This window comes from Prinia subflava, chromosome 31 (assembly GCF_021018805.1).
Source record: "Prinia subflava isolate CZ2003 ecotype Zambia chromosome 31, Cam_Psub_1.2, whole genome shotgun sequence".
NCBI classification, from domain to species: domain Eukaryota; kingdom Metazoa; phylum Chordata; class Aves; order Passeriformes; family Cisticolidae; genus Prinia; species Prinia subflava.
Window position 1 is genome coordinate 1,824,253 of NC_086277.1, and position 132,078 is coordinate 1,956,330.

Below are 132,078 nucleotides of genomic sequence, written 5' to 3' on the forward strand. Positions count from 1 at the left end.
CCCATGTTTGGGTTCCCAGTGGAATGGGAGTCCCAGGATGGGCAGTGGCCAGGTGGGCACGGGGGCCACAGCTCCTTCCCTGGGTGTCTCAGATTTTGGGGACGCTCAGGCTCCAGTGCAGGCCCCCTGGGCTGAGGGGGCACCCCAGAAAGCTCCCAGAAGGTTCCAGGTCTCTGCTGTGGGGGGCTGGGGGTGTCCAGCTGTGCCCTGCCAACACTTTCACTTCGTGTTTCCTGCAGCAGAAGGAAGAGGCCGTTTGTGCTGAGAGTCAGATGTGGGTGGGGGGGACAGTTCTGTTCTGTGGGGACACATCCAGGGAGCTCCTTTTTTGTTGGGGGTCTCTCTTCTGGGGTGACACGTCCTGGGGGGATCCCAGGGGTGCCCCATCCTGGCTGGGTGGGTCCTGTCCTGGCAGATGGCAGTTCTTGAGGGAGGGGGGTGTCACTGGGGACATTCCCTTTTCCTGGGGGGCCCTGCCCACCCCCAGTCTCCCTGGTGGGACACAGGGACCTCTGGGGTGTCACAGCTTGGGAGGTGCCCTGTCCCCTCTACAATCACCCAGTTTGGGAGCCCTCAATTGCCTTTTTAAATTTTTAAGTGCGACTCATCCCCTCCCCATCCCCCAGAGCCCTCCAAGACCCTCCCATGCGTGAGAAGCCCCCATGGTGGTGACAATGGGGGGTGACATGGAGCCCACAACACCTGAGGACCATCCTGCCCCCTCCCCTACACCGCTGGGATGTGTTATAAATGCCAGTCCAGAAGTCCAATTGAAAATATGATTTGGTTTATTGAAAGATCAAATTACAGAATTTCGGTAAAAACCCCCAGCGGAGTTACGGTGACGATGACCCGGGATTGTCACAGGGTGAACGGGGACGCAGCCTCTGGAGCACTGCAGCCCCCACAAAAGTTCACAAATTTGCCTCGTTTGGGGCTCAGGTTTTATACACTTTATTTTGCCCCTGGCACAAGATTTCCCCACAGTCTCTTTGTTCCCGGGACTGGTTATTTGAATTTATTGTCAGATTTTCCTCTGGTAGGGAGAGGTGCCAATTTCAGGCTTCCCGTGGGTGAATCGAAACTGAAGTTTATGAATGGAGGGGAGTTCCTCTCCAGAGATCCAGGCGATGATGGGGCTCTGATGGCTCTGCTGCCCACGGGAGGAGAACTGATTTCTTATCTTAATGTGTCTTTCTTTCTGATGCCAGTCTCCTCATCTCCAGGTCCCAGCACCTCATTGTGTCCCCCTGACCGGTGGTTACTGAGTGGTGCAGGCCTAGGAATTCCTTAATTCCGTGGCTGTCTGGAATTTAAGTTAAAATGTATTTTACATTTTATCAAGCCATAATTTCAACGTGTTCTAATCCCTAAAAACACGAATTAACCCACTACATCAATTACAGATGGAAACCTCAAGGCTCCTGCAGCTCCGTGAGCAGCTCCTCCCCAACAGCCCTGAGGCCAGGGGAGGACAGACACCACCATCTTCTCAAACACATCGTTTATTGAAATTTTGGTCAATGCAAATGGAGCCCCAAATCGGTGGGGAATTGGAGCTGGTTCCTTGTGGGGCTGGGCCTAGGAGCGGGCAGTGCCAGCCCGGCTCTGGGCTTTGCGCTCTAGGTGGGCACAGAACTTTTCGGGCAGTCCGGCAGCCCTGCAGAGGGAACAATCCATGAGGCTCCCAATGGATCTGGCACTGAGGACACAGAGGGAGCTGGGAGGTGGCCCAGGCTGGGACACCAGGAAGGGCTCAGGGAGCCCAGGAGAGCAGCACGGGCAGCTCCTGACCTGAACTCCTGCAGCTTCTGCTGGCGGAGCTGGGCGAGGCGCTGGCGGCGCTGCTGGAGCTCCTGCCGCTGCCGCCGGCCCTCCTCCAGGACGGCCGCCCTTCCCACAGCTCTGGGCAGGCACTCTGTGCCCTTGGAAGGCTTCAAGCGCTGGGCACAGTTCCAGGGATGCTGCCCAGCTCTCAGTGGAGCCTCGAGCTCTGCAGCCTTCCCTGTGCTCCCCAAAACAGGAGGGACAGAAGGAACCCCCTTGGTGAAGCCACCACCCCTAGAGCCTGGCTGGGGAGCAGGAAAAGAGGGAGCAGGAGAGGAGATGCCTACGAAAGCAGCGTCCTGTCTGGCTCTCAGGATCTTCAGCCTGTCCCAGTCCTCCACCTCAGCTGGGCCTTGAGCTGATTCCTTGATCCTCTCGTATTCCTTCTCCCCCATGATGAGACACGGCTGAGGCTGCTCCTGGGGAGCCCTGGGGAGCACAGGGACAGAGCTCAGTGGCACGGAGCCCCCAAGAGCTCCCTGTGCTCCCCGAGCTGCCCACTCGGCCCCAAGGCAGCCCAGAGCAATGTGGGAAGCGCTGGGGAGGCCGTGGGCACCCGGCTCTCCTGTTTTGGGGTGAGGCAGGAAGGGAAAGTGTGGTGAAAGTGGCACCAGGGGTGCAGGGTGCAGGATCCCGGGGGTGGCCAGGGCACACTGCCAATCCCTGCTCCCCAGAGATTTGGGGACGCTGCACTGACACCCATTCCCCCAAAACCCCTCAGAGCTTGACCAAACCCTTACATGAGGTCCTGATCGTGATCCTTGGTGGTGATTCTGGTGATCTTTGGTTCGTATGTGACGGGGAGCAGCAGTTCAGGGTGCTTGGGCGCTTCCTGAAGGATCACGATGGGGCTGCTGGATCCCGTGCCCTGCGGGAAAGGACGATGTGAGGGATCCTGAAACTCCCGCACTCAGAGCTCGCCGTGCTGATCCCAGGGGGAGCTCCGGACCCTCGGTCGGGACGTGCCCCGAAGAGGGGCTGGGGGTCATGGGGAGACCCCTATCCCGCCTGAGAACCCGCGGGTGGAGACCTTGGGAAGGAGGGGCTTCAATGCCCGTGAGGAAAGCTGCGGCCGGGGGGGCAGGCGGGACCCCCGGGAGGAGTCTCCAGGACGAGGGGAGCGGGATCCTGAGCCGGCGGTCGCGGCTGCCATCGCGCTGCCGGTGCCGGCGCTGGCGCGGAGCGCGGGAGGTGTGACGGTGTCCCGGGGCCGACTGGCACAACGAGACGGGACCGGCCGCGGGGATGTGTCCGAACCCATTGTGACAGCGCGCCCCGAGCCACTGCTGCGACATGTCGGGACTGACTGTTGCCATGGCAGCGCCACCGATAACTCCCGGGACTCACGGGGTGCCCTGGGACAGATGATGGGGGATGAGGGATGGGGGCTGGCTGCGGGCTGGTGCTGCAGGGCTGGGGCTACGGGCTGGCTGCAGGGGCTGCTGCTGTGGTGCAGCAGGGTCCTTGCTGCAGGGGCTGCTGCTGTGGTGCAGCAGGGTCCTTGCTGCAGGGGCTGCTGCTGTGGTGCAGCAGGGTCCTTGCTGCAGGGGCTGCTGCCGTGGTGCAGCAGGGTCCTTGCTGCAGGGGCTGCTGCTGTGGTGCAGCAGGGTCCTTGCTGCAGGCAGGCACCACAGGCACCACGGCAGAGGCAGGGGGTGTGTGCAGGCAGCCTCTGCTCCTTTGGGGAAGTGCTGGAGCACCAGGTTGTGGCAAACTGTCGCTGTGAGCTTCGCTCGAAAAGACACACGGAGCCAAGAATTTGGGAGAGCAGAAGCAGCAGGGAGAATCCCTCCGCTTTGTTTATTCTTATTATATACATTTAGCCAGGTGCCCATGGGTTGGAGAGGGGCATTCCCACCTCTCAGCCACATTGGTCACAGGGACTGTCACACAGTCATTCCTCTCCAAGGATAAGAAAGTGAAACCGCCCCGGGGCAGAGCGCAGCTGCTTTTGGGTGTCGGCACCGCCCGGGCTGGGCTGGGAGCGGAGGAGGAGCGGGAGGAAGAGGAGGGACAGAGGAAGGGGAAAAGGAAAGGCAGGAGCGGCAGGAAGACGAGGAGGAGGGAAAAGGAGGAGCGCGAGAAACTTTCACCCCTGGACCCCGCAGGTGAGCGGGGAGAGCGGGATCGCCCCAAATCCATCGGGGGGTTCTCCAGGAGGGGGTTTATTTCGGGGCAGGGAGTGTTTGGATCTTGCGGGACCCCAAAGACGAGCCGGGAATGGCCCTGGAGGGGTCCTGGGGGGTCCCACGTGGCGCTGGCTCGGTACCGGATCTGGGGTTTGGGGATCCCCGGGAGCCCCGGAACGGGGAGAGCGCAGAGGGGCGATCCCGGAGCCGGGGGACCCCGGCAGCCTGGAGGGGCTGGGGAGCCCGGAGATGAGCGAGGTGCGGGCCCCCCGAGGCTGAAAGGGGCGCTGACTTCTGCAGCTGCCCTTGGGCAGCGGCACCATCAAACCCAACGCGCTCAGCCCGTTTTCCCCCCCAAACCAGGATTTCCCATCCCCAGACCTTGGCCTGATGGAGGAGGAGGAGGCCACGAGGAAGAGGAAGATGTCCCGGGAGCCGCAGGCAGGTGAGGAGGAAGTCAGTGCCCCTTTCCCCCTCTCTCCTGCTCCATCTCCCAGCCCAGCCTGGCCCTGGCTGCAGCACAACCCCGCTGCCGACGCCGTCCTGCCGGGGATGGACTGAGGGGATCTCCTTCCCCTTCCCGCTGGCAAATCCCATCCTGTCCTTGTCCTTCCTCCCCCAGACACGGAGCTGAGCACGGGGCCCAGGGAGGACAAATCCCAGCAGCAGAACCTCGTGGGAGAGGCCGCTGTGAGCGGCTCCACGGCACAGGAATCCATCGGGCAGGAAAAGCCCCGGAGATCCCTCACGAGGACGGGCTGCAAACGCAGATCTCAGGGATCTGAGGAGGAAAGACCCACCCTGGGTCAGGAAGGTGGACAGAGCTCAGAGCTTGGGGTCCATGAGCAGCTTCACTATGGGGAGAAGCCCCACAAGTGCTCAATGTGTGAGAAGAGCTTCAGGTGGAGATTCTGCCTGACCCGGCACTTTGTCATCCACACGGGGGGAACGGCCCTACGAGTGTGGGGAGTGCGGGAAGAGCTTCAGCCAGAGCTCCCACCTGACTGCCCACCAGAGGACCCACACAGGGGAGAGGCCCTACGAGTGTGACCAGTGCAGGAAAAGGTTTTCCACCAACGCCCGTCTGTCCAAGCACCTGCAGACTCACACGGATGAGAGGCCCTTCCGCTGCCCTGACTGCGGGATGGGCTTCAAGCACAACCCCAACCTCATCAGGCACCGGCGCATCCACACCGGGGAGAGGCCTTACGAGTGTGGGGAGTGTGGGAAGAGCTTCAGGCAGAAATCCACCCTGGTTGTCCATCAGAGGGGCCACACGGGGGAACGGCCCTACGAGTGTGGGGAGTGTGGGAAGAGCTTCAGCCAGAGCTCCGAACTGGTCAAACACCAGAGGACCCACACAGGGGAGAGGCCCTATGAGTGTGATCAATGCAGGAAGAGGTTTCACACCAGCTCCCTTCTCCTCAGGCACCATCGGATCCACACGGATGAGAGGCCCTTCCGCTGCCCTGACTGCGGGAAGGGCTTCAAGCACAACCCCAACCTCGTCAAGCACCGGCGCATCCACACCGGGGAGAGGCCCTACGAGTGTGGGGAGTGTGGGAAGAGCTTCTCCTGGAGCTCTGGCTTGACCCAACACCAACAGAGGCACCACTAAGAGAAGCCCTGTGAGTGCCCCGAGTGCAGGATCCCCCCTGGATGATCCCCAGTGAGCCCCGGTGGGCGCAGCCCCGGTGATCCGTGGTGCCGGTGATCCGTGTTGGGAAGATTCCTGCCTGGGGGCTCCACATCCCTCTGGCACCTCGTGGCCTGTGTTTGCTTTTCATTTCTCTTTGTCCATTCAAAACACCCAAAACCGGGGTAAAAATAAAGATGTTGAACTAAGACAAGGACGGGGAACATGGGGGGATCTTCCAGGGGATGTGGGGGATGCTGATCAAGGACTCCATTCCCTGGTCCCCGTGTCCGCTTCTCCCACTTCCCAGTGTCCCCTGTCCAGGGGGTGCTGCAGGGATCAGTCCCGGCCAGCAGGGGGCGCTGCAGGGAGCAGTCCTGGCCAGCAGGGGGCGCTGCAGGGAGCGCTCCCGGCCAGCAGGGGGCGCTGCAGGGAGCAGTCCCATCCAGCAGGGGGCGCTGCAGGGAGCGCTCCCATCCAGCAGGGGGCGCTGCAGGGAGCGCTCCCGGCCAGCAGGGGGCGCTGCAGGGAGCGCTCCCGGCCAGCAGGGGGCGCTGCAGGGAGCGCTCCCGGCCAGCAGGGGGCGCTGCAGGGAGCAGTCCCGGCCAGCAGGGGGCACTGCAGGGAATGCTCCCGGCCAGCAGGGGGCGCTGCAGGGATCAGTCCCGGCCAGCAGGGGGCGCTGCAGGGATCAGTCCCGGCCAGCAGGGGGCGCTGCAGGGAGCAGTCCCGGCCAGCAGGGGGCGCTGCAGAGAGCGCTCCCGGCCAGCAGGGGGCGCTGCAGGGAGCGCTCCCGGCCAGCAGGGGGCGCCCCGGGCCCAGCTCGAAGCCCTCAGGGCCGATGGTGGCCTCGGCCAGGACAGAGGAGGGGAAATCGCTCCTTTGTCACTCTCGGCCACCAGGCGGTCCCGGCACCACCACCAGCAGCGGGCTGTGTGGTAGATAAGGACAGGTGCCCAGAAGATCTCGGATGTCACGGAAAGATAAGGACCCTCTGCCCCCCTCTGAAGTAGTAAAGCCCCCTTTGACTATTTACCCCATGAGATAAAGGAATAAATGCCATTTTTAACCATCCATCGTATCGATGCCAGTGTGTCTGTGGACCGAGTAACCCGGGGGAGGCCGGGTTGCCGTGCCGATTTCTGGAACCCAGGTCGCCGGCCTTCTATTGGAAGGCAACAGCGGGCAGAGGCTGCCAAGGCAGCAGGTCGGATCGTGGTGCCCAGTGGCAGCGGAGCAGTGTCCCGGGGCCGGGCACAGCCCTGCATGACACCCGCGACCACTGTCCCCGATCCTGAACGGAGGGAAGGCAGCACCGACTGCCCAGCCAAGTCTCGGGGTCACTACAGCACCTCCCATGGCTTTACGCCACAATTCCTGAAACCCCTCTGCCTTTCACTCCACACTTTTCCATCTCTTCTGGCAGTCCAGCCAAAACCCCGACTATTCTTTATGGATGATTCCAAAGAGCTGCAGGTTTGAGACAGGGTCCACTCAGGTTGAGCAGATTGTTGTTGTCTTTGCAGCACTTCTGGGGCTCTCTCAGCCCCTTGCTGAGAGGGACAAACTGATCCCTTGCTGCATTTCCGGGCTGGTTCCCTCACAGCTGCCCCTGCAGGGGCGGTTTCCAGCCAGCCCTGCTCTCCAAACCATCAAAGGCCCTCCCAGAGCCACTGCTTGGGCTGCCATTGGCTTCTGTGCTTCTTGCAGGGCTGAGCAAGCCACAGGCAGGCCTTTTTCCCCCACACAATTCTCACCTGTGCAGCAGCTCTGAAGCTGCCACAGTCCAAGCCAAGGGGGCAGGGGGCACCCTCAGGTGCTGGCTGCCCCCTGGGGCTGGCCAGAGCAGGGCTGGCCAATGCCCATCCCTGTGCAGTGGGGCTGGGCCGTGGCTGGGCCCCACACTTGGATGGCCAGTGGCTTCCAGGAGGAGGAGTTGGGGAGCTCCTTCCTGCCTGGGGCTCCATTCCCCAGCTGCTCTTGCTGGCTCAGACCCTGCAGGGCACGAGTGAGAATGGAAAAGTCTGGAACCCTCCTGGAGCTGCCATTCCCCAGGAAGGGACCCCCTTGGCCACCATGTGTCCCCCTCCTTGGGACAGGATCCCCCTGGACAGGACGGCCTTGATGAGCCCCCCTAGGACAGAACCCACTCCCCCCGTGTGACCAAAGCCCAAACGGCCTCTTCCTTCTGCTGCAGGAGAGAGAAAGTGAAAGTGTTGGGGAGCACAGCCGGACACCCCCATCCCCCACAGCCCCCAAATCTCCTCCTGCAGCCCAGAACCCCTTTTCCCCTTCCCCAGTGTCCCCCCAACTCGTTCCCTACTCAGGAGCTCCCCGGGATCATCAAGCCACAAACTGAGATGCAAAACTGAGGAAAAATGGAAGGAAATGGAAATGAAGAGAGGGAAAAGCCCCTGGGGGGCAGTAGGGACACAGACCCAGAGCCCCTCAGAATCTGCCTGGGCTGACCCCCAAACCACGAGCATCTCGGGGGGCTGTGCTGCGCTCTGGGTCACCCCAAAATCTGAGGCACCCACGGAAGGAGCTGCAGCCCACGGGCCCACCCAGCCACTGCCCACCCTGGGACCCTCATGGCCCTGGGAACTCAGCATTGGGACCCCCATTCTTTATGTTCCCCTTCCCTGGGAGCCCCATCCAAGGACTGCCACTCCCCAAGACCTCCATGGCCCAGGGCCCCCATTCCCGAGTAATATTCTCCCCAAATTCCATAATCTGTTATCCCTTTTCACTTTCCAGGAACCTGATTGTCCTTGGAGCTGCCAATTCCCATGTAACCCCCCATTCCCCCACACCTCATCCCCAGGACCCCCCTCCCGTGAACCCAAATCCTTGGATCCAACGTTCCCCTGGGACTCCCATCGCTGAGTCCCCCCATCCCTGGGACCCCCATTCCCCTGAGCCCCCCACTCCTGAGAGCCCCATGTTCCACCATGTGCCACCCAGCCTTGTCCCCAGCCTTGTCCCCAACCTGTCCCCAACCTGTCCCCAGCTTGTGGCCACCCTGCCCCCACCAGGGGCCAGATACGCTTGAGGATGAGACCTGACCTTGCTTCCTTCCCCTTTGTCCGAAGAGCCACCACGCAGGGGACAGCAGCTCCTGGCAGCGAGTGACAGCCAGCCTGGATGGCCGGGGACACGGGGATGGCCGGGAAGGTGGCACTGCTCCTGTGGGGTGAGTGCCCCGGGCACAGACCTGGCACCCCGGGGATGGGCCCTGGTGAGGCAGAGAGCGGTGGGGAGGGGGCACAGGGGGTCTGTGGGGTCCCCTGAGGTCCCCAAGGCTGGCAGGGCCAGTCCATGGAGGTGACCGGGACTGTGGGGTGGCTTTGGGGACAGGAACAGAGGGACAGGAACAGGGGAACTGGGATGTGGGGACAGGAACAGGGGGAGAGAGATGTGGGGACAAGGATGTGGCTACAGGCACCTTGGGGCTGGGGCAGCAGTGGGGACAGGGACAGGGGCACAGGGAGGCAGGGACAGGGACAAGGGCCACGTGCCATGCAGATGGGGCATGGGGACAGGAGCCATGGGAATGGGATCACGGGCACAGGGCCATGGGGATGTGGCTGTGGGGACAGGTGCTGTGAGGATGGTAGAGGTGACCTGTGCCAGCATGGGGTGTCCACAGTGTCCCCATGTCTTGCCTCAGCCCAGGGTGACCGAGGTGTCCCTGTCCTCAAGACCTCCATGCTACACCAGTGTTGCACTGGGGACAGTCTGGGGACAGACACCACACCTCATCCCCCGGGTGCCACTGTCCCTGCAGTGCCACCCCCACCCAGCCCTGTCCCTTCTCCCTTCCAGCCCAGACCCTCGGCCTCCCTGGTGAGTCCTTGGGGGATGCCGTGTCCCTTCCCTGCTCTCCCCAGCCCCGTGGTGGCCCTGGCAGGCTGGTGTCCCCTGTCACCCGCAGGTGCCCAGACCACCCAGCTCCTGGTGCAGCCCCCCTGGACACCAGCAGTGCTGTGGGACCGGGTGACACTGACCTGCCAGGGCTTGGGGACCACCGGTGCCACCACCTGGTACAAGGACGGGCAGCGATGGGGGCAGAACAGACGAGACCACGTCACTGTCACCGAGAGTGGCACCTACACGTGTGACAGACCTGGCAGTGGACGCAGCCCCCCTATGAGAGTCTTACAAGGTGGGGAAGGATCTTAAATGTTTACAGTGTCCCCTGAAAGGTCTGGGTGGGCTCCACTGCATGGGTGGTCTCACACCCTTCATGTGGCCAGAGCCTGTCCCCTGCACACAGGGACATCCCAGTGCATCCCAGGGCATTCCAGGGGGATGGGACACCCATGGGGACACCTCTGCCACGGGGTTGTTCCTGCTGTCCCTGGGATCCTCCTCTGCAATGGAGACTCCACCCAGGTGTCTCTCATGCCATGGACCCCCACCTTGGACCTTTCTCGAGCCCCTCAGTGCCATGGGACCCTCCTGTCCCACAGATCTGCTGGTGCTGCAGGTGCCAGCACGGCCACTGCTGGAGGGGGACACGGTGACACTGCGCTGCCGGGGCTTGCGGAGTCTGCCGGTCTCCAAGGTGAAATTTTTCCGAGATGAGAAAGATCCAGGAGGGTCCTTCGATGGCCCCAAGCTGTCCCTGCCCCCTCTGCAGCTGCACCACAGCGGCCGCTACCACTGCAGGGGCTGGGTGATCTCCCGGCAGTCACAGTCAGCGCCGGTGGCAGTGACAGTGCACGGTGAGCACCACCACGGCTGGAACTCCAATATCCTGACAGCCCCAGAGCCACTTCCCAGAGGACTCAGAGTCACAGTCCTCCCCTCCCCTCTCTTCCCAGAGCTCTTCTCGGTGCCGGTGCTGGAGGGTCCCCCTGAAGTCACCGAGGGGTCCCCCCTCAATCTCAGTTGCCTCAGCACCCCCAGCCCCCTGCGGCCCAGAGCCCCCCCCCTCCTGCACCTCTTCTACCGGGACGGGCAGTTGGTGGGGGGCCCGCAGGGGTCCCCACAGCTCCTGGTGCCCGCCGTGGGGGTCTCCCACTCGGGGAATTACAGCTGCCAGGTGTGGTCTGAGGAGGGGACCGTGCAGAAGAGCAGCGCCGGGATCGGCGTCACGGTGCGCAGTGAGTGCGGGGATGGGCACGGGGAGCCCCCACAGCCCTCCCAGCTCCCCCATCCTTGCTCAACCCTCTGCCTGTCACCCTGCATTCCATGGTCTGTCCCTGGGCCCTCCCACCACCTTCCCTGGTCCCTGCATCCCTCACCAGGTCCCCTCGCCCCTCCCTGGGTGCACCTCTCACTCTCTGAGGTCCCTCCATTGTCCACAGGTCTCACCATCCCTGTCTGGGTTCCCAGAACCTTCCCTGTGGTTCCCTTCAACCCTCTCCATCTGTCCCCTGCCTGAATCTCCCACCCTTCCCTGGGGTCCCTTCCAGCCCTTCCCAATCCCCTCCCCCATGTCTGGGCTGTGTTCTTCCTTACTGGGATCCCCCAACCCTTCCCTGATCCTCCCCCTCCCTGAGTCCTTCACTGCTCCCTGGTGTCCCCTGCTCCTCCCATGTCCCCAGTCCCTCCTGTGTCCCCTCTCCTACAGGGGTCCCGCCCTCGGGGGTGTCCCTGTCAGCACAGCCCCCCGGGGGACAGGTGGCACTGGGGGACCACCTGGTGCTGAGCTGCATGGTGGCCGCAGGGACAGGTCCCCTGTCCTTCACCTGGCACCGGGGGGGCTCGGGGGCACCGCTGGGCACCGGCCCCCGCCTGGAGCTGTGGGACATTGGGGACAGTGACAGCGGCCACTATCACTGCCGGGTCAGCGATGGGGACAGCGTGGCCGAGAGTGTCCCCCTGAATGTCACCGTCCTGGGTGAGCGGGACCCTCGGGCTGGGGGTGACCCTACCCACGGCACCTCCAGCCAACCTCGCCCAGTGCCAGCCCTGTCTGTGTCCCCACAGTGCCCGTGGCCAACGCCACCATCACCCCCGGTCCCCTGTCACACCAGGTGCACACAGGTGACCCCGTGACCCTGCGCTGCTCGGTGCAGGTGGGCTCAGCCCCTGTCACCTTCACCTGGCTGCACAACGGGCAGGAGGTGGCCCAGGGTCCCATCCTGGAGCTTGGGAACGTCACTGTGGGACATTCGGGCACCTACCAGTGCGTGGCCACCAACCAGCTGGGACAGGACGGGCACCGCGTGTTCCGGGCACTCAGCCCCGAGCTGGCCCTGCAGGTGACCCCTGGCTCACCCTGGGTCACAGGTGGGGTCACACGGGGTCCCCGGGGTGTTCAGGACCCCTGGAGTTCAGAGTGACCCCATTATGTCCTCCTCTTTCCTCAGCAGTGGCTGTGAATGTGGGCAGGACCCTCCTGTTCCTGGTGCTGCTCGTGGCTGTCATCGGGGGCTGTCACTGCTGGCACCACTGGGGTCGGTGACAATGGCAGGGGATGGGGGTCCTGGAGTGAGGGGAAGCCCCCAGAGCGGCAGCAGAGACAGGGCAGAGCCCAGGGCCCCTGAGCTGGGGGAAACTGAGCCCACAGTGACCTTGGCTGGGGGTCCTGAGTGTTGTGGGGGGAATTTGGAGGGTCTTGGTTGGGCTCCAGGGGAATCCCTGGGTGAGCTTTGAGGAACATTGGGGTGGCACTAGGAGGGTTTGGGGAGCTCTTGGAGGGCCGTGCAGGGATGTTGGGGGATTTTTCAGGTATCCTGGGGTTGTTTGAGGGGTGCCCCTTCCTGCCGGGCTTGGGGTTTCAGGGTCAGAGGATTGGGGACACCGGGGTTAGGGGCACTGTGATGGGGCAGAGGATCTGGGGGGTTCAGGGGTGCTTGGAGTGTCTGCGGCGGAATCAGGGCTCCAGTGGGGATTTGGGGCTCCAGTTTGGAATTTGGGGTTCCAGTGGGGATATGGGGGTCCTGTGGGTGGTTGGAACTGCCAAGGCCAGAGAAAGGGTCAGGGGTTCCTGGGTCCCCACAGTCACCCCCTCCCCTTTCCCTTGCAGCAGCCAGGAAGCTCCAGGACAGGTGAGTAGGGGGCTCCAGCTGGGACTCCCCTTTTCCTCTCCCCAGACACCCCTTGGACCCCACCTTGTCCCCACAGGACCCCCCCGGAGGAGGGGGCGGTGCTGGACCCCCACATCGTGGGCACTGAGCAGGCAGGGGGTGAGTACAGGGGGGGACAGGGACACGTCACCCACGGGTGTCACTTCCAGGGCTCCCACAAGTGTCCCCTGACCCTGCCGCACCTTGGGATCCTCAAGTGACAAACGTGGAGCTGCCGGGACCCTACAAGGGACAGCGGGACCCCGGCAACATCTACGAGAACGTGCTGTGACACTGGGGGCACTGGGGGCACTGGGGGCACTGGGGGGCATCAATTCCCCTCAGGGGTCCCTTCTTCCTCTTCACAGCACCCCATGGGGCTCCTCATTCCCTCACCCAGTGCTGAGCACGCACAGGACCCTTTGCCCTCTGATTGTACCCAAAATGCAGCTTTTTGATTAAACTGAATGGGAAATAAATCCCACTCTTTAAAAGTTTTCAATGTTTAAGAAGGGATAAAGGGGACAGCAGACAGCTTGCTGAGTGCTTGGCAACTGCCAGAGGCACACGGTTATCTATAACAATTCTTCTTATTCACCTTTTGATTGTATTGGTGGAATACATATTCAAGAAGATGATACATATTCAAACATTCTTTCCAGTTTATGTGTTCTGGGAATTCTTTTGCGTGGTTTGACCCTTGACTCGTTTTCTCAAAGTTTGTGCCTGTGCTGAATTTACCACCTTGGGCCACTGCCCAGGAGAACTGTCGTGCCCTCTGCAGACCTGGGGCAACCGTGACTCTTTCTTTGCACAGATGAAACTTGCAAAGCACTAATCCTCTCTTGAGTGAGATGAAAGGACAGAGTGAAAACACGTGGAGAGACAACATGAAGATATCAAAGTCAGCAGAGGAGGAGTTGAATCTTAGCCGGGAAGGGAAGGAGAAGATGCCTTGGCTTTAGGCTGAAAGTCTTTTGTAAGCCATGGTAATGGACTGGGATCTACTAGAGCATCCCTCTAAGTCATGGAAGGCATGGATAGGGAGATGAGAGTATTCAAATTGTAGATCTGAGCAAAGGCATTTGTGGTGAACTAAGTAAATATTGAAGGAGTTGTGATCTTGTGAGAACCTTGAACAGAGAGAGAGAGAGATGAGCTGAAGATGAAGATCTGCCCGCAGAGAGAGAAAAGATCTCTGTTCCTAGAGATGAAATAAACCTTTCCTTTTGAAATGTTCATCTTTAAAATGGTGCCCCATGAGTTTACACGGCCCATTATGCAGCTGTGGGAAGGCTGCGTGATACGGGAGGGACTTCACCAATGCAGAGTCCTGGGCGAGTGCTCTTGTGAGAATTAAAAAGCCACAAGAGAACTGTTCTTTCCTGTGGGGAAGTTTCCATGGCAGACCAAAAGAGACTTCTCTGTCAGAGAGAACTGCTGAAAGACTATTCCAGAGGTAGTAACTGACCTAAAGTCTAAGTTTTGTCTCTGGATGTTGTCAGAGTGAAAGAAAGGAGTTTGTGGGTAGGAGAGGAAGCGTTTTGAAGGTTTTATTCTGGTTCTTATCAATTTTTTCCTCTCTCTTGTAGTTTTGGTAATAAACCTGTTTTTATACCCTTTTCAGTTTTGAGCCTGCTTTTCTTTTCTGGAAACCTTACCTCACAGCAGAAAAAAGAGTAAATAATTCTAGTGGGCACTCAAACCACTACACAAATTGGTGCCATGACTCAGATAGAGAAATTGGAGAACCTGAAACCACTACAATGCCATACTGCAGATGAAATGAATTTATTTTATTTCCTCACAAGCCCCCTGTTCTGTGGTTTGACAGATCTTGGTAACGGAAGAGTCAGTGGTAAATTTCTCTTTGCATTCTTTCTTTTGATGTTTATTTACTTGGTTCTTTTCAATGTTATCTTATCATACAGCTCAGATACTCCACCAGTACATTCAATCAACATCAGGGCCATTTCACAAAATGATCAGAGTTATTCTCACCATTGTCAGTTAGTTACACAAATAAAGGCATTATTGACTTCTGCAACAGATAATGTTCTAATGCACAGTACATAGTCTCTATTTTGATATTTCACAGGGGTCTAAACTAATATATTTATCACACTAAAATATAGAATTTACACAGGGATTAGGGTAAGAAGGGTGACAAATTCAACTGTATCAAAATTAGTTAAAGCCTGATTACAAACTATATTATATCAAACTAATCTGCAAAAGCCAGTGTAATAACAAAAGGCAATGACTACATAGTTATTTTTACCATGGGGAAGGTGAATTGAAGGGTTTATTTGATGTCTCCTTATTCTGCTCTGATTTTGTCAGCAATACCTTCAATTCATATCTTGAATTGCGACGCTGTTTTTCCCATGACAGGATTTGATGAGTGATCTCTCCTGGTCCTTGTCTCAACCCAGGAACCCTTTGTTGAAATTTCTCTCCTCATCCAGGGGCAGAGGGCAGTGAGAGGGAGGCTTTGGTGGGTGCCGGCATCCGGCCACTGTCCATCCACGACAAGGCAGGAAGGAGGAGGAGGGTCCCAGTCAGGTTGTGGAGCAGATGGGTGTGGGATTTGCAGCACTTCTGGGGCTCTCTCAGCCCCTTGCTGAGAGGGACAAACTGATCCCTTGCTGCATTTCCGGGCTGCTTCCCTCACAGCTGCCCCTGCAGGGGCGGTTTCCAGCCAGCCCTGCTCTCCAAACCATCAAAGGCCCTCCCAGAGCCACTGCTTGGGATGCCATTGGCTTCTGTGCTTCTTGCAGGGCTGAGCAAGCCACAGGCAGCCCTTTTTCCCCCACACAATTCTCACCTCTGCAGCAGCTCTAAAGCTGCCACAATCCAAGCCAAGGGGGCAGGGGGGAGCCTCAGGTGCTGGCTGCCCCCTGGGGCTGGCCAGAGCAGGGCTGGCCAATGCCCATCCCTGTGCAGTGGGGCTGGGCGGTGGCTGGGCCCCACACTTGGATGGCCAGTGGCTTCCAGGAGGAGGAGTTGGGGAGCTCCTTCCTGCCTGGGGCTCCATTCCCCAGCTGCTCTTGCTGGCTCAGACCCTGCAGGGGACGAGTGAAAATGGAGAGGTCTGGAACAGGAGCCCTGATCCCTGCAGCTCCTGCTGCACCTTTGGAGTTTTTGCTACACTTCCTTTGCCACCCTGGGCTGTGCCTCCCCCGCCGTTCCAGCTGCCACTCCCAGGGTTCCTGCTGCAGCCCGTTTTGCCATCCGCAGTGGCCCCGTTCCCCGCTGCCCCCACCCCGTCAGGGAGGGAAGGAAGCTTCTCTCTCTCTCCCGCCGGCGGAGTCTCCGTTAACCACAGAGAGAGACGGCCGAGCCCGCGCCACAGCGCCCCCTGCAGCCACGGGGGAATCATCGCACCCACCCTGCCCGGCCGGGATTCCCCAGCGCCCCTGCCGGCCGTGCCCGGAACTGCACCCGAGGGGAAGAGCCTGTGGCCGGGACAGGGCTGGGCCTGGGTTTGGGCTTTGGTTTGTTGTTGCTGGCGGTGCTGTTGTTTGTTTCTCTTGTTTTACATATTCTAGTAAAGAACTGTTATTCCTTTTCCTATATCTCTGCCTGAAATCCCCGTAATTTTGAAGTTATAATACTTTGGGGGGAAGGTGCCCATATTTTCCATTCCAGGAGAGGTTCCAGCCTCCCTTGGCAGACACCTTTCAAGCAGGATACCATCCCTTTGGCAGCAGAGGGCACGGCACAGTTTGCATTGACCTGGACATGTGTCCAGAGCTCCTGGAACTGACTGGAAACTCAGCCCCACCCTGTGCCATGGGCTCATTCTGGCTGCCCTGGAAAAGTGGAAGGCTCCAGAACACCCACAGGGCCTTGATGACATCACTGTGTGGGGCACACAACAGAGGAGGGCTTTGGGACAGGGGAGAAGAGAATCCAGAGCCTCCTGAAGGCCACTTTGGCCATCAGAGCAAGGAAGGTCCAGGGCCCTGCCAGGTTCCTCTGGTGCAGGTATCGTGCTGAGGGAAGGCTCCGGGATTTGTTCCTTTTGGGGAGCTCTCACTGCCAATTGTTCCTTTTGTGACCCTTTGGATTCTGAACCTTGTTGCTGTTGCTGCTGGTTTTGTTCTCTCTTTGCTGTTTAAAGGAAATTTTTCTTCTCTCAGCCCTTTGGGATCTTTGCCTTTTGTGCCTCCACTGCCAGGGGCTGGGGCAGCAGCCCCTGATTTTTAGTGACAACCCAGAATTGGAGAATCCCATTCCTAAAGCCCAACAGAGCTGAACAAAGAAACACCATTTCTGCCAGTTTAACCAAAAAGCTGCATTTTGATGCCAATGACAGGGAAAGGAGTCCTGTGTTCCCCTGGCACTGGAGGAGAGATGAGGAGCCATGGGTGTACTGGGAGTGCTGAGAGGGGGATTGCAGAGCCCCTGGGAGTGCAGGGGTGCTGGGAGACAGAATGGGAAACACCTGGATCTACTGGGAGCAAGGGAGAGGCACTGGGAGGGGAAATAGGGAGCCCCTGGGGCTACTGGGAGCACTGTGGGGAGGGAATGGGGAAGTCTGTGAGGGCACTGGGAGCACTTGGATGTGGAATGGGGAGCCACTGGTGGTAGTGGAAGGGGGGTGGGGAAGGCCTTGAGGGTTCTGGGGGCATGGGGAGCTCTGGGTGCCCTGTGCAGCCCCACACGTGAGCCCCACTTGTGCTCACCTACCCGTGACTGTTGGGCACCCACGGGAGCAGTGGGTGGGACTCACACGCGTGGCTGCCCATGGGTGGGGTCCTGCACTGTCCCCCAGTTCCCCCAGAGCCCCCCAGTACCCACCCATGCCCCGAGTGTCACAGCATGTTCCCGTGCATGTCACTGAGTTCCCGCAGTCGCCCATGGGGTCCCCGCAGCTCCGCGTAGGTCACCGGGGGATCCTGGAGTGTGGTGGCACTGGGGGACCCTGCGAGAGACACTGGTTGTGGGATCTGGGTGGGGGTGACACTCGTGGGGGACGTGTCCCTCTGTGTGTGTCCCACCCTGTACTCACCCCCCATCTGCTTGGTGCTCACGACGTGGGTGTACAGCACCTCCCCCTCCTCTGGGGGGGCTGGGGGATCCGGGGGGGCCCTGTGGGGATAAAGGGGATGTGTGGGGGGAATGGGAGATCTTGGGGGGTGGGGTAAAAGGGGACAGTGTGGTTTGAGCCCCACACTCACCTTTCCTGCTGCTTCCTGGCAGCTGCAAAGGAAAGAGGGGAGGGGTAACTGTGGGGTCCCCAAGGGCCCCTCAGGAATCCTGAGACCCCACTGGACCCTCAATTTCTCCCAGCTCCCCTGAGCATCCCTGATGCCCCCCAGAACCCCTGAACCACCCCAGTGCTCTGCTCCCCTGAGTGCCCAGAAGTCCAAACCTGGCAGGGAAAGAGACCCTCCAAATTCCCCCAGGATCACTGAAAGAACCCCCAACATCCCTGCAGGACCCTCCAACACCACCCCAAATCCTTGAGGGCCCTGAACAAAGGTCCTGAGCACTCAGCATTGCCCAAGTCAGGGGCTGTGGGTGCTGCCCATCACCCCCACATTCTCGGTGCCCCCCACCTCCCCAGGGCCCCTGTTGTCCCCATTGTCACCCACCCATGTGGTTCCACCGGCGCCAGCCAACAACTCCACCCACGAGCAGCACCAGGAAGAGGAGGGACACGCCAACCCCTGTGGCCACTGCTGGGGACAGAAGGGACACGTCAGGGTCACCTGTCACTCTGGGGGTCCTGCAATCCCGATGACCCTGTGTGACCCCACCTGTGTTCCAGTGTCTTTGTGGTGTCACCTCCAGGGCCAGCTCGGGGCTGAGTGCCCGGAACACGCGGTGCCCGTCCTGTCCCAGCTGGTTGGTGGCCACGCACTGGTAGGTGCCCGAATGTGTCACATTGACGTCCCCAAGCTCCAGGACAGGACCCCGGGCCACCTCCTGCCCGTTGTGCAGCCAGGTGAAGGTGACAGGGGCTGAGCCCACCTGCACCGAGCAGCGCAGGGTCACGGGGTCACCTGTGTGCACCTGGTGTGACAGGGGACCGGGGGTGATGGTGGCATTGGCCACGGGCACTGCGGGGACACAGACAGGGCTGACACCGGGTGAGGGTGGATGGGGGTGCCGTGGGTGGGGTCACCCCCAGCCCGAGGGTCCCGCTCACCCAGGACGGTGACATTCAGGGGGACACTCTCGGCCATGCTATTCCCGTCGCTGACCCGACAGTGATAGTGGCCGCTGTCACTGTCCCCAATGTCCCACAGCTCCAGGCGGGGGCTGGTGCCCAGCGGTGCCCCCGAGCCCCCCCGGTGCCAGGTGAAGGACAGGGGACCTGTCCCTGCGGCCACCGCACAGCTCAGCACCAGGCTGTCCCCCAGTGCCACCTGTCCCCCAGGGGGCTGGGCCAGCAGGGACACCCCCGAGGGTGGGACACCTGCAGGAGAGGGGACACAGGAGGGACTGGGGACATGGGAGGAGCAGGGGACACCAGGGAGCAGTGAAGGACTCAGGGAGGGGGAGGATCAGGGAAGGGTTGGGGGATCCCAGTAAGGAAGAACACAGCCCAGACATGGGGGAGGGGATTGGGAAGGGCTGGAAGGGACCCCAGGGAAGGGTGGGAGATTCAGGCAGGGGACAGATGGAGAGGGTTGAAGGGGACCACAGGGAAGGTTCTGGGGACCCAGACAGGGATGGTGGGACCTGAGGACAATGGAGGGACCTCAGAGAGGGAGAGGTGCACCCAGGGAGGGGTGAGGGGACCTGGTGAGGGATGCAGGGACCAGGGAAGGTGATGGGAGGGCCCAGGGACAGACCTGGGAAGGCAGGGTGACAGGCAGAGGGTTGAGCAAGGATGGGGGAGCTGTTAGGGCTGTGGGGGCTCCCCGTGCCCATCCCCGCACTCACTGTGCACCGTGACGCCGAGCCGGGCGCTGCTCTTCTGCACAGTCCCCCCCTCGGACCACACCTGGCAGCTGTAATTCCCCGAGTGGGAGACCCCCACGACAGGCACCAGGAGCTGCGGGGACCCCTGCGGGCCCCCCACCAACTGCCCGTCCCGGTAGAAGAGGTGCAGGAGGGGGGCTCGGGGCCGCAGGGGGCTGGGGGTGCTGAGGCAGCTGAGATTCAGGGGGGACCCCTCGGTGACTTCAGGGGGACCCTCCAGCACCGGCACCGAGAAGAGCTCTGGGAAGGAGAGGGGAGGGGAGGACTGTGACTCTGAGTCCTCTGGGAAGTGGCTCTGGGGCTGTCAGGATATTGGAGTTCCTGCCATGGCAGTGCTCACCCTGCACTGTCACTGTCACTGGCGCCGACTGTGACTGCCGCAAGCTCACCCAGCCCCTGCAGTGGTAGCGGCCGCTGTGGTGACGCTGCAGGGGGGGCAGGGACAGATCAGTCCCCCTGAGGGACGGCCCCAGATCCTTCTCATCCTGGTAAAATCTCACCGTGCTGACCGACAGGACCTGCCTGACCCGGCAGCGCAGTGTCACCGTGTCCCCCTCCAGCAGTGGCCGTGCTGGCACCTGAAGCACCAGCCAGTCTGTGGGACAGGAGGGTCCCATGGCACTGAGGGGCTCGAGAAAGGTCCAGGGTGGGGGTCCATGGCACCAGGAACATCTGGGTGGAGTCTCCATTGCACAGGAGGATCCCAGGGACAGCAGGAACAACCCCGTGGCAGAGGTGTCCCCATGGGTGTCCCATCCCCCTGGGATGCACTGAGATGTCCCTGTGTGCAGGGGACAGGCTCTGGGCACATGAGGGGTGTGAGACCACCCATGGAGTGGAGCCCACCCTGACCTATCAGGGGCCACCCTGATCATTGAGGATCTCCACTCACCATTTAAGACTGTCACGGGGGGGCTGAGCCCACTGCCAGGTCTGTCACACGTGTAGGTGCCACTCTCGGTGACAGTGACAGGGTCTCCTCTGTTCTGCCCCCATCGCTGCCCATCCTTGTACCAGGTGGTGGCACTGGTGGTCCCCGAGCCCTGGCAGGTCAGTGTCACCCGGTCCCACAGCACTGCTGGTGTCCAGGGGGGCTGCACCAGGAGCTGGGTGGTCTGGGCACCTGCGGGTGACAGGGGACACCAGCCTGCCAGGGCCACCACGGGGCTGGGGACAGCAGGGTAGGACACGGCATCCCCCGAGGACTCACCAGCAAGGCCGAGGGTCTGGGCTGGAAGGGAGAAGGGACAGGGCTGGGTGGGGGTGGCACTGCAGGGACAGTGGCACCCGGGGGATGAGGTGTGGTGTCTGTCCCCAGACTGTCCCCAGTGCAACACTGGTGCAGCACGGAGGTCTTGAGGACAGGGACACCTCGGTCACCCTGGGCTGAGGCAGGACATGGGGACACTGTGGACACCCCATGCTGGCACAGGTCACCTCCACCATCCTCACAGCGCCTGTCCCCACAGCCACATCCCCATGGCCCTGTGCCCGTGATCCCATTCCCATGGCTCCTGTCCCCATGCCCCATCTGCATGGCACGTGGCCCTTGTCCCTGTCCCTGCATCCCTGTGCCCCTGTCCCTGTCCCCACTGCTGGCCCAGCCCCAAGGTGCCTGTAGCCACATCCTTGTCCCCACATCCCTGTCCCCCTGTTCCTGCCCCCACACTCCTGTCCCCACCTTCCATTCTTCACAACCCCTTCCCTCCATTCCTCTTGCTGCATCCCATTCCCACATCCCAGCTGCTTCATTCTTGTCCTCCCATTCCTGTCCCCAAAGCCACCCCACAGTCCCGGTCACCTCCATGCACTGGCCCTGCTGGCCTTGGGGACCTCAGGGGACCCCACAGCCCCCCTGTGCCCCCTCCCCACCGCTCTCTGCCTCACCAGGGCCCATTCCCAGGGTGCCAGGCCCGTGCCCGGGGCACTCACCCCACAGGAGCAGTGCCACCTTCCCGGCCATCCCCGTGTCCCCGGCCATCCAGGCTGGCTGTCACTCGCTGCCAGGAGCTGCTGTTCCCTGGGTGGCGGCTCTTTGGACAAAGGGGAAGGAAGCGAGATCACAGCTCGTCCCCACGCGTAGGTGGCCCTTTGTGGGGGCAGGGTGGCCACAAGCTGGGGACAGGGTGGGGACAAGGCTGGGTGGCACACGGTGGGAGATGGGGTTCTCAGGAGTGGGGGGCTCAGGGGTTTCGGATCCCAGGGATGGGAGGACTCAGGGATGGGAGTTCCAGGGGAACGTGGGATCCAAGGATTTGGGGTCACGGGAGGGGGGTCCTGGGGATGAGGTTCGGGGAATGGGGGGTTACGTGGGAATGGGGGGGGTCCTGGGAGAATCAAGTTCCTGGAAAGCGAAAGGGGATTAAAGGGGATGAAATTTGGAGAGAATATTCCTTGGGAATGGGGGTCCTGGGCCATGGAGGTCTTGGGGAGTGGCAGTCCTTGGATGGGGCTCCCAGGGAGGGGGAACATAAAGAATGGGGGTCCCAATGCTGAGTTCCCTGGGCCATGAGGGTCCCAGGGTGGGCAGTGGCTGGGTGGGCCCGTGGGCTGCAGCTCCTTCCCTGGGTGCCTCAGATTTTGGGGTGTCCCAGAGCCTCCTGAGGTGCTCATGGTTTTGGGGGTCAGCCCAGGCAGATTCTGAGGGGCTCTGGGTCTGTGTCCCCTCTCCCCCCCAGGGGCTTTTCCCTCTCTTCATTTCCATTTCCTTCCATTTTTCCTCAGTTTTGCATCTCAGTTTGTGGCTTGATGATCCTGGGGAGCTCCTGAGCAGGGAACGAGTTGGGGGGACACTGGGGAAGGGGAAAAGGGGTTCTGGGCTGCAGGAGGAGATTTGGGGGCTGTGGGGGATGGGGGTGTCCGGCTGTGCTCCCCAACACTTTCACTTTCTCTCTCCTGCAGCAGAAGGAAGAGGCCGTTTGTGCTTTGGTCACACGGGGGGAGTGGGTTCTGTCCTAGGGGGGCTCATCAAGGCCGGCCTGTCCTGGGGGATCCTGTCCCAAGGAGGGGGACACATGGTGGCCAAGGGGGTCCTGTCCTGGGCAATGGCAGCTCCAGGACGGTTCCAGACTTTTCCATTCTCGCTCATCCCCTGCAGGGTCTGAGCCAGCAAGAGCAGCTGGGGAATGGAGGCCCAGGCAGGAAGGAGCTCCCCAACTCCTCCTCCTGGAAGCCACTGGCCATCCAAGTGTGGGGCCCAGCCACGGCCCAGCCCCACTGCACAGGGATGGGCATTGGCCAGCCCTGCTCTGGCCAGCCCCAGGGGGCAGCCAGCACCTGAGGGTCCCCCCTGCCCCCTTGGCTTGGACTGTGGCAGCTTTAGAGCTGCTGCAGAGGTGAGAATTGTGTGGGGGAAAAAGGCCTGCCTGTGGCTTGCTCAGCCCTGCAAGAAGCACAGAAGCCAATGGCAGCCCAAGCAGTGGCTCTGGGAGGGCCTTTGATGGTTTGGAGAGCAGGGCTGGCTGGAAACCGCCCCTGCAGGGGCAGCTGTGAGGGAAGCAGCCCGGAAATGCAGCAAGGGATCAGATTGTCCCTCTCAGCAAGGGGCTGAGAGAGCCCCAGAAGTGCTGCAAATCCCACACCCATCTGCTCCACAACCTGACCAGGACCCTCCTCCTCCTTCCTGCCTTGCCGTGGATGGACAGTGGTCGGATGCCTGCACCCACCAAAGCCTCTCTCTCACTGCCCTCTGCCCCTGGATGAGGAGAGGAATTTCAACAAAGGGTTCCTGGGATGAGACAAGGACCAGGAGAGATCACTCATCAAATCCTGTCATGGGCAAAACAGCGTCGCAATTCGAGATATGAATTGAAGGTATTGCTGACAAAATCAGAGCAGAATAAGGAGATGTCAAATAAACCCTTCAATTCACCTTCCCCATGGTAAAAATAACTATGTAGTCATTGCCTTTTGTTATCACACTGGCTTTTGCAGATTAGTTTGATATAATATAGTTTGTAATCAGGTTTTAACTAATTTTGATACAGTTGAATTTGTCACCCTTTTTACCCTAATCCCTGTGTAAATTCTACATTTTAGTGTGATAAATATATTAGTTTAGACCCCTGTGAAATATCAAAATAGAGACTATTTACTGTGCATTAGAACATTTTCTGTTGCAGAACTGGATAATGCCTTTATTTGTGTAACTAACTGACAACGGTGAGAATAACTCTGATCATTTTGTGAAATAGCCCTGATGTTGATTGAATGTACTGGTGGAGAATCTTAGCTGTATGATAAGATAACATTGAAAAGAACCAAGTAAATAAACATCAAAAGAAAGAATGCAGAGAGAAATTTACCACTGACTCTTCCGTTACCAAGATCTGTCAAACCACAGAACAGGGGGCCTTGTGAGGAAAGAAAATAAATTCATTTCATCGGCAGTATGGCATTGTAGTGGTTTCAGGTTCTCCAATTTCTCTATCTCAGTCATGGCACCAATTTGTGCAGTGGTTTGAGTGCCCACTAGAATTATTTACTCTTTTTTCTGCTGTGAGGTAAGGTTTCCAGGAAAGGAAAGCAGGCTCAAAACTGAAAAGACTAAAAAGACAGGTTTATTAAAAAACTACAAGAGAGAGGAAAAAATTGATAACAACCAGAACAAAACCTTCAAAATGCTTCCTCTCCTACCCACAAACTCCTTTATTTGGCTCTGAAAACATCCAGAGACAAAACTTAGACTTTAGGTCAGTTGCTACCTCTGAAATAGTCTTTCATCAGTTCTCTCTGAGAGAGAAGTCTCTTTTGGTCTGCCATGGAAAGTTCCCCTCAAGAAAGAACAGTTCTCTTGTGGCTTTTTAATTCTCACAAGAGCACTCGCCCGGGGCTCTGCATTGGTGAAGTCCCTCCCGTATCATGCAGCCTTCCCACAGCTGCATAATGGGCCATGTAAACTCATGGGGCACCATTTTAAAGATGAACATTTCATAAGGAAAGGTTTATTTCATCTCTAGGAACAGAGATCTTTTCTCTCTCTGCGGGCAGATCTTCATCTTCACCTCATCTCTCTCTCTCTCTGTTCAAGCTTCTCACAAGATCACAACTCCTTCAATATTTACTTAGTTCACCACAAATGCCTTTGCTCAGATCTACAATTTGAATACTCTCATCTCCCCACCCATGCCTTCCATGACTTAGAGAGATGCTCTAGTAGATCCCATCCATTACCATGGCTTACAAAAGACTTTCAGCCTAAAGCCAAGGCATCTTCTCCTTCCCTTCCCAGCTAAGGTTCAACTCCTCCTCCGCTGACTTTGATATCTTCATATTGTCTCTCCTCGTGTTTTCTCTCTGTCCTTTCATCTCACTCAAGAGAGGATTAGTGCTTTGCAAGTTCATCTGTGCAAAGAGTCACCATTGTCCCAGGCCTGCAGAGGGCACGACGGTTCTCCCGGGCAGTGGCCCAAGGTGGTAAATTCAGCACAGGCACGAACTTTGAGAAAACGAGTCAAGGGTCAAACCAAGCAAAAGAATTCCCAGAACACATAAACTGGAAAGAATGTTTGAATATGTATCATCTTCGTGAATATGTATTTCACCAATACAATCAAAAGGTGCATAAGAAGAATTGTTATAGATAACCGTGTGCCTCTGGCAGTTGCCAAGCACTCAGCAAGCTGTCTGCTGTCCCCTTTATCCCTTCTTAAGCACTGAGAACTTTTAAAGAGTGAGATTTGTTTCGCATTCAGTTTAATCAAAAAGCTGCATTTTGGGTACAGTAAGAGGGCAAAGGGTCCTGTGCGTGCCCAGCACTGGGTGAGGGAATGAGGAGCCCCGTGGGGTGCTGTGAAGAGGAAGAAGGGACCCCTGAGAGGAATCGATGCCTCCCAGTGCCCCCAGTGCCCCCAGTGTCACAGCACGTTCTTGCAGATGTTGCTGGGGTCCTGCTGCCCCTTGTAGGGTCCCGGCAGCTCCATGTTGGTCACTTGAGGCTCCCGAGGTGGGGCAGGGTCAGGGGACACTTGTGGGAGCCGTGGAAGTGACTCCGGTTGTGGGGACCTGGGTGGGGGATGACATCTGTGGGTGATGCCTGGATGGGCAGGAAAAATGTCAGGGAAAATTGCCTCGGAAAAGGTGCCCAGGAAATCACGCTATGGGAGGAGCCGTAGCAAATAAAAGCAGTTACCTGTGACACAACAGGAGCCATTTTGCTTTGGGTTTCTTGGAGGGATCAGGGGCTCGCTCAGACGGTCAGCTTGGCTCTCATCCCCCCATCTCCTCCTCCTCCCTGTCTCCTTCCCTGTCCTCACCCGTTTTTCCCTGCTTCGCTACTTCTGGGAGGCAGCTCATTCCTGTGACCACCTGGTGTTCCACTGCTTCCCCAGCCTGGTGCTCCACTGCTTCCCCAGCCTGGTGCTCCAGTTTCCCCAGCCTGGTGCTCCAGTTCCCCCAGCCTGGTGCTCCAGTTCCCCCAGCCTGGTGCTCCAGTTCCCCCAGCCTGGTGCTCCAGCACTTCCCTAGCCTGGTGCTCCAGTTCCCCCAGCCTGGTGCTCCAGTTCCCCCAGCCTGGTGCTCCAGTTCCCCAGCCTGGTGCTCCAGTTTCCCCAGCCTGGTGCTCCAGTTCCCCCAGCCTGGTGCTCCAGTTCCCCAGCCTGGTGCTCCAGTTCCCCCAGCCTGGTGCTCCAGTTTCCCCAGCCTGGTGCTCCAGTTTCCCCAGCCTGGTGCTCCAGTTCCCCCAGCCTGGTGCTCCAGTTCCCCCAGCCTGGTGCTCCAGTTTCCCCAGCCTGGTGCTCCAGCACTTCCCCAGCCTGGTGCTCCAGTTTCCCCAGCCTGGTGCTCCAGTTTCCCCAGCCTGGTGCTCCAGTTTCCCCAGCCTGGTGCTCCAGTTTCCCCAGCCTGGTGCTCCAATTCCCCCAGCCTGGTGCTCCAATTCCCCCAGCCTGGTGCTCCAGTTCCCCCAGCCTGGTGCTCCAGTTCCCCCAGCCTGGTGCTCCAGTTTCCCCAGCCTGGTGTTCCACTGTTCCCCATAGCCCCAGTACCTCAGCACCAGCCCACAGCCAGCCCGCAGCCATCGCTCACCGGTGCCAGAAACACGGAGGTGCTGCCACTTGGAAATCACACCCAGCCACTCACAAAAGCCACGAGGGCTCACCACAAGCCCGCTCCATCTGCTGAACTCTTGCCAACAGAGTGCCCGGGGTTCTTGTGGTAACGCTGTCCCTGTCTTCTGTTTCTCTCTGTGTCTCTCTTTTTCCCTCTCTACTCTCTCTTCTAATCCCCCTTTGTAAGAACACTTACCCACCTTTATCAATAAACAGTTCTCAGATATAATATTGCTGTGTTTGTGTTTCATTTTCATTTGAGAAACTGATAAAAAAGGATCCTCCCTGACTGCTCCTTTTACAGTGGGATGGGACAGGGGCAGTGGGAGGGGGAATGGGGAACCCCTGGGTGTGCTGCAAGCACTGCGGGGAGAGGAGGGGGAGGTCACTGAGGGCACTCGGAGCACTGGGATGGGGGTTGGGGAGCCCCAGCAGGTACTGGGAAGGGGATGGGGGAGCCCCTGGGGGTACTGGGAGAGGAAATGGGGAGCACAGGGTGCCCTGACTCATCACCACCTCCCTTGGAGGGATGGGCAACCACTGGGGCCATGGTGGGAGCACTCCCAGTGCTGCCCAGTGCCTCCTGCTTCCCAGGGTGTCACAGCTTCTGTTGTAGATGTTCATAGATGTCACTGGGTTCCCACAGTTGCCCGTGTGGCCCTTTCAGCTCCATGTAGGTCGCCTGAGGATCATCCCCGGGGGGTGCCAGGGAATCTGGGAGGGCCCTGTTGGAATGAGGGGGGGTATGGAAAAGGATGGGAGGTCCTGGGGGTGTGGGTAAAAGGTGTATCATGGCTGGAGGCTGCACTCACCTTTCCTGGTGCTTCCTGGCAGCTGCAAAGGAAAACTGGAGGGGTGACTTTGGAATCCCAGGGTTCCCCATCCACCCACGGGAATCCTGAACCACCACCAGGTCCTCAACTCCCCCCGGGTCCCCCCAGAATCCCTGATGTCCCCCAGAAACCCTGAACCACCCCCAACACCCTGAGCCCACAGAACCCAGAGCCTGGCAGGGAATGGGAGCCTCTGAATTCCCCCAAAACCCCTGATAGAACCCCCAACATCCCTGCACGACCCTGCAACACCTCCCCAGACACCCCAGGGCCCTGAGCCAAGGTCACTGCTGGGGGCTCAGCCCCTCCCAAGTCAGGGGCTGTGGGTGCCGCCCATCACCCCCACATTCTCGGTGCCCCCCACCTCACCAGGGCCCCTGTTGTCCCCAATGTCACCCACCCATGTGGTTCCACCAGCGCCAGCCAAAAACTCCACCCACGAGCAGGACCAGGAAGAGGAGGGACCCGCCAACCCCTGCAGCCACTGCTGGGGACAGAAGGGACACGTCAGGGTCACCTGTCACTCTGGGGGTCCTGCAATCCCAATGACCCTGTGTGACCCCACCTGTGTTCCAGTGTCCTCGTGGTGTCACCTCCAGGGCCAGCTCGGGGCTGAGAGCCCGGAACACGCGGTGCCCGTCCTGCTGGCTGGTGGCTTCACACTGGTAGGTACCCGAGTGTTTCACATTGACGTCCCTGAGCTCCAGGACAGGGCCCTGGGCCACCTCCTGCCCGTTGTGCAGCCAGGTGAAGGTGACAGGGGCTGAGCCCACCTGCACCGAGCAGCGCAGGGTCACGGGGTCACCTGTGTGCACCTGGTGTGACAGGGGACCGGGGGTGATGGTGGCATTGGCCACGGGCACTGTGGGGACACAGACAGGGCTGAGGTCAGGAGGGAGGGGCTGGCACCTGCTGTCAGGCACTGAGGGAGTCTGTGTGGGGGCACCTGTGGACAGAGTGTGTCCTTCACCCAGTGTGTGACACCCAGGGGTGGGGGCTGTGACCTGGGGTGGGCTGGGGATGGTGTGGGGGGCTTGAGGTGGAATGGGAATGTGTGGAACTGGGGAAGCTGTGGGTGGGACCACCCTCAGCCCAAGGGTCCCGCTGGCCCAGGACAGTGACAATCAGTGTGAGGCTCTCAGCCACGCTGTCCGCGTCGCTGACCCGGCAGTGATAGTGGCATGTGTCATTGTCCCAAACATGCCGCAGCTCCAGGCGGGGGCCAGTGCCCAGCTGTGCCCCCGAGCCCCCCCGGTGCCAGGTGAAGGACAGGGGACCTGTCCCTGCGGCCACCGCACAGCTCAGCACCAGGCTGTCCCCCAGTGCCACCTGTCCCCCGGGGGGCTGTGCTGACAGGGACACCCCCGAAGGCGGGACCCCTGCAGGAGAGGGGACACAGGAGGGACTGGGGACATGGGAGGAGTGGGGGACACCAGGGAGCAGTGAAGGACTCAGGGAGGGGGAGGATCAGGGAAGGGTGGGGGGATCCCAGTAAGGAAGAACACGGCCCAGAGTTGGGGGAGAGGATTGGAAAGGGCTGGAAGGGACCCCAGGCAAGGGTGGGAGATTCAGGCAGGGGACAGATGGAGAGGGTTGAAGGGAACCACAGGGGAGGTTCTGGGGACCCAGACAGGGATGGTGGGACCTGTGGACAAGGGAGGGACCTCTGAAAGGGAGAGGTGAACCCAGGGAGGGGTGAGGGGAGCTGGTGAGGGATGCAGGCACCAGGGAAGGTGATGGGAGGGCCCAGGGACAGACCTGGGCAGGCAGGGTGACAGGCAGAGGGTTGAGCAAGGATGGAGAACCCGGGGAGGCTGCGGGGGCTCCCCGTGCCCATCCCCGCACTCACTGCGCACCGTGACGCCGAGCCGGGCGCTGCTCTTCTGCACGGTCCCCTCCTCAGAGCGCACCTGGCAGCTGTAATTCCCCGAGTGGGAGACCCCCACGGCGGGCACCAGGAGCTGCGGGGACACCTGCGGGCCCCCCACCAACTGCCCGTCCTGGTAGAAGAGGTGCAGGAGGGGGGCTCGGGGCCGCAGGGGGCTGGGGGTGCTGAGGCAGCTGAGATTGAGGGGGGACCCCTCGGTGACTTCAGGGGGACCCTCCAGCACCGGCACCGAGAAGAGCTCTGGGAAGAGAGGGGAGGGGAGGACTGTGACTCTGAGTCCTCTGCGAAGTGGCTCTGGGGCTGTCAGGATATTGGAGTTCCAGCCGTGGTGGTGCTCACCGTGCACTGTCACTGTCACCGGCGCTGACTGTGACTGCCCCAAGTTCACCGAGCCCCTGCAGTGGTAGCGGCCGCTGTGGTGCAGCTGCAGGGGCGACAGGGACAGCTCTGGGCCATTGAGGGACCCCCCTGGATCCTTCTCATCTCGGTAAAATTTCACCGTGCTGACCGAAGGGACCTGCCTGACCCGGCAGCGCAGTGTCACCGTGTCCCCCTCCAGAAGTGGCTGAGCTGGCACCTGCAGGACCATCGGATCTGTGGGACAGGAGGGTCCCATGGCACTGAGGGGCTCGAGAAAGGTCTAGGGTGGGGGTCCATGGCACCAGGAACATCTGGGTGGAGTCTCCATTGCACAGGAGGATCCCAGGGACAGCAGGAACAACCCCGTGGCAGAGGTGTCCCCATGGGTGTCCCATCCCCCTGAGATGCACTGGGATGTCCCTGTGTGCAGGGGACAGGCTCTGGGCACATGAGGGGTGTGAGACCACCCATGGAGTGGAGCCCAGCCAGACCTATCAGGGGCCACCCTGATCATTGAGGATCTCCACTCACCTTGTAAGACTGTCACGGGGGGGCTGAGCCCACTGCCAGGTCTGTCACACGTGTAGGTGCCACTCTCGGTGACAGTGACATGGTCTCCTCTGTTCTGCCACCATCGCTGCCCATCCTTGTACCAGGTGGTGGCACTGGCAGTCCCCGAGCCCTGGCAGGTCAGTGTCACCCGGTCCCACTGCACTGCTGGTGTCCAGGGGGGCTCCACCAGGAGCCGGGTGGTCTGGGCACCTGCGGGTGACAGGGGACACCAGCCTGCCAGGGCCACGAAGGGGCTGGGGACAGCGGGGCAGGGACACGGCATCCCCCGAGGACTCACCAGCAAGGCCGAGGGTCTGGGCTGGAAGGGAGAAGGGACAGGGCTGGGTGGGGGTGGCACTGCAGGGACAGTGGCACCCGGGGGATGAGGTGTGGTGTCTGTCCCCAGATTGTCCCCAGTGCAACACTGGTGCAGCACGGAGGTCTTGAGGACAGGGACACCTCGGTCACCCTGGGCTGAGGCAGGACATGGGGACACTGTGGACACCCCATGCTGGCACAGGTCACCTCCACCATCCTCACAGCGCCTGTCCCCACAGCCACATCCCCATGGCCCTGTGCCCGTGATCCCATTCCCATGGCTCCTGTCCCCATGCCCCATCTGCATGGTACGTGGCCCTTGTCCCTGTCCCTGCATCCCTGTGCCCCTGTCCCTGTCCCCACTGCTGCCCCAGCCCCAAGGTGCCTGTAGCCACATCCTTGTCCCCACATCCCTGTCCCCCTGTTCCTGCCCCCACACTCCTGTCCCCACCTTCCATTCTTCACAACCCCTTCCCTCCATTCCTCTTGCTGCATCCCATTCCCACATCCCAGCTGCTTTATTCCTTTCCTCCCATTCCTGTCCCCAAAGCCACCCCACAGTCCCGGTCACCTCCATGCACTGGCCCTGCTGGCCTTGGGGACCTCAGGGGACCCCACAGCCCCCCTGTGTCTTCTCCCCACCGCTCTCTGCCTCACCAGGGCCCATCCCCGGGGTGTCAGGTCCATGCCCAGGGCACTCACCCCACAGGAGCAGTGCCACCTTCCCGGCCATCCCCGTGTCCCCGGCCATCCAGGCTGGCTGTCACTCGCTGCCAGGAGCTGCTGTTCCCTGGGTGGCGGCTCTTTGGACAAAGGGGAAGGAAGCGAGGTCACAGCTCGTCCCCACGCGTAGGTGGCCCTTTGTGGGGGCAGGGTGGCCACAAGCTGGGGACAGGGTGGGGACAAGGCTTGGTGGCACACGGTGGGACATGGGGCTCTCAGGAGTGGGGGGCTCAGGGGAATGGGGATCCCAGGGATGGGAGGACTCAGGGATGGGAGTTCCAGGGGAACGTGGGATCCAAGGATTTGGGGTCACGGGAGGGGGGTCCTGGGGATGAGGTTGGGGGAATGGGGGATTACATGAGAATGGGGGGGGTTCCTGGGAGAATCAAGTTCCTGGAAAGTGAAAGGGGATTAATGGGGATGAAATTTGGAGAGAATATTCCTTGGGAAGGGGGTCCTGGGCCATGGAGGTCTTGGGGAGTGGCAGTCCTTGGATGGGGCTCCCAGGGAGGGGGAACATAAAGAATGGGGGTCCCAATGCTGAGTTCCCAGGGCCATGAGGGTCCCAGGGTGGGCAGTGGCTGGGTGGGACCATGGGCTGCAGCTCCTTCCCTGGGTGCCTCAGATTTTGGGGTGTTCCAGAGCCCCATGAGGTGCTCATGGTTTTTGGGGGTCACAACAGGCAGATTCTGAGGGGCTCTGGGTCTGTGTCCCCCCTGCCCCCCAGGGGCTTTTCCCTCTCTTCATTTCCATTTCCTTCCATTTTTCCTCAGTTTTGCATCTCAGTTTGTGGCTTGATGATCCCGGGGAGCTCCTGAGCAGGGAACGAGTTGGGGGGACACTGGGGAAGGGGAAAAGGGGTTCTGGGCTGCAGGAGGAGATTTGGGGGCTGTGGGGGCTGGGGTGTCCGGCTGTGCACCCCAACACTCTCTCATTCACACAGCAAAAGGAAGATGCTCTTTGTGCAGGGGGGATGAGTTCTGTTCTGGGGTCACCCAAGAGGGTCAGGTCCTGTTCAGGGTGTTCCCTGTTCAGGGAGTGACACATCCTGGGGGGATCCAGTCCCAGAGGGGGACACGTCCCAGCCAGGAGGGTGCTGGACAAGGGGAATGGCAGCTCCAGGACGGTTCCAGACTTTTCCCTTCTCGCCTGTCCCCTGCAAGGTCTGAGCCAGCAAGAGCAGCTGGGGAATGGAGCCCCAGGCAGGAAGGAGCTCCCCAGCTCCTCCTCCTGGAAGCCACTGGCCATCCAAGTGTGGGGCCCAGCCACGGCCCAGCCCCACTGCACAGGGATGGGCATTGGCCAGCCCTGCTCTGGCCAGCCCCAGGGGGCAGCCAGCACCTGAGGCTCCCCCCTGCCCCCTTGGCTTGGACTGTGGCAGCTTTAGAGCTGCTGCAGAGGTGAGAATTGCGTGGGGGAAAAAGGCCTGCCTGTGGCTTGCTCAGCCCTGCAAGAAGCACAGAAGCCAATGGCAGCCCAAGCAGTGGCTCTGGGAGGGCCTTTGATGGTTTGGAGAGCAGGGCTGGCTGGAAACCGCCCCTGCAGGGGCAGCTGTGAGGGAACCAGCCCGGAAATGCAGCAAGGGATCAGTTTGTCCCTCTCAGCAAGGGGCTGAGAGAGCCCCAGAAGTGCTGCAAATCCCACACCCATCTGCTCCACAACCTGACCGGGACCCTCCTTCTTCAACAAAACCTGCAGCCCTTTGGAACCTCCCTGGAAGAATGTTTGGATTCTGCACAGGGACAACCAGAAGAGAGGGAGAAGTGTGGAAATATTGAGCAGGGGCTCCACCCATGGGTCTGGGGAGCAGGGGTGTCCCAGCAGGAGCAGGGAGTGCCCAGGCAGGGGAATTCAGGGCAGGGTGGAGTGCATTTCCCAGGGAAGCACAACCTGAGGGACACACGGGCATTGCCACGGATCCCTGTGCACTGTTCCAAGGATGGACTGAACTTCTCCCCTTTTGGGAGCAGAACCCATGGGAAGTAAATCGAGATTCAGGATGGGAAGGAGAGAAATGGGAAGAGTTCCTGTACATGGCCCAGCCAAAGCCTTCCCCATGGGCTGGGTTGAGCCCAGCAGGCAGGGAACAATGCCATGGACCTGCTGGACACTCAGGAGATTCCACACTCGGTGTCAGCCATAAGCAAACACTGCTGTGGCATTCACCAATGGGCTCCCAAAAGGAACCAAAAAGTCTCATTTCTCTGTGATTTGTTTGTCAGTTAATTGTTGGGACAGCAACAATTGAAAGGATCCTATCATCTAGAGAACTTTATGCATTGTCAGTTTGATTTTTGTTGAGTTTCTTTTTATTGCGAAAAAAAGGCTGTGCGTAGATTATTTCCTTTATTTCATGGATGTAAAATTTTGTCTCAGCCAATTTGGCATCAGGGAATCCAACCAAATTTAGCCTGGCATTTACCATCCTCAGGGCAAGGTTGTTTCAGGTGCCCCCTTAAGTTTGGGCACCCCAGAGGTCACAGGGCCCCACTGGGGACAGAGGGAATGCTCAGGGCCCCCCCAGGACAGAGGTGACCAGGATGTGCCACCTCTGGGACAGGAATCCCCAAGGACGTGGCACCCCCAGAACCAGGACCCCCCTGGCACAAGACCCAGGCGTCCCCACACCACAGGAGCTCTTTTCCCTGCAGGCAGGGCCCCTCTGGCTGTGCCCCCCCAGGACAGAACCCACGTCCTGGGCTCAGCATGAGCAGCCTCTTCCTTGTGCTGCAGGAAAGAGAAAGTGAAAATCTTTCATCCCCCACAGCCCCACAGACACTGCCTGCACCCCTCAGCCCCCTTTTCCCCTTCCTGGGATCCCCCCGCCTGTTACCTGCTCAGGTGTTCCCTGGGATGGCTGAGGCAGGGAATGGGGGCACGAGAAAAATCCCAGGGCTGTGTGGGGCACAGACCCAGAGCCTCAACCCTGGGGTGCCTCCCTGGCCATCAGCACACTGTGGGGGCTGTGCTGGGCTCTGAGTCACCCCAAAATCTGAGGCACTCAGGGAAGGGAGCTGGGACCCCTGTGCCCACCCAGCCACCGCCCACCCCTGGGACCCCCATTCCCCTGGGACCCCAACCATGGCACCCCCATTCCCTTGGTCTCTCCTCCCTGGGATCCCCATCCCATCACTCCCACTGCCCAGGACCACCATGGCCTTGATCCCATCCCATGGGCTGCTTCTTCCCCCAGAACCCCTCTTCCCTAGGGTCCCCTTTTTCCTCCTGCACCCAAACCCTGGGACCCACATCCCATGACCTGAAATCCCTGGGGACCATGTTCCCCCAGGAGCCCCATCCCTGAAATCCAGCCCAGACATGGAGACCCCAAATCCTCTGGACCCCAATTCTCATGGACACACATCCTTAGATCCCCAGGACCCCCAAGCCCCTCCCGTCTTGGGAATACCATCCCTCAGTGAGCCCCCAGACTGTCCCCTAATGTCCCCAGCCTGTCCCCTCCTGTGTCTTCACCTTTCCCCCACCCTGCCCCCACCAGGTGCCACCGACACGTGGGGACGAGCTGTGACCTTTCTTCCTTCCTCTGCATCCGAAGAGCCGCCACCCAGGGGAGCGGTGGCCACAGCAGCGAGTGACAGCCAGCCTGGATGGCCGGGGACACGGGCATGGCCGGGAAGGTGGCACTGCTCCTGTGGGGTGAGTGCCCCGGGCATGGGCCTGACACCCCGGGGATGGGCCCTGGTGAGGCAGAGAGCGGTGGGGAGGGGGCACAGGGGGGCTGTGGGATCCCCTGAGGTCCCCAAGGCCAGCAGAGCCAGTGCATGGAGGTGACTGGGACTGTGGGGTGGCTTTGGGGACAGGAACAGAGGGACAGGAACAGGGGAACTGGGATGTGGGGACAGGAACAGGGGGACAGAGATGTGGGGACAAGGATGTGGCTACAGGCACCTTGGGGCTGGGACAGCAGTGGGGACAGGGACAGGGGCACAGGGATGCAGGGACAGGGACAAGGGCCGCGTGCCATGCAGATGGGGCATGGGGACAGGAGCCATGGGAATGGGATCACGGGCACAGGGCCATGGGGATGTGGCTGTGGGGACAGGCGCTGTGAGGATGGTGGAGGTGACCTGTGCCAGCATGGGGTGTCCACAGTGTCCCCATGTCCTGCCTCAGCCCAGGGTGACCGAGGTGTCCCTGTCCTCAAGACCTCCGTGCTACACCAGTGTTGCACTGGGGACAGTCTGGGGACAGACACCACACCTCATCCCCCGAGTGCTGCTGTCCCTGCAGGGCCACCCCCACCCAACCCTGTCCCTTCTCCCTTCCAGCCCAGACCCTCAGCCTCGCTGGTGAGTCCTCGGGGGATGCTGTGTCCCTGCCCTGCTGTCCCCAGCCCCGTGGTGGCCCTGGCAGGCTGGTGTCCCCTGTCACCCGCAGGTGCCCAGACCACCCAGCTCCTGGTGCAGCCCCCCTGGACACCAGCAGTGCTGTGGGACCGGGTGACACTGACCTGCCAGGGCTCGGGGACCGCCGGTGCCACCACCTGGTACAAGGACAGGCAGAGGTGGGGACAGAACAGAGGAGACCATGTCACTGTCACCGAGAGTGGCACCTACAGCTGTGACAGACCTGGCAGTGGGCTCAGCCCCCCCGTGACAGTCTTACAAGGTGAGTGGGAATCCTAAATGATCACGGTGACCCCTGATAGGTCTGGGTGGGCTCCACTCCATGGGTGGTCTCACACCCCTCATGTGGCCAGAGCCTGTCCCCTGCACACAGGGACATCCCAGTGCATCCCAGTGCATCCCAGGGGGATGGGACACCCATGGGGACACCTCTGCCACGGGGTTGCTTCTGCTGTCCCTGGGATCCTCCTGTGCAATGGAGACTCCACCCAGATGTTCCTGGTGCCATGGACCCCCACCTTAGACCTTTCTCGAGCCCCTCAGTGCCATGGGATCACAGGGTTATTGTTTCCCTGAGATTTTCTTGGGGTTGCTGGCCCCAAGGTGCTCAGGGTTCCCCCAAGGTTGTTGTTCCCTGGGAGTTTCCTCTGGGTTGCTGTTCCCAGAGGTAATCAGGTTTTCAGTCTTCTCTTTGCCCTGAGTGTTTCACACCAGAGGTAGTGACGACAAGCTGAGTCCGCCAGTGCACATTTCCAAGGTTGTTTATTCTTCATTATCTCAGTTCTTTCTCAGCTCTACCAGGCCTCCCTGGCAGGGTCCCTGATCTCAGTTCTGTCTCTGCTCTGCAGGGCATCCCCAGCAGAGCAGGACACGCGGCAGGACTGGGGCAGGTCAGAGAGCCCCGCACCTTATGTACAGTACCCCTGACCCAACCACTGTCCGAGACGTATTTTTTATTTACAAAATTTTACCAATACCTACTACCCATGCTAACATGTCATTTCTACTCTAAACCAATCTCTAAAACCCAACTCAGCACAAGATGGGGGACGAGAGCAAGAACAAGGAGCACAGGGGCCACTCCCCAATTCCTCCATCTTGTCTCTTCAGCCCCATATGCTAAGAATCCTAATCTCTATATTTATATTCTATAATAAACCATCCACAACTTATTTTAAATTCTTAGCATTTGTGATTCTTCCTGCATGTGAGTGTTCACTCCCATGGACAGGAATCAGAGTCAGTGTCCTCCTGGGATCTGTGTGGGTCTAACTGACCCCCCTGTACAGACCCCAGACCCCCCTGTCCGGTCTCCAAACCCTCCAGGGTGGCCAGAGGGATGTTCTAGACTCCAACAATGGGACCCTCCTGTCCCACAGATCGGCTGGTGCTGCAGGTGCCAGCACGGCCACTGCTGGAGGGGGACACGGTGACACTGCGCTGCCGGGGCTGGTGGAATCTGTCAGTCTCCACGGTGAAATTTTACCAAGATGAGAAGGATCCAGGGGGGTCCCTCAGGGGGACCGAGTTGTTCCTGCCCCCCCTGCAGCTGCACCACAGCGGCCGCTACCACTGCAGGGGCTGGCTGAGCTTGCGGCAGTCACAGTCAGCGCCGGTGACAGTGACAGTGCAGGGTGAGCACCACCACGGCTGGAACTCCAATATCCTGACAGCCCCAGAGCCACTTCCCAGAGGACTCAGAGTCACAGTCCTCCCCTCCCCTCTCCTTCCCAGAGCTCTTCTCGGTGCCGGTGCTGGAGGGTCCCCCTGAAGTCACCGAGGGGTCCCCCCTCAATCTCAGCTGCCTCAGCACCCCCAGCCCCCTGCGGCCCCGAGCCCCCCTCCTGCACCTCTTCTACCGGGACGGGCAGTTGGTGGGGGGCCCGCAGGGGTCCCCGCAGCTCCTGGTGCCCGCCGTGGGGGTCTCCCACTCGGGGAATTACAGCTGCCAGGTGCAGTCCGAGGAGGGGACCGTGCAGAAGAGCAGCGCCCGGCTCGGCGTCACGGTGCGCAGTGAGTGCGGGGATGGGCACGGGGAGCCCCCGCAGCCTCCCCGGGTCCCCCATCCTTGCTCAACCCTCTGCCTGTCACCCTGCCTTCCCAGGTCTGTCCCTGGGCCCTCCCATCACCTTCCCTGGTGCCTGCATCCCTCACCAGCTCCCCTCACCCCTCCCTGGGTTCACCTCTCCCTCTCTGAGGTCCCTCCATTGTCCTCAGGTCCCACCATCCCTGTCTGGGTCCCCAAAACCTTCCCTGTGGTTCCCTTCAACCCTCTCCATCTGTCCCCTGCCTGAATCTCCCACCCTTCCCTGGGGTCCCTTCCAGCCCTTTCCAATCCTCTCCCCCATGTCTGGGCCGTGTTCTTCCTTACTGGGATCCCCCCACCCTTCTCTGATCCTCCCCCTCCCTGAGTCCTTCACTGCTCCCTGGTGTCCCCCGCTCCTCCCATGTCCCCAGTCCCTCCTGTGTCCCCTCTCCTGCAGGGGTCCCGCCCTCGGGGGTGTCCCTGTCAGCACAGCCTCCCGGGGGACAGGTGGCACTGGGGGACCGCCTGGTGCTGAGCTGCGCGGTGGCCGCAGGGACAGGTCCCCTGTCCTTCACCTGGCACCGGGGGGGCTCAGGAGCACCGCTGGGCACCGGCCCCCACCTGGAGCCGTGGGACATTGGGGACAATGACAGCGGCCACTATCACTGCCGGGTCAGCGACGGGGACAGCGTGGCCGAGATTGTCCCCCTGAATGTCACCGTCCTGGTTGAGCGGGACGCTCGGGCTGGGGGTGACCCCACCCACGGCACCCCCATCCACCCTCACCCGGTGTCACCCCTGTCTGTGTCCCCACAGTGCCCGTGGCCAATGCCACCATCACCCCCGGTCCCCTGTCACACCAGGTGCACACAGGTGACCCCGTGACCCTGCGCTGCTCGGTGCAGGTGGGCTCAGCCCCTGTCACCTTCACCTGGCTGCACAATGGGCAGGAGGTGGCCCAGGGCCCTGTCCTGGAGCTTGGGGACATCGATGTGACACATTCGGGCACCTACCAGTGCGTGGCCACCAACCAGCTGGGACAGGACGGGCACCGCGTGTTCCGGGCACTCAGCCCCGAGCTGGCGCTGGAGGTGACACCACGAGGACACTGGAACACAGGTGGGGTCACTCAGGGTCATTGGGATTGCAGGACCCCCAGAGTGACAGGTGACCCTGACGTGTCCCTTCTGTCCCCAGCAGTGGCTGCAGGGGTTGGCGGGTCCCTCCTCTTCCTGGTCCTGCTCGTGGGTGGAGTTGTTGGCTGGCACCGGTGGAACCACATGGGTGGGTGACAATGGGGACAACAGGGGCCCTGGGGAGGTGGGGGGCACCGAGAATGTGGGGGTGATGGGCGGCACCCACAGCCCCTGACTTGGGCATTGCTGAGAGCTCAGGACCTTTGCTCAAGGCCCTCAAGGATTTGGGGTGGTGTTGGAGGGTCTTGCCGGAATGTTGGGGGTTCTTTCAGTGATCCTGGAGGAATTTGGAGGGTCTCTTTCCCTGCCAGGTTTGGAATTGTGGGAAGTCAGGGGGGCAGAACACTGGGGTGGTTCAGGGGTTCTGGGGGGCATCAGGGATGCTCAGAGGGTCTGGGAGAAATTGAGGGTCCAGTGGGGTCTCAGGATTCCTGAGGGGGCCTTGGGGACCCCACAGTTACCCCTCCCCTCTTTCCTTTGCAGCTGCCAGGAAGCAGCAGGAAAGGTGAGTGGGGGGCTCAAACCACACTGTCCCCTTTGACCCCACCCCCCAAGACCCCCCATTCCCCCACACACCCCCTTTATCCCCACAGGGCCCCCCGGATCCCCCAGCCCCCCCAGAGGAGGGGGAGGTGCTGTACACCCACGTCGCGAGCACCAAGCAGATGGGGGGTGAGTACAGGGGGGGACACACACAGAGGGACACGTCCCCCACCAGTGTCACCCCCACCCAGATCCCACAGCCAGTGTCTCTCGCAGTGTCCCCCCGTGCCACCACACTCCAGGATCCCCCGGTGACCTACGCGGAGCTGCGGGGACCCCACGGGCGACTGCGGGAACTCAGTGACATCCACGGGAACATGCTGTGACACTCGGGGCATGGGTGGGCACTGGGGGGCTCTGGGAGAACTGGGGGGCAGTGCAGGACCCCACCCATGGGCAGCCACGCGTGTGAGTCCCCCCCACTGCTCCCGTGGGTGCCCAACATTCACGGGTCGGTGGGCACAAGTGGGGGTCACGTGTGGGGCTGCACAGGGCACCCAGAGCTCCCCGTGCCCCCAGAACCCCCAAGGCCTTCCCCACCCCCCTTCCACTACCACCAGTGGCCCCCCATTCCACATCCAAGTGCACCCAGTGCCCTCACAGACTTCCCCATTCCCTCCCCACAGTGCTCCCAGTAGCCCCAGGGGCTCCCTATTTCCCCTCCCAGTGTCTCTCCCCTGTTCCCAGTAGATCCAGGTGTTTCCCATTCTGTCTCCCAGCACCCCTGCACTCCCAGTGGCTCTGCAATCCCCCTCTCAGCACTCCCAGTACACCCATGGCTCCTAATCTCTCCTCCAGTGCCAGGGGAACACAGGACTCATTTCCCTGTCATTGGCACCAAAATGCAGCTTTTTGGTTAAACTGGCAGAAATGGTGTTTCTTTGTTCAGCTCTGCTGGGCTTTAGGAATGGGATTCTCCAAGTCTGGGTTGTCACTAAAAATCAGGGTCTGCTGCCCCAGCCCCAGGCAGTGGAGGCACAAAAGGCAAAGATCTCAAAGGGCTGAGAGAAGAACAATTTCCTGTAAACAGCAAAGAGAGAACAAAACCAGCAGCAACAGCAACGAGGTTCAGAATCCAAAGGGTCACAAAAGGAACGATTGGCAGGGAGAGCTCCCCAAAAGGAACAAACCCCAGACCCTTCCCTCAGCACGATACCTGCACCAGAGGAACCTGGCAGGGGTCTGGACCTTCCTTGCTCTGATGGCCAAAGTGGCCTTCAAGGGACTCTGGATTCTCTTCTCCCCTGTCCCAAAGCCCTCGTGTGTTGCGTTCCCCACACAGTGATGTCATCAAGGCCCTGTGGGTGTTCTGGAGCCTTCCACTTTCCCAGGGCAGCCAGAATGAGCCCATGGCACAGGGTGGGGCTGAGTTTCCACTCAGTTCCAGGAGCTCTGGATGCTGCTCCATGTCAAGACAAACTGTGCCGTGCCCTCTGCTGCCAAAGGGATGGTATCCTGCTCGAAAGGTGTCTGCCAAGGGAGGCTGGAACCTCTCCTGGAATGGAAAATATGGGCACCTTCCCTCCAAAGTATTATAACTTCAAAATTACGGGGATTTCAGGCAGAGATATGGGAAAAGGAGTAACAGTTCTTTACTAGAATATGTAAAACAAGAGAAACAAACGACAACACCGCCAGCAACAACAAACCAAAGCACAAACCCAGGCCCAGCCCTGTCTCGGCTGCAGGCTCTTCCCCTCCGGTGCAGTTCCAGGCACGGCCGGCAGGGGCGCTGGGGGCTCCCGGCCGGGCAGGGTGGGTGCGATGATTCCCCCGCGGCTGCAGGGGGCGCTGTGGCGCGGGCTCGGCCGTCTCTCTCCGTGGTTAGCGGAGACTTCGCCGGCGGGAGAGAGAGAGAAGCTTCCTTCCCTCCCTGACGGGGTGGGGGCAGCGGGGAACGGGGCCACTGCGGATGGCAAAACGGGCTGCAGCAGGAACCCTGGGAGTGGCAGCTGGAACGGCGGGGGAGGCACAGCCCAGGGTGGCAAAGGAAGTGTAGAAAAAACTCCAAAGGTGCAGCAGGAGCTGCAGGGATCAGGGCTCCTGTTCCAGACTTCTCCATTCTCACTCGTCCCCTGCAGGGTCTGAGCTGGCAAGAGCAGCTGGGGAATGGAGCCCCAGGCAGGAAGGAGCTCCCCAACTCCTCCTCCTGGAAGCCACTGGCCATCCAAGTGTGGGGCCCAGCCACGGCCCAGCCCCACTGCACAGGGATGGGCATTGGCCAGCCCTGCTCTGGCCAGCCCCAGGGGGCAGCCAGCACCTGAGGCTCCCCCCTGCCCCCTTGGCTTGGACTGTGGCAGCTTCAGAGCTGCTGCAGAGGTGAGAATTGTGTGGGGGAAAAAGGCCTGCCTGTGGCTTGCTCAGCCCTGCAAGAAGCACAGAAGCCAATGGCAGCCCAAGCAGTGGCTCTGGGAGGGCCTTTGATGGTTTGGAGAGCAGGGCTGGCTGGAAACCGCCCCTGCAGGGGCAGCTGTGAGGGAAGCAGCCCGGAAATGCAGCAAGGGATCAGTTTGTCCCTCTCAGCAAGGGGCTGAGAGAGCCCCAGAAGTGCTGCAAATCCCACACCCATCTGCTCCACAACCTGACCGGGACCCTCCTCCTCCATCCTGCCTTGCCGTGGATGGACAGTGGCCGGATGCCCTGCGCCCACCAAAGCCTCTCTCTCACTGCCCTCTGCCCCTGGATGAGGAGAGGAATTTCAACAAAGGGTTCCTGGGATGAGACAAGGACCAGGAGAGATCACTCATCAAATCCTGTCATGGGCAAAACAGCGTCGCAATTCGGGATATGAATTGAAGGTATTGCTGACAAAATCACAGCAGAATAAGGAGACATCAAATAAACCCTTCAATTCACCTTCCCCATGGTAAAAATAACGATGTAGTCATTGCCTTTTGCTAGTACATGGCTTTTGCAGATTAGTTTGATGTAATATAGTTTGTAATCAGGTTTTAACTAATTTTGATACAGTTGAATTTGTCACCCTTCTTACCCTAATCCCTGTGTAAATTCTATATTTTAGTGTGATAAATATATTAGTTTAGACCCCTGCGAAATATCAAAATAGAGACTATGTACTGTGCAGTTGAACATTATCTGTTGCAGAAGTCAATAATGCCTTTATTTGTGTAACTAACTGACAACAATGAGAATAACTCTGATCATTTTGTGAAATGGCCCTAATGCTGATTGAATGTACTGGTGGAGAATCTTAGCTGTAGGATAAGATAACTTTGAAAAGAACCAAGTAAATAAACATCAAAAGAAAGAATGCAAAGAGAAATTTACCACTGACTCTTCCGTTACCAAGATCTGTCAAACCACAGAACAGGGGGCCTTGTGAGGAAATAAAATAAATTCATTTCATCGGCAGTATGGCATTGTAGTGGTTTCAGGTTCTCCAATTTCTCTATCTGAGCCATGGCACCAATTTGTGCAGTGGTTTGAGTGCCCACTAGAATTATTTACTCTGTTTTCTGCTGTGAGGTAAGGTTTCCAAGAAAAGCAAAGCAGGCTCAAAACTGAAACTGGTATGAAGACAGGTTTATTAACAAAACTACAAGAGAGAGGAAAAAATTAATAAGAACCAGAATAAAATCTTCAAAACGCTTCCTCTGCTCCCCACAAACTCCTTTATTTGGCTCTGAAAACATCCAGAGACAAAACTTGGACTTTAGGTCAGTTGCTACCTCTGAAATAGTCTTTCATCAGTTCTCTCTGACAGAGAAGTCTCTTTTGGTCTGCCATGGAAACTTCCCCACAAGAAAGAACAGTTCTCTTGTGGCTTTTTAATTCTCACAAGAGCACTCGCCCGGGACTCTGCATTGGTGAAGTCCCTCCCGTATCCCGCAGCCTTCCCACAGCTGCATAATGGGCCCTGTAAACTCACGGGGCAACATTTTAAAGATGAACATTTCATAAGGAAAGGTTTATTTCATCTCTAGGAACAAAGATCTTTTCTCTCTCTGCGGACAGCTCTTCATCTTCACCTCATCTCTCTCTCTCTCTGTTCAAGCTTCTCACAAGATCACAACTCCTTCAATATTTACTTAGTTCACCACAAATGCCTTTGCTCAGATCTACAATTTGAATACTCTCATCTCCCCACCCATGCCTTCCATGACTTAGAGGGATGCTCTAGTAGATCCCAGTCCATTACCATGGCTTACAAAAGACTTTCAGCCTAAAGCCAAGGCATCTTCTCCTTCCCTTCCCAGCTAAGATTCAACTCCTCCTCCGCTGACTTTGATATCTTCATGTTGTCTCTCTGCGTGTTTTCACTCTGTCCTTTCGTCTCACTCAAGAGAGGATTAGTGCTTTGCAAGTTTCATCTGTGCAAAGAAAGAGTCACCATTGTCCCAGGTCTGCAGAGGGCACGACGGTTCTCCCGGGCAGTGGCCCAAGGTGGTAAATTCAGCACAGGCACCAACTTTGAGAAAACGAGTCAAGGGTCAAACCACACAAAAGAATTCCCAGAACACATAAACTGGAAAGAATGTTTGAATATGTATAATCTCCTTGAATATGTATTTCATCAATACAATCAAAAGGTGCATAAGAAGAATTGTTATAGATAACCGTGTGCCTCTGGCAGTTGCCAAGCACTCAGCAAGCTGTCTGCTCTCCCCTTTATCCCTTCTTAAACACTGAGAACTTTTAAAGAGTGAGATTTGTTTCCCATACGGTTTAATCCAAAAGCTGCATTTTGGTTACAATCAGAGGGAAAAGGGTCATGTGCGTGCCCAGCACTGGGTGAGGGAATGAGGAGCCCCGTGGGGTGCTGTGAAGAGGAAGAAGGGACCCCTGAGGGGAACTGATGCCCCCCAGTGCCCCCAGTGCCCCCAGTGCCCCCAGTGCCCCCAGTGTCACAGCACGTTCTCGTAGATGTCGCTGGGGTCCCGCTATCCCTTGTAGGGTCCTGGCAGCTCCACGTTGGTCACTTGAGGATCCCGAGGTGGGGCAGGGTCAGGGGACACTTGTGGGAGCCCTGGAAGTGACACCAGTTGTGGGGGTCTTGGGTGGGGGGTGATACCTGTGGGTGATGCCTGGATGGGCAGGAAAAATGTCAGGGAAAATTGCCTCGGAAAAGGTGCCCAGGAAATCACGCTATGGGAGGAGCCGTAGCAAATAAAAGCAGTTACCTGTGACACAACAGGAGCCATTTTGCTTTGGGTTTCTTGGAGGGATCAGGGGCTCGCTCAGACGGTCAGCTTGGCTCTCATCCCCCCATCTCCTTTTCCTCCCTGTCTCCTTCTTCCCTGTCCTCACCCGTTCTTCCCTTCTTTGCTGCTTCTGGGAGGCAGCTCGTTCCTGTGACCACCTGGTGCTCCACTGCTTCCCCAGCCTGGTGCTCCAGTTTCCCCAGCCTGATGCTCCAGTTCCCCCAGCCTGGTGCTCCAGTTCCCCCAGCCTGGTGCTCCAGTTCCCCCAGCCTGGTGCTCCAGTTCCCCCAGCCTGGTGAACCAGTTTCCCCAGCCTGGTGCTCCAGTTCCCCCAGCCTGGTGCTCCAGTTTCCCCAGCCTGGTGCTCCAGTTTCCCCAGCCTGGTGCTCCACTGTTCCCCGTAGCCCCAGTACCGCAGCACCAGCCCACAGCCAGCCCGCAGCCATCGCTCACCGGTGCCAGAAACACGGAGGTGCTGCCACTTGGAAATCACACCCAGCCACTCACAAAAGCCACGAGGGCTCACCACAAGCGCGCTCCATCTGCTGAACTCTTGCCAACAGAGTGCCCGGGGTTCTTGCAGTAACGCTGTCCCTGTCTTCTGTTTCTCTCTGTGTCTCTCTTTTTCCCTCTCTACTCTCTCTTCTAATCCCCCTTTGGTAAGAACACTTACCCTCCTTTATCAATAAACAGTTCTCAGATATAATATTGCCATGTTTCTGTTTCGTTTTCATTTGAGAAATTGAAAAAAAAGAATCCTCCCCGACTGCTCCTTTTACAGTGGGATGGGACAGGGGGAGTGGGAGGGGCAATGGGGAACCCCTGGGTGTGCTGCGAGCACTGCGGGGAGAGGAGGGGGAGGTCACTGAGGGCACTCGGAGCACTAGGATGGGGGTTGGGGGGCCCCTGGGGGTACTGGGAGAGGAAATGGGGAGCACAGGGTGTCCTGACTCATCACCACCTCCCTTGGAAGGATGGACAACCATTGGGGCCATGGTGGGAGCACTCCCAGTGCTGCCCAGTGCCTCCTGCTTCCCAGGGTGTCACAGCTTCTGTTGTAGATGTTCATAGATGTCACTGGGTTCCCACGGTTGCCCGTGTGGCCCTTTCAGCTCCATGTAGGTCGCCTGAGGATCGTCCCCGGGGGATGCCAGGGAATCTGGGGGGGCCCTGTGGGAATAAGTGGGGGTGTGGAAGGGGATGGGAGGTCCTGGGGATGTGGGTAAAAGGTGTATCATGGCTGGAGGCTGCACTCACCTTTCCTGGTGCTTCCTGGCAGCTGCAAAGGAAAACTGGAGGGGTGACTTTGGAATCCCAGGGGCCCCATCCACCCACGGGAATCCTGAACCACCACAAGGATCCTCAACTCCCCCCGGGTACCCCAGAATCCCTGATGCCCCCCAGAACCCCTGAACCACCCCCAACACCCTGAGCCCGCAGAATCCAGAGCCTGGCAGGGAATGGGAGGCTCTGAATTCCCCAAAACCCCTGATAGAACCCCCAACATCCCTGCAGGACCCTGCAACACCTCGCAGACACCCTGGGCCCTGAGCCAAGGTCACTACTGGGGGCTCAGCCCCTCCCAAGTCAGGGGCTGTGGGTGCCGCCCATCACCCCCACATTCTCGGTGGCCCCCACCTCCCCAGGGCCCCTGTTGTCCCCATTGTCACCCACCCATGTGGTTCCACCGGCACCAGCCAACAACTCCACCCACGAGCAGGACCAGGAAGAGGAGGGACCCGCCAACCCCAATGGCCACTGCTGGGGACAGAAGGGACACTTCAGGGTCACCTGTCACTCTGGGGGTCCTGCAATCCCAATGACCCTGTGTGACCCCACCTGTTTTCCTGTGTCCTTGTGGTGTCACCTCCAGGGCCAGCTCGGGGCTGAGTGCCCGAAATACGCGGTGCCCGTCCTGTCCCAGCTCGTTGGTGGCCACACACTGGTAGGTGCCCGAATGTCCCACAGTGACAAATCCAAGCTCCAGGCTGGGACCCCGGGCCACCTCCTGCCCGTTGTGCAGCCAGGTGAAGGTGACAGGGGCTGAGCCCACCTGCACCGAGCAGCGCAGGGTCACGGGGTCACCTGTGTGCACCTGGTGTGACAGGGGACCGGGGGTGATGGTGGCATTGGCCACGGGCACTGTGGGGACACAGACAGGGCTGAGGTCAGGAGGAGGGGCTGGCACCTGCTGTCAGGCACTGAGGGAGTCTGTGTGGTGGCACCTGGGGACAAAGGCGTCTCCTTCATCCCCTGTGTGACACCCAGGTGTGGGGGCTGTGACCTGGGGTGGGCTGGGGATGGTGTGGGGGGCTTGAGGTGGAATGGGAATGTGTGGAACTGGGGACACTGTGGGTGGGATCACCCTCAGCCCAAGGGTCCCGCTGGCCCAGGACAGTGACATTCAATGTGGGGCTCTCGGCCACGCTGTCCCGTCACTGGCCCAGCCCTGCTGTGGCCGCTGTCTTTGTCCCCAATGTCCCACAGCTCCAGGCGGGGGCCGGTGCCCAGCGGTGCCCCCGAGCCCCCCCGGTGCCAGGTGAAGGACAGGGGACCTGTCCCTGCGGCCACCGCGCAGCTCAGCACCAGGCTGTCCCCCAGTGCCACCTGTCCCCCGGGGGGCTGTGCTGACAGGGACACCCCCGAGGGCGGGACCCCTGCAGGAGAGGGGACACAGGAGGGACTGGGGACATGGGAGGAGTGGGGGACACCAGGGAGCAGTGAAGGACTCAGGGAGGGGGAGGATCAGGGAAGGGTGGGGGGATCCCAGTAAGGAAGAACACGGCCCAGACATGGGGGAGAGGATTGGAAAGGGCTGGAAGGGACCCCAGGGAAGGGTGGGAGATTCAGGCAGGGGACAGATGGAGAGGGTTGAAGGGAACCACAGGGAAGGTTCTGGGGACCCAGACAGGGATGGTGAGACCTGTGGACAATGGAGGGACCTCAGAGAGGGAGAGGTGCACCCAGGGAGGAGTGAGGGGCCCTGGTGAGGGATGCAGGCACCAGGGAAGGTGATGGGAGGGCCCAGGGACAGACCATGGAAGGCAGGGCAGCAGGCAGAGGGTTGAGCAAGGATGGAGAACCCGGGGAGGCTGTGGGGGCTCCCCGTGCCCATCCCCGCACTCACTGCGCACCGTGACGCCGAGCCGGGCGCTGCTCTTCTGCACGGTCCCCGCCACGGACTGCACCTGGCAGCTGTAATTCCCCGAGTGGGAGACACCCACGGCAGGCACCAGGAGCTGTGGGGACCCCTGCGGGCCCCCCACCAACTGCCCGTCCCGGTAGAAGAGGTGCAGGAGGGGGGCTCGGGGCCGCAGGGGGCTGGGGGGGCTCAGGCAACTGAGAGTCAGGGGGGACCCCTTGGTGACTTCAGGGGGACCCTCCAGCACTGGCACCATGAAGAGCTCTGGGAAGAGAGGGGAGGGGGATTTGTGACCCCGAGTCCCTGGGGGTTTTGGGGGTGCTGAGGTGTGAGGTGTGGGGTGCTCACCCTGCACTGTCACTGTCACCGGCACCGACTCCTGCCACTCCTGTGATACCCCGGACTTCACCCAGCCCCTGCAGTGGTAGCGGCCGCTGTGGTGCAGCTGCAGAGGGGACAGGGAAAGCTCGGTCCCGCTGAGGGTCCCCCTCACCTCCTCATCCCCACGGTAGAATCTAACCCCGGTGACCGACTCGTCCCTCCAGGCCCGGCAGCGCAGTGTCACCGTGTCCCCCTCCAGCAGTGGCTGTGCTGGCACCTGCAGCACCAACGGCGCTGTGGGACAGGAGGGTCCTGTCACACTGGGGGACCCCCGTTTTCACGGGGACCCCCCCATGGGGTCACGCCCAAAAACTCCAGGGGTCCCCAATCCCACAAGCAGGGTCCCCCCACACTGGGATGCTCTGGGATGTCCCCGTGTGCAGGGGACGGGCTCTGGTCACACCAGGGGTGACCCAAGAGGAGCCCACCCAGAGCCTTCAGAGTCCAGCAGGTGCCACTCTGGGGACACCCAAACTCTCCTCACCATTTAAGACTCTCACGGGGGGACTGAGCCCACTGCCGGCTCTGTCACACGTGTAGTTGCCACTCTCGGTGACAGTGACGTAGTCTCGTGTCTTCTGCCCCCATCGCTGCCCATCCTTGTACCAGGTGGTGGCACCGGCGGTCCCCAAGCCCTGGCAGATCAGTGTCACCCGGTCCCACAGCACTGCTGGTGTCCAGGGGGGCTCCACCAGGATCTGGGTGGTCTGGGCGCCTGCAGGTGACAGGGGACACCAGCCTGCCAGGGCCACCACGGGGCTGGGGACAGCGGGGCAGGGACACGGCATCCCCCGAGGACTCACCAGCGAGGCCGAGGGTCTGGACTGGAAGGGAGAAGGGACAGGGCTGGGTGGGGGTGGCACTGCAGGGACAGCAGCACCCGGGGGATGAGGTGTGGTGTCTGTCCCCAGACTGTCCCCAGTGGAACACTGGTGCAGCACGGAGGTCTTGAGGACAGGGACACCTCGGTCACCCTGGGCTGAGGCAGGACATGGGGACACTGTGGACACCCCATGCTGGCACAAGTCACCACCACCATCCTCACAGTGCCTGTCCCCACAGCCACATCCCCATGGCCCTGTGCCCGTGATCCCATTCCCATGGCTCCTGTCCCCATGCCCCCATCTTCATGGCACGTGGCCCTTGTCCCTGTCCCTGCCTCCCTGTGCCCCTGTCCCTGTCCCCACTGCTGCCCCAGCCCCAAGGTGCCTGTAGCCACATCCTTGTCCCCACATCTCTTTCCCCCTGCTCCTGTCCCCACATCCCAATTCCCCTGTTCCTGTCCCTCTGTTCCTGTCCCCAAAGCCACCCCACAGTCCCCGTCACCTCCATGCACTGGCTCTGCTGGCCTTGGGGACCTCAGGGGACCCCCCAGCCCCCCTGTGCCCCCTCCCCACCGCTCTCTGCCTCACCAGGGCCCATCCCCGGGGTGCCAGGCCCATGCCCGGGGCACTCACCCCACAGGAGCAGTGCCACCTTCCCGGCCATCCCCGTGTCCCCGGCCATCCAGGCTGGCTGTCACTCGCTGCCAGGAGCTGCTGTCCCCTGGGTGGTGGCTCTTTGGGCAAAGGGGAAGGAAGTGAGGTCAGGTCTTATCTCCACGAGTAGGTGGTCCTTGGTGGGGGCAGGGTGGCCACAAGCTGGGGACGGGCTCTGGACAGGCTGGGGACAAGGCTGGGGACAAGGCTGGGTGGCACACGGTGGGACATGGGGTTCTCAGGAGTGGGGGGCTCAGGGGAATGGGGGTCCCAGGGATGGGAGTCCCAGGGGAACGTGGGATCCAAGGATTTGGGGTCATGGGAGGGGGGTCCTGGGGATGAGGTTTGGGGAATGGGGGGTGACATGGGAATGGGCGGGGCAGTGCTAGGAGAATCAGGTTCCTGGGTGAGGGGGGATTATAGATGATGGAATTTGGGGAGAATATTCCTTGGGAATGGGGGCCCTGGGCCATGAATGTCTTGGGGGGTCTCTGTGAAAACGGGGGTCCCCCAGTGTGACAGGACCCTCCTGTCCCACAGCCCCGCTGGTGCTGCAGGTGCCAACAATGCCACTGCTGGAGGGGGACACGGTGACACTGCGCTGCCGGGGCTGGCAGGACATGGTTGTCATCTGGGTGCGATTCTACCGTGGGGATGAGGAGGTGAGGGGGACCCTCAGCAGGACCGAGCTGTCCCTGTCCCCTCTGCAGCTGCACCACAGCGGCCGCTACCACTGCAAGGGCCGGGTGAACTCCGGGGTATCACGGGGGTGGCAGGAGTCAGCACAGGTGACAGTGACAGTGCAGGGTGAGCACCCCACACCTCACACCTCAGCACCCCCAAAACCCCCAGGGACTCGGGGTCACAAATCCCCCTCCCCTCTCCTTCCCAGAGCTCTTCTCGGTGCCAGTGCTGGAGGGTCCCCCTGAAGTCACCAAGGGGTCCCTCCTCAATCTCAGCTGCCTCAGCACCCCCAGCCCCCTGCGGCCCCGAGCCCCCCTCCTGCACCTCTTCTACCGGGACGGGCAGTTGGTGGGGGGCCCGCAGGGGTCCCCGCAGCTCCTGGTGCCCGCCGTGGGGGTCTCCCACTCGGGGAATTACAGCTGCCAGGTGTGGTCCGAGGAGGGGGCCGTGCAGAAGAGCAGCGCCCGGCTCGGCGTCACGGTGCGCAGTGAGTGCGGGGATGGGCACGGGGAGCCCCCGCAGCCCTGCCTGGAGACCGCCATTCCTGCCCAGACCCCCATTCCTGCCCGGACCCCCATCCGTGTCATGGGTCCCCCCGTCCTTCCTGTGTCTCCCTCCGGCTCCCCCAGCCCATCGTGGGTACCCCCCTCTTCCCCATTAAACTTTTCCCCCATCCCCCCATCCCTGCTCGGCTCCATCTCTCACCGGGTCGCTTCAGCCGTCCCTGAGCCAACCCCACCCCTCTCTGACCTCTCCCCACAGTCCCCAGGTCCCACTGTCTCCTCCCTGCTGTCCCCCCACTCCCTCTGCAGGTGTCCCCTCCCTGAGCCCCCTGTCGCTCCTTGCTGCTCCTGTCCAGCCCCACCCCAGCTCTGCGCCCCCTCTTCCTCACTGCCCTCCCCCTGCCCCTCCCCGTTCCCCCCGCGTCCCTCACTGTGACACCGGGGGCACTGCTGGCACTGCCCGTGGGTGTCCCCTCCTGTCCCCGGCTCCCGTGGCTGCCCACGAGTGGGGGGTCCCATGTGGGGCTGTCCAGAGCTCCCCGTTCCAGTGCTCCCAGTGCTCCCAGTACCCCCAGGGGCTCCCCATTCCCTCCCCCAGTGCCAGGGGACACAGGACCCCCGTCCCTCCCACTGGATCCAAACCGCAGTTTTTTGATTAAAGCGGCAGAAATGGATTTTGTTTGCTCGGCTCGGACGGAGGAGGCTCCGCTCAGGCTCTTGTGGGATTTGCAGGAGTTTTGGGGCTCCCTCAATCCCTTGGGAACAGGGACAAAATGATCAATTTGGGCATTTCCGGGCCGGTTCCGTCGCGGCTGCCCCGCAGAGGGGAAGGAGCTGCCGCTCCCCGTTTGTCCCCTCTCGGTGACACCGGCCAAGGGCTCGGGGACCCCACGGGCACCGATCCCGCCGCTGCGGAGCCCCTCGGGCCGGGCTGGACCCCCGGGGGTGTCCCCAAATCCCACCCCAAAGCCCGCCCAGCTCCATCCCCCCGGTTCCCCCTGTTATAAACGTAGATGGTTAATTCATGTTCTTATGATAAATTAGAAATTTATAAAATGGTATAAAGTGACATCAGGTAGAAGTTTATGTTTTAAGAGATTCTGCAGCAGACGGCGAAACTGACCGCGCTGAGACAATCGGTGCCTCATTCAGAAAAGGAACAAAGGGATTTTCCGGGAAAGCCGCAGCTGCCCCAAGCACCAGGGAGGGACCCCGGGATAAACTGGCACCAGCAATTCACACCTTGGGTGCCACCTCCGTGGACCATCCTCGATATCCCGACCACTCATCAACTATAAGGACCTATAGAAATTGGACATTAACACTTGAGCTAAGAAAAGAACTCTTTTCTGCTTGGTCGGGGAGCCTCCCGAATTTGTTTAGTTAGTGGAGAAACAATAGGGAATCTGGGGAAATATTGCCACGGGCTAAATAAAGTGTATAAAATCCAAGCCCCGACCAGGCGAATTTGTGAACGTTGGGGGAGATCGCTGCTGCCAGACCCTGTATCTCACGGTTCACCCTTGGCATTTCCCAGGAAAACTCTGTCAAGTTTCTCCGCTGTTGGTGGCTTATCGAAATTCTGGGATTTGATTTGTTATTAATAAACCAAATTATTATTAAAATTGGAATATCTGATTGGCATTTATAACACCCCCGGTGCCCCCAGCCCCGCAGCCGGCGCTCCCCGAGCCCCGGAGCTGCTGCGGAGCCTCGGCCGGGCCCGGGCCCGGGCAGGGAGGGCGGAGGGGACCGGGGGGTCCCCGGAGGAGCCCCCGGCGCTGCGGGACCCGAGCCCTGCCCTCGGGGCGCTGTCGCGGGTGGCGGCCGCGGGCACCGGCGGTGGCCCTGTGTCCCCAGCGGCGGTGGCAGCGTGTCCGAGGCCACTGTCGCGATGTGTCGGGACCGGCTGTTGCCACGGCAACGGCACCAACAGCTCCGGGGAGTGTGGGGACAGCGGGGTCACCTCCCCCTGCCCCAGCACGGCCGGGGGGGGGCGGAGGCACTGCTCGAACTTTCCACGTTGGGCGCCAGGACGGGGTCCCCAGGATGTGTCACCCCCAGGATGTGTCACCCCCAGGATGTGTCACCCCAGGACAGGGACACCCCTGAACAGGGACAGGACCCCCTGAATGTGTCACCCCCAGGACAGGGACACCCCTGAACAGGGACAGGACTTCCCTGGATGTGCCACCCCAGGGCATGTCACCCCCAGAACAGGGACAGGAACCCCCTGGATGTGCCACCCCCAGGACGTGTCACCTCCAGGACATGTCACCCCCAGAACAGGGACACTCCTGAACAGGGACAGGACCCCTGGATGTGTCACCCCCAGGACATGTCACCCCCAGAACAGGGACACCTCTGAACAGGGATAGAACCCCCCTGGATGTGTCACCCCCAGGATGTGTCACCCCCAGGGATATCCCAGAACAGGGACAGGGTCCCCTGGATGTGCCACCCCTGGATGTGTCACCCCCAGGACGTGTCACCACCCTGGGACACCCCTGAACATCGACACCCCAAAACAGGGACACCCCTGAACAGGGACAGGACCCCTTGGATGTGCCACTCCTGGATGTGTCACCCCCAGAACAGGGACATCTCAGAACAGGGACACACCTGAAAAGGGACAGGACCCCCCTGGATGTGTCACCCCCAGGACCTGTCATCCCCAGGATGTGTCACCCCAGAACAGGGACAGGACCCCCTGGATGTGCCACCCCCAGGATGTGCCACCCCCAAAACAGGGACACCCCAGAACAGGGACAGGATCCTCTGGATGTGCCACCCCTGGATGTGTCACCCCCAGGACGTGCCACCCCCAGAACAGGGACACCCAAGAGCAGGGACAAGACCACCTGGATGTGTCACCCCCTGAACAGGGACAGGACCCCTGGATGTGCCCCCCAAGGACAGAGCCCCCACCCCCCCGTCTGACTCAGCACAAACGGCCTCTTCCTTCTGCTGCAGGAGAGAGAAAGTGAAAGTGTGGGGGGGTCACAGCCGGACACCCCCAAACCGCCTCCCCCAGCCCCCCCTCCAGCCCCGCACCCCCTTTTCCCCTCCCCGGGGTCCCCCCAGCCCATCCCTGCTCAGGAGTTCCCCGGGATCACCAAGCCATGAACGGGGGGTGTGAAAGTGGCAGAAAAAAGGAAGGAAATGGAAATGAAAAGAGGAAAAAGCCCCTGGGAGGGCGGGGAGAGAACCTCGGAATCCACCTGGGGTGACGCCCCCAAACCACGAGAGCACCGGGGGGGCAGGGAGGGGCCCTGGGTCACCCCAAAATCTGAGGCACCCCAGGAAGGAGCTGTGACCCACGGGCCCACCCAGCCCCTGCCCACCCTGGGACCCTCATTCCCCTTTGACCTCAACTATGAGACCCCCATTCCTTGTGTCCCCCCTCCCTGGGACCCCCATCCCGGGACTGCCGTTCCCCAGATCGCCATTCCCAAGGGACCCTCTCCCGTTCATTCCATCCCCCCAAATCCCCCTTCCCTCAGCCCTTGATTCTCCCAGGGCCCCCCATTCCAGTGACACCCCCATCCCTGGCACCCCCATCCCAGACCCCAAATCCCCGGAGCCCTCGTTCCCATGGGACTCCCATCCCTGAGTCCCCCCAGCCCTGGGGACCCCCATTCCCACTGCATCCCCATCCCCATGGCTCCCCCTCCTCAGGACCCCCCATTCCCCTGGACACCCATCCCTGGGACCCCCCATTCCCCAGGGACCCCCCATTCCCCTGGACACCCATCCCTGGCTCCCCAAACCCCCTGAGCCCCCCACTCCTGACAACCCCATGTCCCCCATGTGCCACCCAGCCTTGTCCCCACCCTGTCCCAAATTTGTGACCCCCCTGCCCCCACCCTGTGCCACCACCACGTGGGGAGGGGATGTAAATTCTCTTCCTTCCCCTTTTAACTCAAGAGCCGCCACGCTGGGGACAGGTGGCCACAGCAGCGAGTGACAGCCAGCCTGGATGGCCGGGGACACGGGGATGGCCGGGAAGGTGGCACTGCTCCTGTGGGGTGAGTGCCCAGGGCACGGGCCTGGCACCCCGGGAATGGGCCCTGGTGAGGCAGAGAGCGGTGGGGAGGGGGCACAGGGGGGCTGGAGGGTCCCCTGAGGTCCCCAAGGCCAGCAGAGCCAGTGAGGACAGAGCCAGTGACCCACCTGTGTCACCAGGGTTGCGGGGTGGCTGTGGGGACAGGAATGGGGGGACAGGGATTTGGGGACAGGAATTTGAGGTTTGGCACCTTGGGGCTGGGGCAGCGGTGGGGACAGGGACAGAGGGATGTGGGGACAGGGACAAGGGGACAAGCACCATGGGGGTGTGGCCATGGGGACAGGTGCCATCAGAATGGGACCATGGGGACAGGGCCATGGGGATGTGACTGTGGGGCTGGCGGGGGTGACCTGTGCCAGCCTGGGGTGGCTGTGATGTCCCCATGCCCGGGGTGGCCGTGGTGTCCCCATGCCCGGGGTGTCCACATTGTCCCCATGTCCTGCCTCAGCCCGTTGTGGCCGTGGTGTCCCCGAGGCGTCCGTGCCACCCGAAAGTGGCGCATGGGTGGCTGTGACACCGAGCTGTCCCCTGGGAGCCTCTCCAGACCTGCCGGGGACTGTCCCCGAGCACTTTCCCACAAGAAGCCGTGTCCCCACGGGGACAGCTCGGGGACAGCCCCACACCCCGCCCCCGTGTGCCACTGTCCCCGCGGTGCCACCCCCACCCAGCCCTGTCCCTTCTCCCTTCCAGCCCAGACCCTCGGCCTCGCCGGTGAGTCCTCGGGGGATGCCGTGTCCCTGTCCTGCTGTCCCCAGCCCCGTGGTGGCCGTGGCAGGCTGGTGTCCCCTGTCACCCGCAGGTGCCCAGACCACCCAGCTCCTGGTGGAGCCCCCCTGGACACCAGCAGTGCAGTGGGACACGGTGACACTGACCTGCCAGGGCTCGGGGACCGCCGGTGCCACAGCCTGGTACAGGAACGGGCGGCAATTGTGGCAGGAGGATTCCGACCAACTCACTGTCACCGAGAGTGGCACCTACACGTGTGACAGAGCCGGCAGTGGGCTCAGCCCCTCCGTGAGAGTCTTAAATGGTGAGGGGGGGTTGGGTGTCCCCAGAGTGGCACCTGCTGGACTCTGAAGGCTCTGGGTGGGCTCCTCTTGGGTCACCCCTGGTGTGACCAGAGCCCATCCCCTGCACACGGGGACATCCCAGAGCATCCCAGTGTGGGGGGACCCTGTTTGTGAGATTGGGGACCCCTGGAGTGCTGGGGGGGTCCCGGTGCCATCGGGTGTGACGGGACCCCTCTGTCCCACAGACTGGCTGGTGCTGCAGGTGCCGGCGTGGCCACTGCTGGAGGGGGACACGGTGACACTGCGCTGCCGGGGCTCGGAGGACGAGTCTGTCACCTCGGTGTCATTCTACCGCGAGAAGAAGAAACTGTGGGGGCTCCGCGATGTCCCCGAGCTGTCCCTGTCCCCTCTAGAGCTGCACCACAGGGGCCGCTACCACTGCAGGGGCAAGGTGGACTACTGGGGGTGGAAGTGGCGGGAGTCGGCACCGGTGACAGTGACAGTGCACGGTGAGCACCTCACAGCCGCCACCATGACACCCCCACTGCCCCTCCCCAGGGACTCGGGGTCACAAATCCCCCTCCCCTCTCCTTCTCAGAGCTCTTCTCGGTGCCGGTGCTGGAGGGTCCCCCTGAAGTCACCGAGGGGTCCCCCCTGACTCTCAGCTGCCTCAGCACCCCCAGCCCCCTGCGGCCCCGAGCCCCCCTCCTGCACCTCTTCTACCGGGACGGGCAGTTGGTGGGGGGCCCGCAGGGGTCCCCGCAGCTCCTGGTGCCCGCCGTGGGGGTCTCCCACTCGGGGAATTACAGCTGCCAGGTGTGGTCTGAGGGGGGGACCGTGCAGAAGAGCAGCGCCCGGCTCGGCGTCACGGTGCGCAGTGAGTGCGGGGATGGGCACGGGGAACCCCCACAGCCTCCCCGGGTCCCCTGGCTGGGGACCCCCGGCCTTCCCTGGGGACCCCCGGCCCTCCCTTGGGACCCCCAGCCCTCCCTGTCGCCATTCCCGGCTCTCCCCGTCACTGCCCAGGTCCCTCCCAGGTCTCGTTCCGTCCTTTCCTGGTTCCCGTTATCCCTTCTTGGATCCCACCCTGAGTCCCCCCATCCTTCCCTGACGCCTTTTCCACCTCCCCCATCACTGCTCGGGTCCCCCCATCCCTTCCCGAGTCCCTCCCTGGGTCCCCCCCATCCTTTCCCGGGTCCCTCCAACCCGTCCCCGGTCCCACTCCGTGTCCCCTCATCGCTGTCCCCTCACCCCTCCCTGGGTCCCCTCCAGCCGTCCCTGGGGTCCCCTCCCTGAGCCCCCAATGGTTCCTTGGGGTTCCTTTCCAAGCCCCCCTTGGCTCTGTGCCCCCTCTTCCTCACTGCCATCCCCCTGCCCCTCTCTGCCCCCTCCATGTCCCTCACTGTCCCCTTGTGTCCCCTCTCCTGCAGGGGTCCCGCCCTCGGGGGTGTCCCTGTCAGCACAGCCCCCCGGGGGACAGGTGGCACTGGGGGACAGCCTGGTGCTGAGCTGCGCGGTGGCCGCAGGGACAGGTCCCCTGTCCTTCACCTGGCACCGGGGGGGGCTCGGGGGCACCGCTGGGCACCGGCCCCCGCCTGGAGCTGTGGGACATTGGGGACAGTGACAGCGGCCACTATCACTGCCGGGTCAGCGACGGGGACAGCGTGGCCGAGAGTGTCCCCCTGAATGTCACCGTCCTGGGTGAGCGGGACCCTCGGGCTGGGGGTGACCCCACCCACGGCACCCCCATCCCACCTCACCTGGTGTCACCCCTCTCTGTGTCCCCACAGCGCCCGTGGCCAATGCCACCATCACCCCCGGTCCCCTGTCACACCAGGTGCACTCAGGTGACCCCGTGACCCTGCGCTGCTCGGTGCAGGTGGGCTCAGCCCCTGTCACCTTCACCTGGCTGCACAACGGGCAGGAGGTGGCCCGGGGTCCTGTCCTGGAGCTTGGGGACATCGATGTGACACATTCGGGCACCTACCAGTGCGTGGCCACCAACCAGCTGGGACAGGATGGGCACCGCGTGTTCCGGGCACTCAGCCCCGAGCTGGCCCTGGAGGTGACATCGTGGGGACACTGGGGTACAGGTGACGTCACCCGGGGACACCGTGGGGGGGCTCGGACAGCCGGGATTGTCCCTGCTCTCTCCCTGGAGGTGACATGGAGGGGACATGGAGGGGACAGGGCACAGGTGGCATCACTCGTGGAGAGCTCAGACCTCCGGAACTGTCCCTGCCCTGTCCTTGGTGACATGGAGGTGACACAGCACAGGTGACATCACCCAAGGTCACTATGGGTGGGGTTTGTCCCTGCAGGTGACACGGAGGTGACACGGCACATGTGGCACCCCCAGGGTCACTGTGGGCAGGGTTTTGTCCCTGCAGGTGACACAGAGGTGACACGGCACCGGTGGCACCCCCAAGGTCCCTGCGGGGGGTGCAGCCCCCCTGGGTGACCCCAGAGTGTCCCCTCTGTCCCCGCAGTGGCCGCAGGGGTCGGTGGCTCCCTCGTGTCCCTGCTCCTGCTCCTGGGGGCCATCGCGGGCTGGCGCCGCTGCCACCGCCAGGGTGGGTGACAATGGGGGGCACAGGGGTGGCGGGACCCCCCCGGGCTTGGGGACACCGGGGGTGACACCCTCGGACCCGGAACTGAGGGGGCTGAGCCCCGCTGGGGGTCCTGGGAGGGTTTGGGGACATTTTGGGGACACCTCAGGGGGGTCCTGGGGCACCCCGGGAGGGTTTGGGGGGTCCCGGGGTGTCCTGGGGGGGTTTGGGGACATTTTGGGGACACCTCAGGGGGGTCCTGGGGCACCCCAGGAGGGTTTGGGGGGTCCTGGGGGGTCCTGGGGGGTTTGGGGGGTCCTGGAGAAATTTGGGATTTCAAGGATTTTGGGAGATATTTTGGGGATTTTTGGGGCTTTTTGGGATTTTTGGGGTTTTGGGGGGAGGTCCAGGTGGGGCTTGGAGGTTTTGGGGTCACAGAGTGTGGGGGGTTTATGATTATTTTTTATTAATTGTTTAATTTTGGGGTTTGGGGTGGCCTGGGAGGGGTTTGGGGTCCCATGGGGGATTTGGGGGTCCCATAGGGGTTTTGGGGTCCTGGAGAAATTTGGGGTTTCAAGGATTTTGGGGGGATAATTTTGGGATTTTGGGGTTTTTTTAGGGCTTTTTGGTTTTTTGGGGGGGGGAGATCCTGGCAGGGCTTGGAGATTTTGGGATCACAGAGTGCTGGGAATTTTTTTTTTAATTTGATTTTTTTTTTGGTTTTTGGGTTTTTGGGTGGCCTGGGAGGGTTTTGGGATCCCATGGATGGTTTGGGGTCCTGGAGGAATTTGGGATTTCAAGGATTTTTGGGGGATTTTTGGGCTTTTTGGAGGTTCTGGAGGGTCCAGGATTTGGGGGGTTTGGGTCTTTTTGCGGGTTTTGGATTTTAGGATTTTGGGGGGGTATTTTGGGACTTTTTGCGGGTTTTGGATTTTAGGAATTTTTGGGACTTTTTAGGGTTTCATTTTTTAGGATTTTGGGGGAATTTCCTGTTTTTTGGGGAGTCCTGGGCGGGTTGGCGGGTTTGGGATTTCAGGAATTTTTTTGGGAATTCTTGGACATTTTTGGAGTTTCCTGGGGAGGATTTTGGGGTCCCCTGACGCTGTCACCCCACTGTCACCTCATTGTCACCTCATTGTCACCCCACTGTCACCCCCCCTTTCCCCGCAGCCCCCAGGAGCCCCCAGGACAGGTGAGTGGGGGAGGGGCCCGGGGGTGTCCCCGTGTCCCCGGGTGCCACCCCGAGGCCAGCGCGGTGTCGCCGCTGTCCCCACAGGAGCCCCGCGGTGTCCCCTGAGCAGGGGGAGGTGCTCTACAGCCACGTGGTGCCCGCCAGGAGGGCAGCGGGTGAGAGGGGACACCGGGGGACACCGGGGGACACCGGAGGGACACCGGGGGACACCGGGGGGACACCGGGGGGGACACTGAGATGGCACCGGGGGACACTGGGATGGCACCGGGGGACACCGGGGGACACCGGGGGGGACACTGAGATGGCACCGGGGGGAACACTGGGATGGCACCGGGGGCGACACCGGGGGACACTGGGGGTGACAATGGGGTGGCACCGGGTGGCACCAGGTGACCAAACGCCACCCAGAGGGCAGCGGTGACATCGATGAGAATGGGCTGTGACAGTGGGGGTGGCACTGGGTGACACTGATGGACACGGGGTGGCACCGAGGGACACAGGGGTCACCGGGGGTGACACTGGGATGGCACCGGGGGACACCGGGGGACACTGGGGGACACCGGGGGTGACACTGGGGTGGCACCGGGTAGCACCGGGTGACCAAATGCCACCCAGGGGACAGCAGTGACATCGATGAGAAGGGGCCGTGGCACTGGGGGTGGCAATGGGTGGCACTGGGGGTGACACTGGGGGTGACAATGGGATGGCACCGGGTGGCACCAGGTGACCAAATGCCACCCAGGGGGCAGCGGTGACATCGATGAGAATGGGCTGTGACAGTGGGGGTGGCACTGGCTGACACTGATGGACACGGGGTGGCACCGGGGGACACAGGGGTCACCAGGGGTGACACTGGGATGGCACCGGGGGACAGTGGGGGGTACCAGGGGACAGTGGGGGTGACACCGGGATGGCACCGGGTGGCACCGGGTGACCAAATGCCACCCAGGGAACAGCAGTGACATCGATGAGAAAGGGCTGTGACACTGGGGGTGGGACTGGGTGACACTGGGGGACACGGGGGGACACGAGGGAACACTGGGATGGCAATGAGTGACACTGGGGGACACTGGGATGGCACTGGGTGGCACTGGGGGTGACAATGGGGTGGCGCCGGGTGGCACCGGGTGACCAAATGCCACCCAGGGGACAGCGGTGATATCGATGAGAACGGGCTGTGACAGTGGGGGTGGCGCTGGGTGACACTGATGGACACGGGGTGGCACCGGGGGACACAGGGTCACCAGGGGTGACACTGGGATGGCACCGGGGGACACCGGGGGATAGTGGGGGACAGTGGGGGTGACAGTGGGATGGCACCGGGTGGCACCGGGTGACCAAATGCCACCCAGGGGACAGCGGTGACATCAATGAGAACGGGCTGTGGCACTGTGGGACACGGGGGGACAATGGGATGGCACCGAGTGCACTGGGGGTGACACTGGGATGGCACCGGGGGACAGTGGGGGGTATCAGGGGACAGTGGGAGTGACACTGGGATGGCACCGGGTGGCACCTGGTGACCAAATGCCACCCAGGGGACAGCGGTGACATCGATAAGAAGGGGCCGTGGCACTGGGGGTGGGACTGGGTGACACTGGTTGATACTGGGTGGCACTGGGAGTGACAATGGGGTGGCATCGGGTGGCACCGGGTGACCAAATGCCACCCAGGGGGCAGCGGTGACATCGACAAGGATGGGCTGTGACACTGGGGTTGGCACTGGGGGTGACACTGGGATGGCACCGGGGGCTACCAGGGGACAGTGGGGGGGGACACTGGAATGGCACCGGGTGGCACCAGGTGACCAAATGCCACCCAGGGGACAGCGGTGACATCGATGAGAACGGGCTGTGACACTGGGGGTGGGACTGGGTGACACTGGGGGACACGGGGGGACACGAGGGAACACTGGGATGGCACTGGGTGGCACTGGGGGTGACACTCGGGGACACTGGGTGACACTGGGATGGCACTGGGTGGCACTGGGGGTGACAATGGGGTGGCGCCGGGTGGCACCGGGTGACCAAATGCCACCCAGGGGACAGCGGTGACATCGATGAGAACGAGCTGTGACACTGGGATGGCACCGAGTGACACTGGGTGGCACTGGGTGGCACTGGGATGTGACACTGGGTGACACTGAGGGACACTGGGTGACACCGCGGGTGGCACTGGGTGGCACCGGTGTCTCCCGTAGGGTCCCCAAGTGCCACCCCCGAGGCGCCCCAGGTGACCTACGCGGAGCTGGCGGGGCCGTGGTGGCACCCAGGGGACGGCGGTGACTACGAGAACGTGCTGTGACACTGCGGTGGCACCGGGGGGTGGCACTGCGTCCCCGAGCGCCGCCCAGGGGACAGCGGTGACATCCACGACAACGTGCTGTGACACTGGGATGACGCTGGGTGGCACTGCGTCCCCAAGTGCCACCCCTGAGGGAGCTGCCAGGTCCCCAAGTGCCACCCAGGGGACGGCGGTGACATCCACGAGAACGTGGCACCGAGTGGCACCGGGAGATGGCACTGTGTCCCCAAATGCCACCCTCCAAGTGACCCGTGCGGAGCTGCCGGGTCCCCAAACGCCGCTCAGGGGACAGCGGTGACAACGTGCAGTGACACTGGGGACACTGGGGACGCTGGGGACGCTGGGGACACCCACACACTTGTGTCCCCTCGTCCCGGGGGTGCCCACCCTGCCAGTGGCCACCGGGAGATGTCCCTGTCCCTGTCCCTGTCCCTGTCCCTGTCCCTGTCCCTGTCCCTGTCCTTGTCCTTGTCCCTGTCCCCTGTATGTGTCACTGCCCCTCTGTCCCTGTGTCCCCGTGTCCCTCTGTCCCCGTGTCCCCCTGTCCCTGTGTCCCTCTGTCCCTCCGAGCCGCGGGGATTTGGGGAAATGCCGAGAACCAGCCCAGAGTGACCCGGAGCTGCCGGGGGGACACTGGGGACACACTGGGGACATCTTGGGGACGCTCCAGGGACACTCTGGAGACACTCTGGGGACACACTGGGGGGGACACGGGGGCCACACTGGGGACTCTGGGGACACAGGATACACTGGGGACAGGCTGGGAACACTGGAGTCACTCTGGGGGCACACTGGGGACACTCTGGGGACACTCCGAGGACACACTGGGGACAGGGTGGGGTCACTCTGGGGACACACTGGAACACTCTGGGACACTCTGGGGACACCCTGGGGACACTGAGGACACACTGGGGACACTCTGGGGACACACTGGGGGACACGGAGGGGACACTCTGGGGACACCTTGGGGACACTCTGGGGACAGGATGGGGCGAGGGCATTCCCAGCTTTGTTTCCCTTCTCGTTTTCCCTTGGGATTTGCAATAAACGCGAGGAATTGCCCCAAATCCTGCCCCGACCCCGACCCGGCCCCACCCCGGGGTGCGCCTGGGCTGGGGGGGGGCACCCCAAAGGGGTCCCGGGGGGTTTGGGGGGCTGGGGGGGGGCACCCCAAAGGGGTCCCGGGGGGTTTGGGGGGCTGGGGGGGGCACCCCAAAGGGGTCCCGGGATTTTGGGGGGCTCCAGGGTCCGTCCCAACCCCTCCTCCTGCTCTGGGAGTTTTTGTCACTTTTTTTTCCCCTGGTGGGGACACGGTGGGGACACGAGGGGGACACCGTGGGGACACAGTGGGGACACGGTGGGGACACGAGGGGGACACAGTGGGGACACGGTGGGGACACGAGGGGGACACAGTGGGGACACGAGGGGGACACGAGGGGGACACGGTGGCTCCGTGGGGAGGCGACAGCCACTGGACACCCCACCCCAGGGGTCACTCCGGGCACGGGGACCCGCCGAGGTCACGGGGCATGGGTGGTGGTGCCCATGGACCCCTGAGGCCCTTGGATCCCCGGGAATGACCGTGGCACTCGTGGACCCCCAGGACCCCCAAGACCCCCAGACCCCCAGGAATGACCATGAGGCTGGGGGACCCCCAGGATCCAGAGACCCCCCGGGAATGACCATGGCACTCGTGGACCCCCCAGACCCCCCAAGACCCCCAGACCCCCAGGACTGACCGTGGCACTCACGGACCCCTGAGACCCCCAGGAATGACCATGAGACTGGGGGACCCCCGGGACCCCCAGACCCCCAGGACTGACCGTGGCACTCACGGACCCCTGAGACCCTTGGATCCCCAGGAATGACCATGAGGCTGGGGGACCCCCAGGATCCAGAGACCCCCAGGAATGGCCGTGGCACTCACGGACCCCCGGGACCCCCAGACCCCCAGGAATGACCATGACACTCGTGGACCCCTGACGCCCTGGCGATGCCACACGCGGACCCCCAGAACGTGACCCCCCCTGGCCCTGGTGGCCCCCGAGACCCCCGAGACCCTCAGCCCCCCCAAACTCCATATCCCGCAGGCCTGGCCCCGACCCCCACCCCAGCCCGCTGCTGACGTCACGCGTGTGACGTCACGACACGGTACGGCCACAAACAGCGCCCCCTTCCTGTTCCCAGGGAAACGGCGCTCTCGTTTCCATGGAGACAACCCCCGTTCCCATAGCAACAGCATCCCGTCTCCGTGGCAACAGCTCCCGTTCTCATGTCGGGCCCCCAGTCCCATGGCAACAACACCCTTCTGTTCCCATGGCAACGACACCCTTCTGTTACCATGGCAACGACACCCTTCTGTTCCTACGGCAACAGCCCCTCCCCGTTGCCACGCCCACAGCCCCTCGTTACCATGGCAACAGCCCCTCCCCGTTCCCATGTCTACACTCCACCGTTCCCATGGTAACAGCCCCCCAAGCCCACGGCAACTGTAACCCCCGTGCCCGCCCATCCCCATTCCCATGGCAACAGCCCCTCGGTTCCCATGGCAACGCCCCCTCCTTCCCATGACAACAGCCCCGTCCCCATGGCAACACCCCCATTTTCCCACGCCCACGGCGCATGCGCCGCGCTCTCCCCGCCTCTCGGTCCCTCCGACTCCATTTCCCGTCACCCCCCGCGGCCCGCGCTGCGCTAACGGCGCTCGGCCGCTCCGCGCACTCCATTTCCCATCGCACCCCGCGGCGCGGACGGGCCCGGGGCGGGTCCCTACGGCGGCCGGCGCGGGCCCGGTCTCGTGACGCGCGCCGTGCGCGGAGGCCAAGATGGCGGACGAGGAGGGCGAAGCGCGGCCGGGGGCGCGGAACGGGGCCGGGGAGGGACCCCCGGGCGGGCCCCGCGTCGTCCGCATCGTCAAGTCCGAGTCCGGCTACGGCTTTAACGTCCGCGGGCAAGTGAGCGAAGGCGGGCAGCTGCGCAGCATCAACGGCGAGCTGTACGCGCCGCTGCAGCACGTCAGCGCCGTGCTGGGCGGAGGGGCCGCCGACCGCGCCGGGGTGCGCAAGGGGGACCGCATCCTGGAGGTGTGAGTACGGGGGGGCCGCCCGCCCACAGCCCCCCGGCCCCGGGAACGGGAACGGCCCCCGCACACACGGGCAGGGCCGGGGAGGGGGGAACGGGGGTCCGGAGGGGGCGGTGAGGGGGCTCTGAGGGGCTTTGGGTGGGGGGACACTGAGCCTTTGGGGGTCTTGAAGGGGCTCTGAGGGGCCTTGGGTGAGGGCACACTGAGCCTTTGGGGGTCTGGAGGGGGCTCTGAGGGGGCTGGGGGCAGTGAGGGGGCTCGGCTGAGGGGACAGTGAGCCCTTGGGGGTCTGGAGGGGGCTCTGAGGGTGATGAGGGGGCTCCAGGAGGACCCTGAGCCCTTGTTGGGGTGTTGGGGGTGCTGAGGGGGCTCTGAGGGTGCTGAGTGGGCTCCAAGGGGTCTTGGCTGAAGGGACCCTGAGCCCTTGGGGTGCTGAGGGGGTTGGGGGTGATGAGGGGGCTCCGTGGGGACCCTGAGCAGACCCAGAGCCCTTGGGGGTCCTGAAGGGGCTCCGAGGGGCCTTGGGTGAGGGGACACTGAACTCTTGGGGGTCCTAAGGGGGCTCTGAGGGGGCTCTGAGGGCAGCCTGAGCCCTTGGTGGGGTATTGGGGGTGCTGAGGGGGCTCCGAGGGTGCTGAGGGGGCTCCAGGGGGACCCTGAGTCCTTGGGGTGTTGAGAGGGTCTCTGAGGGGTCTCGGCTGAGGGCACCCTGAGCCTTTGTTGGGGTGTTGGGGGTCCTGAGGGGGCTCTGAGGGGGCTCTGAGGACACCCTGAGCCCGTGTTGGGGGTCCCAAGGGGGCTCGGAGGGTGATGAGGGGGCTCTGAGGGCACCCTGAGCCCTTTTTGGGGTGTTGGGGGTCCTGAGGGGGCTCTGAGGGCACCCTGAGCCCTTTTTGGGGTGTTGGGGGTGCTGAGGGGGCTCTGAGGGCACCCTGAGCCCTTTTTGGGGTGTTGGGGGTCCTGAGGGGGCTCTGAGGGCACCCTGAGCCCTTTTTGGGGTGTTGGGGGTCCTGAGGGGGCTCTGAGGGGCCTTTGGTGAGGTTGTTGTGAGGGGGATTGAGAACCCCGGACCTTGGGGAGGTTTTGGGGTGTCCTGAGGGGCTGAGGAGCGGGGGCTGAGGGTGTTGTGAGCAGGGATGGAGACCCCCAGCCCTTGCTGAGGGTTTGGGGGGGATCCTGAGGGGGCTGAGCGCCCTTTGGTGCCATCTGGGGGGTGCTAAGGGGTCCTGGGGGTGCTCTGAGGGTCCCCTGGTGAGGGTGTGATGAGGATGGGGGTTCAGCCCCCGGCCCTTGGGGGGAATTTGGGGGGATCCTGAGGGGGCTGGAGGTCCCCTGGTGAGGGTGTGGTGAGGTTTGAGGGGGTTGTTTGGGGGATCCTGAGGGAGCTGAGGGTCCCCTGGTGAGGGTGCCATGAGGAGGGTGAGACCCCCAGACCTTGGTGGGGATTTTGGGGGATCCTGAGCTGGCTGAGGGTCCCTTGGTGAGGCTATGGTGAGGCTTGAGGGGGTGTTTGGGGGATCCTGGGGGGGCTGAGCACCCTTTGGTGCCGTCTGGGGGGTGTTGAGGGGTCCTGAGGGTGCTCTGAGGGTCTCTTGGTGAGGCTGTGGTGAGGTTTGAGGGGGCGTTTGGGGGTCCTGAGAGTGCTCTGGGGGTCCCCTGGTGAAGGTGTGATGAAGAGGGTGAGACCCCCCAGCCTTTGGTGGGAATTTTGGGGGATCCTGAGGGTCCCTTGGTGAGGGTGTCACGAGGAGGGTGAGATTTCTCCAACCCTTGGTGGGAATTTTGGGGGATCCTGAGCTGGCTGAGGGTCTCTTGCTGAGGCTGTGGTGAGGTTTGAGGGGACGTTTGGGGGTCCTGAGGGAGCTGAGGGTCCCCTGGTGAGGATGTGATGAAGAGGGTGAGACCCCCCCAGCCCTTGGTGGGGATTTTGGGGGATCCTGAGGGGGCTCAGGGTCTCTTGCTGAGGCTGTGGTGAGGTTTGAGGGGGCGTTTGAGGACCCTGAGCGGGCTGGGAGTGAGAGGAAAGCTGAGCCCCCAACCCTTGGTGGGAATCTGGGGGGATCCCAAGGGGGCTCAGGGTCTCTTGCTGAGGGTGTCATGAGGGTGGGGGTTCAGCCCCTGACCCTTGGTGGGAATTTTGGGGGATCCTGAGGGTCACGAGGAGGGTGAGATCCCCTTGACCCTTGGTGGGGATTTTGGGAGATCTCGAGGGGGCTGAGGGTCCCTTGCTGAGGCTGTGATGAGGCTTGAGGGGGCGTTTGGGGGTCCTAAGGGGGCTGGGGGTCCCTTGGTGAGGGTGTCATGAGGGGAGTGGGTCAGCCCCCAGCCCCTGGGGGGAATTTTGGGGGTCCTGAGGGGGCAGAGCATCCCTTGGTGAGGTTTAGGGGGGTCTTGAGGGTGCTGAGGGTCCCCTCGTGAGGGTGTCATAAGGAGGGGTGAGATCCCCCAGCCCTTTGCTGAGAATTTGGGGGGTCCTGAGGAGGGGGGACTGAGCCCAGACCGAGCCCCCCAACCGTCGCTGGGGGATTTGGGGGGGTCCTACAGGAGCCTCTAACGGGGGAACCCTCGGATTTCAACGTGGGGACCCTCCTGGGGAGGTTGGGGGGCATTTTTAGGGACAAACCCTTCAGATATTTTTAGGGATAAACCCCTCAGATTTCAGTGGGAAAACCACTCTGGAGAGGTCAGGGGGCATTTTTAGGGATAAACCCCTCGGATTTCAACTTGGGGACCCTCCTGGGGAGGTCAAGGGATCGTTTTTAGGGATAAACCCCTCGGATTTCAGTGGGAGGACCCTCCTGGGGAGGTCAGGGGGGCATTTTTAGGGATAAACCCCTCAGATTCCAACACTTCCTCCCCATTCCTGGGTCTGGTATCCTCCAGCTGCCGCTTTTTGACACCCACAATTATAACTTTGACCCTGAAAACGCCTTCCCCTGGGAATATCCCCTCCAAAACCAAAAATCCTTAAACTTTGTGGCTGTTTTTGGGCTGCAATCCCTCAAATCCCAGCTTGGGGGTCGCTGTTCCCACCCTCACGCTTCGCTCCGGGTCGCTTAATTCCAATTCCTGATTAATTCCAGGCATTTCCGAGCTGCAGGAATGTTTTTGCTGCCAGCTCTGGGACTCCGAGGGCTGCGAGGATCCCGCAGAAATCCCGCCTGGGGGTTGGCTCTGTCCCAGCTGACCCAAATTCCCGATTTTTCCGAGCCGGAGAAAGGGGAATTGTGCACCTGGATGAGCCAGCGAGGGGAGCAGCGTTCCCAGGCTGGGAGAGGAGTGTTCTGTGGGCATTGGGAGGAAACTTTCCCTCACTTTTGAGGGTTTAAATCAATTTTAAATGCTGTTTTTGGGATCAGAGGGAGGGTTGGAGCTTGGTGGTGGAATTTTGGGATTCAGTGGCCGCTGGCAGGTGAGGCCCGGGGCATGGTGTGTGAAGTAATTAAGCCTTGGTGTTAATGATGGTTAATGAAGGGGTTTGCTTGTGGTGTCCCAGTCCCCGGTATCCCTGTGGGAGCTGGAAGGATTTTCTGGGAATTTCTCGTGGTTTATCAATATATATATATATATATAATATAATATATATATAATCAATATTTCTCGTGGTTTATCCATTGATTTCCTGGGGGAAGTGACGTTATTTTGTCCCTGTTGGCTCCTGCCATATTCCAGTATTTCAATAATTCAGTGTTCCTATATTCCAATATTTCCGTTTCCCATTAGCCCTGTATTCCAATATTTCAATATTCCAGTATTCCAATTTTCCAATAGCCTTGGATCCAAATATTTCGATATTCCAATATTTCAATATCCCCGTGTTTCGATATTCTGATATTTTGATATTCCAATATTTCAGTAGTCCAATATTTCAGTATTTCGGTGTTCCCGCTTTTTAGTATTTCGATATTCCGATATTCCAATATTTCAGTATTCCTGCGTTTCAATATTCCAATATTTCGATATGCTGATATTTTGATATTCCGATATTTTGATATTCCAATATTTCAGTATTTCAGTATTCCTGCGTTCCAATATTTCAATATTCCAATATTTCAGTATTTCAATATTCCAATATTCCAATATTTTGATATTCCAATATTTCAGTATTCCTGTGTTCCAGTGTTTCAATATTCCAATATTTTAATATTCCAGTATTTCAATATTCCAATATTCCAGTATTTCAATATTCCAATATTTCAGTATTCCTGCGTTCCAATATTTCAATATTCCAATATTTTCATATTGCAATATTTCAGTATTCCTGCGTTCCAGTGTGTCAATATTCCAGTGTTTCAATATTCCAATATTTCAATATTCCTATATTTCGATATTCCAATATTTTGATATTCCAATATTTCAATATTCCTGCGTTCTAATGTTTCAATATTCCAGTGTTTCGATATTCCTATATTTCGATATTCCAATATTTCGATATTCCAATATTTCAGTATTCCTGTGTTCCAGTGTTTCAATATTTCGATATTCCTATATTTCGATATTCCAATGTTTCAGTATTCCTGTGTTCCAGTGTTTCAATATTCCAATATTTCAGTATTGCAATATCCCGCTATTCCAGGAGTGCTCTATTCCTATTTCCCTGTATTCCAAGATTCCAATAATTTCAAGTCCCTCTATTCCCACATCCCAATTTTCCTATATTCCGAGATCACTGAATTCCCACATTCCGGCATTCCCACCTCGTGCTGCAGAAACCACCCCGAAATTCCGGAGTCCCTTCCATCCCTGGGATCCCCTACGATCCCAGCTCCTGGAATTCCGGGAATTCAGGAAACACTGACCCAGGATTCCCAAAACAGCCGCGATTTCCCTTCGGAATGGGGGGACCCCCCCGGCCCCTCCGGAGGGAGCTCCCCCAAATCCAGCCCTGGAGCTCGGGGGAGCAGCCTGGGCGGGTTTGGGGGTCTCAGGGGGTCTCGGGGTGTTTATTCCCTGTGGGATTTCCTTCCCACCTCCGGGAATTCCCGGCCCCGAGGAGAGGAGTTCTGGGGAGGGAGAGCCTGAGCGAGGAGGTGGTTCTGTTCCTGAGGAATTCCTGCTGGGATATTTGGGATTTGGGGGATTTTTGGGATGGTTGGGATGTGGAGCTTGTTCTGCTCCTGAGAATTTCCTGTTGGGATTTTTGGGATGTGGAGGTTGTTCCATTCCCGAGGAATTCCTGCTGGGATTTGGGGGATTTTTGGGATGTTGAGGTTGTTCTGCTCCTGAGGAATTCCTGCTGGGATTTTTGGGATATTTGGGATGTGGAGGTTGTTCCGCTCCAGAGGAATTCCTACTGGGATTTTGGGGATATTTGGGATGTGGAGGTTGTTCTGCTCCAGAGGAATTCCTGTTGGGATTTATGGGATATTTGGGATGTGGAGGTTGCTCTGCTCCTGAGGAATTCCTGCTGGGATTTTTGGGATGTGGAGGTTGTTCTGCTCCTGAGAATTTCCTGTTGGGATTTTTGGGATGTGGAGGTCGTTCCATTCCTGAGGAATTCCTATTGGGATTTTTGGGATGTGGAGCTTGTTCTGCTCCTGAGAAATTCCTGCTGGGATTTAGGGGATGTTTGGAATGTTGAGGTTGTTCCACTCCAGAGGAATTCCTGCTGGGATATTTGGGATTTTTGGGATGTGGAGGTTGTTCCATCCCTGAGGAATTCCTGTTGGGATATTTGGGATGTAGAGGTCATTCTGCTCCAGAGGAATTCCTGTTGGGATAGCTGGGATGTTTGGGATGTGGAGGTTGTTCCACTCCAGAGGAATTCCTACTGGGATTTTTGGGATGTTTGGGATGTGGAGGTTGTTCTGCTCCTGAGGAATTCCTGCTGGGAATTTTGGGATTTTTGGGATTTTTGGGATGTGGAGGCCGTTCTGCTCCCAAGGAATTCCTGCTGGGATATTGGGATTGCCTTCAGCACTGCCATGGGAATTTGGGATGTTTTCTATGAAGGAACGGGGTGAACGTGGATCACAAGCAGGTGATGGATCTGATCCATGGAAATTCCATAAGAATTTGGGATATTTCTCCCTTTAGGAATGGGGTGAATGTAGAAGGGGCCACCCACAAGCAGGTGGTGAATCTGATCCATGGAAATTCCATGATTTTGGGGTCTTTTCTGGGAATTCCATGGGAATTTGGGATTTTCTCTCCCCAGGAATGGGGTGAATGTGGAAGGGGCCACCCACAAACAGGTTTTGGATCTGATCCATGGGAATTCCATAAGAATTTGGGATATTTTCCCTTTAGGAACGGGGTTAACATGGAAGAGGCCACCCACAAGCAGGTTGTGGGTTTGACCCATGGAAATTCCATAAGAATTTGGGATATTTTCCCTTTAGGAACGGGGTTAATGTGGAGGGAGCCACCCACAAGCAGGTGGTGGATCTGATCCATGGGAATCCCATGGGAATCCCACAGGAATTTGGGATTTTCTCTCCTCAGGAGTGGGGTGAACATGAAAGGGGTCACCCACAATAAGATGGTGGGTGTGACCCATGGGAATTCCATAAGAATTTGGGATTTTCTCCCTTTAGGAACAGTGTGAATGTAGAAGGGGCCACCCACAATCAGGTTTTGGACCTGACCCATGGAAATTCCATAAGAATTTGGGATTTTTCTCTCCTCAGGAACGGTGTTAACGTGGAAGGAGCCACCCACAAGCAGGTGGTGGACCTGACCCATGGGAATTCCATAAGAATTTGGAATATTTTTCCCTTTAGGAACGGGGTTAACGTGGAGGGAGCCACCCACAATCAGGTGGTGGGTGTGACCCATAGAAATTCCATAAGAATTTTAGATTTTCTCTCTCAGGAATGGTGTGAATGTAGAAGGAGCCACCCACAAGCAGGTGGTGGACCTGACCCATAGAAATTCCATAAGAATTTGGGATTTTCTCTCCCCAGGAACGGTGTTAATGTGGAAGGAGCCACCCACAAGCAGGTGGTGGACCTGACCCATAGAAATTCCATAAGAATTTGGGATATTTTTCCCTTTAGGAACGGCGTTAATGTAGAAGGAGCCACCCACAAGCAGGTGGTGGGTGTGATCCATGGGAATCCCACAGGAATTTGGGATTTTCTCTCCCCAGGAACGGTGTTAACGTGGAGGGAGCCACCCACAAGCAGGTGGTGGACCTGACCCATAGAAATTCCATAAGAATTTTAGATTTTCTCTCTCAGGAATGGTGTGAATGTAGAAGGAGCCACCCACAAGCAGGTGGTGGGTGTGATCCATGGGAATCCCACAGGAATTTGGGATTTTCTCCCTTTAGGAATGGCGTTAACGTGGAGGGAGCCACCCACAAGCAGGTTGTGGACCTGATCCATAGAAATTCCATAAGAATTTTAGATTTTCTCTCTCAGGAATGGTGTGAATGTAGAAGGAGCCACCCACAAGCAGGTTGTGGACCTGATCCGTGCCGGTGAGAAGGAGCTGGTGCTGACGGTGCTGTCGGTGCCGCCGCACGAGGCCGAGAGCCTGGAGCCCCCCGAGGAGCCGCTGGGGCCGCCCTTCTACGACTACAGCGAGAAGCAGGCGGTGCCCATCTCCATCCCCACCTACAAACACGTGGAGCAGAGCGGGGAGAAGTTCGTGGTGAGGAAAACGAGCGGGTTCGGGGCATTTCACAACCGGGTCTGGCTGGTGGTGAGGGTAAGGGGGGGTTGTTGGGATGAAATAGTGGGGTTTGCCCAAAATGGAAGGGGTTTTCTCTGAAATGGAAGGGGTTTTGACCAAAATAGCAGAGTTTTTACCTAAAATGGCAGGGTTTTCCCCAAAAGAGCAGGGGTTTTCCCTAAAAAAGGGAAGGTTTTTCCCTAAAAAATGGCAGGGTTTTTCCCTAAAAGAAAGGCAAGTTTTTCCCTAAAATGGCAAGGTTTTCCCAAAGGAGCAGGGTTTTTCCCTAAAAAAAGGGAAGGTTTTTCCCTAAAATGGCAGGGGTTTGCCCTTAAAAAAAGGGAAGGTTTTGCCCTAAAATGTCAGGGTTTTGCCCAAAATGGCAGGGTTTTTCCCTAAAAAAAGGGAAGGTTTTTCCCTAAAAAATGGCAGAGTTTTTCCCTAAAAAAAAGGGAAGGTTTTGCCCAAAATGGCAGGGTTTTTCCCTAAAATAGCAGGGTTTTTCCCTAAAATGGCAGGGGTTTGCCCAAAGGAGCAGAGTTTTTTCCTAAAACGGCAGGGTTTTGCCCAAAATGGCAGGGTTTTTTCCCTTTAAAAAAGGGAAGATTTTGCCCAAAAGAGCAGGGTTTTTCCATAAAATAGCAGGGTTTTGCCCAAAATGGCAGGGCTTTTCACAAAAATGGCAGGGTTTTGCCAAAATAGCAGAGTTTTTACCTAAAATGGCAGGGTTTTCCTCAAAAGAGCGGGGTTTTTCCCTAAAAAAGGGAAGGTTTTTCCCTAAAAAATGGCAGGGTTTTTCCCTAAAAAAAAGGCAAGTTTTTCCCTAAAATGGCACGGTTTTGCCCAAAAGAGCAGGGTTTTTCCCTAAAAAAAAAGTCGGGGTTTTGCCCAAAATGGCAGGGTTTTGCCCAAAGGAGCAGGGTTTGGCCCAAAATGGCAGGATTCTTCCTCAAAACAGCAGGCTTTCTCCCAAAACAGCAGGGTTTTCCCCTAAAGCAGCAGGGTTTTCCCCTAACACAGCAGGGTTTTCCCCTAACACAGCAGGGTTTTCCCCTAACACAGCAGGGTTTTCCCCAAAATAGCAGGGTTTTCCCCCAGAATAGCAGGATTTTTCCCAAAATAGCAGGATTCTTCCTCAAAAGCAGCAGCCCTCCCCTGCTGCCCCTCCCCGGTGTCCCTCCGTGGTGTCTTTGTCCCAGGAGAAAGAAGCCACCAAAATTTGGGGCTTTGGGTGAAACAGGAGGACTTTGGGATCTGTCGGTGTTTCATGGGAAGGATCCACGATCCTGAATCCCGAATTTTGGGATTCCTGGAACCCCGGGATCAGCAGGGACACCCCGCAGCTCCGGGCTCAGGGCATTTCCCCAAACCCTTCTCTCCAGGAGGGTGGGCACAGCCGAGCCGCGGGGAAGTTTGGGGAATTTTTGGGGAATTTTTGGGGAATTTTTTGGGAATTTTTGGGGAATTTTGGGGAATTTGGGGGGAATTTTGGGGGAATTTTGGGGGAATTTTGGGGGAATTTTGGGGGAATTTTGGGGGAATTTTGGGGGAATTTTGGGGGAATTTTTGGGGAATTTTTGGGGAATTTTTGGGGAATTTTTGGGGAATTTTTGGGGAATTTCGGAGGAATTTCGGAGGAATTTCGGGGGAATTTTTGGCAAATTTTTGGCAAATTTTTGGCAAATTTTTGGGGCAATTTTGGGGCAATTTTTTGGGGATATTTGTTCATTCTGGGCCCATCCCCAGGTGTACAACGTGTACATGGCGGGGGCACCAGCTGTGCTCCAAGCGTTACCGGGATCCACCATCCTGAATCCCGAATTTTGGGGGAATTTTGGGGCAATTTTGGGGAATTTTTGAGGAATTTTTGGGGAATTTTTTGGGAAATTTTGGAGGAATTTTTGAGGCATTTTTTGGGAATTTTTTGGGAATTTTGGGGGAATTTTTGGCAACGTTTGGGGGAACTTTTTGGGGATATTTGTTCATTCTGAGGCCATCCCCAGGTGTACAATGTGTACATGGCGGGGCGCCAGCTGTGCTCCAAGCGCTACCGGGATCCACCATCCTGAATCCCGAATTTTGGGGCTTTGGGTGAACCAGGAGGAGTTTGGGATCTGTCAGTGTTTCATGGGAAGGATCCACGATCCTGAATCCCGAATTTTGGGATTCCTGGAACCCCGGGATCAGCAGAGACACCCCGCAGCTCCGGGCTCAGGGCATTTCCCCAAACCCTTCTCTCCAGGAGGGCGGGCACAGCCGAGCCGCGGGGAACTTTTGGGGAATTTTGGGGGAATTTTGGGGGAATTTTTGGGGGAATTTCGGAGGAATTTTTGGGGAATTTCGGAGGAATTTCGGGGGAATTTTTGGGGAATTTTTGGGGAATTTTGGAAGAATTTTGGGGGAATTTTTGGCAAATTTTTGGCAAATTTTTGGGGCAATTTTGGGGCAATTTTTTGGGGATATTTGTTCATTCTGGGCCCATCCCCAGGTGTACAACGTGTACATGGCGGGGCACCAGCTGTGCTCCAAGCGCTACCGGGATCCACCATCCTAAATCCCGAATTTTGGGGGAATTTCAGGGGAATTTTGGAGGAATTTTTGGGGGAATTTTTGGGGAATTTTGGGGGAATTATTGGGCAATTTTTGGGGAATTTTGGAGGAATTTTGGGGGAATTTTGGGGGGAATTTTTCTGTGGAATATTTGTTCATTCTGGGCCCATCCCCAGGTGTACAACGTGTACATGGCGGGGCGCCAGCTGTGCTCCAAGCGTTACCGGGATCCACCATCCTGAATCCCAAATTTCGGGGGAATTTTGGGGCAATTTTGGGGAATTTTTGAGGAATTTTTGGAGAATTTTTTGGGAAATTTTGGAGGAATTTTTGAGGCATTTTTTGGGAATTTTTTGGGAATTTTGGGGGAATTTTTGGCAACGTTTGGGGGAACTTTTTGGGGATATTTGTTCATTCTGTGGCCGTCCCCAGGTGTACAACGTGTACATGGCGGGGCGCCAGCTGTGCTCCAAGCGTTACCGGGAATTCGCCATCCTGCACCAGAACCTGAAGCGGGAATTCGCCAACTTCACCTTCCCGCGCCTGCCGGGCAAGTGGCCGTTCTCACTGTCCGAGCAGCAGCTGGACGCCCGCAGGAGGGGCCTGGAGGAGTACCTGGAGAAGGGTACGAAATCCCAAACCTCAGAATCCCAAACCTCAGAATCCCTGCTCGGCACTAAATCCTGAGCCTAAAAATCCCTCATCACAAAATCCCAAACCTCAGAATCCCTGCTTGGCACAAAATCCCAAACCTCAGAATCCCTGCTCGGCACAAAATCCTGAGCCTCAAAATCCCTGCTTGGCACAAAATCCCTCATCACAAAATCCCAAACCTCAAAATCCCTGCTCGGCACAAAATCCCTGCTCAGCACAAAATCCCAAACCTCAGAATCCCTGCTTGGCACAAAATCCCTGCTTGTCACAAAATCCCAAACCTCAAAATCCCTGCTCATCCAAAATCCCTGCTCATCCAAAATCCCTGCTCATCCAAAATCCCTGCTCAGCACAAAATCCCTCATCACAAAATGCCAAACCTCAAAATCCCTGCTCAGCCCAAAATCCCTGCTCAGCCCAAAATCCCTGCTCAGCCCAAAATTCTGAGCCTAAAAATCCCTGCTCAGCCCAAAATCCCTGCTTGTCACAGAATCCTGAGCCTCAAAATCCCTGCTCATCACAAAATCTCTGCTCAGCACGAAATCCTGAGCCTCAAATCCCTGCTCAGCCCAAAATTCCTCGTCCCAAAATCCCTGCTCGGCACGAAATCCTGAGCCTAAAAATCCCTCCTTGTCCTAAAATCCCTCATCACAAAATGCCAAACCTCAAAATCCGTGCTCAGCCCAAAATCCTGAACCTAAAAATCCCTGCTCAGCCCAAAATCCCTGCTCGTCCCAAAATCCCTGCTCCTCGCAAAATTCTGAGCCTCAAAATCCCTCCTTGTCCCAAAATCCCTCCTCATCCCAAATTCCTCACCTTAAAATCCCTGGTCGTCCCAAAATCCCCCACCTCAAAATCTCTCCTCATCCCAAAATCCATCACCCCAAAATCCCTGCTCAGCCCAAAATCCCTGCTTGGTACAGAATCCTGAGCCTCAAAATCCCAGCTCAGCCCAAAATCCCTGAGCTTCAGAATCCCTACTTGTCCCAAAATCCCTCCTCATCCCAAATTCCTCACCTTAAAATCCCTGCTCGTCTCAAAATCCCCCACCTCAAAATCCCTCCTCATCCCAAAATCCATCATCTCAAAACTCCTCACTCAAATCCCTCAACCCAAAATGCTTCATCCCAAAATCCATCCTCATGCCAGAATCCCTCCTCATCCCAAAATCCCTCATCCCAAAATCCCTCATCCCAAAATCCCTCATCCCAAAATCCCTCTCCATCACCCTCAAATCTCTCCTCATCCCAAAATCCCCCACCTCAAAATCCCTCCTCATCCCAAAATCCATCATCTCAAAACTCCTCACTCAAATCCCTCAACCCAAAATGCTTCATCCCAAAATCCGTACTCATGCCAGAATCCCTCCTCATCCCAAAATCCCTCATCCCAAAATCCCTCAACCCAAAATGCTTCATCCCAAAATCCGTCCTCATGCCAGAATCCCTCCTCATCCTAGAATCCTTCATCCCAAAATCCTTCATCCCAAAATCCCTCATCCCAAAATCCCTCATCCCAAAATCCCTCTCTATCACCCCCAAATCCCTCCTTGTCCCAATCCCTCACCCCAAACCCTCACTGGCTCTCCCAGGGGTGTTCTGGGATCCCCCAGGGGGGTTCCTGCTCCATTTGTGGGATTGCTCCGGGAGCTTTGGGGAGCCTGGGTGGGAATTTGGGGTGAAACTCCTTGGATCCACCTCGGAGGGGGTCTGGATCCATGGGGGGACACCAGGGCAGGGAGAACAGGGGGTTAATGGTGTCAGAGGTGACACAGGGAATGGACCCAGGGGACAGGAGGGGACGCAGGGGACAGGAGGGGACCCAGGGGACAGGAGGGGACGCAGGGGACAGGAGGGGACCAAGGGGACAGGAGGGGATCAAGGGGACAGGAGGGGACCAAGGGGACAGGAGGGGATGCAGGGGACACTCTGTCACCTCAGAGAGGGTCTGGATCCATGGAGGGACACCAGGACATGGAGAACACAGGGTTAATGGTGACCCAGGGGACAGGAGGTGACAGAGGTGACCCAGGGGACAGAGGTGACCCAGGGGACAGGAGGTGACCCAGGGGACACTCTGTCACCTCAGAGAGGGTCTGGATCCATGAGGGGACACCAGGGCAGGGAGAACAGGGGGTTAATGGTGACAGAGGTGACACAGGGGACAGGAGGGGACCAAGGGGACAGGAGATGGCCCAGGGGACAGGAGATGACAGGGGAGGAAACCCAGGGGACAGGAGGGGACCCAGGGGACAGGAGTGGACCCAGGGGATAGGAGGTGACACAGGGGACAGGAGGGGACGCAGGGGACACTCAGTCACCTCAGAGAGGGTCTGGATCCATGGAGGGACACCAGGACAGGGAGAACATGGGGTTAACAGTGACCCAAGGGGACAGGAGGGGACCCAGGGGACAGGAGGTGACAGAGGTGACCCAGGGGACAGGAGGTGACAGAGGTGACCCAGGGGACAGGAGGTGACCCAGGGGGCACTCAGTCACCTCAGAGAGGGTCTGGATCCATGAGGGGACACCAGGACAGGGAGAATAGGGGGTTAACGGTGACCCAAGGGGACACGAGGTGACCCAAGGGGATGGGAGGTGGCCCAAGGGACACTGTCACCTCAGGACAGGGAGAACACAGGGTTAATGGTGACCCAGGGGACAGGAGGGGACAGAGGTGACAGGAGGTGACCCAGAGGACAGGAGATGACAGAGGTGCAGGAGTTCCCCTCAGGATGAGCCGGGATGATGGGAAGGGGTTGCTGGGATGGCCCCAGAGGGGACATTCTGTGTGACACTCGGTGTGACACTCTGTGTGACACTCTGTGACATTTGTGTGACACTCGGTGTGACACTCGGTGTGACACTCAGTGTGACACTGTGACACTCAGTGTGACACTCGGTGTGACATTTGTGTGACATTTGTGTGACCCTCCTCAGTGTGCTCCATCCGGGTCATCGGCGAGAGCGACATCATGCAGGAGTTCCTGTCGGAGTCGGACGAGGTGGGTGACGTCACCCGCGGAATTCCCTGGAAAAATCCTTCCATGGAATGGCCAGGGCGGGAAAACCCCTCCTGTCCCACTGTCCCTGTCCCCAAGTGCCACATCCGGGGGGTTTGGGGACAATCCTGCCTGATTTTTGTGGGATTGGTCCAACAGAATTCCATGGAAGAAATCCCAAATGTTTCCAGGAATGGCCAAAGCTGGAAAAGCCCTCAGAACTCCTCGATCCAATCATCCTCAAGGCCACCCCAATCCGTGTCCCCAAGTGCCACATCCGTGGGGTTTGGGGACAATTCCAACAGTTTTTTTATGGGATTGGTCCAACAGAATTCCATGGGAAAACCTTCCATGGAATCATGGAAAAGTCCTTGGAGCTCCTCAGTCCAAATGTCCCCAAGTGCCACATCCATGGGGTTTGGGGACAATCCTGCCTGATTTTTATGGGATTGGTCCAACAGAATTCCATGGAAAAAATCCCAAAAGCTTCCATGGAATGGCCAAAGCTGGAAAAGCCCTCGGAGCTCTTTGGGTCCAACTGTCCCCAAGGCCACCCCTTCCCTGTCCCCAAGTGCCACATCCATGGGGTTTGGGGACAATTCCAACTGGTTTTGGTGGGATTGAGGCTTGGTCCAACAGAATTCCGTGGGAAAACCTTCCATGGAATCATGGAAAAGCCCTTGGAGCTCCTCAGTCCAAATGTCCCCAAGTGCCACATCCATGGGGTTTGGGGACAATTCCAACTGGTTTTTATAGGATTGAGGCTTGGTCCAACAGAATTCCATGGGAAAACATTTCCATGGAATCACAGAAAAGCCCTCAGAGATCCTCAGTCCAACTGTCCCCAAGTGCCACATCCGTGGGGTTTGGGGACAATCCCAACCAGTTTTTCTGGGATTGAGGCACCCCAAGCTCCCAGAATTCCTCCAAATCCTTCGGGATCCAGGGAACATTCCAGAATTCCAGAGGCTGAATCGATCCCAAAGCCCCAGTCTGGATGAATTCCATGGGGAAATTCCCCAAATATCCCTCACGAGAACAACCCAACCCCATCCCCAATCCCGGCCGGGGGTTCTGAGGGATCCCAAATCTCTGGAAAACCCAAATTCCCTGATTTTGGGGGATTTTCCCTGTTCTTCCCCCCAGAACTACAACGGCGTCTCGGACGTGGAGCTGCGGGTGGCGCTCCCGGACGTCACCACGGTCACGGTCAGGGTGAAGAAGAACAGCACCACGGACCAGGTGTACCAGGTGAGCCCTTCCCGCCTGGAGCCGCCTTCCCAGCGGGAATTTCCAGCCCCTCACCTGGAATTTCCTCTTTTCCACCTGGAACCCGCCTTCCCAGCGGGAATTTCCAGCCCCTCACCTGGAATTTCCTCTTTCCCACCTGCATTTTCCATCTTTTCCACCTGGAACCTCCTTCCCAGCGGGAATTTCCAGCCCCTCACCTGGAATTTCCTCTTTCCCACCTGGAATCTCCTTCCCAGCGGGAATTTCCACCCCTCACCTGGAATTTCCTCCTTTCCCACCTGGAATTTCCTCTTTCCCGCCTGGAATCTCCTTCCCAGCGGGAACTTCCAGCCCCTCACCTGCATTTTCCTCTTTCCCACCTGGAATTTCCTCTTTCCCACCTGGAATCTCCTTCCCAGCGGGAATTTCCAGCCCCTCACCTGCATTTTCCTCTTTCCCACCTGGAATCTCCTTCCCAGCGGGAATTTCCAGCCCCTCACCTGCATTTTCCTCTTTCCCACCTGGAACCTCCTTCCCAGCGGGAACTTCCACCCCTCACCTGGAATTTCCTCTTTCCCACCTGCATTTTCCATCTTTTCCACCTGGATTCTCCTTTCCCATCTGGAATTTCTATTCCCACCTGGATTTTCCTCTTTCCCACCGGGAATTTCCTTTTTCCCCACCTGGAATCTCCTTCCCAACGGGAATTTCCAGCCCCTACCTGCATTTCCCCACCCTCACCTGGATTTTCCTCTTTCCCACCTGGAATTTCCATCTTTTCCACCTGGAATCTCCTTCCCAATGGGAATTTCCAGCCCCTCACCTGGATTTTCCTCTTTCCCACCTGCATTTTCCTCTTTCCCACCTGGATTTTCCTCCTCTCCACTGGGATTTTCCATTCCCACCTGGAATTTCCTCTTTCCCACATGGATTTTCCTTTTTCCCCACCTGGAACCTCTTTCCCAGTGGGAATTTCCAGCCCCTCACCTGCATTTTCCTCTTTCCCACCTGGATTTTCCTCTTTTCTGCCTGGAATTTCCATCTTTTACTCTGGATTTTCCTCTTTCCCTCTGGATTTTCCTCTTTCCCACCTGGATTTTCCTCCTCTCCACTGGGATTTTCCATTCCCACCTGGAACCTCCTTCCCAATGGGAATTTCCAGCCCCTCACGTGCATTTTCCTCTTTCCCACCTGGATTTTCCTTTCCCACCTGGAACTTCCTTCCCCTCACCTCAGTTTTCTTTTCCCACCTGGATTTTCCATTCCCACGTGGATTTTCTTTTCTCACCTGGATTTTTCTCTTTCCTGCCTGGAATTTCCTTCCCCTCACCTCAATTTTCCTTTCCCACCTGGATTCTCTTTTCCCACCTGGATTTTCCATCTTTTCCTCTGGATTTTCCTTTTTCCCACCTGGAACTTCCTTCCCCTCACCTCAAATTTTCCTTTCCCACCTGGATTTTCCTCTCCTCCACCCGGATTTTCCATTCCCACCTGGAATTTCCTCTTTTCCACCTGGATTTTCCTTTCCCATCTGGATTTTCCGTCTTTTCCTCTGGATTTTCCTCTTTCCCACCTGGAACTTCCTTCCCCTCACCTCAAATTTTCCTTTCCCACCTGGAATTTCCTCTCCTCCACCCGGATTTTCCATTCCCTCTGGATTTTCTTTTCCCACCTGGATTTTCCTCTTTCCCACCTGGAATTTCCTTCCCCTCACCTCAATTTTCCTTTCCCACCTGGAATTTCCTCTCCTCCTTTCCTCCCCCGGATTTTCCTTTCCCTCTGGATTTTCTCTTCCCACCTGGATTTTCCATTCTCACCTGGATTTTCCTCCTTTCCCTCTGGATTTTCCTTTTTCCCACCTGGAATTTCCTTCCCGTCACCTCAGTTTTCTTTTCCCACCTGGATTTTCCTCTTTCTCACCTGGAACTTCCATCTTCTCACCTGGATTTTCCATCTTCTCACCTGGATTTTCCATTCCCACATGGATTTTCCATTCCCACATGGATTTTCCTCCTCCCTGACCTGGAATTCCCTTTCCCACCTGGATTTTCCTTTTCCCCACTTGGAATTTCCTTCCCCTCACCTCAGTTTTCCTTTCCCACCTGAATTTTCCATCTTTTCCTCTGGATTTTCCTGCTCCCTCACCTGCATTTTCCATTCTCACCTGGATTTTTCTCCTTTTCCTCTGGATTTTCCTTTTTCGTGCCTGGATTCTCCTTCCCCTCACCTCAATTTTCCTTTCCCACCTGGATTTTCCTTTCCTGCTGGATTTTCTCTTCCCACCTAGATTTTCCATTCTCACCTGGATTTTCATCTTCCCACGTGGATTCTCCTTTCCCACCTGCATTTTCCATCTTTTCCTCTGGATTTTCCTCCATTCCCACCTGGATTTTCCTTCCCCTCACCTCGATTTTCCTTTCCCACCCGGATTTCCCATTTTTTGAGCATTGGGATCCACTGCACCCACGGATTCCGGGGATTAAAACAGCGCAGGAAAAAGGAAATTAAAAGAGCAGGAACCCCGGAAATCCTGCGGATAACCGGGACGAGGAGCCAGCCCGGATTTACCACCACAATTCCAACGGGGTTTTCCGAGGTCAGGGAATTCCCGGGAATGCTGACCCCGCTCTCCCGGCCTTTTCCATGGCCAGGGAATTCCCGGGAATGCTGACCCCGCTCTCCTGGCCTTTTCCATGGCCAGGGAATTCCCGGGAATGCTGACCCCGCTCTCCCGGCCTTTTCCATGGCCAGGGAATTCCCGGGAATGCTGACCCCGCTCTCCCGGCCTTTTCCATGGCCAGGGAATTCCCGGGAATGCTGACCCCGCTCTCCCGGCCTTTTCCATGGCCAGGGAATTCCCGGGAATGCTGACCCCGCTCTCCCGGCCTTTTCCATGGAATTCCTGGGAATGCTGACCCCGCTCTCCCGGCCCTTTCCGAGGGATTCCCGGGAATGCTGACCCCGCTCTCCCGGCCTTTTCCGAGGTCAGGGAATTCCCGGGAATGCTGACCCCGCTCTCCCGGCCTTTTCCGAGGTCAGGGAATTCCCGGGAATGCTGACCCCGCTCTCCCGGCCTTTTCCGAGGAATTCCCGGGAATGCTGACCCCGCTCTCCCGGCCTTTTCCATGGAATTCCTGGGAATGCTGACCCCGCTCTCCCGGCCCTTTCCGAGGGATTCCCGGGAATGCTGACCCCGCTCTCCCGGCCTTTTCCATGGCCAGGGAATTCCCGGGAATGCTGACCCCGCTTTCCCGGCCTTTTCCGAGGTCAGGGAATTCCCGGGAATGCTGACCCCGCTGTCCCGGCCTTTTCCATGGAATTCCTGGGAATGCTGACCCCCGCTCTCCCGGCCTTTTCCATGGCCAGGGAATTCCCGGGAATGCTGACCCCGCTTTCCCGGCCTTTTCCATGGCCAGGGAATTCCCGGGAATGCTGACCCCGCTCTCCCGGCCTTTTCCATGGCCAGGAAATTCCCGGGAATGCTGACCCCGCTCTCCCGGCCTTTTCCGAGGTCAGGGAATTCCCGGGAATGCTGACCCCGCTCTCCCCGGCCTTTTCCGAGGTCAGGGAATTCCCGGGAATGCTGACCCCGCTCTCCCGGCCTTTTCCGAGGTCAGGGAATTCCTGGGAATGCTGACCCCGCTCTCCCGGCCTTTTCCGAGGTCAGGGAATTCCTGGGAATGCTGACCCCGCTCTCCCGGCCTTTTCCGAGGTCAGGGAATTCCCGGGAATGCTGACCCCCGCTCTCCCGGCCTTTTCCAGGCGGTGGCTGCCAAGGTGGGCATGGACAGCGTCACCGCCAACTACTTCGCCCTCTTCGAGGTCATCAACCACTCCTTCGGTGAGCCCCCAATTCCGGGGGGTTTTGGGGGAAAATCCTGGGAAAAAGGAACGGAGGGGATCCGGTGGGAGTGGGGAATTCCAGGAATTCCCAGCTGGGTTTGGGGGGAAAAAACCTGGGAAAAAGGGAACGGAGGGGATCCGGTGGGAGTGTGGAATTCCAGGGGGTTTTTGGGGGAAAAACCTGGGAAAAAGGGAACAGAGGGGATCCGGTGGGAGTGGGGAATTCCAGGAATTCTGGGGCTTTTGGGGGAAAATCCTGGGAAAAAGGGAACGGAGGGGATCCATTGGGAGTGGGGAATTCCAGGAATTCCCAGCCGGGTTTGGGATGATTCCAGGGATGGGGAATCCGTGGGGTAACCTGGTAGAGGGAAGGGTTTGTCCCTGAAATCCCCTGGAGCCAGGACGGGGAATCCTGGAATGGTTTGGGGTGGAAAAGATCCTCAGGGATCCTCAGGGATCCTCAGAGATCCTCAGAGATCCTCAGAGATCCTCAGAGATCCTCGGGATCTTGGGAGCTCCCTGTGTGATCCCAGCGTGATCCAGGCTGGGACTGGGCACTCCCAGGGACAGGGAATTGTCCTGGAAAAGCCCCCGGAGAGACCGAGGCCAGGCCCTGCAAACCCCTCCGGAGGATTTAGGAGCCGTTTTAGAGGGTTTGGCATTCTGGAAAGATTTGGGTCCATTTTGGAAGGATTTGGGTCCATTCTGGAATATTTGGGTCCATTCTAGAGAATTTAGGAGCCATTTTAGAGAATTTGGGTCCATTCTAGAAGGGTTTTGGTCCATGGTGGAAGGATTTTGCTCCATTCTGGAGGGTTTGAGTCCATTCTGGAAGGATTTGAGTCCATTCTGGAAGGATTTTGTTCATTCTGGAAGGATTTGAGTCCATTCTGGAAGGGTTTGGGTCCATTCTGGAGGATTTGGGACCATTCTAGAAGGATTTTGGCCCATTCTGGAAGGATTTGGGTCCATTCTGGAAGGATTTGGGTCCATTCTGGAGGATTTGGGTCCATTCTGGAAGGGTTTGGGTCCATTCTGGAGGATTTGGGTCCATTCTGGAAGGATTTGGGTCCATTCTGGAGGATTTGGGTCCATTCTGGAAGGATTTGGGTCCATTCTGGAAGGATTTGGGTCCATTCTGGAAGGATTTGGTGCATTCTGGAAGGACTCAGGATCATTTTTGAAGGTTCCCTGTGATAAAATCCCATTTTAAGGCCGATTTCTTGTCTCTGCTGTAATCCCCAACATTCCCTGCCCCTTTTTGTGTTCCCCAGTGCGGAAGTGGCCCCCAACGAGTTCCCCCACAAGCTCCACGTGCAGAATTACACCTGGGATTTTGGGGATGTTTCTCCAGATTCCAGGGGTTTGGGAGGGATTTGGGTCTATTCTGGAGGATTTGGGTCCATTCTAGAGAATTTAGGAGCCATTTTAGAGGGTTTGTGACCATTCTGAAGGGTTTGGGACCATTTTTAAAGCGATAAAATCCCATTTTAACCCATTTAATCTCATTTAAGGCCGATTTTTTTGCCTTTTTTGTGTTCCCCAGTGCGGAAGTGGCCCCCAACGAGTTCCCCCACAAGCTCCACGTGCAGAATTACACCTGGGATTTTGGGGATGTTTCTCCAGATTCCAGGGATTTGGGATCATTTTTGAAGGGTTTGGGATAATTTTTGAGGATTCAGGGATAAGTTTAGAAGATTTGGGGATAATTTTGGAGGATTTAGGAGCCATTCTGGAGGATTTGGGTCCATTCTAGAAGGACTTGGGGACCATTCTAGGGTATTTAGGTGCAATTTTCAAGGATTTGGGTCCATTCTGGAAGAACTCAGGATAGTTTTTGAAGGTTCCCTGTGACAAAATCCCATTTTATAACGCCGATTTTTTGCCTTTTTTGGGTCCCCAGTGCGGAAGCTGGCCCCCAACGAGTTCCCCACAAGCTCCATGTGCAGAATTTGGAATTTGGAATCCTTCTGGAGGATTTGGGTCCATTCTAGAAGGATTTGGGTCCATTCTGGAAGGATTTTGGTCCATTTTAGAGGGTTTGGGCCCATTCTGGATGATTTGGGACCATTTTTAAAGCGATAAAATCCCATTTTTAAAAGCGATTTTTGCCTTTTCTGTGTTCCCCAGTGCGGAAGTGGCCCCCAACGAGTTCCCCCATAAACTCTACGTGCAGAATTACACCTGGGATTTTGGGGATGTTTCTCCAGATTCCAGGGGTTTGGGAGGGATTTGGGACCATTCTGGAACTATCTGAGTCCATTCTTGAAGGATTTGGGTCCATTCTAGATAATTTAGGAACAATTTTAGAGGATTTGGGTCCATTCTGGAAGGATTTTGCTCCATTCTGGAAGGATTTGGGTCCATTTTGGAGGATTTAGGAGCCATTTTAGAGGCTTTGGGACGATTCTGGAGGATTTGGGATTATTCTGGAAGGTTTTGGGTCCATTTTAGAGGGTTTTGGTCCATTGTGGAAGGATTTTGCTCCATTCTGGAGGATTTGGGTCCATTCTGAAGGATTTAGGACCATTTTTAAAGCGATAAAATCCCATTTTAACCCCAATTTTTTCTCTTTTTGTGTCCCCAGTGCGGAAGCTGGCCCCCAACGAGTTCCCCCACAAGCTCTACGTGCAGAATTACACCTCGGCCGTGCCGGGGACGTGCCTGACGCTGCGCAAGTGGCTCTTCACCACCGAGGAGGAGGCGCTGCTCAACGACAACGACCTGGCCGTGGCCTACTTCTTCCACCAGGTACGGAATTCCCACCTGGAATTCCCACCTGGAATTCCCACCCGGAATATCCCACCTGGAATATCCCACCTGGAATTCCCACCTGGAATTCCCACCTGGAATTCCCACCCGGAATATCCCACCTGGAATATCCCACCCGGAATTCCCACCTGGAATATCCCACCTGGAATTCCCCTCCTGGAATATCCCACCTAAAAATCCCCACCTGGAATTCCCACCTGGAATTCCCACCTGGAATTCCCCACCTGGAATTCCCACCTGGAATTCCCCACCTGGAATTCCCACCTGGAATTCCCACCTGGAATTCCCCACCTGGAATTCCCACCTGGAATATCCCACCTGGAATTCCCACCTGGAATTCCCACCTGGAATTCCCACCTGGAATTCCCCACTCTGGGGTTGTTTTTGTGGGATTGGGGCACCCCAGAAATCCCGGGGCCACCTCGAGATCCCCCGGGTGAGGAATTCCCTTCCCTTTTTTCCTTTTTCCTTTTTCCCTTTTCCCCTTTTTCCCTTTTCCTTTTTTTCCCCTTTTTTCCCCTTTTTCCCCTTTTTCCCCTTTTTTCCCCCTTTTTCCCCCTTTTTTTCCCTTTTTTCCCCCTTTTTTCCCCCTTTTTTCCCCTTTTTTTCCCCTTTTTTCCCCTTTTTTCCCCTTTTTTCCCTTTTTTCCCCTTTTTCCCCTTTTTTCCCCTTTTTTTCCCCTTTTTTCCCCTTTTTTTCCCCTTTTTTTCCCCTTTTTTCCCCTTTTTTTCCCCTTTTTTCCCCCTTTTTTCCCCCTTTTTTCCCCCTTTTTCCCCCCCTTTTCCCCCCTTTTTGCCCCCTTTTCCCCCCTTTTTCCCCCCTTTTTTCCCCTTTTTTTCCCCTTTTTTCCCCTTTTTTCCCCTTTTTTTCCCCTTTTTTTCCCCTTTTTTTCCCCTTTTTTTCCCTTTTCCCCCCCTTTTTCCCCCCCTTTTTCCCCCCCTTTTTCCCCCCTTTTTCCCCCCTTTTTCCCCCCTTTTTTTCCCCCTTTTTTTTCCCCTTTTTTCCCCTTTTTCCCCCTTTTTTCCCCTTTTTCCCCCTTTTTTTCCCCCTTTTTTTCCCCCTTTTTTTCCCCCTTTTTTTCCCCCTTTTTTTCCCCCTTTTTTTCCCCCTTTTTTTCCCCCTTTTCTCCCCCCTTTTCTCCCCCCTTTTTTCCCCTCTTTTTCTCCCCCTTTTCCCCCTTTTTCCCCATTTTTTCTCCATTCTTTCCCCCTTTTTTCCCTCTTTCTTTTCCCTGTGGATACCCCAAAATGCAAATTTGGACAGGAAATTCCCCTTGGAGCCGTTTCGGGGCTGGAATTCGGGATCAGAGCCCCTGAGGGTGCAGCAGGAGGAGCCTCCCCCTCCTCCCATCCCAAATCCCCGGATTTTTCCTGGTTTTTCCCATTCTTTTCCCAGACTTTTCGCAGATTTTTCCTGGAGTTTCGTGGATTTTTTTGCGGATTTTTCCTGGAATTTCGTGGATTTTTTTGCGGATTTTTCCTGGAATTTCGTGGATTTTTTCGCTGATTTTTCCTGGAATTTCGTGGATTTTTTCGCAGATTTTTTTCTGGAATTTTGCAGATTTTATTTTGCGGATTTTACTTCGCGGATTTTTTTCACAGATTTTCACCGGATTTTTTTGTGGACTTTTCGTGGCTTTTAGCAGATCTTTTTGCAGATTTTTTTTTGCGGATTTTAGCGGATTTTTTCGCGGATTCTTTTTCCGGGCTTTTTTGCGGATCTTTGCGGAATTTTTTTTGCGGATTTTTTCACGGACTTTTCACGGGTTTTAGCAGGATTTATTCGCGGATTTTAGCAGAATTTTTTTTTCGCCGGATTTTTCTCGTGGATCTTTTCGCGGATTTTTTTTCCTGGAATTTCGCACATTTTTTAGCGGATTTTTCACGGATTTTTCGCGGATTTTAGCGGCATTTTCTTCGCGGATTTTTCCGCGGGTTTTTCCTGCAATTTCACGCTATTTTTTTTTTTTTTCCACGGGATTTTCACGGACTTTAGCGGATTTTTCTCGCGGATTTTCGCGGAATTTTTTTCGTGGATTTTTTCGCGGACTTTTCCTGGAATTTCGCGGATCTATTTCACGGATTTTAGCAGGATTTTTTCACGGACTTTAGCGGATTTTTCTCGCGGACTTTTCGCGGATTTTCGCAGATTTTTTTTTTAGCGGCTTTTTTGTGGGTTTTTCGCGGATCTATTTCGCGGATTTAAGCGGAATTTTTTTTCGCGGATTTTATCGGGGGGGGGTTTTGCGGATTTTAGCGGGATTTTTTTCGCGGATTTTAGGGGTTTTTGTTGTTGTTGTTTGTTTTTTTTTTTTAGCGGATTTTAGGAGATTTTTTTTCTTCGCGGATTTTAGCGGAATTTTTTTTTTGCGGATTTTAGCGGATTTTTTTTCGCGGATTTTAGCGGAAATTTTTTTTTGCGGATTTTAGCGGATTTTTTTTCGCGGATTTTAGCGGATTTTTAGCGGAACTTTCTTCTTTTTTTTGCGGATTTTAGCGGAATTTTTCTCATGGATTTTAGCGGTGGGTTTTTTTTCGCGGATTTTAGCAGTTGTTTTTTTTCGCGGATTTTAGCGGAATTTTTTTCACTGATTTTAGTGGATTTTTTTTCGGATTTTAGCGGATTTTTTTGCGGATTTTTTTCACGGATTTTTTTTTTCGTGGATTTTAGCGGATTTTTCTTCGCGGATTTTAGCGGATTTTTTTCCTTCGCGGATTTTAGCGGATTTTTTTTTTTTTCGCGGATTTTAGCGGATTTTTTTTCTTCGCGGATTTTTGCGGGTTTTTTTTTCGCGGATTTTAGCGGATTTTTTTTCTTCGCGGATTTTAGCGGATTTTTTTTTTTCGCGGATTTTAGCGGATTTTTTTTCTTCGCGGATTTTAGCGGTTTTTTTTTTCCCGCGGATTTTAGCGGGGTTTTTTTTTTTTCCGCGGATTTTAGCGGATTTTAGCGGATTTTTTTTTTTTTTTTTTTTTTTTTTTTTTTTTTTTTTTTTTTTTCGGATTTTTAGCGGGGTTTTTTCGCGGATTTTAGCGGGTTTTTTTTTTTCCCCCCGCGGAATTTAGCGGGTTTTTTTTTCGCGGATTTTTTTCGCGGATTTTTGCGGATTTTTTTTCTTCGCGGATTTTAGCGGTTTTTTTTCCCCCGCGGATTTTAGCGGGGTTTTTTTTTCCCGCGGATTTTAGCGGATTTTTTTTTTTTTTTTTTTTAAACGGATTTTAGCGGAAATTTTTTTTTTCCGCGGATTTTAGCGGGTTTTTTTTTTTTCGCGGATTTTAGCGGTGGTTTTTTTTTCCCCGCGGAATTTAGCGGGTTTTTTTTCGCGGATTTTTTTTCGCGGATTTTAGCGTGGGGTTTTTTTTGTGGTTTTTTTTTTTTTTTTTTTTTTTTTTTTTTTTTTTTTTTTTTTTTTTTTTTTTTTTTACGGATTTTAGCGGAAATTTCTTTTTTTTTCGCGGATTTTAGCGGATTTTTTTTCGCAGATTTTTAGCAGATTCTTTTTTCGCGGATTTTAGCGGTTTTTTTTCGCGGATTTTTTTTCGCGGATTTTAGCGGTTTTTTCCACGGACTTTTCGCGGATTTTAGCGGATTTTTCTCGTGAATTTTTCTCGCGGGTTTTTCACAGATTTTTTAAAGTGGGTTTTTCGCAGACTTTTTGTGGCTTTTAGCAGAATTTTTTTCACAGAATTTAGCAGATTTTTTTTTCGCGGATTTTTCTTGCGGACTTTTCACGGATTTTAGTGGAATTTTTTTTCCCGGATTTTCTCACGGGCTTTTTTTTCCGCAGATTATTCCTGGAATTCGGTGGGTTTTTTCGCGGCTTTTTTCGTGGATTTTCGCAGATTTTTTAAGCGGGTTTTTGACTGACTTTTCACGGATTTTAGCGACTTTTTGCGGATTTTTTTTTCGCGGACTTTTCTCACGGATTTTAGTGGAATTTTTTTTTGCGGATTTTTGCGGAATTTCTTTCCCGGATTTTCACAGACTTTTTTTCGTGGATTTTCTCACGGGCTTTTTCGCGGATTTTTTCGCAGATTATTCCTGGAATTTCACGGATTTTTTTGCGGATTTTTGCAGATTTTTAAGCGGCTTTTGAGCGGGTTTTTCGCAGACTTTCGTGGTTTTTTTTAGCGGATTTTTCACTGACATTTCGCGTAATTTTTCGTGGATTTTTCGCGGACTTTTTGCGGATTTTTTTTTCGCGGATTTTTCTCACGGACTTTTCTCGCGGATTTTAGCGGATTTTTTTCACGGATTTTCTCACGGGCTTTTTCGCTGATTATTCCCTGGAATTTCACAGATTTTTTTCGCGGATTTTTCGCGGATTTTTGCAGATTTTTTAGCGGCTTTTGAGCGGGTTTTTTGCAGACTTTCGCGGATTTTTTTAGCGGTTTTTCGCGGATTTTTTTCCCGGATTTTTCCTGGAATTTCGCAGGTTTTTCACGGATTTTTAAGCGGGTTTTTCACTGACTTTTCACGGATTTTAGCGGAATTTTTTTCATGGGTTTTTCTCGGATTTTTCACTGACATTTTGGGTGATTTTTCACGGATTTTTTTAGCGGGTTTTTCACGGGCTTTAGCGGATTTTTTTTTTTTTTTTTTTTTTTTTTTTTTTTTTTTTCCCAGATTTTTTCGCGGACTTTTCAGCAGAATTTTTTTTGCGGATTTTTCCTGGAATTTTGCGGTTTTTATTACGGACCTTTTTCACGGATTTTTCCTGGAATATCGCGGATTTTTTCGTGGATTTTTTTCGCGAATTTTTCCTGGAATTTCGCAGATTTTTTTGCGGACTTTTTCCATAGATTTTTCCTGGCATTTCCCGGACCTTTCCTGGACCTTTCCTGGACTTCTTTCCAATTTTTCTCAGATTTTTCCCGGATTTTTCCCAGACTTTTCCCATTATTTTTCCCATCCCCAGGCCGTCGATGACGTCAAGAAAGGCTACATCAAAGCCGAGGAGAAATCCTACCAGCTGCAGAAGCTGTGCGAGCAGAGGAAGATGGTCATGGTGAGATTCCCGGGATTTTCAGAGAATTCCGGGCATTTCCCGGCCCTGGGCTGGAGGGAACGGCCCTGCCGGGGAAGGGATCCCAAACTGGAATTTTGAGTTCTTCCCAAAAATCAAAAACAAAACCAAATTCCCTGTGCTGGGATAGGTTGGGGTATTTGGGGATAAATTGGATATTTGGGGATAAATTGGATATTTGGGGATAAATTGGATATTTGGGGATAAATTGGATATTTGGGATGGGTTGGGTTTTTTTGGGATAGGCTGGGGTTTTTTGGGATGGGTTGGGGTTTTTTGGGATGGGTTGGGGTTTTTTTGGGATAGGTTGGGGTTTTTTGGGATGGGTTGGGATTTTTTGGGATAGGTTGGGGTTTTTTTGGGATGGGTTGGGGTTTTTTGGGATAGGTTGGGTTTTTTGGGATAGGTTGGGGTTTTTTGGGATGGGTTGGGGTTTTTTTGGGATGGGTTGGGGGTTTTTTGGGATAGGTTGGGGTTTTTTGGGATGGGTTGGGGTTTTTTGGGATAGGTTGGGGTTTTTTGGGATAGGTTGGGGTTTTTTTGGGATAGGTTGGGGTTTTTTGGGATGGGTTGGGGTTTTTTGGGATAGGTGGGTTTTTTTGGGATGGGTTGGGGTTTTTTGGGATGGGTTGAGGTTTTTTGGGATAGGTTGGGGTTTTTTTGGGATGGGTTGAGGTTTTTTGGGATAGGTTGGAGTTTTTTTGGGATGGGTTGGGGTTTTTTGGGATAGGTTGGGTATTTAGGATCAATTGGATATTTGGGATGAACCTCCCACTATCCCAGGCTGCTCCAAGCCTCACAACCCATCCTTGAACATTTCCTGGGATGGGGAATCCCAGTGACTGCCAATGACTCCCAGTGACTCCCAGTGACTCCCCAGAGTCCCGGTCACTCCCGGTGACTCCCAGTGACTCCCTGGAATGCCAGTGCCCCCCAGTGCCTCCCAGTGCCCCCCAGTGCCTCCCAGTGCCCCTCAGTGCCCCTCGATGATCACCCGATGACCCCCCAGTGCCCCCCAGTGGCTCCCAGTGCCCCCTGGTGCCCCCCTCATGACTCCCCAGTGCTCTTAATAACCCCCTGGTGCCTCCCAGTGCCCCCACTGAGCCCCCAGTGCCCCCCAATGCCCTCCAGTGCCCCTGATGACCCCCTGGTGACCCCCCAGTGATCCCCTGGTGCCCCCACTGACCCCCCAGTGCCTCCCAGTGACGCCCCAGTGCCTCCCAGTGACCCCCGGTGACCCCCAGTGCCCCCTGATGACCGCCCGATGACCCCCCCAGTGACGCCCCAGTGCCCCTGATGACCCCCAGTGCCCCTGATGACCCCCTGGTGACCTCCAGTGCCCCCCGATGACCCCCCAGTGCTCCCAGTGCCCCCAGTAACCCCCCGGTGCCCCCCAGTGCCCCCAGTAACCCCCCAGTGCCCCCAGTAACCCCCGGTGCCCGCAGTACCTGACGATGCTGCGCACGTGCGAGGGCTACAACGAGATCACCTTCCCGCACTGCTCGTGCGACTCGCGCCGCAAGGGCCACGTCATCTCCGCCATCAGCATCCGCCACTTCAAACTGCACGCCTGCACCGAGGAGGGGCAGCTGGAGGTACGGGGACACCGGGACACGGGGACACGGGGACACGGGGACACGGGGACAGCGGGGACAGCGGGGACACCGGGGACACGGGGACAGCAGGGGCACTGGGGACAGCGGGGACACAGGGGACACTGGGGACACCGGGGACACGGGGACACCGGGGATACCGGGGACACTGGGGACACCGGGGATCTGCGCCAGGGACACCAGGGATACCGGGGAGCTGCACCGGGATGGGCCCTGGGATCGGAGCTGAGGGACCGGGATCATCCCTGAATCCCTGGGATCGTCCCTGAGGGACCGGGATCATCCCTGGGATTGTCCCTGAGTGCCCGGGATCATCCCCAAATCCCCGGGATCATCCCCGCATTCCTGGGATCGTCCCTGAATCCCTGAAATCACCCCCAAACCCCCGGGATCATCCCCAACTCCCTGGAATCATGCCCAAAGCCCCGGGATCGTCCCCAAATCCGTGGGATCGTCCCCAAATCCGTGGGATCGTCCCCAAATCGCTGGGATCATCCCCAAATCCCCGAATCTTTGGGATCTCCCCAAGCAGGGATTAGGGCAGCGCAGCCCTCTCCGGTGATCCCAGCTCGCAGGGGTTGGAAACTCTGGGGATCCTGGCTCCCAAGGATTGGGAATTCAGGGGATCCCAGCTCACGGGGGTTGGGAATTCCCACAGATCCAAAGGATTCCGGCTCTCTGAGGTTGGGAATTCCAGGGATCCCGGCTCACAGGGTTTGGGAATTCCCACAGATCCAGGGGATCCTGACTCACAGGGTTTGGGAATTCCCACAGATCCAGGGGATCCCGGCCTGACTGAGGTTGGAAATATGGGTGATCCCGCCTCACAGGAATTGGGAATTTGGGTGATCCCGGCTCACTGGGGTTGGGAATTCCCACAGATCCAGGGGATCCTGGGTCATGGGGATTGGGAATTCTGGGGATCCCAGCTCCCAAGGATTGGGAATTCAGGGGATCCCAGCTCACAGGGATTGGGAATTCCCACAGATCCAGGGGATCCTGGCTCATGGGGATTGGGAATTCTGGGGATCCCGGCTCACAGGGTTTGGGAATTCCCCCAGATCCAGGGGATCCTGGCTCACAGGGATTGGGAATTCCAGTGATCCTGGCTCATGGGGATTGGGAATTCCGGGGATCCCAGCTCACAGGGATTGGGAATCCCAGGGATCCCAGCTCCCACGTTTTGGGAATTCTGGGGATCCCGGCTCCCAGGGTTTGGGAATTCCAGTGATCCCAGCTCACAGGGATTGGGAATTCCAGTGATCCCAGCTCACGGGAATTGGGAATCCCGGGGATCCCAGCTCACGGGGATTGGGAATCCCGGGGATCCCAGCTCCCAGGGTTTGGGAATTTGGCTGATCCCGGCTCCCAGGGTTTGGGAATCCCGGTGATCCCGGCTCCCGTGGTTTGGGAATTTGGCTGATCCTGGCACCCAGGGATTGGAATCCCGGGGATCCCAGCTCACAGCGATTGGGAATTTGGCTGATCCCGGCTCCCAGGGGTTGGGAATCCCGGTGATCCCGGCTCACGGGGATTGGGAATTCCCACAGAACCAGGTGATCGCGTTCCAGTGGGAGGAGATGCAGCGCTGGGACACGGACGAGGAGGGCATGGCCTTCTGCTTCGAGTACGCGCGCGCCGAGAAGAAACCGCGCTGGGTGAAGATCTTCACCCCCTACGTGAGTCCCGGGAGCTGGGAACGGGCTGGGGAGGGTCCTGATCCCACCCGGAATTCCCTGGAACGGGCTGGGGAGGGTCCTGATCCCACCCGGAATTCCCTGGGAACGGGCTGGGGAGGGTCCTGATCCCGCCCGGAATTCCCTGGAACGGGCTGGGGAGGGTCCTGATCCCACCCGGAATTCCCTGGGAACGGGCTGGGGGATTGTCCTGAATCCCGCCCGGAATTCCCTGGGAAGGGGATGGGGAGGGTCCTGATCCCACCCGGAATTCCCTGGGAACGGGCTGGGGAGGGTCCTGATCCCACACGGAATTCCCTGGAACAGGCTGGTGGATTGTCCTGAATCCCGCCCGGAATTCCCTGGAATGGGCTGGGGAGGGTCCTGATCCCGCCTGGAATTCCCTGGAATGGGCTGGGGAGGGTCCTGATCCCGCCCGGAATTCCCTGGGAACGGGCTGGGGAGGGTCCTGATCCCGCCTGGAATTCCCTGGGAACGGGATGGGGAGGGTCCTGATCCCGCCCGGAATTCCTGCAAATGGGATGGGGAGGGTCCTGATCCCACCTGGAATTCCCTGGGAACGGGCTGGGGGAGGGTCCTGAATCCCACCCGGAATTCCCTCAAATCCTGCCTGGAATTCCCTGGGAATGGGATGGGGGAGGGTCCTGAATCCTGCCTGGAAATCCCTGGGAATGGGATGGGGGAGTGTCCAGAATTCCCTCAGATCCCACCTGGAATCCTCTCAGATCCTGCCCGGAATCCTCTCAGATGCAGCCCAGAATTCCCTCAGATCCCACCTGGAATTCCCTCAAATCCCATCCTGAATTCCCTCAAATCCCATCCTGAATTCCCTCAAATCCCACCCGGAATTCCCTCAGATCCCACCTGGAATTCCCTCAAATCCCATCCTGAATTCCCTGGGTTATGGGATGTGTGAGTGTCCTGATCCCACCCGGAATTCCCTCAGATCCAGAACTCCCCACGGGACCCAGCAGCTCCCGGCCCTGATCCGGAGCTCCCAATCCCTCCGGGATCCCCCAGGTCCCCTCCGGATCCCCTCCCTCCCCCCGGATCTCCTGAATTTTCCCTGGATTTTCCCTGGATTTCCCCTGGATTTCCCCTGGATTTCCCCTGGATCTCCCCTGGATCTCCCCTGGATCTCCCCTGGATTTTCCCTGGATTTTCCCTGGGTTTCCCCTGGATTTCCCTGGATTTCCCCTGGATTTCCCCTGGATCTCCCCTGGATCTCCCCTGGATCTCCCCTGGATTTTCCCTGGATTTTCCCTGGGTTTCCCCTGGGTTTCCCCTGGATTTCCCCTGGATTTCCCCTGGTTTTCTCCTGGATTTCCCCTGGATTTCCCTGGATTTCCCCTGGCTTTTCCCTGGAATTCCCCTGGAATTCCCCTGGAATTCCCCTGGATTTTCCCTGGATTTCCCCTGGATTTCCCCTGGATTTCCCCTGGATTTCCCCTGGATTTCCCCTGGATTTTCCCTGGATTTTCCCTGGATTTCCCTGGGTTTCCCCTGGGTTTCCCCTGGGTTTCCCCTGGATTTCCCTGGATTTCCCCTGGATTTCCCTGGATTTTCCCTGGATTTTCCCTGGATTTCCCCTGGATTTCCCCTGGATTTCCCCTGGATTTTCCCTGGATTTTCCCTGGATTTCCCTGGATTTCCCTGGATTTCCCCTGGATTTCCCCTGGATTTCCCCTGGATTTCCCCTGGGTTTTCCTGGATTTTCCCTGGATTTTCCCCGGATTTCCCCTGGATTTTTCCCGGATTTTCCCTGGATTCCCCCTGGATTTTCCCTGGATTTCCCCTGGATTTCCCTGGATCCCCTGATTCCCGTTTTTCCCCACAGTTCAATTACATGCACGAGTGCTTCGAGCGAGTGTTCTGCGAGCTCAAGTGGAGGAAGGAGGTGAGAATTCCAAACTTTTCCCTTTCCCGGGCTCTGCCTCCCACAGGGAGAGGCCGGAGAATCCTGGGATGGGGAATGTGGGATGTGCTCCTCGAAATCCTGGAATTCCGAGCGCCCAGGGAGGGATTGGGGCTGGGAATGGGGAATGGGGCTGGGAATGGGAATGGATCTGGGAATGGGAATGGGGCTGGGAATGGGGCTGGAAATGGAGCTGGAAATGGAGCTGGGAATGGGGGAATGGGGCTGGGAATGGATCTGGGAATGGAGTTGGAAATGCAGGAATGGATCTGGGAATGCAGAAGGGAATGGATTTGGGAATGGATCTGGGAATGGATCCAGGAATGGAGCTGGGACTGCAGGAATGGGTCCAGGAATGGAGCTGGGAATGCAGCAGGGAATGTGGATCTGAGAATGCAGGAGGGAGTGGATCTGGTTTAGGGGGAAGAGCTGGGAGCAGTGGGAGAACTGGGAGCAATGGGAGAACTGGGAGCAGTGGGAGAACTGGGAGCAATGGGAGAACTGGGAGCAGTGGGAGAACTGGGAGCAGTGGGAGAACTGGGAGCAGTGGGAGAACTGGGAGCAATGGGAGAACTGGGAGCAGTGGGAGAACTGGGAGCAGTGGGAGAACTGGGAGCAGTGGGAGAACTGGGAGCAGTGGGAGAACTGGGAGCAGTGGGGAGCAGGGCAGAGCAGGTCGGACACTTTGCAAATCCAGCACCTCGTGCTTGGGAGCCTTGGGGTTCCCATGGGAACGGGATCCCGGGAGGATCCTGGGGTGATCCATCCCAGGGTGATCCTGGGGTGATCCTGGGGTGATCCATCCCGGGGTGATCCCAGGGTGATCCTGACATGTCCCTTCCCAGTGGGATGAGGGGACTGTGGTTCCTCGGGACGCTGGAATGTCCTGGGATGGACACGGTGACCCCTGGGATGAGGGACACAGGGACAGTGGGACATGGGGACACAGGGACAGTGGGACACAGGGACACAGGGACAGTGGGACATGGGGACACAGGGACACAGGGACAGTGGGACACGGGGACAGTGGGACACAGGGACACGGGGACAGTGGGACACAGGGACAGTGGGACACGGGGACAGAGGGACACAGGGACACGGGGACAGTGGGACAGAGGGACACAGGGACAGTGGGACAGAGGGACACAGGGACATGGGGACAGTGGGACACAGGGACAGTGGGACACAGGGACAGTGGGACACAGGGACAGGGGCACAGAGGGCTGGGAACCCTCGGCACGTCCTTGCCCCAAAGAGCAGGAGAAGCAGCCCTGGAAGAGCTTCCTGGGCTATCCCTGGTGGGATCCCAGATTTCCCAGGGAAAGAGGGCCCCAAAGTCCCGGGGTTGGGAAAAAACATTCCAGGCCCATTCCAGGCCCAATCCAGGCCCATTCCAGGCCCATTCCAGGCCCATTCCAGGCCCATTCCAAGTGGGATTGGAATCAGAATTGGGATCGGAATCGGGATTGAAATCAGAATTGGAATTGGGATTGGGATTGAGATCAGGATTGGGATTGGGATTGGGGTTGGAATTGGAATCAGGATTAAAATCAGAATTCAAATTGGGATTGGGATTGGAATTAGGATTGAAATAAGAATTGGAATTGGAATTGGAGTCAGGATCAAAATCAGAATTGGGATTGGGATTGGAGATTAGGATGAGGACTGGGATCAGGATCAGAATCAGGATTGGGATTGGGATCAGGATCAGGATTGGGATCGGGATCAGGATCGGGATCAGGATCGGGATCAGGATCAGGATCAGGATTGGGATCAGGATCGGGATCAGGATCAGGATTGGGATCAGGATCAGGGATCGGGATCTGGATCAGGATCTGGATCGGGATCAGGATCTGGATTGGGATCAGGATTGGGATCAGGATCAGGATCTGGATTGGGATCAGGATCTGGATTGGGATCAGGATCAGGATCAGGATTGGGATCAGGATCTGGATTGGGATCAGGATCAGTATTGGGATCAGGATCAGGATTGGGATCAGGATCTGGATTGGGATCAGGATCGGGATCAGGATCAGGATCGGGATCAGGATTGGGATCAGGATCGGGATCAGGATTGGGATCAGGATCGGGATCAGGATTGGGATCAGGTCTCTCTGCCGTGTCTCAGCCCCTCCCAGTCTCTCCCAGTCTCTCCCAGTCCCTCCCAGTCCCATTTTCCCGGGATTTTCCCGTTTTCCCCGCTCCCCTCACCCCTCCCTTCTCTTGCAGAACCTTTTCCAGCTGGTCCGGTCACAGCAAAGGGACGCGGCCACTTAACCCGGGAGCTTCCCAGGAATCCCAAAAATCCCTTTATTGTATTAAAGCCCCCAAACTAAATCTCATTAATTCCGAATCCATTCGTGCCCGTCATCTTTATGGAATTCCAGAGGAAAAAACAACAAAAACCTGGGAAAAGCCACCTGAGGGGCTCCTTTTTCCCACTCGGATCCAGCTCCAGGCTGGGAATTTTGGGATTTTTTTTTTATTATTATTATTACAACTGGAATTATAAAAAAATTTATTGTTTCTGCTGGGTCAGACATGGAAAAATGGGGGGAAAAAAAACCCTGGGAATGTTCCATTCCTGCCTGGGCATCCGTGGGAAGAATTCCTTGGAAATCCCAAAATTGGGATTTCAGTGGATTTTTAAAGGGATTTTCCTGCCCTTTTCTCCTCCCAATCCGATTTTTTTTAATCCCTACGGGTGAAAAAAATCGGGAAAGCATCCAAAAGGAGTGAAAAATTCCAAGGATCCCGCTCAGGGATTCGTATTCCCAATTTTGGGGGGAATTTGGGGGGTTTTCCCAGGGATTTGGGCTCCTCCAGATGGGATCTGGGAAATTCCAGGAATTCCAGGAGGAAAAATCTGCTTTTCCCTAGTGTGGATTTTCCCATGGATCCAGGGGTTGAGCAGCTCCCAGGAGGAGAAAAAACCCGGAAAATCCATTTTTCCCTATTTTTGAGCACTTTTTATCCATGGCTTGGATGTCCAAGCTGGAAAAACAACCTGGAAAAAACCATTTTCCCATCGTTTTGAGCAAGATTTTTCCACAGTTCTGCAGGAAAAATAAGGTGAAAAAACTCATTTTTCCTGGTTTTGGATGGGATTTTTCCACGGATCCAGTGGCTGGGATGATCCCAGGAGGAAAAATAAGCTGGAAAATCTGTTTTTTCTTGGTTTGGAGCAGGAATTTTTCCATGGCTTGGGTGGACCAGCAGCTGCCAGAGGGAAAAAACCCTTTTGGAAAATTTTTTCCCTAATTTGGAGTGGTCTTTCCCACGTTTTGGGAGGAAAAATGCTGGAAAAAGCCATTTTTCCTCACTTTTGAGTGGGAATTTTCCGTGGATCCGGCAGCTGAGCGATTCCCAGAAGGTAAAATGATGAGGAAAATCCGTTTTTTCCCTGGTTTGGAGCAGGTTTTATCCACGGTCCGGGAGGCTCAGCAGCTTCAGAAGGAAAAATCCCCGGAAAAATCGTTTTTCCTTGGATTTGAGTGGGATTTTTCCATGTTTTGGGAGGAAAAACCATTTTACCCTGGATTTGAGTGAATTTTCCATGTTTCAGGAGGAAAAGCTGTTTTTCCCTGGGTTTGAGTGGATTTTTCTGTGTTTTGGGAGGAAAAATCACCTGGAAAAGCCATTGTTCCCTGGATTTGAGTGGAATTTTTCCGTATTTTGGGTGGAAAAGCCATTTTTCCTTGGATTTGAGTGGGATTTCCTTGGATTTGAGTGGGATTTTTCATGTTTCGGTGGAAAAGCCGTTTTTTCCTGGATTTGAGTGGAATTTTTCCATTTTTTGGGAGGAAAAGCCATTTTTCCTTGGATTTGAGTGGGATTTTCCCTGGATTTGAGTGGAATTTTTCCGTATTTTGGGTGGAAAAGCCATTTTTCCTTGGATTTGAGTGGAATTTTCCTTGGATTTGAGTGGAATTTCCCTGGATTTGAGTGGAATTTTCCATATTTTGGAGGAAAAGCCGTTTTTTCCCCATTTTTGGGCCGGCCTGGAGCCGGTTCCTCCAGGATTTGGGTGAATTTGGGAATATTTGGATCCAAACCCAGCAGGAGCCTCCCGGCCTCGTTCCTGACCTCGGATCGCTCAAATTTTGGGATTTTTTCCCCAAAAATTCCCATTTTGGGCAGGGATTTTTCTCTCCTCCCCCCGGAGCCGGGATGGGGGCAGTGGGAAAATCCAAATCCTCGGCTCGGGAGCAGCTGAGAGCCGGAATTAATTCCAGTAATTGGATGCCTGTAATTAATTGGATCCCTGTAATTAATTAATTGGATTTCCGTTGTCCTCGGGAGCCCCGAGCCGGGGAAAACCCGGGAATGGGAGGGGGAAACCTGGGAGAGCTTTGGGATCCCTAAAATCCCCTTCAGCAGCCCCAGTTTGGGTAAAAATCCCAGGAAAAAACTCAATTTTCATCCCAATTTTCCTGCTGTCCCCAAATTCCAATGGATCAAGAGCTGAACCATCTTCCGTGGGGTTTTTTTACCCAAAAAAATGACAAAAAACCCCCAAAAAAGGGAAAAATTGGTCAAAAAAATTATAAAAACACCCCCCAGCCCCCCTTCTCCCGTTTTCCAGCTGCTCCCGGCGTTCCATTCCTCGGGAAAAGCCCCTTTAGTGTAATTAATTGTAACATATTCTTTTAAATAAATTGATTTATTGAGGAAATTCCGGAGGGCCGTGGCCGTGCTCCTTCCCCCCTCCCTCCCCAAAACCCGGGAGAATCCAGGGGTGGTTTCAAATTTCTGGATTTTGGGGAATTCTGTGGGGTTTGGGGTTTTTTTTTAAGGTGTTGGGTTGGTGTTTTTTTATTTTATTTTTTTTTTAATTTTTTTTATTTATTTCGACAGAAAAACAGAAAAAAAAAAGAGAGAAACAAAAGTCAATTCTGAAAGGAACTGCAATAAATAGCAAATAAATAAAGCCTTGAGCCCGGGGGGCTTCACCGCCCCTCCCCCAACCCCCCCACCCCCCCAAATCAACCCAGCAGGTCCCAGACCCCCAAAATGGGGGGCACGGAGGGGGCCCCCCTCTGTACAGCGGGGGCGGGGGTGAAGGTGGGGGGCACTGGTTTGGGGGTGCTGGGGGCACTGGGGGGACCTGGGGGGGTTTGGGGGGCACCGATCCCAGTTTGGGGGGGCTGGAGGAGCGCTGACCCAGTTTGGGGGGGCCCTGACCCAGTTTGGGGGGCTGGGGTGGCACTGACTCCATTGGGGAGGGGGCTGGGAGGGCACTGTCCCAGTTTGGGGTGCTGGGGGCACTGGTTTGGGGTCACTGTCCCAGTTTGGGGGTGCTGTTCCAGTTTGGGGGCACTGTCCCAGTTTGGGGTGCTGGGGTCACTGCTTTGGGGTCACTGGTCTGGGGTCACTGTCCCAGTTTGGGGCTGCTGTTCCAGTTTGGGGGGTGCTGTCCCAGTTTGGGGTGCTGGGGTCACTGGTTTGGGGTCACTGTCCCAGTTTGGGGTGCTGGGGTCACTGGTCTGGGGTCACTGTCCCAGTCTGGGGTCACTGGTCTGGGGTCACTGTCCCAGTTTGGGGTCACTGGTTTGGGGGCGTGGGCGGCTCCGGGCTGGACACGGCCCCGGTTTGGCTGGTGGGGGCCGGCACCCCCCGGATTTGGGATTGTTTGGGGACAGAGCCGGAGCTGCCGTGTCCCTGTCCCTGTGTCCCTGTCCCTGTCCCTGTGTCCCTGTGTCCCTGTGTCCCTGTGTCCCTGTCCCTGTGTCCCTGTCCCTGTGTCCCTGTCCCTGTCCCTGTCCCTGTGTCCCTGTGTCCCTGTGTCCCTGTCGCTGTGTCCCTGTCCCTGTCCCGTGTCCCTGTCCCTGTGTCCCTGTCCCTGTGTCCCTGTGTCCCTGTCCCTGTCCCTGCTGCGGCTGCTCCCGGTGTCCCCTGGATTTGGCTGGTTTGGAATTCCCAGGAATTCCAGGATTGGTCACTCCGGCTCATTCAGCTCCTGGTGGGGACATCCCGGAGTGGGGACACCCTGGAATGGGGACATCATGGAATGGGAACATCTGAGAGTGGGGACATCTGGAATGGGGACACCCCGGAATGGGGACATCCCAGAGTGGGGACACCCCAGGCTCAGGGGACACCCCGGAATGGGGACATCATGGAATGGGAACATCTGAGAGTGGGAACATCCTGGAATGGGGACACCCCAGAGTGGGGACATCCCCGGGCTCAGGGGACACCCGGAATGGGGACACCCCAGAGTGGGGACATCCCAGAACAGGGACATCCTGGAATGGGGACATTCTGGAATGGGGACACCCCGGGCTCAGGTGACACCCTGGCTCAGGGGACCCCAGGCTCAGGTGACACCCCGGTTCTGAGCTGTCCCCGGTTCTGCGCTGTCCCCGGTGCTGCGCTGTCCCCGGTTCTGAGCTGTCCCCGGTTCTGAGCTGTCCCCGGTTCTGAGCTGTCCCCGGTGCTGCGCTGTCCCCGGTTCTGAGCTGTCCCCGGTTCTGAGCTGTCCCCGGTGCTGCGCTGTCCCCGCTCGGGCATTCCGGGCTGGATCGTTCCGGTGTCGCAGCATCCAAAGGAACGTTCGGAACCTTCCGGATCCCTCTGAGCTTGGAGAGTCCCCGGGGTGGGACATTCTGGGGTGGGAGAGTCCCGGTGCTGGGGAACCCCGGGAATCCCGGGAATCCCAGGAATCCCGGTGCTGGGGGATCCCGGTGCTGGGGAATCCTGGGGATCCCGGGAATCCCAGGAATCCCGGTTGCTGGGGGATCCCCGGTGCTGGGGAATCCCGGTGCTGGGGAATCCTGGGGATCCCTGGAATCCCAGGAATCCCGGTGCTGGGGATCCCGGTGCTGGAGCATTCCTGGATCCAAGCATCCTCATGTGGGACCATCCCAGTGCTGGAGCAGCCTGCGGGATCCCCCTGCTGTGGGATCAATCCTCCTGTGGGATCGCCCATCCTGCTGTGGGATCCCCCATCCTCCTGTGGATCGCCCATCCTGCTGTGGGATCCCCCATCCTCCTGTGGATCGCCCATCCTGCTGTGGGATCCCCCATCCTCCTGTGGATCGCCCATCCTGCTGTGGGATCCCCCATCCTGCTGTGGGATCAATCCTGCTGTGGGATCAATCCTGCTGTGGGATCACCCATCCTCCTGTGGGGCTGTCCCGCTGTGGGGCAGGGCAGAGCATCCCCACGGTGGAACATTCCGGTATCGGAGCTTCCTGGTGTCCGAGCATCCCGGTCCCAGAGCGTCCCAGTGCCGGAACATCCCAGTGTCCAAACATCCCAGTGCTGGAGTATCCCAGTGTCCAAACATCCCAGTGCCGGAACGTCCAAGTGCCGGAACATCCCAGTGCCGGAACATCCCACTGTCCAAACATCTCAGTGCTGGAACATCCCAGTGTCTGAGCTTCCCAGTGTTGGAGTGTTCTGGTGCCAGTCCATCCCAGTGCCAGTCCGTCCCGGTGCCAGATCATCCCAGTGCCGGAACATCCAGAGCCGTAGCATCCCAGTGTTGGAGCATTCCGGTGTCCAAACACCCCAGTGCTGGAGCACCCCAGTACTGGAGCACCCCAGTGTCGAGTGTTCTGGTGCCAGTCCATCCCAGCACCAGTCCATCCCAGTGCCGGAGCATCCCACTACTGATCCATCCCAGTAATGGAGCATTCCAGTACTGGTCCATCCCAGTCCCAGTCTATCCCAGTCCCCGTCTATCCCAGTTCTAGTTTATTCCAGTCTCAGTCTATCCCAGTCCCAGTTTATCCCAGTCCCAGTCTATCCCAGTCCCAGTCTATCCCAGTCCCAGTCTATCCCAGTCCCAGCCCATCCCAGTCCCAGCCCAGTGCCGGCCCATCCCGAGGGGAAACTGAGGCAGGCTGGGGGCGGAGCGGGTGGCAGTGGCAGTGTTGGGATCCCGCTGCGCCCCCGGGAGGATTTGGGGGGGCTGTGCCCCCCCATTTGGGACACCCAGGGACCCCCCAAAGGCCCCCAGGACCCCCCGGGACCCCCCAGAGCCCCCCCCCCGAGTTTGGAGCTGCTTTTGGTCCTGTTGGGTGAGAAAAGCCCCAAGAAGGGTCCCCGGGGGGGGGGGAATGAGGGGGGGGGGGGTCCTTTTGGGAGCCCCCCCAGGGTGGGCACGATCCCCCCAAAAATGGACTGGACTGGGCTGCTGGGGTGGGGGGCGCTGGCACCCTGAACTGGGCTGGACTGGGCGGGACTGGGGGGTCGGATGGGGCCTGGAGGGGGGGTCCATCCTTCCTGAGCGTGGGGGGGTCTGGGCCCCCCCCAGCAGGACCGAGCCCCCCCCCCGGGCACCGCTGGGGCTGGGGGCGGGGGCTGCTCTGCAATGGGTGGGGGGCACCCAAAGGTGCTGCTCCGGAGCCTCCGGACCTGCAGAGGGAAAGTTTGGGGATGGGAGGGGTTAAAGAGGGTGGGGGGGCACTTCCAGCCCCCCCAAACCCTGGGACACCCCAAATTCCAGTGGGGACATCCCAACCTGGGGGGCTCCAGGGGGGTTCCCAGCCTGGGGAGTTCCTGGGGGGTTCAGGAGGGTCTCAGGGGTTCTGGGGGATCCCAAGGTGGCTCCCAGGTCCTGGGGGGATTTCTGGGGGTCCTGGGGCAGGGGGGAGCGGCTGGAAGGTCCCAGGGGGCTCCCAGAGAGATCCCAAGGGATGCCCCAGGGGGCCCCAGGTGGTCCCAGGGGGTCCCAGAGGGTCCCAGGCTGTCCCAGGGATTTCCCAGGGGGTCCCAGGGGTTGTCCCAGAGTGTCCCAGAGGTCTCAGGGTGTCCTGGGCTGTCCCAGGGGTGTCCCAGGAGATGTCCTGGGGTGTCCCAGGGTGTCCCGGGCTGTCCTGGGGGTGTCCCAGGGAATGTCCCAGGGTGTTCCAGACTGTTCCAGGGGGTCCCAGGAAGTCCCAGGGCTGTCCCGGGGGTCCCAGGGGATGTCCCAGGGGTGTCCCAGGCTGTCCCAGGCTGTCCCGGGGGTCCCGGGGGTCTCACCGGGCTCAGTAGGGCCGGTTGGCGTCCTTGGGCCTCTTGAGCTGCACCTTGAGCCGCTTCATCCCGATCTGGAAACCGTTCATGGCCTGGATGGCGGCCTGGGCGCTGGCGGGGTTGTCAAAGCTCACGAAGCCTGCGGGGACAGGGGACAGGAGGGGACAGAGGGGACAGCGGGGACAGGGGACAGAGGGACGGGAGGGACATCATGGGGACAGGGGGGACAGCGGGGACAGGGGACAGAGGGACGGGAGGGACATCATGGGGACAGGGGGGACAGCGGGGACAGGAGGGATGGGGGGGACAGGAGAGACAGAGAGGACAGGGGGGACAGAGGGACAGAGGGGGACAGGGGACAGGAGACAGGAGGGGACAGGGGGGACAGAGGGACAGGGGACAGGGGACAGGAGGACAGGGGGACAGGGGACGGGGGGGACAGGGGGGACAGAGGGACAGGGGACAGGGGACAGGAGGACAGGGGGACAGGGGACGGGGGCGACAGGGGGGACATCATGGGGACACAAGGGACAGGGGGGACAGAGGGGCCGGGGGGGACAGAGGGGACATCATGGGGACAGGGGGACAGAGGGGATGAGGGGACAGGGGGACAGGGGGACAGAGGGACAGGGGACAGGGGACAAAGGGGACAGCAGGGGACAGGGGACAGGGGGGACAGGGGGACGGGAGGGGACAGAGAGGACAGGGACATCATGGGGTCAGGGGGACAAAGGGGGACAGTGGAGGACAGAGAGGACAGAGGGGACATGAGAACAGCAGAGACAGGAGGGGACAGGGGGACAGAGGGGACAGGGGGACAGAGGGGATGGGGGGGACAGGGGGGACATCATGGGGACGTCATGGGGCCAGGGGGATACAGGACCATGGGGACATTGGGGACATGGAGGCCATGGGGGACATCATGGGGAAATGGGGACACGGGAGCAAGGGGACACGGAGGACAGTGGGGACATCGGGGTAGGGGGACATTGGGGACAGCAGGGCCATCAGGTAATGGCGTCCCTGGCCGTGATGTCCCCAAGTGCTGCTCACAGCGCTCCCACCCCTGTCCTTGCTGTCCCCATTGTCCCCAGTGTCCCCAGTGTCCCCAATGTCCCAGTGTCCCCAATGTCCCCACCAAAGAACTTGCTCTGGTTGATGGCCCTGTCCCCATTGTCCCCATTGTCCCCATTGTCCCCATTGTCCCTGTGTCCCCCCGTGTCCCCAGTGTCCCCACCGAAGCACTTGCTCTGGTTGGTGGCCCTGTCCCCATTGTCCCCATTGTCCCCAATGTCTCCAATGTCCCCAGTGTCCCCATTGTCCCCCCGTGTCCCCAGTGTCCCCAGTGTCCCCATTGTCCCCCCGTGTCCCCAGTGTCCCCAGTGTCCCCAGTGTCCCAGTGTCCCCAGTGTCCCCAGTGTCCCCCTGTCCCTGTGTCCCCACCGAAGCACTTGCTCTGGTTGTTGGCCCTGTCCCCATGTCCCCACTGTTCCCATTGTCCCCAATGTCCCCATTGTCCCCAATGTCTCCAACGTCCCCAATGTCCCCATTGTCCCCCCGTGTCCCCATTGTCCCCGTGTCCCCATGTCCCCAATGTCCCCATTGTCCCCAATGTCCCCATTGTCCCCATTGTCCCCAATGTCCCCAGTGTCCCCAGAGTCCCCATTGTCCCCAATGTCCCCATTGTCCCCATTGTCCCCATTGTCCCCACTGTCCCCAGTGTCCCCACTGTCCCCATTGTCCCCACTGTCCCCATTGTCCCCATTGTCCCCATTGTCCCCACTGTCCCCATTGTCCCCATTGTCCCCATTGTCCCCATTGTCCCCAATGTCCCCATTGTCCCCATTGTCCCCGTGTCCCCATTGTCCCCAATGTCCCCAGTGTCCCCAATGTCCCCAGTGTCCCCATTGTCCCCAGTGTCCCCCCCTGTCCCCAGTGTCCCCAGTGTCCCCACCGAAGCACTTGCTCTGGTTGGTGGCCCTGTCCACGAAGACCTTGGCGGAGATGACGTTGCCGAAGGGCAGGAACATCTGCAGGATCTCGGTGTCGGCGAACTCCTGGGGCAGGTGGTAGATGAAGATGTTACAGCCCTCGGGGCCTGCGGAGGGAGCGGGGTCACACGGGGCCGGGGGACCCCGACCTGCACCCCGAAACCTGACAGGACCTGCACCCCGAAACCTGACAGGACCTGCACCCCGAAACCTGACAGGACCTGCACCCCGAAACCTGACAGGACCCCGACCTGCACCCCGAAACCTGACAGGACCCGGAACCTGACAGGACCTGCACCCCGAAACCTGACAGGACCCGGAACCTGCACCCCGAAACCTGACAGGACCCTGAACCCCGAAACCTGACAGGACCCTGAACCCCAAAACCTGACAGGACCCTGCACCCCGAAACCTGACAGGACCCTGCACCCCGAAACCTGACAGGACCCTGAACCTGACAGGACCTGCACCCCGAAACCTGACAGGACCCGGAACCTGCACCCTGAAACCTGACAGGACCCTGCACCCCGAAACTGAACCCCGAAACCTGACAGGACCCTGCACCCCGAAACCTCACAAGACCCGGAACCTGCACCCCGAAACCTGACAGGACCCTGAACCTGGACCCCAAAACCTGACAGGACCTCAAACCCAACCCAGAGCCCTGAACCTGGCCTGGGACCCCAAACCTGACAGGACCCGGAACCTGCACCCCAAAACCTGACAGGACCCAAAACCGACAGGACCCTGAACCTGCACCCCGAAACCTGACAGGACCCGGAACCTGCACCCTGAAACCTGACAGGACCTGCACCCCGAAACCTGACAGGACCCTGAACCCCAAAACCTGACAGGACCTGCACCCCGAAACCTGACAGGACCCGGAACCTGCACCCCGAAACCTGACAGGACCCTGAACCTGACAGGACCCTGAACCTGACAGGACCCAAAACCGACAGGACCCTGAACCTGCACCCCGAAATGTGACCCGGGACCCCGAACCTGACAGGACCCTGAAACCTGACAGGACCCTGAACCCCAAAACTGAACCCTGAAACCTGAACCCCGAAACCTGGGCTGGGACCCCAACCTGCACCCCGAAACCTGACAGGACCCTGAACCCCAAAACCTGATAGGACCCTGCACCCCGAAACCTGGCCTGGGACCCCGAACCTGACAGGACCCTGCACCCTGAAACCTGACAGGACCCTGCATCCCGAAACTGCACCCCGAAACCTGACAGGACCCTGCACCCTGAAACCTGACAGGACCCTGCACCCCGAAACTGCACCCCGAAACCTGACAGGACCCTGCACCCCGAAACCTGACAGGACCCTGAACCTGACAGGACCCCCAACCTGCACCCCGAAATGTGACCCGGGACTTTCAACCTGCACCCCAAAACCTGAACCCCGAAACCTGGGCTGGGACCCCAAAACCTGACAGGACCCAAAACCTGACCCAGAGTCCTAAAGCTGGACCTGTGACCCCAAACCCTGACCCAGGACCCCAAACCCTGACCCAGAGCCCTAAGCCCAAACCCAAAACCCTAAAACGGAACCCAAAACAGGACCCAGGACCTCAAAACCAGAGCTATGAACACAAAACTGAACCCAAGACCCTAAAAGTGGAGCTGTGAACCCAAAACAAGACTCGGGACCCCAAAACTGGCCCTGGGACCTCAAAACCAGACCTGTCAACCCAAAACTGGCCCTGGGACACCATCCCCGGGACCCCAAAACTGGACTTGTGAACCCCAAGCTGGCCCCAGGACCTCAAACTGGACACTGGACCCCAAAACTGGATTCAGGATCCCAAAGTGTCCCTGAGACCCCAAAACCAGCCCCAGGAACCAGCCCTGAGACACCGAACTGGCCCCATAGCCCCAAAGCCAGCCCTGGGACCCCAAACCTGTCCCTGCACCCCAAACCAGTCCCTGCACCCATGGGATGCCTGACCCGCCCCCCCCAACACCCCAAATTCCAGGGGGTCACCCCAAAAACCCCCAGGGCCCCTCTAGCACCCCCAACTCCCTGGGACACCCCAAAGCTCCTCCTGGGGGGTCCCATGGGAGGGTCCGGGGGGGCCCCGGGGTGTTGGGGGGGTGGTCCCAAGAGGGTCCTGGGGCCATTTCAGGGGTCCCAGGGGGGTTTGGGGGTCCTGGGGAGTTTTGGGGGGTTCTGGGGAGCTCTCGGGGGTCCCAGAGGGTTGGGAAGGGAGGTCTTGGGGGGGTCTCAGGGGTTCGGAGGGGTCTCGGGGGTCCTGGGATGTTCTGGGGGTCCTGGGGAGGGTTGGGAGGGTCCCAGGGGTCCCAGAGGGTTTTGGGGGGAGTCCTGGGGGGATGTCAAGAGTCCCGGGGTGTTTTGGGGGGGGTCCCAGGGGAATTTCAGGGGTCCCAGAGGGTTTAGGGGGGGGTCCCAGGAGTGTCTCGAGGGTCCCGGGGGTTTTGGGGGGGGGTCCTGGAGGTTTTTTGGGAGGTTCTGGGCGGTTTTGGGGGGGTCCCGGGCAGTTTTGGGGGGGTCCCGGGGGGTCCCGGGGGGTTTTGGGGGGTCCCAGGGGTGTCTCGAGGGTCCCGGGTGGTTTTGGGGGAGGTTCTGGGTGGTTTTGGGGGGGTCCCGGGGATTTTTGGGGAGGTTTTTGGGGGGTCCCGGGGGGTTTTTGGGGGGGTCCCGGGGGTTTTTGGGCGTCCCTGGGTGGTTTTGGGGGTCCCGGGGGTTTTTGGGGAGGTTTTTTGGGGGTCCCTGGGTGGTTTTGGGGGTCCCGGGGCGGTTTTGGGGGTCCCGGGGGGGTCTCACCTTCGCGCTGCTGCTGCTGCGGGGGGGGCGGGGGGGCGAGCAGGGGTCCCGGGGGGGCGAAGGCCGGGCTCACCAGCCCGTAGGCGGCCGGGTACGCGGCTGGGGCGGGGGCACGGGGGGCACGGGGTCACCGGGGACACCCAGTGCCACCAGTGCCCACCAGTGCCACCCCAGTGCCACCCCAGTGCCATCCCAGTGCCACCCCAGTGCCACCAGTGTCACCCCAGTGCCACCAGCACCACCCAAGACCCTCCCAGTGCCACTCAGTGCCCCCCAGTGCCACCAGTGCCACCCAGTGCTGTGCAATGCCCTCCCAGTGCCCCCCCAGTGCCCCTCAGTGCCACCCCTGTTTCCCCCAGTGCCACCCCAGTGCCACCCAACACCCTCCCAGTGCCCCCCAGTGCCACCAGTGCCCCCCCAGTGCCCCTCAGTGCCACCCCTGTTTCCCCCAGTGCCACCCCAGTGCCACCCAACACCCTCCCAGTGCCCCCCAGTGCCACCAGTGCCCCCCCAGTGCCCCTCAGTGCCACCCCTGTTTCCCCCAGTGCCACCCCAGTGCCACCCCAGTGCCCCCCAGTGCCACCCCAGTGCCACTCCAGTGCCACCAAACACCCTCCCAGTGCCACCAAACACCCTCCCAGTGCCCCCCAGTGCTGTGCAACTCCCTCCCAGTGCCCCCCCAGTGCCACCAGTGCCACCCAACACCCTCCCAGTGCCCCCCAATGCCACCCCAGTGCCCACCCAGTGCCCCCCCAGTGCCCCCCAGTGCCCCCCAGTGCCCACCCAGTGCCCCCCCAGTGCCCCCCCCAGTGTGGTTCAATGCCCTCCCAAAGCCACCAGCAACACCAGGGCCACCCCAGTGCCCCCCCAGCCCTCCCCAGAGACCCCTCAGTGCCCCCCAGCCCCTCCCAGTACCACACAATCCCCTCCCAGTGCCCCCCCAGTGCCCCACAACCCCCTCCCAGCCCCTCCCAGTGCCCCCCAGCGCCCCCCAGTACCACACAATCCCCTCCCAGTGCCCCCCCAGTGCCCTCCCAGTGTCCCCAAACCCTCTCTCAGCCCCCCCAGCCCCCCTCAATCCCTCCCAGTGCCCCCCCAGTGCCCCATAACCCGCCCCTGGTGCCCCACAACCCCCTCCCAGCGCCCCCAGTACCTCACAACCCCCTCCCGGTGCCTCCCAGCCCATCCCAGTGCTCCCCCAGTCCCTCCCAGCACCCTCCCAATCCCTCCCAGTGCCCCCCAGCATGCCCTCAGTGCTGCCCAGTCACTCCCCATGGCCTCCCAGTCCCTCCCAGTGCCCCCCAGCACCCTCCCAGTCCCTCCCAGCACCCTCCCAGTCCCTCCCAGTGCCCCCCAGCCCCTCCCAGCACCCTCCCAGTCCCTCCCAGTGCCCCCCAGTACCTCACAACCCCCTCGCAGCACCCTCCCAGTCCCTCCCAGTCCCTCCCAGTGCCCCCCCAGTCCCTCCCAGTCCCTCCCAGTCCCTCCCAGTGCCCCCCAGTCCCTCCCAGTCCCTCCCAGTCCCTCCCAGTGCCCCCAGCCCCCGGCCCGTACCCACCGGTGTAGTGCTGCATGCCCGCGTACGCCTGCTGCAGGGGGTCCCCGGGGGCCGCGGGGCTCTGGGCTGGGGGCACAGGGGGGGTTAGGGGGGGCCCGGGGGGGCTCGGGGGGCCGGGGGAGGGGTCGGGGGGCACCTGGGAAGGGGGGGACGCCCCCGGCGTAGACGGCGTCGGGGCCCGGGGGTCCCGCGGGCTGCGCGGGCACCGGGCTGTAGCCGTTGACGCTCAGCGGGGCCGCGATGGCCGGGACGGGGAGTGGCCGCCATGGCCGGGGGGGTGCTGGTTCCTGGGGACACAGCGGGGACACCGCGGGGTCACCGCGGGGTCATGGAGGGACAGACCCGGGACTGACCCGGGACAAACCTGGGACACCACTGGGACAAACCCGGGACACCCCCAGGTCACCCCCGGGTCACCCTCGGGCCACCGCGGGGACAAACCCAGGACAACCCCTGGGTCACCCTCGGGCCACGGAGGGACAGACCCGGGACTTGACCCGGGACAAACACGGGACACCACCGAGTCACCCCTGGGCCACCGTCAGGCCACCGAGGGGACAAACCCGGGACACCACTGGGGACAACCCCGGGTCACCATGGGGATGAACCCGTGACACGGTGGGGGACAGACCTGGGACAAACCCGGGACACCCCCAGGTCACCCCCCGGGTCACCCTTGGGCCACCGAGGGGACAAACCCAGGACACCCCGGGGACAACCCTGGGTCATCCCCGGGTCACCCTGGATCACCCCCGGGACATCCCGGGACAAACCCGGGTCACCACGGGGATGAACCCGTGACACGGTGGGGACAAACCCTGGACAACCGCAGGGTCACCCTCAGGTCACCACCAGGACACCCTCGGGTCACCCCCGGGTCACCGCTGAGACTGTGACCCCGGGGGTCCCGATGGTGGCCGATGGTGGGGTGATGGAATGTCCCTGTCCCCATCTGCGGTGTCCCCATGTCCCACCCACGGTGTCCCACCCCTGGTGTCCTCCCATATCCTGTGTCACATCCCCGGTGTCCCCATTCCATCCCTGCTGTCCCCACCCATGGTGTCCCCCCATACCCTGTGTCCCATTCCTGGTGTCCCCATCCCATTCCTGTACCCCATGTCCCATCCCAGGTGTCCCTGTCCCACCCCTGGTGTCCCCATGTCCCCCTCCCAGGTGCCCCAGTTCCCAGGTGCCACCACACCCCCACCTCTCCCATATCCCCGTTCCCAGTGTCCCAGTGTCCCATGTCCCCATCCCCAGTGTCACCCATTCCAGGTGTCCCCATGTCCCATGTCCCCTTCCCGATGTCCCCAACCCCCCTGTTCCCTGGCCCAGGTGTCCCTCCCCAGTGTCCCCCATTCCTGTGTCCCATCCCCACTGCCACCCCTCCCGTGTCCCCTCCCCAGTGTCCCCATCCCTGGTGTCCTTCCCTACCAGCCCCAACTCCTGGTGTCCCCCATTGTCCCCTCTCCAGTGTCCTCATTCCCAGTGTCCCCATCCCCTGTTGACCCCATCCCCACATCCCCACCCGCTCCCCCTCTGTCCCACTGTCCGCAGTCCCCCTGTCCCCTCTCCTCCCTCTGTCCCCTCTGTCCCTTTGTCGCTGCTGTCCCCCTGTCACCTCTGTCCCCTCTCTCCCCGCTCTGTCCCTCTGTCCCCCATGTCCCCTCTCCTCCCTCTGTCCCCTCTCTCCCCCATGTCCCGTCTGTACCCCTGTCCCCGTCTCCTCTCTCCCCCACGTCCCCACGTCCCCATGTCCCCCATGTCCACATGTCCCCCCTCTGTCCCCTCTCTCCCCCCTGTTTCCCCTGTCCCCCGTGTCCCTGTGTCCCCCTATCCCTGTGTCCCCCTGTCCCCGTGTCCCCCCTGTGTCCCCATTGTGTCCCCGTGTCCCCGCTGTGTCCCCATTGTGTCCCCGTGTCCCCCCCGTCCCCCTGTGTCCCCCCTGTCCCCATGTCACCCTCTCCCCATGCCCCCGTCCCTGTGCCCCCTGTGCCCCCTGTCCCCCTGTCCCCCTGTCCCCCCTGTCCCCCCCGTGTCCCCCCCGTCCCTGTCCCCCCCATCCCCCTGTCCCCCCTGTGTCCCTGTATCCCTGTGTCCCCCCCCCTGTCCCCCCCGTGTCCCTGTGTCCCCCCTGTCCCCCCTGTCCCCCCCCTGTCCCCCCTGTCCCCCCGTGTCCCCCCGTGTCCCCCTGTGTCCCCCCCTGTCCCCTTGTCCCCCCCTGTCCCCCCTGTCCCTGTGTCCCCCCGCGTTACCTGAGGACGGTGGCAGGGGGGGTGGCGATGATCCCGTTGGGGTTGACGGTGCCCATGTGCTGCATCTGCACGGCCATGGTGGCCATGGGGCTGAGGTAGGGCCGAGTGCGCGGCCACCAGGGCCGCCTGCTGCTGCATCAGCTGCGGGGACACGCCTGTCACCGAGGGGACACCACGGCCACCACGGGGCCACCACGGCCACCACCGCCCCAGGGAACCCACCCCAGTGTCACCAGGGCCGCCTGCTGCTGCATCAGCTGCGGGGACACGCCTGTCACCGAGGGGACACCGAGGGGACACCGCCGGGGGACACCACGGCCACCACTGCCCCAGGGAACCCACCCCAGTGTCACCAGGGCCGCCTGCTGCTGCATCAGCTGCGGGGACACGCCTGTCACCACGGGGACACCGAGGGGACACCGCGGGGACACCACCCCGCCCCAGGGAACCCAGCCCAGTGCCACCAGGGCCGCCTGCTGCTGCATCAGCTGCGGGGACACGACTGTCACCGAGGGACACCGGGGCCACCACGGGGCCACCACCCCAGAGAGCCCCTCCGTACTGCCACCAACATCCCACGGAACCCACCCCAGTGCCACCAGGGCCGCCTGCTGCTGCATCAGCTGTGGGGACACGCCTGTCACCGACGGGGACACCGAGGGGACACCAGGGCCACCACGGGGCCACCACGGCCACCACGGGGCCACCACAGCCACCCACCGCCCCCAGGGAACCCACCCCAGTGCCACCAGGGCCACCTGCTGCTGCATCAGCTGCGGGGACACGACTGTCACCGAGGGGACACCGAGGGGACACCTGAGGGGACACCGAGGGGACACCAGGGCCCACCATGGCCATTGCAGTGCCACCACGGCCACCACCGCCCCAGGAAACCCACCCCCAGTGCCACCAGGGCCGCCTGCTGCTGCATCAGCTGCGGGGACACAACTGTCACTGTGGGGACACCACGGGGCCACCACGGCCACTGTGGGGCCACCACGGCCACCACAGGGCCCACCACTGGCCACCACAGCCACCACCGCCCCACGGAACCCACCCAGTGCCACCAGGGCCGCCTGCTGCTGCATCAGCTGTGGGGACACAACTGCCACCAAGGGGCCACCACAGCCACTGCAGGGCCACCACGGCAACTGCAGGACCACCACGGCCACCACCCGCCCGAGGGGGCAATGCCCAGTGCCACCACTGCCCCAGGGAACCCACCCCAGTGTCCCCAGTGTCCCCGGTGTCTCCAGTGTCCCCAGTGTCCCCAGTATCCCGTACCGCCTGCGTGTAGGCGCTGTAGGTTTCCGAACTGGAGCGCGATGGGGCTGAACATTCCCAGCTGGCTGCTGACTCCCCAGTGTCCCCAGTGTCCCCAGTATCCCCCCATGTCCCCAGTGACCCCAGTGTCCCCAGTGTCCCCCAGTGTCCCCAGTGTCCCCAGTGACCCCGGTGTCCCCGGTGTCCCTGGTGTCCCCGGTGTCCCCAGTGTCCCCAGTGCCCCCAGTGTCCTCCGTGTCCCCGGGTGTCCCCAGAGTGTCCCCAGTGTCCCCCCGTGTCCCCCGGTGTCCCCGGGTGTCCCCCGGTGTCCCCAGTGTCCCCAGAGTCCCCAGTGCCCCCGGTGCCCCCGGTGTCCCCGGTGTCCCCAGTATCCCCAGTGTCCCCAGTATCCCCAGTGTCCTCAGTGTCCCCCGGTGTCCCCCAGTGTCCCCAGTGTCCCCAGTGTCCCCAGTGTCCCCAGTATCCCCCATGTCCCCAGTATCCCCCATGTCCCCAGTGTCCCCAGTGTCCCCCAGTGTCCCCAGTATCCCGTACCGCCTGCGTGTAGGCGCTGTAGGCTCCGAACTGGAGCGCGATGGGGCTGAACATTCCCAGCTGGCTGCTGACCCCAGTGTCCCCAGTGTCCCCAGTGTCCCCAGTGACCCCGGTGTCCCCAGTGTCCCCAGTGTCCCCAGTGTCCCCAGTGTCCCCAGTGCCCCCGGTGTCCCCAGTGTCCCCAGTGTCCCCGTGTCCCCTCAGTGTCCCCAGTGTCCCCAGTGTCCCCAGTATCCCGTACCGCCTGCGTGTAGGCGCTGTAGGCTCCGAACTGGAGCGCGATGGGGCTGAACATGCCCAGCTGTGTCGCCACCTGCTGCATCCGCCGCAGCCCCCGCTCCTTCTCCGTGTCCGCAAACTTCACCACCAGGCTGGACGAGGCGCCCTGCGCGGCACAGCGGCCACTGGGGTCACTCGGGGTCACTCGGGGTCATTTGGGATCATTCAGGGTCACTCGGGGTCATTGGCAGTCACTCAGGGGCACTCAGAGGCACTCGCAGTCACTCGGGGTCACTTGCGGTCACTCGCGGTCACTCGCGGTCACTCGCGGTCATTTGGGGTCACTTGTGGTCACTCAGGGTCACTCAGGGTCACTTGGGGTCACTCGGGGTCACTCACGGTCCCTCAGGATCATTCAGGGTCACTCAGGGTCATTGGCAGTCACTCAGGGGCACTCAGGGGCACTCAAGGTCATTTGAGTGCCCGTGAGGGACACTCACGGTCACTCGGGGTCACTTGCGGTCACTCGAGGTCATTTGGGGTCACTCGCAGTCACTCAGGACACTCATGGTCATTCATGGTCATTCATTCAGGGTCACTCAGGGTCACTCAGGGTCACTCATGGTCACTCAGGGTCACTCACGGTCCCTCAGGGTCACTCAGGGGTCACTCAGGGTCACTCAGGGTCACTCAGGGTCACTCGGGGTCACTCAGGGTCACTCAGGGTCACTCGGGGTCACTCGAGGTCACTCAGGGTCACTCAGGGTCACTCGTGGGTCACTCAGGGTCACTCAGAGAGGCACTCACAGTCACTCACAGTCACTCAGGGTCTCTCGTGGTCACTCAGGGGGCACTCACCGGTCCCTCAGGGTCACTCAGGGTCACTCAGGGTCACTCATGGTCACTCACGGTCCCTCAGGGTCACTCAGGGTCACTCAGGGTCACTCAGGGTCCCTCAAGGTCACTCAGGGTCACTCAGGGTCACTCAGGGGGCACTCAACTCGGTCCCTCAGGGTCACTCAGGGTCACTCAGGGTCACTCAGGGGCACTCACGGTCCTCGGGTCAGGGTCACTCAGGGTCACTCGCGGTCACTCAGGGTCACTCACGGTCACTGAGTGGGGGCATGGTGGGATCGGTGACGGGGGCCATGGTTGGGGTGAGGTGGGGTGAGGATGAGGAGGGGGACAAGGGAGGTGATGAAGAGGATGAGGATGGGGACGATGATGGGGGGGGACAGTGGTGAGGACTGATGATGGGGTGATGAAGGTGACAGTGATGGGATGAGGAGGAGGGGGACAGTGATGGGATGATGATGAGGATGGTGAGGGGATGATGAGGAGGTGACGGGATGACGAAGGGGATGGTGATGGGATGATGATGAGGATGATGATGAAGGGCACAGTGATGGGATGATGAGGAGGACGAGGATGATGGGATGCTGATGAGGAGGATGATGGGCACAGTGATGGGATGATGGAGGGGATGATGATGGGATGATGAAGGTGACAGTGATGGGATGATGATGAGGACAGTGATGAAGGGCACAATGATGGGATACTGATGAGGATGAGGATGATGATGAAGGTGACACCGCGGGCCGGGGCCGGCCCCTCACCGGCAGCGTGCGGCTCCCGTGCAGGGCGGCGATGGCGGCCTGGGCCTCCGCGTGGCTCTGGAACTTGACGAAGGCGCAGCCTGGGGGACATCGGCCCCGTGTCACCTCCGGGGGCTCTGGGGGGTCCCACGCCGCCCCCCAAACCCCCCTCAGAGCCCCCCAAACCCCCCTCAGAGCCCCCCCGGGCGCCCCCACCTTTGCTGGTGCCGTCGGGGCCCCGCGCCAGCACCGTGCACTCGTCGATGGTGCCGAAGGGCTCGAACATCTTGCGCACGTCCTCGTCCGCCTGCTGCTTGCTGAGCATCCCCACAAAGAGCTTCCGGTCCTCTGCGGGGACACCGCGGTGACAGCGCGGTGACACCGGGACACCACGGGTGACAATGGGACACCGCGGTGACAGCGGGACAGGGACACTGGCACTGGGACACCGCCATGACACTGGGACACCGCAGGTGGCACCGGGACACCGCAGTGATAACGGGACAGGGACACCACCGGTGACAATGGGACACCGCAGTCCACAACGGGACAGGGACACCCGCCGTGACAACGGGACACCGCGGTGACACCGGGACACCACGGGTGACAATGGGACACCGGGACAGGGACAGCAGCATGGGGACACCCACGGTGACACCGGGACAGGGACACCATGGGTGACAATGGGACACCGCGGTCACAATGGGACACCGCAGATGGCACCGGGACACCGTGGTTATAACGGGACACACCGCCGTGACAGCGGGACACCGCGGTGACAACGGGACACCGAGGTGACAACGGGACAGGGACACCGCCATGACAATGGGACACCCGCGGTCACAACGGGACACCACGGGTGACAATGGGACACCACGGTCACAATGGGGACAGGCACACCCACCGCCGTGACAACGGGACAGGGACACCGCCGTGACAACGTGACACCGCTGTGACAATGGGACACCGGGACAGGGACAGCAGCATGGGGACACCGCCGTGACAACGGGACAGGGACAACGGGACACTGCCGTGACAACGGGACATCACCATGACAACGGGACAGGGACAACGGGACACTGTCATGACAACGGGACATCGCAGTGACAACGGGACACCGCGGTCACAACGGGACACCGCGGTCACAATGGGACACCGCCGTGACAACGGGACAGGGACACCACCGTGACAATGGGACACCATGGGTGACAACAGGACAGGGACACTGCCACTGGCACCGGGACACCGGCATGGGGACACCGGGACAGGGACACCATGAGTGGCACCGGGACACCGTGGGTGACAATGGGACACTGGGATAGGGACACTGGCACGGGGACACCACAGGTGGCACCAGGACACTGGCACCAGGACACTGGACAGGGACACCGGGACACCGCGAGTGACAACAGGACACCGGGACAGGGACACCAGGATAGGGACACCGCCGCTGGCACTGGGACACCGGCATGGGGACACCAGCATGGGGACACTGCCACTGGCACCAGGATACCAGGACAGGGACACCGGTACAGGGACACCGCTGCTGGCACCAGGGACACCACTGCTGGGACAGGGACAGCGGCACTGGGACACCATGGGTGACAACAGGACACTGGGACACCAGCATAGGACACTGCCACTGGGACTGGGACACTGGCACGGGGACACCGTGGGTGGCACTGGGACATCAGCATGGGGACACTGCCACCAGCAGCAGGACACTTCAGGTGGCACCAGGACACCGGGATGGGGACAGCACCATGCAGAGGGATGTGACACTCCAGGAAGGATGGGGTGGCCCAGGATGGGGGGATGGGACACTGGGATGGGGACATGGATGGGGACACTGGGGTGGGCTGGGAACCCCGGGAATGGGGACAGGGTGACAACTCTTGGGGACATGGAGGAACAGCCCACCCTGGGCATGGGGACAGGAGCGGGGTGGCCCTGGGGGGGTCTCACACTGGGGGTGGCCTTGGGGCAATTTGGGGACACCGGGCTTTGGGGACAGGGGGAGTGGGGTGAGTTTGGGGGAGGGGAGGAGGTGTTGGGGGGCCCTGGGGGGGATTTGGGGGAATTTGGGGGACTTTGACGTGATGTGGGAGGTTTTGGGATGATTTAGGATTTTTAGGAGGATTGGGGGTGATTTGGGGATTTTGGGGTGGTTTTGGGTTTTTGGGGGGTGATTTTGGAGGTTTTGGAGTGGTCTGGGTTTTTTGGGGGGGATTGGGGGTGATTTTGGGGGGTTTTGGGTGATTTTTGGAGGACTGGGGGTGATATTTTTGGGTGATTTTAGGGTTTTTTGATTGGGGGTGATTTTGGGGCGATTTTTGGGTTTTTGGAGGTTTTGGGTGGTTTTAGGGTGATTTTGGGGCGATTTTGGGAGGATTTGGGGGTGATTTTGGGGTGATTTTGGAGGTTTTTTGGGTAATTTTTGGAGGACTACGGGTGATTTTGGGGGTTTTGGGAGGTTTGGGGGTGATTTTGGGGCGATTTTGGGGTTTTTTGGGGGCGGTACCTCCTCGGCTCTCACTGTCCGCCGGCTTCACCTGGATGGGCCGGTTCATCTGGGGGGGGACTACGGGGGGGGGTTGGGGACACTGAGACCCCCGGAGACCCCCCCGAGACCCCCCCGGAGACCCCCCGAGACCCCCCCGGGACCCCCCCGGACCCTCCCCCACCCCTCCGAGGGTCCCAGCCCCACCACCCCGCCCCCCAAAGATGCTGCGGTCTCCATGGCAACTCCGGGCCCGCATCCCGTTACCCGGCAACGGCCCGGGGGGGGGGGGGGGAGGGGGGGCCCGGGGGGCCGCGTTAATGAGCGCCCCTCCCCCCCCGCGCTAATTGGGGGGGGACGGACCCGCCCCCGCCCCCCCTCCCCCCCCAAAACCCCGGAACCCCCCGGGGAACGGGGCGGGGGGGGGGGAGGGGAGGGGGAGGGCGCAGATGCGCGGTTGCCATGGCAACGGCCGGCTGCGCTCCATGGCAACCGCCCACTCATCCCCAATTTACCCATCGCGGTTGCCTGGCAACGCCGCTGACGTCATCAGCGCTCGCGATAAACAATGACGGGGATGGGGAGGGGCGGGGGGGGGAGGGGCAGGGACGGGGATTTGGGGAGGGGCGGGGGGGGGGGGAGGGGCAGGGACGGGGATTTGGGGAGGGGGGACCCCCCAGGCCCGGCCTGACCCCGCCCCTCCCCCCTGCGCCCCCCCCCCATCCCCGGTGTGGGGGAGGGGCCGCGTGGCCCGGGGGGATTTGGGGAATTGGGGAGGGGGGCGCGGGGGGGGAGGGGCATCCCCGGCTGACCCCGGCCCGCTCCTTTCGCCGCCGAAGCGAAGGTGCCCCCCCCCCCTCCCTGAGCCCCCCCGGCCCAGATGGCGCTGGAAATGCCCCCCCGGGTGGGGGCGGGGGGGCGTTAATCCCCCCTAATCCCCCCCCGAGCTGGATCAGCCCCGGCCGGGGGGGGGGGACACAAAGGGGGGGCGGAGTGAGACCCCAGCCCCCCCAAAAACCGCGCCGGACCCCCTCGGGGGCTCGGGGGGGGCTGAGGGCGGCGCCGCCCCCTCCCCAAATTCCCCGCGAGGCGCGGGGGGGCGCTTGGGGGGAGCGGGGGCCGCCCCTAATCCCCCCCCCCCCACCCCCCCAAACCTCACCCATCCCCCCCCCGCCAATCCCGCCCGGATCTGCGGCCCCAAATCCCGGGATTATCCCGGCCAAGCCAAATCCCCCCCGGGCCCGGCGGGACACGCGCGGAGCCCGGGGGGGGGCAGAGCCCCCTCCCCACCCCGGGGACCCCCCCCTGCCCCTCCCCCGCTCCTCACCCCCTTCAGGGACCCCCAAACCCTCCCCGGGAACCCTCAACACCCCCCAAACCCGGCTGGGGGCAGGGAAAGGGAGGTGGGACCCCCCCCCCAAAAATGAATCGGGGGTGGGGGGCACCCGGACCCCCCCCCAATCCCGGGCTTTGTTGTGCCCGTGCCCGCCTGGCAGCGCTTCATTAGCACCGGGCCCTCATTAGCGGCGCTAATTAAACACCCCACAGATGTTCGGGGGCGCCCCCAGCCCCCCCCCAAAAATCCCCCCCTCAGTGGGGCCCGCGGTGGTGCTGAAAGGGGGGAGGGGGAGGGGTAGGGGTGATTTTGGGGGGGTTCTGGGTGATTTTTGGGGGACTTAAAAGTGATTTGGGGGGGTTCAGAATGTTTTTTGGGGATTCGGGTGGATTTTTTGAGAGTTCAGGATGATTTGGGGGGTTTCAGGATGATTTAGGGGGACTTAAAGGTGATTTTGGGGGGTTTCAGAGTGTTTTTTGGGGGTTCGGGGTTATTTTGGGTGTTTCAGGGTGATTTTTGGAGGTTCAGGATGATTTGGGGGTTCAGGATGATTTTGGGGTGATTTAAGGGCAATTTGGGGGTTCAGGACGATTTTTGGGAGTTTCAGGATGATTTGGGGAGTTCAGGGTGATTTTTGGGGGATTTCAGGGTGATTTTTGGGTTACACGGGTGATTTTGGGGTGTCACGGGTCGGGGGCTCACAGGGGGGGTCCGGGGGTGCCCCGGGGGGGTCCCCGCGCCCCCCACTCACCCCCGGGAGCGTTTTCTGCTCGTGCAGGGCGCTCTGGGCCTTCAGGGCCGACTCGCGGGGCGCAGTAGGTCAGGAAGGCGCATCCTGGGGGGAGGGGGGAGCCAAAAATGGGGTCGGGGGGCGTGGGGGGGCACGGGGGACCCCGAGGTGTCCTGACCCCCAGCCCGAGGTGACACAGAGGGTCTGGAGTGGGCAGAGCGCCCCAAAAGTAACCGGAGCCCCCCCAAACACCCAGAGACCCCAAATGGACCCAGAGACCCCAAAATCCCCCAGAGACCCCAAATGGACCCAGAGACCCAAATGGACCCAGAGACCCCAAAATCCCCCCAGAGACCCCAAAATCCCCCAGAGACCCCAAATGGACCCAGAGACCCCCAAAATCCCCCCAGAGACCCAAAATCCCCCCACAGACCCCAAATCCCCCCAGAGACCCCAAATCCCCCCAGAGACCCGAAATCCCCCCAGAGACCCCAAATCCCCCAGAGACCCCAAATCCCCCCAGAGACCCCAAATGGACCCAGAGACCCCAAATCCCCCCAGAGACCCCAAAATCCCCCCAGAGACCCCAAATGGACCCAGAGACCCCAAATCCCCCCCAAAACTCCCAGAGCCCCCAAAATTCCCAGACCCCTCGAGACCCCCAAATTCCGGTGCCCAGCGGGTGCTGGGGGTTTGGGGGGGCTCAGGACCCCCCGGGTGTTGGGGACAGGGTCGGGGGTTGGGGTCCCTGCCCTGTCACTGTGACACCCCGGCTGTGACACCCCCGGCTGTGACACCCCCGCCTGTGACACCCCCGGCTGTGACACCCCAGGGACCCCCCAGAGCCGGTGTCACCCCCAGGGACACGTGGGGTGACCACGTGACACCCAACGACAGACACAACACCCCTGAACAACAGCCGGACACCCCAGGGACACCCGGAGCCGGTGTCACCCTCACAGGGACCCGCGGGGGGACTGCGTGACACCCTAAAACAACACCCCAAAACAGCACCCGAGACAACAGCCAAAACAACAGCCGAAACAACAGCCGGACACCCACACACAGGGCTGGGTGTCACCTGCAGGGGCACCCACGTGACACCCAACACCCGCCTGGCACCCCCAAAAAACACCCAGCAGCTGCTGGGCACAACAGCCTGAGACAACACCTCAACAACACCAAAAAAACCACCAAAAAACCACCCCAACAACACCCCAGCAATGCATTAAAACCACCACAACAACACCCAAAAAACACCCCAACAATGCATAAAAATGCACACCAAAAACACCCCAAAAACACCCCAACAACACTCAAAAAACACCTCAACGACACCCCAACAATGCATTTAAAAACACCCAACAACGCCCCTTGCAACACCCCAAAAACACCCCAACAACCCTGAGAACACCATCCAACAACAACACCCCACACCCACCCAAGCCCACAACAGCCGGACACAGCACCCCGGTACAAGGCCCCACACCCGACACCGACACCCCAAACCCGCCTGACACAACTCCACAGCCGCCCCCACCCCCAACACCCGGGGTACAACACCCCAACAGGGGGTGCCCAGGCTGGGCTGGGGGGCTGCGGCTGTTCCCGGTACCGGGCCTGTTCCGGGGCTGTTCCCGGTGCCCAGGGCTGTACCCAGGGCTGTACCCGGGGCTGCTCCCGGTGCCCTCGGCTGTACCCAGGGCTGTACCCGGGGCTGCTCCCGGTGCCCTCGGCTGTAGCCGGGGCTGTTCCCGGTACCGGGGCCTATTCCGGGGCTGTTCCCAGTGCCCAGGGCTGTACCCAGGGCCTGCGGCTGTAGGTTGAGCTGTGGGTGTTGCTCAAGGCCTTCGGTTGTACCCAAGGCTGTTCCGGTGCCCTCGGTTGTACCCGGTACTGTTTGTGGGGCTTTACCCGGTACCAGAGGTTGGATGTGGAGTGGTTCCCAACGCCGGGGCTGTTGCGGTTACCCGGGAGCTGTTCCCGGTACCGGGGCCCTCGGCTGTACCTGGGGCTGTCTGTGGGGCTGTTCCCGGTGTTGGAGGCCGCTCCCGGTACCGGGGAAACGGTTCCCAATCCCGGGGAGCCCATCCCGGGCTGTTCCGGTACCGGGGGCTGTGTCACGGGGCCTTTCCCGGTGCTGGGAGCTGTTCTCGGTACCGGGAGCTGTTCCTGGTGCTGGAGGCCGTGGCACGGGGCTGCTCCCGGTACTGGGGGCTGCTCCCGGTGCTGGGGGCCGTACCCAGGGCCGTACCCGGTGCTGGTAGCTGTTCCCGGTACCGGGAGCCATATCCTGAGGCTGTTCCTGGTACCAGGAGCTGTTTGTGGTACCAGAGGCCAAATCCCAGGGTTATTCCTGGCACCGGGGGCCGCATCCCGGGGCTGATCCAGTATCCAGGGCCACATCCCGGGGCTGATCCGGTGTCTGGGGCCGTTCCCGGTACCGGGGCTGAATCCCGGGGCTGTTTCCCATCCTGGGAGCTATTCCCGGTACCGGGGGCTGTTCTCCCTACCGGGGGCCGTGTCCTGGGGCTACTCTCGGTGCTGGGAGCTGTTCCTGGTACTGGGAGCCACATCCCGAGGCCATTCCCGGTACTGGGGGCCGCTCCCGTTACCGGGGCCACAACCCGGGGCCGAGGCCATTCCCGGTACTGGGGGCCGCTCCCGTTACCGGGGCCACAACCCGGGGCCAATCCCGGTATCTGGGGCTGTTCTCGGTACTGGGGCCGATCCCGGGGGTCCGGGGCTGTTCCCTGGTACCGGGGCCAGGTCCCGGGGCTGCCCCCACACCGCCGTGCCCGTGCCCCGCACCCATCCGCGCTGCCCGGGGGCCGTGCCCGCTGCCCCTGCCCCGTTCCCGCTGCCCGGGGCCGTTCCCGTTCCCTTTCCCCGTTCCCGGTTCCCGGTTCCCGGTTCCGGTACCTTTGTGCATCCCGGTGTACTTGTCCTTGATGACGGTGAGCTCGTAGATTTTCCCGAACTGCTCAAAAATCGGTTTCAGGTCCTTCTCCTCCAGGTGCCGCGGGATCTGCCCCACGAAGAGTTTGATGGCGTCGGGCTCCTTCATGGGGCCGCCGGGGGCTCCCCGGGCCCCGGGGCCGCTCCCGCTCCCCGCTATCACCGCCCGGCCTCGGCTCCCGGTGCTCCCGGCGGTTGCCCGGTGCCCCGGCGCACACAAAGGACGAGGCGGCCCCGGGGCTCGGCTCGGCTCCGGGGACGGGGCGCGGCGGGGCGGGGGCAGCTCTGCCCGGGGGGCGGCGCTCCCGGCGCTCCCGGTGCGTCCCGGCCGTTTCCCGGGCGCTGCTCCCCGAAATCCCGCCGGATGCTGCGAGCGCCCGCCCCGCCGGTGCCGCCCCGGCGGCCGCGGGGAGGGTCCCGGTACCGGGCGGGGGGAGCTCAGTGCCCGGTTCGGTCCATGGCGGCCGCGGCGGCCGCGGGTCCCCGAGAGCCCCGGTGGTGGCCGAGCCCCCCCGGCCGCTGGGGCAGCGGGTACCGGGAACCGGGATCGGCACCGGGATCCGCTTTTCTTCCCCGGTCGGGGCCGCCCCCGCCCCGCCCGCCCGGTGCTGATGTCAGAGCGGCACCGGGGACCGGCACCGGCGGCGGCACCGGGGCCTGGGGAGCGGCACCGGGACCGGATAACGGGCACCGGCCCCGGCTGTGGGGCACGGCGCTCCGGCCGGCGGGCACCGGCACCGGCACCGGCGACAACGGCGGGACCTGGAGCGCGGGCCCAGGACCGGGGATGGGGCTCTGGGAACCGGGACCGGGGACCGAGCACCGGATCACGGGCACCGGGAGCGGAGCAGCGGCGGCACCGGGAGCGGGGAGGGCGCTCGGAACCGGCACCGGCGCGGCACCGGGCCGGGCTGTGGCCGCGGGCCTCCGGTATCGGCCCCGCCGGGCCGGGGGCGGTGGGGGGGGGGCTCGGGGATGTTTTGGGGAGGGGGCGGGGGCCGCGCGCGTGCCCGTGCGCGCTCCCGTGCGCGCGGCCGGGCCGGGGCTGCGCGCACGCGCGGAGGGGCGGGGGGGGACACGGGGGGGGAGGGGATGGGGGGAGGGTCCGGGGCCGCCCCCGCGGGTCCCCTCCCCCCTCCCCCCCCCCGCGTGTCGCTGTCCCCTCCCTCCCGGTGCTGTCCCCGGTGCTGAAGTCAGCCCCGCCCCCTCCCCTCGCGTGTCACCTCCCACGGGCGTGTCCCGGTGTCCCGGGCCGGTGTCACCCCCTCGGTGTCCCAGGGCCACCCCCGGGCCGGTGTCACCCCCCTCATTGTCACCCCTCGGTGTTCCAGGCCTGTGCCACCCCCCCAGTGTCACCCCCTCAGTGTCACTCCTCGGTGTCCCCGGGCCGGTGTCACTCCCTCAGTGTCACCCCTCGGTGTCCCTGTGCTACCCCCTCAGTGTCACCCCTCAGTGTCCCCAGGCCGGTGCACCCCCTCAGTGTCCTGGTGTCACCCCCCGCAGTGTCACCCCCCCGTGTCACCCCTTGGTGTCCCCAGGCCAGTGCCACCCCCCCCAAGTGTCACCTCCTCAGTGCCACCCCCTCAGTGTCCCAGTGTCACCCCCTCAGTGTCACCCCCCCACTGTCACTGCCTCAGTGTCCCCGGGCCTCAGTGTCCCCTCCCCTACCGGTGCCACCTCCCTCCGTGTCTCGGTGCCACCTCTCGATGCCACCCCCTGCTCCGTGTCACCCCCCTCGTGTCACGGTGTCACCCGCTCCGTGTCACCTCCTTTCACTCTCGGTGTCCCCCCGTTGCCATGGCAACGAGCCGGTGACAGCCGCGGTGGCACCGCCACAACCCCCCCACCCCGAGGGGTCCCACCCGGGGGGACACGGGGGCGGTGACACTTTGGGGACACCCCTTGGGGACACCTTGGGGACACGGGGCTCACCCGGCCGCGGTCCCACCCCAATAATTCACTCCAAACTCCCCAATTCTGTCCCAAAATTCCGATTTTTTGGCACCGTGGGGACTCCCGGGATCGGCCCCGGTCCCCCCCAAACCCCCGGGGACCCCCAGAGCCCTCCCCAAAACCCCCGGGACCCCCAAAAGTTTGGGATCCCCCCAAAAAAATCTTGGGATCCCCCCAAAATCCTGATCTGAACCCCCACAGGTGAGGGGGGGTCCCAAGGGGGGGACCCCAAATCCACTGCGGGGACCCCAAATCCATCCCGGGGACCCCAAATCCAGCCCGGGGACCCCAAATCCAGCCGGGGACCCCCCTGGACCACAGGGGGGCTCTGGGGGATTTGGGGGGGGCTCAGGAGAACCCCAAAATTCTGCTCGGGGGACCCAGAGATGTCCTGGGTGGGTGGGGAGGGGGAACAAGGGGGGGAACTGACCCCAAATCCACCCCGGGGGACCCCAAATCCATCCTGGAGACCCCAAATCCACCCCGGGGACCCCAAATTCACCCCGGGGACCCCAAATCCATCCAGGGGACCCCAAATTCACCCCGGGGACCCCAAATCCACCCCAGGGATCCCTCTGGACTGGAGTGGGGCTCGAGAGAACCCCAAAATCCTGCTCTGGGAATTGGGCAATGTCTGGGAGCTCCAGTGAGGTGAGGAGGGGGGAACCGACCCCAAATCCATCCTGGGGACCCCAAATCCATCCTGGGGACCCCAAAGCCCCCCGGGGACCCCTCGGGGGGGACCCCGAAGCCCCCCTGGGTGTCAGAGGAGCCGCTCCCGGCTGCTCTCCCAGCTGCTGCCGCTGCTGCTCCCGCCAGTGCCGGGAACCGTTTGGTTTTGGGGCGCAGGAACTGCACCACGTCCATGGGGACCCGAACAGTGTCCAGCCCGTTCACCTGGGGAGCCCAAAACACCCCAAAAACACCTGAGTGACCCCAAAAACACCCTAAAAACACCCCAAAACCACCCGGGTCACCCCAAAAACAGCCCCGGGGCACCACGGCCATGGGGACCCGCACTGTGTCCAGCCCCGTTCACCTGGGGAGCCCAAAACACCCCAAAAACACCTGAGTGACCTCAAAAACACCCCCAAAAACACCTGAGTCACTCCTAAAATACCCCCCAAACCATCTGAGTGACCCAAAACCAGCCCCAAAACAGCCCCAGGGCACCACGGCCATGGGGACCCCGCACCGTGTCCAGCCCGTTCACCTGGGGAGCCCAAACACACCTGGGTGACCCCAAAAACACCCAGGTCACCCCAAAAACACCCCTAAAAACCACCCGAGTGACCCCAAAACCACCTGAGTCACCCCAAAACCACCTGAGAGACCCCAAAACCACACGACAGGGTGGATGTGAGGGGGAGAACAGGGAGAAAGTGGAAGGAAATCGGAAATGCGGAGGGAGGGAGGGGAAACTGGGAGGGAAATGAGAAAATGAGGGGGAAATGGGCTGGGAGTGAGGGCAGGGCACTGCTGTCACCTTGGTCTGTCCCTCTGTCCCTTTGTCCCTTGTCCCCTCTCTCCCTCTGTCCCCTGTCCCCTCTGTCCTTCTGTCCCCTTGTCCCCACTCTGTGCCCCTGTCCCGTCCCTCTGTCCCCAACCCCTCTGTCCCCCTGTCCCCTGTCCCTCTGTCCCTCTGTCCCTTTGTCCCCCTGTCCCCATCGCTGTCCCCTCACCGTGACGTCACACCAGAAGTGTCCCCCGCGTGTGATGGGCTCCGGTGGCAGGCGCAGGGCGTGGGGGGGGCACGAACACCCCCGAGCTGTCCCAAAATCCGGGGTGTCACCCCAAAACACCCAGGGTGTCACCCCAAACAACCCCGGGTGTCACCCCAAACAACCCCGGGGTGTCACCCCAACAACCCCAGGGGTGTCACCCCAAACAACCCCGGGGTGTCACCCCAAACACCCCTGGGGTGTCACCCCAAAACCGGGGTGTCACCCAAAAACCGGGGTGCCACCCCAAACAACCCCAGGGGTGTCACCCCAAAAATCCGGGATGTCACCCAAACACCGGGGTGTCACCCCAGAAACCGGGGTGCCACCCCAAACACCCCCGGGGTGTCACCCCCAAACCCCAGGATTTCACCCCAAATCCCAGATTTTCACCCCAAACCCTGGGATGTCACCCCAAACCCCAGGAACAGCCCCGAATCCCAGGAATGGCCCCAAAACAAGAAAATGATCCCAAAACCAGGGAGTGACCCCAAAACCCAGAAATGGCCCCAAATCTTGGAAATGGTCCCAAACCCAGGAATGACCCCAAATCCCAGGAATGACCCTAAAACCAGGGAATTACCCCAAACACAGGAATGACCCCAAAAACCAGGGAATGACCCCAAATCCCAGGAGTGACCCCAAAACCAGGGAAGGACCCTAAAATCCGGGAGTGACCCCAAAACCAGAGAATGTCCCCAAAACCAGGGAATAACCCAGAAACCCAGGAATGACCCCAAACCAGGGAGTGACCCCAAACCCAAGGAGTAACCCCAAATCCCAGGAATGACCTCAAAACCAGGGAATGATCCCAAAATGCAGAAATGGCCCCAAATCTTGGAAATGGTCCCCAAACCCAGGAATGACTCCAAATCCCAGGAATGACCCCAAATCCCAGGAATGATCCCAAAACCAGGGAGTGACCCCAAACCCCAAGGAGTACCTCAAAACCCAGGAATGATCCCAAGCCCAGGAGTGACCCCAAAACTCCCCAATCCCCCCAAATCCCAGAAATCACCTCAAATCCCAGGAATGACCCCAAATCCCAGGAATGACCCCAAAACCAGGAACAACCCCAAATCCCAGGAATGATCCCCCAAATCCCAGGAACGACCCCCCAAACCAGGAATGACCCCAAAACCTGGGAATGATCCCAAATCCCAGGAATTATCCCAAAACCAGGGAATGACCCCAAAACCAGGAATGCCCCCAAAACCAGGAATGACCCCAAACCAGGAACAACCCCAATCCCAGGAATGATCCCCCAAATCCCAGGAATGACCCCAAAACCTGGAATGATCCCAAATCCCAGGAATGACCCCAAATCCCAGGAATTATCCCAAAACCAGGGAATTACCCCAAAACCAGGGAATGACCCCAAATCCCAGGAATGACCCCAAACCCAGGGAATGACCCCAAAATCAGGAATGACCCCAAAACCAGGAACAACCCCAAATCCCAGGAATTATCCCAAATCCCAGGAATGACCCCAAAACCAGGAACAACCCCAAATCCCGGGATCAGGGCCGCCCTGAGTGCCCCGAACCCTTGGGGACTGCCCCCAAACCCTGGGATTTGACCCAAAACTCCCCAATCCCCCCCAAATCCCAGAAATCACCTCAAATCCCAGGAATGACCCCAAATCCCGGGATTTGACCCCAGAACTCCCCAATCCCCCAATCCCCGCTCACGTTCTTGAGGAAGTGCCGGGCCACGATGGCGGGGCTCAGCTCCCAGCTCACGTTGTTCTTCATGCCCACCTGGAGCCGGCAGCGCCGCAGGAACGCCAGGGTCTGCACGGGGGGGAACACCGGGAACGGGAACGGGAACACCGGGAATGGGAATGGGAATGGGAACACCGGGAACGGGAACGGGAACGGGAATGGGAACACCGGGAACGGGAACGGGAACACCAGGAACGGGAATGGGAACGGGAACGGGAACGAGAATGGGAACGGGAACGGGAATGGGAATGGGAACGGGAACGGGAACGGGAATGGGAACGGGAACGGGAATGGGAATGGGAACGGGAACGGGAATGGGAACGGGAACGGGAATGGGAATGGGAACGGGAACGGAAATGGAACGGGAACAGGAATGGGAACGGGAATGGGAACACCGGGAATGGGAACGGGAATGGGAACGGGAATGGGAACAGGAATGGGAACGGGAATGGGAACGGGAATGGGAACGGGAATGGGAACAGGAACGGGAATGGGAATGGGAAACGGGAACGGGGGGTTGGGAGTCACTCCTGGGATCTGGGGGATCTGGGGAGTTTAGGGGATTTTTGGGGGGATTTGGGGTGTTTGGAGCATTTGGGGGATCTGGGGGATTTGGGGTCACTCCTGGGATTTGGAGTCACTCCTGGGATTTGGGGTCATTTCCTGGGATTTGGGGTCACTCCTGGGATTTGGGGTCATTCCTGGGATTTGGGGAGTTTGGGGGTCACTCCTGGGGTTTGGGGTCACTCCTGGGATTTGGGGGATGTGGGGGATCTGGGGAGTTTAGGGGATTTTGGGGGGATTTGGAGGCATTTGGGGGGGATCTGGGGTCATTCCTGGGATTTGGGGTCATTCCTCGGATTTGGGGTCACTCCTGGGGTTTGGGGTCATTCCCGGGATTTGGGGTCATTCCCCGGGATTTGGGGGTCACTCCTGGGATTTGGAGTCAACTCCTGGGATTGGGGGATCAGGGGGATTTTGGGGTCATTCCTGGGATTTGGGGTCATTCCTGGGATTTGAGGGAATTTGAGGGATCTGGGGAGTTTGGGGTCATTCCTGGGATTTGGGGGCATTCCTGGGATTTG

The 132,078-nt window shown here is 59.5% G+C and overlaps 9 protein-coding genes, 1 long non-coding RNA gene and 1 pseudogene across 19 annotated transcripts; 7 read left to right on the forward strand and 4 right to left on the reverse strand.

Moving 5' to 3' along the window:
- Nucleotides 1-3,824: 3,824 nt before the first annotated feature.
- LOC134562897 (zinc finger protein 154-like) lies at nucleotides 3,825-6,656 on the forward strand. Of its 2 annotated transcripts, none has more exons than XM_063420535.1 (3): nucleotides 3,825-3,935; nucleotides 4,320-4,401; nucleotides 4,579-6,656. In XM_063420535.1, the coding sequence occupies exon 3, from the start codon at nucleotides 5,101-5,103 to the stop codon at nucleotides 5,572-5,574; it is 474 nt and encodes a 157-aa protein (XP_063276605.1). In that variant the 5' UTR covers nucleotides 3,825-3,935; nucleotides 4,320-4,401; nucleotides 4,579-5,100; the 3' UTR covers nucleotides 5,575-6,656. The 2 variants fall into 2 exon arrangements, with proteins under 2 accessions (XP_063276605.1, XP_063276604.1); XM_063420534.1 differs by having other exon boundaries at nucleotides 3,831-3,935.
- Nucleotides 6,657-9,247: 2,591 nt separating this feature from the next.
- Nucleotides 9,248-13,044, forward strand: LOC134562833 (Fc receptor-like protein 4). The gene is made up of 9 exons (XM_063420386.1): nucleotides 9,248-9,757; nucleotides 10,065-10,319; nucleotides 10,419-10,700; nucleotides 11,171-11,440; nucleotides 11,530-11,832; nucleotides 11,913-11,999; nucleotides 12,572-12,593; nucleotides 12,670-12,731; nucleotides 12,782-13,044. The coding sequence occupies exons 1-9, from the start codon at nucleotides 9,301-9,303 to the stop codon at nucleotides 12,901-12,903; spliced, it is 1,860 nt and encodes a 619-aa protein (XP_063276456.1). The 5' UTR covers nucleotides 9,248-9,300; the 3' UTR covers nucleotides 12,904-13,044.
- Nucleotides 13,045-16,130: 3,086 nt separating this feature from the next.
- On the reverse strand, nucleotides 16,131-31,348 carry LOC134562848 (Fc receptor-like protein 4). 6 transcript variants are annotated; one of them, XM_063420450.1, is made up of 10 exons: nucleotides 31,250-31,348; nucleotides 30,528-30,548; nucleotides 30,209-30,439; nucleotides 29,657-29,911; nucleotides 29,279-29,557; nucleotides 27,995-28,291; nucleotides 27,830-27,916; nucleotides 17,798-17,819; nucleotides 17,629-17,708; nucleotides 16,131-17,541 (listed from the first exon to the last, which is right to left on the reverse strand). In XM_063420450.1, the coding sequence occupies exons 1-10, from the start codon at nucleotides 31,296-31,298 to the stop codon at nucleotides 17,432-17,434; spliced, it is 1,431 nt and encodes a 476-aa protein (XP_063276520.1). In that variant the 5' UTR covers nucleotides 31,299-31,348; the 3' UTR covers nucleotides 16,131-17,431. The 6 variants fall into 6 exon arrangements, with proteins under 6 accessions (XP_063276520.1, XP_063276519.1, XP_063276518.1 ...); XM_063420449.1 differs by lacking the exons at nucleotides 27,830-27,916; nucleotides 27,995-28,291; nucleotides 29,279-29,557; ... (2 more) ...; nucleotides 30,528-30,548; nucleotides 31,250-31,348 and adding exons at nucleotides 18,215-18,301; nucleotides 18,380-18,682; nucleotides 19,512-19,790; ... (2 more) ...; nucleotides 20,761-20,781; nucleotides 21,483-21,575; XM_063420448.1 differs by lacking the exons at nucleotides 27,830-27,916; nucleotides 27,995-28,291; nucleotides 29,279-29,557; ... (2 more) ...; nucleotides 30,528-30,548; nucleotides 31,250-31,348 and adding exons at nucleotides 18,215-18,298; nucleotides 18,380-18,682; nucleotides 19,512-19,790; ... (1 more) ...; nucleotides 20,443-20,781; nucleotides 21,483-21,564.
- Nucleotides 31,349-34,868: 3,520 nt separating this feature from the next.
- On the forward strand, nucleotides 34,869-39,429 carry LOC134562903 (low affinity immunoglobulin gamma Fc region receptor III-A-like). Its single transcript, XM_063420542.1, has 8 exons — nucleotides 34,869-34,927; nucleotides 35,560-35,580; nucleotides 35,669-35,899; nucleotides 37,017-37,271; nucleotides 38,121-38,414; nucleotides 38,480-38,782; nucleotides 38,861-38,947; nucleotides 39,343-39,429. The coding sequence occupies exons 1-8, from the start codon at nucleotides 34,879-34,881 to the stop codon at nucleotides 39,366-39,368; spliced, it is 1,266 nt and encodes a 421-aa protein (XP_063276612.1). The 5' UTR covers nucleotides 34,869-34,878; the 3' UTR covers nucleotides 39,369-39,429.
- Nucleotides 39,430-46,785: 7,356 nt separating this feature from the next.
- Nucleotides 46,786-49,644, reverse strand: LOC134562861 (Fc receptor-like protein 3; annotated as a pseudogene).
- Nucleotides 49,645-50,131: 487 nt separating this feature from the next.
- On the forward strand, nucleotides 50,132-51,076 carry LOC134562781 (Fc receptor-like A). The gene is made up of 3 exons (XM_063420283.1): nucleotides 50,132-50,372; nucleotides 50,458-50,888; nucleotides 51,062-51,076. Exons 1-3 carry the CDS (start codon nucleotides 50,132-50,134, stop codon nucleotides 51,074-51,076), a joined length of 687 nt encoding a protein of 228 aa, XP_063276353.1.
- Nucleotides 51,077-54,699: 3,623 nt separating this feature from the next.
- Nucleotides 54,700-57,749, forward strand: LOC134562872 (Fc receptor-like protein 3). 2 transcript variants are annotated; one of them, XR_010083272.1, is made up of 7 exons: nucleotides 54,700-54,780; nucleotides 55,509-55,529; nucleotides 55,618-55,848; nucleotides 56,074-56,337; nucleotides 56,427-56,705; nucleotides 57,259-57,529; nucleotides 57,619-57,749. XR_010083272.1 is itself a non-coding variant. In XM_063420498.1 (6 exons), the coding sequence occupies exons 1-6, from the start codon at nucleotides 54,732-54,734 to the stop codon at nucleotides 57,450-57,452; spliced, it is 1,038 nt and encodes a 345-aa protein (XP_063276568.1). In that variant the 5' UTR covers nucleotides 54,700-54,731; the 3' UTR covers nucleotides 57,453-57,609. The 2 variants fall into 2 exon arrangements, 1 of the variants encoding a protein (XP_063276568.1); XM_063420498.1 differs by lacking the exon at nucleotides 57,619-57,749 and having other exon boundaries at nucleotides 57,259-57,609.
- Nucleotides 57,750-57,938: 189 nt separating this feature from the next.
- Nucleotides 57,939-59,695, forward strand: LOC134562907 (uncharacterized). Its single transcript, XR_010083279.1, has 3 exons — nucleotides 57,939-58,401; nucleotides 59,548-59,569; nucleotides 59,654-59,695. It is a non-coding gene; the product is annotated as an uncharacterized LOC134562907 (long non-coding RNA).
- A 4,965-nt stretch (nucleotides 59,696-64,660) lies between these two features.
- SNX27 (sorting nexin 27) lies at nucleotides 64,661-99,226 on the forward strand. 3 transcript variants are annotated; one of them, XM_063420323.1, is made up of 13 exons: nucleotides 64,661-64,958; nucleotides 71,585-71,621; nucleotides 72,357-72,551; nucleotides 75,555-75,747; nucleotides 78,716-78,780; nucleotides 79,924-80,028; nucleotides 83,770-83,848; nucleotides 86,438-86,601; nucleotides 91,541-91,630; nucleotides 93,094-93,243; nucleotides 94,812-94,940; nucleotides 96,796-96,855; nucleotides 99,103-99,226. In XM_063420323.1, the coding sequence occupies exons 1-13, from the start codon at nucleotides 64,699-64,701 to the stop codon at nucleotides 99,148-99,150; spliced, it is 1,575 nt and encodes a 524-aa protein (XP_063276393.1). In that variant the 5' UTR covers nucleotides 64,661-64,698; the 3' UTR covers nucleotides 99,151-99,226. The 3 variants fall into 3 exon arrangements, with proteins under 3 accessions (XP_063276393.1, XP_063276394.1, XP_063276391.1); XM_063420324.1 differs by lacking the exon at nucleotides 71,585-71,621 and adding an exon at nucleotides 72,229-72,265; XM_063420321.1 differs by lacking the exon at nucleotides 71,585-71,621 and having other exon boundaries at nucleotides 64,662-64,958; nucleotides 72,320-72,551.
- A 5,874-nt stretch (nucleotides 99,227-105,100) lies between these two features.
- Nucleotides 105,101-126,489, reverse strand: CELF3 (CUGBP Elav-like family member 3). Its single transcript, XM_063420550.1, is given in 17 exon segments — nucleotides 105,101-105,237; nucleotides 105,847-105,979; nucleotides 107,795-107,940; nucleotides 110,578-110,725; nucleotides 112,185-112,250; nucleotides 112,321-112,438; nucleotides 112,440-112,471; nucleotides 114,440-114,458; nucleotides 114,460-114,537; nucleotides 114,539-114,580; nucleotides 116,499-116,642; nucleotides 118,093-118,172; nucleotides 118,288-118,419; nucleotides 120,593-120,641; nucleotides 122,659-122,715; nucleotides 122,717-122,742; nucleotides 125,560-126,489. Coding segments are annotated over 16 exon segments (1,410 nt in total). The 5' UTR covers nucleotides 125,705-126,489; the 3' UTR covers nucleotides 105,101-105,237; nucleotides 105,847-105,851.
- Nucleotides 126,490-127,770: 1,281 nt separating this feature from the next.
- MRPL9 (mitochondrial ribosomal protein L9) lies at nucleotides 127,771-131,089 on the reverse strand. The gene is made up of 2 exons (XM_063420286.1): nucleotides 130,961-131,089; nucleotides 127,771-128,445 (listed from the first exon to the last, which is right to left on the reverse strand). The coding sequence occupies exons 1-2, from the start codon at nucleotides 131,021-131,023 to the stop codon at nucleotides 128,047-128,049; spliced, it is 462 nt and encodes a 153-aa protein (XP_063276356.1). The 5' UTR covers nucleotides 131,024-131,089; the 3' UTR covers nucleotides 127,771-128,046.
- Nucleotides 131,090-132,078: the final 989 nt, after the last annotated feature.

Coding starts and splice junctions, on each gene's coding strand:
- LOC134562897 (XM_063420534.1), top strand. CDS start 4,347: ATGGAGGAGGAGGAGGCCACGAGGAAGAGGAAGATGTCCCGGGAGCCG. Junction 4,402..4,578: donor GTCCCGGGAGCCGCAGGCAG/GTGAGGAGGAAG, acceptor TTCCTCCCCCAG/ACACGGAGCTGAGCACGGGG.
- LOC134562833 (XM_063420386.1), top strand. CDS start 9,301: ATGCTACACCAGTGTTGCACTGGGGACAGTCTGGGGACAGACACCACA. Junction 10,701..11,170: donor GATCGGCGTCACGGTGCGCA/GTGAGTGCGGGG, acceptor CCTCTCCTACAG/GGGTCCCGCCCTCGGGGGTG. Junction 11,833..11,912: donor TGGCTCACCCTGGGTCACAG/GTGGGGTCACAC, acceptor CTCTTTCCTCAG/CAGTGGCTGTGAATGTGGGC.
- LOC134562848 (XM_063420447.1), bottom strand. CDS start 21,531: ATGGCCGGGGACACGGGGATGGCCGGGAAGGTGGCACTGCTCCTGTGG. Junction 18,302..18,379: donor ACAAAGACACTGGAACACAG/GTGGGGTCACAC, acceptor TTCTGTCCCCAG/CAGTGGCCACAGGGGTTGGC. Junction 17,820..18,214: donor GCGCCGGTGGAACCACATGG/GTGGGTGACAAT, acceptor TTTCCTTTGCAG/CTGCCAGGAAGCAGCAGGAA.
- LOC134562903 (XM_063420542.1), top strand. CDS start 34,879: ATGGCCGGGGACACGGGCATGGCCGGGAAGGTGGCACTGCTCCTGTGG. Junction 35,581..35,668: donor CCAGACCCTCAGCCTCGCTG/GTGAGTCCTCGG, acceptor TGTCACCCGCAG/GTGCCCAGACCACCCAGCTC. Junction 38,415..38,479: donor GCGGGACGCTCGGGCTGGGG/GTGACCCCACCC, acceptor GTGTCCCCACAG/TGCCCGTGGCCAATGCCACC.
- LOC134562781 (XM_063420283.1), top strand. CDS start 50,132: ATGCCACTGCTGGAGGGGGACACGGTGACACTGCGCTGCCGGGGCTGG. Junction 50,373..50,457: donor GGTGACAGTGACAGTGCAGG/GTGAGCACCCCA, acceptor TCTCCTTCCCAG/AGCTCTTCTCGGTGCCAGTG.
- LOC134562872 (XM_063420498.1), top strand. CDS start 54,732: ATGGCCGGGGACACGGGGATGGCCGGGAAGGTGGCACTGCTCCTGTGG. Junction 55,849..56,073: donor CTCCGTGAGAGTCTTAAATG/GTGAGGGGGGGT, acceptor TCTGTCCCACAG/ACTGGCTGGTGCTGCAGGTG. Junction 56,338..56,426: donor GGTGACAGTGACAGTGCACG/GTGAGCACCTCA, acceptor TCTCCTTCTCAG/AGCTCTTCTCGGTGCCGGTG.
- SNX27 (XM_063420323.1), top strand. CDS start 64,699: ATGGCGGACGAGGAGGGCGAAGCGCGGCCGGGGGCGCGGAACGGGGCC. Junction 83,849..86,437: donor GGTCATCAACCACTCCTTCG/GTGAGCCCCCAA, acceptor TTGTGTCCCCAG/TGCGGAAGCTGGCCCCCAAC. Junction 86,602..91,540: donor TGGCCTACTTCTTCCACCAG/GTACGGAATTCC, acceptor TCCCATCCCCAG/GCCGTCGATGACGTCAAGAA.
- MRPL9 (XM_063420286.1), bottom strand. CDS start 131,023: ATGAAGAACAACGTGAGCTGGGAGCTGAGCCCCGCCATCGTGGCCCGG. Junction 128,446..130,960: donor CCCGGCACTTCCTCAAGAAC/GTGAGCGGGGAT, acceptor TGGGCTCCCCAG/GTGAACGGGCTGGACACTGT.